Source organism: Lepidochelys kempii, chromosome 1 (genome assembly GCF_965140285.1).
Source record: "Lepidochelys kempii isolate rLepKem1 chromosome 1, rLepKem1.hap1, whole genome shotgun sequence".
NCBI lineage: Eukaryota > Metazoa > Chordata > Testudines > Cheloniidae > Lepidochelys > Lepidochelys kempii.
In genome coordinates this window covers 298,339,517-298,483,695 of record NC_136380.1, presented here as the reverse complement: position 1 = coordinate 298,483,695, position 144,179 = coordinate 298,339,517, and the positions used below count along the sequence as shown (strand labels likewise).

The 144,179-nt window shown below is 42.7% G+C and overlaps 1 protein-coding gene and 1 pseudogene across 3 annotated transcripts; one reads left to right on the top strand and one right to left on the bottom strand.

Annotated features, from left to right (window-relative positions):
• Positions 1-63,525: 63,525 nt before the first annotated feature.
• Positions 63,526-136,184, bottom strand: GXYLT1 (glucoside xylosyltransferase 1). 3 transcript variants are annotated; one of them, XM_073328035.2, is made up of 8 exons: positions 135,896-136,184; positions 114,285-114,377; positions 101,026-101,200; positions 93,083-93,208; positions 92,359-92,610; positions 70,977-71,100; positions 70,447-70,619; positions 63,527-64,367 (listed from the first exon to the last, which is right to left on the bottom strand). In XM_073328035.2, the coding sequence occupies exons 1-8, from the start codon at positions 136,114-136,116 to the stop codon at positions 64,230-64,232; spliced, it is 1,302 nt and encodes a 433-aa protein (XP_073184136.2). In that variant the 5' UTR covers positions 136,117-136,184; the 3' UTR covers positions 63,527-64,229. The 3 variants fall into 3 exon arrangements, with proteins under 3 accessions (XP_073184138.2, XP_073184136.2, XP_073184137.2); XM_073328037.2 differs by lacking the exon at positions 93,083-93,208 and having other exon boundaries at positions 63,526-64,367; XM_073328036.2 differs by lacking the exon at positions 114,285-114,377 and having other exon boundaries at positions 63,528-64,367.
• On the top strand, positions 119,097-120,783 carry LOC140905204 (uncharacterized; annotated as a pseudogene).
• Positions 136,185-144,179: the final 7,995 nt, after the last annotated feature.

The following is a 144,179-nucleotide window of genomic DNA, read 5'->3' as shown; positions in this document are numbered from 1 at the left end:
GAGCAAGGTGTCCACTTAGTTTTTTCATCTTTTATGGCATTCAATAATGCCTCAAGTCCCCAACCAAAGATCAAGGTCCCATTGTGCTAAGCAATGTCACCTAGGCATAAAGGAAACGGTCCCTGCCCTGTAGATCTTATAATGTAAATAGATGAGGTAGGGAACAGAGGCACAGAGAGATGAAGTGATTTGCCCAGGGTCACTCAGCAGACCAGTGCCAGAGCCACTTCTCTCAGATGCAGCAGGCTAATCTGCCAGGCAGCCAGCTGCAAATCTCTGATCTCTTATATCTTTCACACTGGGTTAAACCAATGGTTCATTTAGCCCAGTATCCTGTCTCTGGCAGTGTCCGGTGCCGGATACTTTGGAGGGAATGAACAGAACAGTACAATTATCAAGTGAGCCATCCCTTGTTATCCAGTCCCAGCTTCTGGCAGTTAGAGGTGTAGGGACACCAGGAGCATGGTGTTGCATCCCCCACCACCTTGGGTAATACCAATTGATGGACCTATCTTCTATGAACTTACGTAATTATTTTTTGAGCCCAGTTATACTTTTGGCCTTCACAACATCCCATGGTAACAAATTCCACAGATTGACTATGAGTTGTGTGAAGTACTTCCTTATATTTGTTTTAAATCTGCTGCCTATTAATATCAGCAAGTGATCCCTAGTTCTTATTCCTTATTCACTTGTCTTATTCCTTATTCACTTTCTCCATCATTCATGATTTTAAAGACCTCTATCATATTCCCCCTTGTCTCTTTTCTAAGATGAACAGTCCAAGTCTTTTTAAACTTTCCTTATATATCAGAGGGGTAGCCGTGTTAGTCTGTAGTCACGAAAACAATGAGGAGTCTGGTGATACCTTAAAGGCTAACAAATTTATTTAGGCATAAGCTTTCATTGGTAAAAAAAACTCCACTTCTTCAGATGCATGGAGTGAAAATTACAGATACAGGCATAAATATACCAGCACATGAAGAGAAGGGAGTTACCTTACAAGTGGAGAACCAGTGTTGACAAGGCCAATTCAGTCAGGGTGGATGTGGTCCATTCCCAATAATTGATGAGGCGGTGTCAATATCAAGAGAGGGAAAATTACTTTTGTAGTGAGCCAGCCACTCCCAGTCCCTATTCAAGCCCAAATTAATGGTGTTAAGTTTGCAAATTAATTGTAGCTCTGCAGTTTCTCTTTGAAATCTGGGGGTTTTGTTGTTGTTGAAGAATGGCTACTTTTAAATCTGTTATTGAATGTCCAGGGAGATTGAAGTGTTCTCCTACTGGCTTTTGTATATTACCATTCCTGATGTCTGATTTATGTCCATTTATTCTTTTATGCAGAAACTGTCCAGGTTGGCCAATGTACATGCAGAGGGGCATTGCTGGCACATGATGGCATATATCACATTAGTAGATGTGCAGGAGAATGAGCCCCTGATAGTGTGGCTGATGTCGTTGGGTCCTATGATGGTGTCGCTAGAGTAGATATGGGGACAGAGAAGGCAACGGGGTTTGTTACAGGGATTGGTTCCTGGGTTAGTGTTTCTGTTGTGTGATGCGTAGTTGCTGGTGAGTATTTGCTTCAGGTTGGGGGGCTGTCTGTAAGCGAGGACTGGCCTGTCTCCCAAGGTCTTGTGAGAGTGAGGGATCGTTTTCCAGTACAGGTTGTAGATTGTTGATGATGTGCTGGAGAGGTTTTAGCTGGGGGCTGTACGTGATGGACAGTGGTGGTCTGTTATTTTCCTTGTTGGGCCTGTCCTATTGTAGGTGACTTGTGGGAACCCATCTCGCTCTGTCAATCTGTTTCCTCACTTCCCCAGGTGAGTATTGTTGTTTTAAGAAAGCTTGATAAAGTTCTTGTACATGTTTGTCTCTGTCTGAGGGATTGGAGCAAATGCTGTTGTATCTTAGGGCTTGGCTATAGGGTCGTGTGATGTGTCCTGGATGGAAGCTGGAAGCATGTAGGTAAGTATAAGTGCTGTTTATATAACCATAACTTATTTGCACTGTAGTGTCCAGGAAGTGGATCTCTTGTGTGGACTGATCCAGGCTGAGGTTGATGGCAGGGTGGAAATTGTTAAAATCCAGGTGGAATTCTTCAAGGGCCTCCTTCCCGTGGTTCCATATGATGAAGATGACATCAATATAGTGCAAGTAGAGGAGGGGCACTAGGGGGACGAGAGCTGAGGAAGCGTTGTTCTAAGTCAGCCATAAAAATGTTGGCATACTGTGGGGCCATGCAGGTACCCATAGCAGTGCCGCTGATTTGAAGGTATACATTGTCCCCAAATATGAAATAGTTATGGGTGAGAACAAAGTCACAAAGCTCACCCATAAGTGTTCCATGGCCTCATCAGGGATACTGTTCCTGGCAGCTGGTAGTCCATCCTCATGTGGAATATTGGTGTAAAGAGCTTCTACATCCATAGTGGCCAGGATGATGCTTTCAGGAAGATCACCAATGCATTGTGGTTTCCTCAGGAAGTCCATGGTGACTCAAAGATAGCTAGGAGTGCTGGTAGCATAGGGTCTGAGGAGAGAGTCCAAAGAGCCAGATAATCCTGCTGTAAGAGTGCCGACGCCTGAAATGATGGGGCACCCAGGATTTCCAGGTTTATGGATCTTGGGGAGCAGACAGAATACCCCTGGTCGGAGTTCTAGGGGTGTGTCTGTGTAGATTTGTTCCTGTGCTATAGCAGGGAGTTTCTTGAACAGATGGTGTAGTTTCTTTGTCATACTCCTCAGTGGGATCAGAGGATAATGGCCTGTAGAATGTGGTGTTGGAGAGTTGCCTGGCAGCCTCCTGTTCATAATCCGACCTGTTCATGACTCCTACAGCACTTCCTTTGTCAGCCCCTTTGATTATAATGTTTCTGAGGCTGTGGATGGCATTGTGTTCTGTACGGCTGAGGTTATCGGGCAAGTGATGCTGTTTGTTCAAAATGTCAGCCTGTGCACATCTGTGGAAGCCCTCTATGTTGAAGTCCTGATGGTCGAAATGACAGACTGGAGGAGTCCATGCAGAATTTGTCTTCTTGTAGTGTTGGTAGGAGGATTCCTGTGGGTCAATGCACTGTTCAGTGGTGTGTTGAAAATATTCCTTGAGTCAGAGATGGTGAAAGTAGGCTTCCAGATCACCACAGAACTGTATCATGTGCGTGGGGGTGGTGGGACAGAAAGGGAGTCCCTGAGATAGGACAGACTCTTCTGCCGGGCTAAGTGTGTGGTTGGATAGATTAACAATATTGTTGCATGAGTTAAGGGTACCACTGTTGTAGCCCCCTCTGGCATGTAGGAGTTTAGATAGTTTACTGTCCTTTTTCCTCTGTAGAGAAGTAAAGTATGCATTGTAAATGGCTTGTCTTGTTTTTGTAAAGTCCAGCCATGTGGAAGTTTGTGTGGAAGATTGGTTTTGTATGACAGTCTCCAGTTTTGAGAGGTCATTCTTGATCTTCTCCTGTTTGCTATACGGGATGCTGATCAGGGGGTTCCTCAGTTTCTTTGAGAGTGTGTGGCACAATCTCTCACTATGATCAGTGTAGTATGTTGATTGCAATGGATTTTTTTACCTTCAGTCCATTTGGTATGATGTCCATCTGTTTGCACTTGGAGAGGAAGATGTCTGTCTGTCTATATCTGTGCAAGTTCTTTTCATGAATATAGTGAGGCGATGACTCACCGGCGTGGCACCTCCTGCTGGTTGTCTCGGGAATTAGCTCTTCCAGCTCAGAGTGCCCTCTTCAGGCCAGCGTCTTGCCTGCCTCTGGACCCCGTGTCCCTCCCGGACCTCGGTGCCCCTCTACGTCAGGGTTCTGCCCCCCAGCAGAAACCCACAATCTGGGTCTCCCCACCCAGGAGAACCCCCAACCCTCTCTCCCCACCTTGCCTCAGTGGCTACTGCCAGTCACTATCTAGCCCCGCTCACTGGGAAGACTGCAGTCTGTAGTCATCATCGGCAAGGGGGTTGGAACAGCAGCTTCTGCCTATTCCCAGGCTACACCTCTGTAGCTCCAGTACCTTTCCTGGCCTTTAGCAAGGCCTGCAACCTACGGGTTTTCCAGGCTGGAGCTCCCCAGCTTCTCTGGACTTTCCCCTGCCCTGCTCCACTCCAGGCAGCCAGGTCCTTCTCTCTCAAGAACTAGAGAGAGAGTCTGCCCGAGCTCCTGGCTCAGCTGTGGCCTGATTAGGGCATGGCCCCAGCTGTAGCTGCCTTCCCAATCAGCCTAGCCTTTTCTCTCAGCCCCAGCCCTCTCCCAGGGCTGGCTTTAACCCTTCCTGAGTTGGAACGGGGTGACCGCTCCGCTATAATGAAGTTGATGGATTTCCACTTCATATGGCTAAATTCAGTGTCTTGCATGGTGCCAAGTATCAGAGGGGTAGCTGTGTCAGTCTGTATCCACAAAAACGAGGAGTCTGGTGGCACCTTAAAGACTAACAGATTGATTTGGGCATAAGCTTTCATGGGTAAAACACCCCACTTCTTCAATACTGGTTCTCCACTTGTAAGGTAACTCCCTTCTTTTCACGTGCCAGCATATTTATGCCTGTATCTGTAATTTTCACTCCATGCATCTGAAGAAGTGCAGTTTTTTACCCACGAAAGCTTATGCCCAAATAAATCTGTAAGTATTTAAGGTGCCACCAGACTCCTTGTGGTCTCCTTACATAGAAGCTGTTCCATACCCCTAATAATTTTCGCTGTCCTTTTCTGCAACTTCTCCAATTCTAACATTTTTTGAGATGGGGCAACCAGAGCTGCACACAGTATTCAAGGTGCAGGCATACCATGATTTATATATAGGCACTTTGATATTTTTTTCTTATTATCTATCTCTTTCCTAATGGTTCCTAACATTGTTAGCTTTTTTGACTGCTGCTGCATATTGAGCAGATATTTTCAGAGAACTATCCACAATTACTCTACGATCTATTACTTGGTAACAGTTAATTTAAACCACATAATTTTGTATGTGTATTTAGGATAACTTCTTCTAATGTGCATTACTTGGCACTTAACATTGAATTTAATCTGCTATTTTGTCACTAAGTAACCTAGTTCATGATCCCTCTGTAACTTTTCATAGTCAGCTTTGGACTTAACTATCTTGAGTAAGTTTTCATAGTTTTCATAGAATATCAGGGTTGGAAGGGACCTCAGAAGGTCATTTAGTCCAGCCCCCTGCTCAAAGCAGGACCAATCCCCAATTTTTGCCCCAGATCCCTAAATGGCCCCCTCAAGGATTGAACTCACAACCCTAGGTTTAGCAGGCCAATGCTCAAACCACTGAGCTATCCTTCCCCCACTAACCTGGGAGGAACCAGAGCCAGGGAGAGTAATTTTTTATCATCTGCCAATTTTGCCACCTCACTGTTCACCACCTTTTCCAGATCATTTATGAATATGTTGCACAGCACTGGTCCCCATTGAGATTTCTGGAGGACTCTGCTATTTACCTCTCTCCATTGTGAAAACTGACCACTTATTCCTCCCCTTTGTTTACTATCTTTTAACCAGTTACCAATCCATGATAGAACCTTCCTTCTTATCCCATGACTTTGTTTAAGAGCCTTTGGTGAGTGACCTTGTCAATGGTTTTTTGAAAGTCCAAGTACATCATATCAACTGGATCACCCTTGTCCACATGCTTATTGATTCCCTCAATGAATTCTAATAGACTGATGAGGCATGATTTTCCTTTCAAAAAATATGCTGACTCTTCTCCAACATATAGTGTTTATCTATGTGTCTGATAATGTTATTTATGATAGTTTCAACCATTTTGCCTGGTACTGAAGTTAGGCTTATCAGCCTGTAATTGTCAGGATCTGAAGCCTTTTTTAAAAAAACAGGTGTTACTTTAGCTAGCCTCCAGTCAGCTGGTACAGGGGCTAATTTAAGCAAAAGTTTACATACCTGTGATGGGGTGTCCACCCCACACAAGACAAAGCAGGTTAAATTAGGATAATTAACCTGATAAACTGCACCGGGGAAGAGTCAGGGATTGAAAGACTGATTGAAGATGTAGCCCAGCTGGGGAAGAAGGGGAGGGGCTATTATAAAGCCAGGAAATTGGGAGCAAAAAGGGGCTCAAGAGGAAGTAGTGTTTGAAGCTATGGAGTTTATTAATCTGCAGTTACTCCCTGAGAAGAGGGAGTTTGAGCTGGTACACCTGGAGAGGGGGGGAGTCAGAAGCTGAAGGAAGGAGTCCCGGGAAAGTGCAACAGAGTCTAAGGGAAAGCAGACCATAGTTGTCAGATATAGATCCCTGGACTGGAACCCAAAGTAGTGGCCAGGCCTGGGTTCCCCTACCAGCTGCTGGGAAAGCAGCACTGGACCTAGCTTCTTGGACTAGAAGGCTGACTGGAATGACAAGTGGGTTGTTGATCCATGTTAGGGGGCTTATTCCTTCACCCACTTACTTCCCTGGTCCTTCTCGCATGAACAGAGAGCAACAATACCCGAAGTCCAAAGGTGCAAACAATTCGATGTTTATTGGGGTGAACTTCCAGCAAGCATGATTCCAGTTTCCTTCCTTAGTGTCCTCCTTCCCAGCTCTGACACCACAAAGCCTTACACCTGTGTCCCTGTTCCCATTCCTGCCCTTAGCCAAACATGATTCCAACTTCCTTACTCCCATTCCCTGTTCCCATTTCCCCCTTTAGCAAAACATGATTCCAATTTTCTTACCCCCATTCCCTGTTCCCATCTCCCTTACCCACATGCCCATGCCCACCCACACCCACCCCCACCCCCTTCCTCATTGACTACAGATTATATAGTAAAACTTGAGTTCTGCTTAGCTATACCTTAACCAATCATTTTCCTGAAATTTAACTAACCAATCCTAACATATTGTAACATGATTATGTAACCAATTATATCCCACTACCTTAATTAGTTTACACCCAGCAAAATTAATTATACAGCAGACAGGAACAATCACAGAACCAGACAGAGATTATACAGACAAACAATAGCAAAGTGGGAACTACAATGACAAGACAACACAGAAGTGAGGATTTCACATCCCAGCTATTGATAAGTGAGTTCTTGCCAGACAGGATGCTATCAAACTAAGTTTCCTTTTACATTTTCTAGGCACTTCCCTTTCTCTGGAGGTGATAGGAGTACAATCCTGTCCTGATAGTGCCTAACAGCCCAATAGCACCTTATTTCAATGTGACTAGTTTGGAATGTGAGCATGTGACCGTTCGCTTCCCAGCTTATGGCTGCCTCTGCTGCTTAGCCAAAGGCCTTAGCCTAAGAACAGGGCCTCAGACTGTCACAGTAAGAGAAGGCCCTTACACCAGCAGATAGTGATTTTGATTCTTTTATACCTCTATAATTAGTCAAGTGATAAGAATACACCTAAATTCTTAGAGTATAGGCCTTTACAGACAGGCATGAATATCTATATCCTAACAATCCAGTAGGCCTTTGATACCCCAGAAGAGGGGAAAACACAGTGACCTGGATGGAGGACCAAGCCACAAAGACAAAACACACTGAGTTGCATACAGTCAGAGAGAGACAATAGTAGTAGGGTGAGCAGAATAAGAGTGAAGCTAATGCCCACCTGTGGCTACAAGAAGGCACCCCAGTATGAGTAGACTGTGTGACAATACCATTGTTAGAAGTGCTGCAGTTTCATACGAGTTCCTTCAGAACTCTTAGATGAATACAGTCTAGCCTGGTGACTTACTGTTTAATCAATTTGTTCCAAAATTTCCTCTATTGACACCCCAATTTGGAGCTCTTCCTCAGATTTGTCACCTCAAAATAATGGTTTGGATGTGGGAATCTTCCTCACATCCTCTGTGATGAAGACTGATGCAAAAAATTTATTTAGCTTCTCCACAACTGCTTTGTCTTCCTTGAATGCTGCTTTTGCACCTCAATTATCCAGTGGCTCCATTGACTAATGGGTTTCCTTCTTTTGAAGAATTTTTAAAAATTGCTGTTCATGTCCTCAGCTAGTGGCTCTTCAAATTCACTCCCGGCCTGCCTTACTATACTTTACACTTGACTTGCCAGAGGTTATGGTACTTTCTATCTTCCTCACTAAGATTTGACTTCCAATATTTAAAGGATGTCTTTTTCATAGAATCATAGAATATCAGGGTTGGAAGGGACCTCAGGAGGTCATCTAGTCCAACCCCCTGCTCAAAGCAGGACCAATCCCCAACTAAATCATCCCAGCCAGGACTTTGTCAAGCCTGACCTTAAAAACTTCTAGGGAAGGAGATTCCACCACCTCCCTAGGTAACGCATTCCAGTGCTTCACCACCCTCCTAGTGAACATTTTTTTTCCTAATATCCAACTTAAACCTCCCCCACTGCAACTTGAGACCATTACTCCTTGTTCTGTCATCTGCTACCACTGAGAACAGTCTAGAGCCATCCTCTTTGGAACCCCCTTTCAGGTAGTTGAAAGCAGCTATCAAATCCCCCCTCATTCTTCTCTTCTGAAGACTAAACATCCCCAGTTCCCTCAGCCTCTCCTCATAAATCATGTGTTCCAGTCCCCTAATCATTTTTGTTGCCCCCCGCTGGACTCTTTCCAATTTTTCCACATCCTTCTTGTAGTGTGGGGCCCAAAACTCGACACAATACTCCAGCTGAGGCCTCACCAATGTCAAATAGAGGGGAATGATCACGTCCCTCCATCTGCTGGCAATGCCCCTACTTATACATCCCAAAATGCCATTGGCCTTCTTGGCAACAAGGGCACACTGCTGACTCATATTCAACTTCTCATCCACTGTAACCTGTAGGTCCTTTTCTGCAGAACTGCTGCCAAGCCATTCGGTCCCTAGTCTATACTGGTGCATTGGATTCTTCCGTCCTAAGTGCAGAACTCTGCACTTGTCCTTGTTGAACCTCATCAGATTTCTTTTGGCCCAATACTCCAATTTGTCTAGGGCCCTCTGTATCCTATCCCTACCCTCCAGCGTATCTACCTCTCCTCCCAGTTTAGTGTCATCTGCAAACTTGCTGAGGGTGCAATCCACACCATCCTCCAGATCATTTATGAAGATATTGAACAAAACCGGCCCCAGGACCAACCCCTGGGGCACTCCACTTGATACCGGCTGCCAACTAGACATGGAGCCGTTGATCACTACCCGTTGAGCCCGACAATCTAGCCAGCTTTCTATCCACCTTATAGTCCATTCATCCAGCCCATACTTCTTTAACTTGCTGGCAAGAATACTGTGGGAGACCGTGTCAAAAGCTTTGCTAAAGTCAAGGAACAACACATCCATTGCTTTCCCTTCATCCACAGAGCCAGTTCCTTCACCAGTTCCTCATCATAGAAGGCAATTAGATTAGTCAGGCATGACTTGCCCTTGGTGAATCCATGCTGACTGTTCCTGATCACTTTCCTCTCCTCTAAGTGCTTCAGAATTGATTCCTTGAGGACCTCCTCCATGATTTTTCCAGGGACTGAGGTGAGGCTGACTGGCCTGTAGTTCCCAGGATCCTCCTTCTTCCCTTTTTTAAAGATGGGCACTACATTAGCCTTTTTCCAGTCATCTGGGACCTCCCCCGATCACCATGAGTTTTCAAAGATAATGGCCAATGGCTCTGCAATTGCATCCGCCAACTCCTTTAGCACTCTCAGGTACAACGCATCTGGCCCCATGGACTTGTGCTCGTCCAGCTTTTCTAAATAGTCCCAAACCACTTCTTTCTCCACAGAGGGCTGGTCACCTCCTCCCCACGCTGTGCTGCCCAGTGCAGTAGTCTGGGAGCTGACCTTGTTCGTGAAGACCGAGGCAAAAAAAACATTGAGTACATTAGCTTTTTCCACATCCTTTGTCACGAGGTTGCCTCCCACATTCAGTAAGAGGCCCACACTTTCCTTGACTTTCTTCTTGTTGTGAACATACCTGAAGAAACCCTTCTTGTTACTTTTAACATCTCTTGCTAGCTGCAACTCCAGGTGTGATTTGGCCTTCCTGATTTCACTCCTGGAAGCCCGAGCAATATTTTTATACTCATCCCTGGTCATTTGTCCAATCTTCCACTTCTTGTAAGCTTCTTTGTCGTATTTAAGAGCAGCAAGGATTTCACTGTTAAGCCAAGCTGGTCGCCTGCCATATTTACTATTCTTTCTACACATCGGGATGGTTTGTCCCTGTAACCTCAATAAGGATTCTTTAAAATACAGCCAGCTCTCCTGGACTCCTTTCCCCCTCATGTTATTCTCCCAGGGGATCTTGCCCATCAGTTCCCTGAGGGAGTCAAAGTCTGCTTTTCTTAAGTCCATGGTCTGTATTCTGCTGCTCTCCTTTCTTCCTTGTGTTAGGATCCTGAACTCGACCATTTCATGGTCACTGCCTCCCAGGTTCCCATCCACTTTTGCTTCCCCTACTAATTCTTCCCGGTTTGTGAGCAGCAGGTCAAGAAGAGCTCTGCCTGCCCCTAGTTGGTTCCTCCAGCACTTGCACCAGGAAATTGTCCCCTACATTTTCCAAAAAGTTCCTGGATTGCCTGTGCACCTCTGTATTGCTCTCCCAGCAGATATCAGGGTGATTGAAGTCTCCCATGAGAACCAGGGCCTGCGATCTAGTAACTTCTGCGAGTTGCCGGAAGAAAGCCTTGTCCACCTCATCCCCCTGGTCCGGTGGTCTATAGCAGACTCCCACCGACATCACTCTTGTTGCTCACACTTCTAAACTTAATCCAGAGACTCTCAGGTTTTTCTGCAGTTTCATACTTGAGCTCTGAGCAGTCATACTGCTCCCTTACATACAGTGCAACTCCCCCTCCTTCCTGAACAGCTTATATCCATCCATGACCGTACTCCAGTCATGTGAGTTATCCCACCATTTTTGCCTCTAAATGCCCATTTTACTCTGCTGTTTAGCCATGGTGGCATTTTTTGTCCCTCTTACTATTGGGTTGGGGGGAAGATATACATTTAGTTTGAACCACTGTTATGATGTTTTTAAAATAGTGTCCATGCAGTTTGCAGGCATTTCACCCTGGTGACTGTTCCTTTTAATTTTCTTTTAAATAGCATCCTAATTTTTACGTAGTTCCCCTTTCTGAAGTTAAGTGCTACTGTGGTGGGTTTCTTTGGAATTTTTCCCTCTACAAGGATGTTAAATGTAATTACATTACAGTAATTATTATTGAGCATTCTCGAGTAAAGACTAAGAGGAGACCTATCAGTCTTCAAATATGTTAAGGCTGTTACAAAGAGGACAGTGATCCGTTCTCCAAGTCCATTGAAGGTAGATCAAAAATTAATGGGCTTAATCTGCAGCAAGTGAGATTTAGGTTAGACATTAGCAAATCTATTCTGACAAGGATAGTTCAGCACTGGAATGGGTTTCCAAGGGAGATTGTGGAATCCCCATCATTACATGTTTTTAAGAATAGGTTAGACAAAACATGTCAGAGATCGTCTAGGAATACTTGATCCTGCCTCAGTGTAGGGGGGTGGGTCTAAATGACTTCTCAAGGTCTCTTCCAGCCCAACATTTGTGATTATAAGTCTACGGCCTGATAGGTTTTAAGCCTACTTAAATGGGTTTGTCTGTTAAAGCTGGTGAAAATGGCTACAGATGTTCAGCTACAATATTTCAAGCTTACTGCAGTGTTTACCATAGCCTTGTGAATAGATGCCACTTTGCTACACATTCTTAGTTGTTTAAGACTTACCATTTTTGAGACAAACACACTTAAAGCCTGGACTAGGTGCCATAGCATAGCATTTAGCCTTGCTGTTTTAGGTCTTTTGCAATGAAATCCTCAAGATTAGAAGCACAAGGAAATAAGTGATATTTTTCATTTCACTGAATTCCCCTGGACTCAAGCAGTTTCTTGCTACACTGTATATGGTTTAAACTGTGATGTTATTTCCTGTGTTTAGCGGTTCCATTAGATTACATTTCTCAAGGCTTCCTAATATATTAACTACTCCAGGCTTATTTAAATACACCACTCTGCATTGTCCTCTGTAATTTACATATTAGATATCGTTGTGGTAAAAGTTATCAATCCAAAACAAGCCTGGTCTCCACATGTATTAAAAGCCTCCCTTAAAAGATTTAAGAGTCAATATTATCCTCTGAGTGTATGAAGAATTTAGATTAGTATTGTAAGTTACCACACATAGTCTTTAAGTCTTTATGTACCATTAAGCAAAACAGGTGCACAGTTAAGAAAAATGTCTCTCCAAATATGTAATATCAATTGATCAGTCAATTCAGAAGAAATTTTTAATAATTTGAAGTCTAGCTTTGAAAAGCTTTGCTAATGAGATATCACATTCAGTGCAGAAAGACAGGGAAGCACAGCACCATCTACTGTGCATATATATCTATGTTTAAGAGTACACACAGAATGAACAGTACACTTAGTTTTATGCTGACAAAATATTCCGCAGTGACTCGCATAATGGCTTCATTACACAGCATTGAGATGGAAGCAGCCAGATGTTATAGACCAAGACTAACAATGGGGATTCAGAGCCAGCAGGCAGGTAGCACATAGAGCAAGGAAGTTATTAAAAGCTGCACGTAGAAAATAGTTAGTAGCAATGTTTCAGCCACAAGGGTTACCACAGGAATGATCTCCAAAGATACAGAACTCAGCTGATCCTTGATGGCACCATTCCAGATCGGGGATGCTGCAAAAGATTACTGCCCTGCAGCAGGAGATCTGGGAGGCACTGAGGAACAAAAGAAAGTTTGTAAACCTTTTTCTGTATTGATGCATCTACTCCAAACCTCCAATGTTGGGAACAGTCATGCAAACAGAGTATTTTTTGTGACCATGTCATCTAACCCTGCTCTCAAGATTATACAACAGACTGGCAAAGTATGCCAGTGTCCTGTCTACACTACAGATCAAGCTATTGGTAGCACAGGAATAGCTGCACTGATGCAGAAAAATACCTAGAAATTCTTGTAGTAAAAATGCACCCTCTGAGAGAGTGACATGTGCAGTGCACACTTTGTGGGGGCCATAGCCCAACATCCTTCTGCCCATCCTAACTGTTGTGCCCTGCTTTTGCCCTGGGGGGAAACTGATGAAAGCTCCTTTGTGGCCTCTACTCCATGCACACCTGCATAGGACAGAACCCAATCTGGCCTACCGTGGAGAATTAAGAAAATTGCCAGTGATTCCACAACAAGTTCTCCAGAGTTTTGAAGCTGAAGATTGTCAGACTTTTTGTGTTCCCAACAAAAAAACTACTGATGAAACCTAGAGCTGTGCAAAGTGAGCGATTTTTGCATCACAAGCAGTAATGTGCCATAAGTAATATTCACTAATGTGCCAATAAATGGGCATCAGACTGAAAATGTAACTATTTCAGCCACTGCATTCTGCACTCTTGGGGTGGGGGGAATGAGTAGAAATTCAGTTGGAAGAGCAGAGTTTTAGATTTCAATTAATTTTTCCTAGGCAGAGTTTTATGGAAAATAGTCCCCAGTTTTTCTGGCATGAAATGAGAGGCCTTTGCCCATGGAAACTATTTTCCGTTTTTCACATCCCAAAAAATAATGCAGTCAAAAAGGCTTTGCTATTTCATGAACTGAGACAATTATTTTTTATGGCTGGTGAGAATTTCCTGTCATTGCTCTGAGTCCCCACAACAGCGTATGCTTTTCCCTCCATACACATCATAATTCCTACAGAAAACAGGAGCCAAAACAATACCTTAAAATGTACACAGCACAAAACTTTAAAATATTGCATGCACTTGTTTCTAGTGCAAGGCCTTAACTCAGTTCAAAAAATTGCATGTGCTCAGCCAAGTGTCAGCTTTAAAAAGACCCGCATGGCTCTTGCTATAGTCAGTTATCAAGAATGCACAGAGTGTTGTAATGGTAGATGTTTATGCATACAATCCATTGGAAGTAGTTAACCAGTTTTTCTACTGGTGTATTTCCAGCCCCAGTATCTAAAACTTGTTTCTCCAGTGACTTACACACCAGCATAAATCAGGAACTACACCACTGGAAATTACTATAGTGGGAAGAGAATCAGCCCCAAAATGTTCAACCTGTTTCTTAACTGCTTCATCATTTTGCCTTTTTATCTAAATGAGCCTGCAGGATCCCAGTCTACAGTGAAACCCTGACCCCACTGAAGTCAATGGGAAATTTTGCTATTGACTTCTAAGGATAAAATCCTGGCTCTTCTGACGTTTGCCACTTGAAATCATTGTTTAAATCCCATTTTTATAGGTAAAGCACAACTGGCAGTGAACTTGGGCACCTCATCCATGCTGCAATTTAGGCTGCTTGAGAAACCTCATGTAACTAGGTACAACTGCTGAAGACGCAGTCAGGACAGTATTGGTGATTTACGTCAGGCCTGACATTGGCAGAGCTGTGTGGAGGCTTGCAAAGTACCTGTGTAAACTCATTTGCCTATGCTAGAGTTAATGGACCTGTTTTAATGTGAGTTAATTGATTGAGTCTTGAGCTAAAGCACAATCGTGTGGCCTAGAACATTTGTGGAATGTGCAGAATTGCATTTACAGTTGTTCGTTAACTTGAATTAAAACAGGATCACAAACTCTAACTTAGACATAGCCACTGATATCTCTTTCAAGACTACGAAGTGCACCTACAAACACTTGAAGAAAAATGCTGCTGGAATGCTGCTTGTTCTTCGTGCAAGAGCTCTGCTCTACACCCGACCATCACTTCATCACAGGTGAAACCACTGCATTGATATACTTCCCAAAGCTGAAAACATTGTGCAGTCCAATGGCTGGAACAGTCTTGCAGTCTACACCAAGTGGTTTGTACCTTAGCATCTAACTCCCCCACAAATCTTGCAACTCATAACACCAGTTAACATGGAATAGTTCACAGGCTGCCCCATCATGCTTCATTTCTCTGAACCTTTCAATTTAGCTGACTTTAGTAACTTGGTTGAAAACACACAAGGCCAAATTCTGCTTACCTTATCATGCAAGTAGATCCATTGGCTTCAATGATCCTATCAGAGGGACTGATCAATCCCCTCCTAAGATCAATCCCCTTCCCTAATGGGAAGACTTACTGATTTCAGTGGGTACTAGGTCAAGCCGCAAGTGATTATGGATAGCCCAGAATGTTGATCAGCTTGAAGACAAGCTATTGCAGGCTCATTCTCAGATGGATTGATTTACAGATAGCAACAAAACACAGCCTGTCAGGAAATAACTAGTGGTTCTGTTATTTTTCTAACATTTGAGATTCTGAGTCTTACATTATAAGTCATGCTGGCTGAATACCACAATGAGTTTAAAACTGATAAAAGGAAATACTACTTATACAACAAATAATTAACCTGAAATAGTTTAGTATCCAAGTCAACGTGCCTAACCGGGATGCCTTTAACTGCTTGTAATTAAAGCCATTCTGTTCAGTTAAAAATGGGTCATTTCCTTACAGCAGTGTCTTCGTTCACTGAAACTAGCACTGCTCTATTTGATTCCCTTCATTTCAACAGCCTGCAGATAGATTTCTTTTCCACTATTTGAGATTCTAAATAAGCCTCACACCTTTCACTAGTTCAGAGGTTTAAAGGGAAACTGAGCTCCCTGAGAAAGCTGTCTTCTCTTCTGGCATTGCAGGAATTCCTCACAAAAAGGAAGACGGTCAGACACTGCAACAGATCCTGCATTTAAAAAAAAAAAGCCATTTCTCTAAAGGCACCTTATCAACAGCCTGTAGGTGGACACAGAGGTCACAGCATAACTTCCTTAGTGCTGGCCACCTCCAAATCAGACAGTTCTAACTGCTGTCCAAGGAGAGCTGCAGCTTGCAATTTAGGTCTAACTTACCAAACCTTAAAGGTGAGAACAAGCTTATATTCGATGCAGAGGATAAAGGGGAGCCAATGGAAAGATTCAAAAGGCACATGTGTGATATAATTAAAGCAATATGCACAGTAGATGATTTTTGGCAGCAAAGTTTTGAATGGACTTGGTTGCAGTAATTAAGACCAGAGGAGGGATTAAAGGAAGAATGATCATTGGTATAGGCTATCATTGGGTGCTCTATTCACCACATTATGATGTCCCCTCCTGGCCTTTCCGGGATTAGCTCTGCACAGACAGATGCCCTTTCCTGCAGTTGCACTCCACCTCTTTCTCCCTCTACAGCCCCTCTCTTGCTCCAGAAACCACAGCCTCTGGGGCAGGTCTCTGTGTGGTTCCCCTTTGGGGATGTGTATCAAAGTCCCTGCTCACCAGCAGTCTCAGGCAGTCCTCCCATTCACTGTCCATCATATGTTTCCATCATATCCACCACTCCCAAGAGGAGAAGGCGGGTGGTGGTGGTCGGGGACTCTCTCCTCCGGGGGACTGAGTCATCTATCTGCCGCCCTGACCGGGAAAACCGAGAAGTCTGCTGCTTGCCAGGGGCTAAGATTCTCCATGTGACGGAGAGACTGCCGAGACTCATCAAGCCCTCGGATCGCTACCCCTTCCTGCTTCTCCACGTGGGCACCAATGATACTGCCAAGAATGACCTTGAGCGGATCACTGCGGACTACGTGGCTCTAGGAAGAAGGATAAAGGAGTTGGAGGCGCAAGTGGTGTTCTCGTCCATCCTCCCCGTGGAAGGAAAAGGCCTAGGTAGGGAGCATTGAATCGTGGAAGTCAACGAATGGCTACGCAGGTGGTGTCGGAGAGAAGGCTTTGGTTTCTTTGACCATGGGATGGTGTTCCATGAAGGAGGAGTGCTGGGCAGAGACGGGCTCCATCTTACGAAGAGAGGGAAGAGCATCTTTGCCAGCAGGCTGGCTAACCTAGTGAGGAGGACTTTAAACTAGGTTCACCGGGGGAAGGAGACCAAAGCCCTGAGGTAAGTGGGAAAGCAGGATACCGGGAGGAAGCAAAGGCAGGAATGTCTGTGAGGGGAGGGCTCCTGCCTCATACTGAGAATGAGGGGCGATCAGCAGGTTCTCAAGTGCTTATATAGAAATGCACAAAGCCTTGGAAACAAGCAGGGAGAACTGGAGGTCTTGGTGATGTCAAGGAACTATGACGTGATCGGAATAACAGAGACTTGGTGGGATAACTCACATGACTGGAGTACTGTCATGGATGGTTATAAACTGTTCAGGAAGGACAGGCAGGGCAGAAAAGGTGGGGGAGTAGCACTGTATGTAAGGGAGCAGTATGACTGCTCAGAGCTCCGGTACGAAACTGCAGAAAAACCTGAGTGTCTCTGGATTAAGTTTAGAAGTGTGTGCAACAAGAGTGATGTAGTGGTGGGAGTCTGCTATAGACCACCGGACCTGGGGGATGAGGTAAATGAGGCTTTCTTCCGGCAGCTCACGGAAGCTACTAGATCGCATGCCCTGATTCTCATGGGTGACTTTAATTTTCCTGATATCTGCTGGGAGAGCAATACAGCAGTGCATAGACAATCCAGGAAGTTTTTGGAAAGCGTAGGGGACAATTTCCTGGCGCAAGTGCTAGAGGAGCCAACTAGGGGGGACGCTTTTCTTGACCTGCTGCTCACAAACCGGGTAGAATTAGTGGGGGAAGCAAAAGTGGATGGGAATCTGGGAGGCAGTGACCATGAGTTGGTTGAGTTCAGGATCCTGACGCAGGGAAGAAAGGTAAGCAGCAGGATACGGACCCTGGACTTCAGGAAAGCAGACTTCGACTCCCTCAGGGAACGGATGGCCAGGATCCCCTGGGGGACTAACTTGAAGGGGAAAGGAGTCCAGGAGAGCTGGCTGTATTTCAAGAAATCCCTGTTGAGGTTACAGGGACAAACCATCCCAATGAGTCGAAAGAATAGTAAATATGGCAGGCGACCAGCTTGGCTTAATGGTGAAATCCTAGCGGATCTGAAACATAAAAAAGAAGCTTACAAGAAGTGGAAGGTTGGACATATGACCAGGGAAGAGTATAAAAATATTGCTCGGGCATGTAGGAATGATATCAGAAGGGCCAAATCGCACCTGGAGCTGCAGCTAGCCAGAGATGTTAAGAGTAACAAGAAGGGTTTCTTCAGGTATGTTGGCAACAAGAAGAAAGCCAAGGAAAGTGTGGGCCCCTTACTGAATGAGGGAGGCAACCTAGTGACAGAGGATGTGGAAAAAGCTAATGTACTCAATGCTTTTTTTGCCTCTGTCTTCACGAACAAGGTCAGCTCCCAGACTACTGCACTGGGCAGCACAGTATGGGGAAGAGATGGCCAGCCCTCTGTGGAGATAGAGGTGGTTAGGGACTATTTAGAAAAGCTGGACGTGCACAAGTCCATGGGGCCGGACGAGTTGCATCCGAGAGTGCTGAAGGAATTGGTGGCTGTGATTGCAGAGCCATTGGCCATTATCTTTGAAAACTCGTGGCAAACCGGGGAAGTCCCGGATGACTGGAAAAAGGCTAATGTAGTGCCAATCTTTAAAAAAGGGAAGAAGGAGGATCCTGGGAACTACAGGCCAGTCAGCCTCACTTCAGTCCCTGGAAAAATCATGGAGCAGGTCCTCAAAGAATCAATCCTGAAGCACTTGCATGAGAGGAAAGTGATCAGGAACAGCCAGCATGGATTCACCAAGGGAAGGTCATGCCTGACTAATCTAATCGCCTTTTATGATGAGATTACTGGTTCTGTGGATGAAGGGAAAGCAGTGGATGTATTGTTTCTTCACTTTAGCAAAGCTTTTGACACGGTCTCCCACAGTATTCTTGTCAGCAAGTTAAGGAAGTATGGGCTGGATGAATGCACTACAAGGTGGGTAGAAAGCTGGCTAGATTGTCGGGCTCAACGGGTAGTGATCAATGGCTCCATGTCTAGTTGGCAGCCGGTATCAAGTGGAGTACCCCAAGGGTCGGTCCTGGGGCCGGTTTTGTTCAATATCTTCATAAATGATCTGGAGGATGGTGTGGATTGCACTCTCAGCAAATTTGCAGATGATACTAAACTGGGAGGAGTGGTAGATACGCTGGAGGGGAGGGATAGGATACAGAAGGACCTAGACAAATTGGAGGATTGGGCCAAAAGAAATCTGATGAGGTTCAATAAGGATAAGTGCAGGGTCGTGCACTTAGGACGGAAGAACCCAATGCACAGCTACAGACTAGGGACCGAATGGCTAGGCAGCAGTTCTGCGGAAAAGGACCTAGGGGTGACAGTGGATGAGAAGCTGGATATGAGTCAGCAGTGTGCCCTTGTTGCCAAGAAGGCCAATGGCATTTTGGGATGTATAAGAAGGGGCATAGCGAGCAGATCGAGGGATGTGATCGTTCCCCTCTATTCGACATTGGTGAGGCCTCATCTGGAGTACTGTGTCCAGTTTTGGGCCCCACACTTCAAGAAGGATGTGGATAAATTGGAGAGAGTCCAGCGAAGTGCAACAAAAATGATTAGGGGACTGGAACACATGAGTTATGAGGAGAGGCTGAGGGAGCTGGGCTTGTTTAGCCTGCAGAAGAGAAGAATGAGGGGGGATTTGATAGCTGCTTTCAACTACCTGAAAGGGGGTTCCAAAGAGGATGGCTCTAGACTGTTCTCAATGGTAGCAGATGACAGAACGAGGAGTAATGGTCTCAAGTTGCAGTGGGGGAGGTTTAGATTGGATATTAGGAAAAACTTTTCCACTAAGAGGGTGGTGAAACACTGGAATGCGTTACCTAGGGAGGTGGTAGAATCTCCTTCCTTAGAGGTTTTTAAGGTCAGGCTTGATAAAGCCCTGGCTGGGATGATTTAACTGGGAATTGGTCCTGCTTTGAGCAGGGGGTTGGACTAGATGACCTTCTGGGGTCCCTTCCAACCCTGATATTCTATGATTCTATGATATACAGGGTTTACAGTTTGGTTCAATGGCTCTCAGCACCCCCACTATAAAAATTGTTCCAGCACCCCTAGCCACAGGTGCCTCTCCTTCAGTGGCCAGTAGGGGAATCCAGGCCCACCCTCCACCCAGGGTTCCAGCTCCAGGATTCTCTAAACAGCAGCCAAGGTGTTTCCTCTTGCACCCTGCTGTCTTTCCCTTACTTTCTGCCTCTCCCTACTCCCCTAGGTTTACCAGCCTCTCAACTCCTTTCTCCCAGGGAGTAACTGTGGGCTGCTTGTCTCTATTTCCCCCAAAACACATCTCCCTCCTCCCAGGGAGTGATTGCAGACTACCCCTTTGCTGCTTCCTCTATTTCTAATTTGCTGTCTTTATATAAGCCCTGCCAGTTCCCACACAGGTGAGTTTCCCCTAATTAGGGCTTTCCTCCCAGGCTTAATACCCCCAGATTTCAGCCTAATTGGCCGATTGGGCCCACCTAGCCCAACTCAGCTCTTCTAGGGCCAGTGTAGGGAGTACACCCCATCACAGCAGCCAAGAGGAGGTTGTGGGTGGAGTTATTTTTGAGTCCGAGGGTGCAGTGGCAATAACAAGAGGTTTTCGTAAACAGAAAAACAAAAAGAGCTTGGGCTACAGACCAGCCCTGTAACAACCAGTGGAGAGGGTGATTACATGCTGTCAAAGACCTTCCCCCGGGCCAGCTACAAAGCAGGGCTTTTACAGAGTATTGTGAATTCAGTCTAGAGCTGAGTGAAAACTGGAATTCCCATCCCACAGGAAATGTCATTTTGATTTTTTTCATCCCATAAACAAAAACAAATGATAAAATAAAACATAAGATAAAAACAAATGAAAAATTCCAAAATATTGTGTTGGGAAATGCTGAAACATTTAATTTCAGTGTATGGAACCAACTCAGAACATACTTTCCTGATTCAGTTCAACAGAACTGCATGTAATCTATTCTATAGGTACAGAAAAGGTACAGAAACGGGCAACAAAAATTATTAGGGGTATGGAACAGCTTCCATGTGAGGAGAGATTAGTAAGACTGGGACTTTACAGCTTGGAAGGAGATGACTAAGGCAGGATACAATAGAGATCTATAAAATCATGACTGGTGTGAAGAAAGTGAATAAGGAAGTGTTATTTACTCCTTCTAATAACACAAGAACTAGGGGTCACCACATGAAATTAATAGGCAGCAGGTTTAACATAAACAAAAGGAAGTACACCGGACCCTCGCTAGAAAGCATGTCTCTATAGTGGGAATTCATATATAACACGGTGGCGGCCATGGATCCCAAATTTAATTACTTTAATTGCAATTCATTTTAACGTGGTTCCCGTGTTACTGTGGTACTGCGCATGGATCCCAAACCCAACGTTCTAGTGAGGGTCCAATGTAGTTCTTCGTGCAATGCACAGTCAACCTGTGGAACTCTTTGCCAGAGGATGTTGTGAAGGCCAAGTCTATAACAGGGTTCAAAACGAGAAATAGCTAAGTTCATGGAAGATAGCCATTGATGGACCTATTAGCTAGGATGGACAAGGAGGCAAAACCATCCAACGAAATGTCCTTAGCCTCTGTTTGCCAGATGCTGGGAATGGACGAAAGGGATGGATCACTTGATAATTGCCCTGTTCCATTCATTCCCTCTGAAGTACCTGGCATTGGCCACTGCTGGACGACAAGATACTGGGCTAGATGGACCTTTGGTCTGACCCAGTATGGCTGTTCTTAAGTTCTTATAAGGTTGATGGAAGTGACAGATGCACCCAGGCTCTCTTTCTCCACCTTGAATTTGTTGTTCTGGCATTAGGTCCAACTGTGTTGTGTGATGATGGAGTTTGTCCATGTACCCTGCTTTGCATACTTCATTAACTTAATTTTGCAGAATTTCCATTTAAAAAACCCAGAACAAAGACCATTTTAGCTTCTGCTCCAAGTGTTACAGGCAAAAATCATTGTGCCAAAGGTAACTTTTTGCATTTGTGCCTGTTATGGAAAAAAATAGAGTTTTAAAGCACTAAATTGTCTGAAATTAAATGGCAAAGGATTTGTCCATGTTAACAGCACACTGATTGCTAGGAGCCAGCAAGCTTACTTACATGGTAAAGGGGTATCATTGTGACCAAGCTAAACATTTTAATTATTGTTTTGGCAAAAGGTGTTGCTTGCTGAAGTCCTGGTAGCTCAGAGGACTTCTGAGGCTTGGTTTTCAGGTCACTAAGGCAGAGTTTGCAAATTCCATCTGGCAAACTGTCCTTCGGGCTTCAAAAAAAAATGTATGATCAACCGTCAGTTTTCCCTCAAACCACAGAAATGTGTTTATTTCATGAAATATGCAGCATAGCTAACCCCCTGTAAAACTGCTGACAAGCACTTTCTGGAAATCTTTCAAACCAGACAGCCTTCTCTTAAAGACCATTGATGGAGTCCAGACAGCACCGCTTTTAAAGATATTTATAACTAATATTGGGGATTTAAAAACAACAACAAGATAAATACATCTGTTTCTACTAAGCTGACAGAAACAATTAACTCATGCTGTCTATTCCCCCTGGGATCCTGCTGAATCTGGGACTCCTTTAAAACACTGCATAATAATAAACTCTTTAAATGAAGTCCAAATGTGAAAGAACTGCAAAGCAGTTGGTAAACTCTTCCGGTATTCAAAGCCAATTACATTAGCAAAAGCTGCCTTGATGTTTCATATTTTAATTGATGTTCCAGCATTGCCCTGCATTACTAGAAAGTAAAGGGGATGCTTTCTTTTCAGACAGAACCATAAAGACGTTTTAAAGCAATACTGTCTGATAGCAGTGATATAGTTACTCAAGGCTATCTCTCAGGAGAGTGCCACATAATTTCCTTTGTGCATTTCCCAAAAGAGTATAATGCCTAATTCTCGGCCTATCCAATGTTCTGTAAAATTCACAGATGTACCCCCATTGATTTTCAGTCCACAGTGTGTTGATTTCCAGTCCACAGAAGAGAAACAATAACTGTATATAGAAAATATTGATTTGGGACCATTGATTCAAGGCCCCAAGGTATCAAAAGATTAGTTACTTTTAAGGGAAGTACTAAAGGTGACTTTCAACTACTTCTTTATTGACAAACACAGACTAGATAAATCCTTCTATTCAAAGCTGCAAGACATTGAACCAGAACCCATTACAAAAGAAATTCTGTTCATACATAATAGAGCCAGAGAAAAGGACCCAACTAAGCATTTCTGGTAATGTTTTCCAGTAAAGTAATCAGAGTGTAAGTGCTGTGCCATTTTACTGTACATCTGTACATGGAAAAGGAAAGGGCAGAAGAAGGCTGTGCTATTGTGTGACCTGTAACAGGGAATCAAAAGGGCATCTTTAAACATAGAGTAAACAAGGTGAATAAACAGTCCAGTGCCATGAGTTGCTAGGCACCCTTGGCACCTACTGAAATTAATGAGAGTGGAAGGCACCCACTACCTGACCGGATCAGGTCCATGGCTAGCAGCTATGTTTTGGCAAGGAAGCTGTACAGGAATGATCTTGAACTGCAGAAGGTATAGCCAGTGAAGAGAGTCTATTCACATAGTGTCATATAGAGTGGGAACAAAAAATAGGGGCTGGATATCAGAGAAAGGGCACTGCATGCAAGTATGGAGCCAAAAGGATGAGGGCAGAGGGGGAATCTGTGCAGGTTTGAATCCAGTTGACAAAAAAAGGACCATATTGTGAGCAGCCATTATGTGGGTGTACAGCAGGATAGAAAGCACAAGGAGCCTCCATCTTATACCAGCGCTCAAGGGCTAGCGATGAATTAGGGTTGCCAGGTGTCTGGTTTTTGACCCAAGCACCTGGGAAAAAGGATCTTGGTGACTCGGGTCAGCACTGCTGACCGGGCCATTAAAAGTCTGGTTGGCGCAGGACTGGCAGGCTCCCTACCCAGCTCCCTGGAAGCAGCAACACGTTCCTTTGGCTCCTAGGCAGAGGGATGGCCAGGGGGGCTCTACACGCTGCCCCAGCCCCAAACACCAGCTCCCCATCTCCCATTGGCCAGGAACTGCAGCCAGTGGGAGCTCTGAGGATGTCACCTGCAAATGGGGACAGCATGCAAAGCTGCCTGGCTGCCCCTGCACCTAGGAGCCAAAGGAGATGTTCCTGTTTTCAGGGAGCCACCCAAGGTAAACACCGCCCGGGGCAAATGAGCGAGTGAGTGAGGGTGAAGGAGAGTCAGCAACAGAGGGAGGGGGATGGAGTGAGTGGAAGCGGGGCTTCAGAGAATGGGTGGGGCGGGGCCTCAAGGCAGGGGCGGGGCAAGGATGTTCAATCTTGTGCAATTAGAAAGTTGGCAACCCCAGCAATGATTGCAGTCCTTGTCCTCCCCAAGCACAAGAACTAGCAAGCTAGTGCCACTTAAGGTGCCAGCCACTCCAAGGCTTGACTATGCATCCCATGCCCCTGTAGGCAGCAGGGCTGACCAGAAGGGAAACAGACACCATACCCCTGTATTAGATGGCAGAGCAGCTGTGCTATTCCAGCGCATCTGAGAGCTCCAGAAAGGACTGTACCCCTGGGATGCTGCAGCATTACTCCACCCTATCTCAGAGCTGTGACTTAATGACACCATATAACTTCAGAGTTTGAGAATGGAAAAAAGGTGAAGCAGGGGCTACAATAGGCTAAGTCCCTGTGTTATCCTTTCCTATAGGATCCATTTGTCAATTTATAGTTAATTTACCTTTTATTTGCACTCATAATTTAGGCATACTATTAGTGTCATGGAAACACTAAGATTTCAACTGCCATTCAAGAGAATATCAGTCTGGAGCAAGATAACACGGAAAAACAGCATCCTTTATGGTAACAGATTGGGTTTTTTTATAAAGCTTTTTTCATACAAATATAGCAATGTTGCAAACATTTCTCAGTCTGTTTCAATGTTCAGAACTTACAAGAATACCTTACTCAGGAAATCCACCTTTGAGCAGAGGGCTTCAGTGGGACTGAAGTGGTGAATATGCCTACTGCTGGCCCACTGCATTGAGGAGAATTTCACTCATTTTCCTAAATAAAGCAAGACACAGTGGATTTTTAGGTGGAATTTGGAAAAGTCAAGAGTATTAGAGAGAGACTCAGGTTGGTTGAAAAGGCTGTTTCATAAAATAGAAGACAAAATGGCAAAAGACTTTGCCCTAAAGGTGAACAGGGAAAACAAAAAGTGCTGTAGTCCAAAGATAAGAGAACAGTACAGGCAAACATGGTGGGGTGTACAAGGTTTTATATATATATATATATATATATATATATATATATATATATATATATATATATATATATATATATAAAGTTTGCAAGGTTGGACAAGCTATATTACACACACACACACACCCCCATTGCTCAGAGATCACAACACTGTTCTTTGAGGGATAGTCAGTGGAGGTAAGTAACAGGGACACAACAGGAGTGGAGGTATTCCAGACCTGCCAGGGTTTAGTTAGGAAAGATTGCAAGATGAGTGCAAGGAACTGCCATGGAAGAGAGAGTATAAACACTGATAATGATGTGGGCCAAGGGAGACTCATGAAAAGGGCAAATTGTATCACAGAGGTGGGATTAGCAGTCAGGTAGGTGATGTTGAAAAAAAGAACCCCAAAAATGGATACGTCTAGAAAATAAAGGTCTAAAATTCATGTATTTTGGGCATGAGAGTCCTCCAGAGTCAGAGAAGGGACCAGGTTGCTCCATGTGTAGATTTACCATTAGCACCGTTGAGTCTCAAACTAAAGCCTGGAGATCTAGGGGATACCAGGTGAACTTAAGGGGAGCTTCCCTCTAGATAAACCAAGAGAGCAAGTGTCAAGATTCATTCAGCTAAAGAGTCACCTTACATCCCTTGTCATGTAGCACCCTAAACATCTTTGCAGAAGGGCACTGCAGTGATAAGCACCAATATAGATTCACAGATTATGATACCAGAAAGCACCACTGATCATCTAGTCTGACCTCCTGTATAACAGGCCACAGGATCTCCCTGAATTAATTCCTGTTTGAACTAAAGTGGATATTTTCCTAAAAGATCTGGTCTTGATTTTAAAATTGCCAATGATGGAGAATGCACCACAACCCTTGGTAAGCTGTACCAGTGGTTAATTTCTCTCACCATTAAAAATTTGCCACTTATTGCTAGTCTGAATTTGACTAGCTTTGACTTCCAGCCATTGGATCTTGTTATATCTTTGTCTGATAGATCGAAGAGCCCATAATCAAACTTTTGTTCCCCATGAAGGTACTTATAAACTGTGATCAAGTCATTCCTTAACCTTTGTTAAAAAATAGATTGTGCTTCTTAAATTTTTCACTGTAAGTCATGTTTTTCAGTCCTTTAGCCATTTTAGGGGCTCTTCTCTTATTGGTATCCTTCTTGAACTGCACACAATATTTCAGGACCAGTCACACCAGTGCCAAACACAGAGGTAACAAAACCTCCTTATTCCTACTTGAGATTCCCCTGTTTAAACTTGCCAGGATCATATCAGCCCATTATAAAATAAGTTCAGTAAGCAGATCAAATTACTATTACACAAGCCATCCTAACATAACCATATTGAAAGAGCTAAATTATTGAAATAATGTAATTCCTAGACATCTTAATGGGAACTATCCTTTCAGTCCATTCTAAGAAATTCTAAAGTACCTATTAACTTTCCTTCTGAATTGGCTAAAGTACCCCATGATGTGGGTGGCAGCCCAGACATATCAGAATCAGAGAGAAATGTAATGACCTTTTCATTTTCCTAGATAGTGCTGGTGCAAGAGATGCTGCATGAGCGAAAGACAGCAGGGTGACTTCACCATATTTGTGGGAGAGAAGGGCTCAAAACTGGAAAACCTCACACCTGGATTTTTAGCATTCCTGAATTTGGGTTTACTCAGATCATATTTATGGATTTGTCAGGTATAAATAGAAGAACCATTTGCAAAATTCAGTTCCCAATCTGGGTTCAGAATTCAGACAGCCCCAATGTTCATGGGTAATTTGTGCCTATGCTCAGATCCAGATATTTGATTCTGATCCATCTATAATTCTTGGCCAGATTTGAGTGGGGGGGGGGGCGTCACCTTTTTTAGAAGGGATGGACTGAATTTATCCTGTCCTTTTCTTTTCATATAATCTAGGTGGAATCTATCACACACAATTTTTTCAATATTTCAGTCAGATTAATTATTTGAATAGGGCTACGCTCTTGGTAACACAGTCCCTGGAGAACTGAGGTTTTAAAACTTCAGTGCCCCGTACATTTAATTCGTAACCTTCTAAATAACAAAAGAATCAAACTGAACAAGAAGCATTTATTCTTTTATACCTAAATTATTCTAAGACAATAATTAAATTGCTTTGCCAAAAAAAATTTGTTCTGAAAGCCATTTTTGTCATAATCTTGAATTTTCACATATGCCTTCCATTAATGAATTATAAGTGCCCATGACTCGTATCTACTCTTTGTTTAGTTTGTGTTTGTTTGGTATTCTGAAAATATTGATTTACTAGCCAGAATTTCTCTCTACAAGTATTAGAATTCAACATCTCAAGAGGAAAACGTTGTCTGTGTATTCTTCAGATATCTCTATCTGATCAGGTTGCTGTGCATCCGAATTTCACATCCACAGAATTTGCCTCCAGCCATGGAATACATGGAGCCCTGTGGGAAACTGTTCCACTGATCTTGGTGGCATGAGCCTTTCTTCCCACATGCCCATGCAGAGCAAGGAAAGTGCACGGAGTGAAATGTGCCTATTCTTGTTCTCAAAGGGATACACCATCTCTATACTTTGTTCTGAAAGAACTATAGTAACATCCCATTGCAAGATCATATGCCAACAATTTCTGACTAGAGCCATTCTATTCAAAATATCCCATCTCCAGAGAACCCGCTTTCCACCCTGCTATCTAGAGTATGTCTTATTTAATTTCTATACCCCAGGATGTGTAACCTATGTGGGATTTCAACTCGATTTTGATAATCCTTTTGATGTCTCTGTTCCTGTCAGCAGAGGCCATTCTTTAACTTTGAATTATTCTTGTTAAACAGAACTGTGTGATGAATGAGTGAGCTGGGGCCATTTTTATTGATTTTGTATCAGCAGGGATTTTTCAGGACAGGGATGTCTTGAAGTTGCTAACTGTGGGTTGTTGTTTTTTTAATTTGTGCCTATGACTCGCTCAATAAACCTATTATGTCGCCTTGATGTTGGCTGTCTCTTACCACAAGTTGAAAAAGAGAAAAAGACAAAAAAGACAAAAATGTATCTCCCTCGACCCTTTTGATATGGGTTTCTATTCTGGGTTTAAATGTCAAAGTGACAGGTACTTTAGATCAACAGACAGGCAGGTGGTGAATACAACTAGTTTCCAGCATTCTGAAAACTTGTCTCCTTTCTATATGAAGAACCTGGCAGAAAGTCTCTTAATGAGCACACAGAGAAGAGTCTAAAAGCAACTCGTCTAATAACTATTCAATGGAATAGCCTTAATCAATGTGTCATATTGAAACCCATTCCTTACTGAAGTTACAGACAAAGGGCCCTATTTCGATTCTTAAGAGTAACATGTATGGAACTCCAATTCTGGTCACATATTACCTACACAGGGTCTTTCAGTTTCGGTCATCATCTTATCAGAAATATATTGACAAGCTGAAGGAGGTAAACCAAAAATAATCAATGTGTTTGAGAGACTGACCAGTGAGGAATGGTTGATTATGCTACCTTTATTCTGTCAGTCTCACAACTCTTAGCTTGCCAGTGTCCCAGTGTAGCAGTAGTAGTATCTTATGTACTACTAACATTATCTCCAATTATTCAGTTGAATTTTTAAGTGAACTTGCTTTGACGGTGTTCAGACCCCTTTAGAGTTCCCTTGTGCATAGACTCTAGGAAACAAGATTATCAGCAGGAAAGTTTTTCAAAACATAGTAAATTTTAAACAATTAGTAGGAAAAAATTGTATTTTGCTGCAAATACAATTTCAAAACCCCATTCCAAGATTTAGGGCTTGTCCACACAGATACATCCAGGAAAATTATTCCAAATTAGCTAAAGGTGTGAATTTGAACTGGATCAGTTAAACCTCATTAAATCTCCGCAGACAGTGTTATGCTGAATTAAAATGTCCTTTATTTCATTTAGCAAAATTCACTTTGGAAATGAATTCAACTAAACTGAATTAAGAACACTTTAATTCTGATTAAGGTATTCACACAGGGATTTAAGGCAGTTTAACTAATCTACTTCAAATTCACACTTTTAGTTCATTCAGATTAATTTTCCTGGATGTCCCCATGTAGAAAAGCCCTTACTCTTGTCCAATCAAGGAACATTAACATACTATGTCCAGTCAAAACAGTTTGAATTCTGAGTACTCCCAATGAATTGCTCAAACTAGCAACAGACCAAGATTTATAGGCTGAATTATCCAGAAGATTATTTCTAACAAATATGTTTGAGAAACCAGTGATTTATTTTTGGATAAATACATGGAATAGCCACGTCTGGCAAATCACATGCCACTGCTATCTTATATCTAGAACAGAGTATGTTCTCATCGTTTGGGCATCTTTATAATAGGGAAACTGATTTTATGGACAATTCAACTACAATCTCTTCAGGACAGGTAGTATCCTTAGTGTAGTGTAGTAGTGTTTGGAGAATACCTAGCATAAAGCACAAATATATAATAAATAATAATAATAATAATGGGCATCTTGCCTTCCATTCATATTTGTGTGGATCACCTCCCTGCCCATTCACCCTAACAACACAACCATGTGGCAACTAAATCTTATGTGGAAAGGTAACATTAGGAATATCATATATCTATAGTAACTGTGTTTCTACAACAGGAATAGTAAAGTATTAACATATTTTCTAGCAAATTAGCAGCTAGAAGGAAGGAGAAGCAAATATCATGTGACCAGCCAGCTCTCTGCAGATCACTAGTAAATGTTCCACATACAAACGTTTGACAATTGCTGATTTAGAAATAATTGTGCCTGTATTTTTTTAGATTGGTTTTTCTCCACTTTTTAAAAAGTTACTGCACTAGGAATATTTTCATGAAAACACAATCTTTGTTTTTTCAGAGTTCATATTCTGTTTATTCCCCATGAAGTCATGTTTTTATATCAGTTATTCCATAATAACCAGTTGTGATATCACAACTAGACTGTTAACTTTAAGTGGAAAATAAGTTGCCAGAGGCAAATTCTCCTCCAACCAGGTATCATAGAATATCAGGGTTGGGAGGGACCTCAGGACGTCATCTAGTCCAACCCCCTGCTCAAAGCAGGACCAATCCCCAACTAAATCATCCCAGCCAGGGCTTTGTCAAGCTTGACCTTAAAAACATCTAAGGAGGGAGATTCCACCACCTCCCTAGGTAACGCATTTCAGTGCTTCACCACCCTCCTAGTGAAAATTTTTTTCCTAATATCCAACTTAAACCTCCCCCACTGCAACTTGAGACCATTACTCCTTGTTCTGTCATCTGCTACCACTGAGAACAGTCTAGATCCATCCTCTTTGGAACCCCCTTTCAGGTAGTTGAAAGCAGCTATCAAATCTCTCCTCATTCTTCTCTTCTGCAGACTAAACAATCCCAGTTTCCTCAGCCTCTCCTCATAAGTCACGTGTTCCAGTCCCCTAATCATTTTTGTCGCCCTCCGCTGGACTCTTTCCAATTTTCCACATCTTTCTTGTAGTGTGGAGCCCAAAACTGGACCCAGCACTCCAGATGAGGCCTCACCAATGTCAAATAGAGGGGAATGATCACGTCCCTCCATCTGCTGGCAATGCCCCTACTTATACTTCCCAAAATGCCATTGGCCTTCTTGGCAACAAGGGCACACTGTTGACTCATATCCAGCTTCTCGTCCACTGTAACCCCTAGGTCCTTTTCTGCAGAACTGCTGCCGAGCCATTCGGTCCCTAGTCTGTAGCGGTGCATGGGATTCTTCTGTCCTAAGTGTAGGATTCTGCACTTGTCCTTGTTGAACCTCATCAGATTTCTTTTGGCCCAATCCTCCAATTTGTCTAGGTCCCTCTGTATCCTATCCCTACCCTCCAGCGTACCTACCTCTCCTCCCAGTTTAGTGTCATCTGCAAATTTGCTGAGAGTGCAATCCACACCATCCTCCAGATCATTTATGAAGATATTGAACAAAACCAGCCCCAGGACCGACCCTTGGGGCACTCCGCTTGATACTGGCTGCCAACTAGACATGGAGCCATTGGTCACTACCCGTTGAGCCCAACAATCTAGCCAACTTTCTACCCACCTTATAGTCCATTCATCCAGCCCATACTTCTTTAACTTGCTGGCAAGAATACTGTGGGAGACAGTGTCAAAAGCTTTGCTGAAGTCAAGGAACAACATGTCCACTGCTTTCCCCTCATCCACAGAGCCCGTAATCTCGTCATAGAAGGCGATTAGATTAGTCAGGCATGACTTGCCCTTGGTGAATCCACGCTGAGTGTTCAGGTAGTGAGGAGGAGGAGTGGAAGTGCTCCCTTGTGGCAATACTAGTACAGCTACTTAAATTAAAGCCAGTGGTTTTCAACCTTTTTTCAGTTATGGACCCCTAAAAATTTCAAATGGAAGTGCAGACCCCTTTATAAATCTTCGGCATAGTCTGTAGACTCTGAAGGGTGTGCCGACCACAGGTAGAAAACCACTGAACTAAGCAGATACCTGAAAGGAGCAGAAGGGTAATGTAGTTTCCACTACAGTTTGAAGTGCTTGTACTTATTTGTACTCTGAAGAATTTGTACTTACTGTAGATTTTCTCAAAGCTGCTTTATGTTGTATTCTCTCTCTTGCATTTGGTTTCTGCTGTCTGTGTCTTGCCTAAAGAGGCAAAAATGTTCAAGATATTTGCTTCTCTACTGGTTATTCCCCCTCCCCCCCACACACCCATATTTGTGTTACATACATTGTTTCTAGGCAGGGTGAAAATACAAAACACCACAAAATCTAACCACAGTTAAGACCAACCCAGATTTACCAGCTGGAGATCTCAAAGCTGCAACATAGTCCAGCAGCCACCCCTCTTCCATCTCATGTAGCTATTTACATCTGTGTGAAGTGGATACGGTACTGCCATATGGGCTCAATCTGCAGCAAGGGAGATTTAAGTTAGATATTAGAAAAACTTTCTGACTATAAGGATAGTTGAGCACTGGACTAGGGTTCCAAGGGAGGCTGTGGAATTTGTCACTGGAGCTTTATAAGAACGGGTTGAACAAATACCAGTCAGAGATAGTCTAGGTATACTTGGTCCATTTCACCTTGGGCGGGGGGGGGGAGGGCTTGGCGCTCAAGGTCCCTTCCAGCTCCCCATTTCTATGATTGTGTATCAGTATGGATCCCACTGAAGGTGAACATGTTACATATGCAAGTGAGAGCAGAAGGTTTTCTTTTAAAATAGCAATGTCCATAGGGGGCATGAAATTGCCCTGTACGTTATGCTCCCATATGAGGGCATAAGAGGTGAGATAGCTGCAACTATCTCTCAGTTTCCTCTTACCACCCATGGCGCAGATAGAGAACCTGGTGAGTGTCAGACTTGCTAGTTCTCAGCTCAGCCTTAATTTCTACAAATCTTCAAGAACACATTCAGAACTACTTCTGATCTTCTACATGGATGCAACAGTTCACAGTTGTCAATCTGAACTGAATTCTACCGGTCAGACACCCCCTGTACACCTCCCCTTTGTACAGGGCTCCTTAACATAGCAGAGTTGAAACCTGCAAGCTTTAATCCCTGTCCATCCTGCAATGGACTAATCCCCCTGAAAGATGGACATGTAGGGTCTCTCTTCTGATTGGAGAAATCTTAGATACGAAGCAGAAGCTCAGTCTGCTTGTTGTTCTCTGAGTCACAAGAGACAAGACTAGAGCTCAGTCTTCTGGAACAATCCATGAAGGTCTCATCAGAGCTTGAGGAGACGAGTTCCAGAGTGCTGCTGGCAGGCAAACCAGCTTCATCCAGCACCCCGTCTAGCAGACACATCACACTAAAGAGCAGTCCAGAGAAGACAGCGCTGAGTAAAGATCTAGCAGAGATTCCAGATGTAGCTCAGTGTTCTCCCATAGGGACAGACTCCATAAAGCCTCTGAAGATAAATCCACCAAATCCCATCCAACATCAAGGGCTGCAAAGAAGGCAGAGCCTACGATGTAACAGACTACTTAAGCATTGACCGCCGATGCAGCAAACTCCTCCAGCATCTATCAGCGTCAACCCCCACCTCAGAGGATGAGCCCAGAAGAGATCCAAGACAGTCATCGGGACTGAGACAACTACCAATATAAATGTAGGCCATTGTACCAAGAGTGCCATGTGCTCCAGTGCCATTCCTGGACAAAGTCTACCCCCTTCCTCATCATGTACATTTTCCCCGTTTTCCAGTAGAGAACTCTCTCCTCTGAAGTCAGCAGGCAATGATGCAGACAGACCTACAAGATTACCCTACAGGGCTCAGCCACCACTGGCTTGTCAAGAATGGCACCGGACTGGCCAGTACCCAAAACCCCAGTCATTTCCTACAACACTCCACTGTAGCCCACCACCTCAGGATCCGCATCCCTGGCCAGATCTATACCAGAATACCAGAAAGAGCTAGATTCAGGGACAGAGGAGCACCCTGATCCCCAGCAAAGGACCTTCTTGTCTTCATCACCTGAAAAATGGTACAACATGGAAATGGTAACAGCACTGGATGACTTTAAATTATTCCAGGTGCTCCTTGTGAGAATTGCTAAGACCTTTTGTGAGAAAGTCAGACTCCTCTACTTCCCTACAGGCCTTACGAACCAAGTATGAGTTTCGACCCTGGTACAGACTGACAGTGGTGGCCAGGACTTCCCCACAGGCAACAATGGATGCCTCAAACGATGGCCACTTCTGTGGAAGGGAATCCGTATCTTCCTGTATCTGTATGACTGGCTGTTCAGAGAAAGGTACCAATAGTCTCATGCTGTTGAAATCTCCTATGTCCTTTCCCTGTTCTCTCAATTAAGACTCCTTGTTAACTACAGAAAATCTTTACTCACACCACCAGTGTCTATATAGTTCATAGCAGCTACTCTTAATTCAAAAAAGCCTGCCTCCCAGAGGGCAGGTTCCCATCTCTTCAGTCATTGCCAAAGGATCAAAGATCCCAAGGCAACAGTGCAAACATGTCTGAGATGGTCACGCCACATGTAGGTATGTACATACATGATGCCACTGGCCAGATTTCACCTGCAGCTGTTATGATTGAGACTGAGATCAGTGTAGTCAAGGCATCACATGAGCAAGTGAGTCATAGTCCTGCCTCAGATCCTATAACAGCTTGTTTGATGGCTAGATCCAAACAACATAAGGAAAGGGGTTCCCTTCTGCATCCTCTCTTAGATGATGAGACTCTTATCACCAGCTGTCAAGGTTCCTCTCCCACTCTGAACTCTAGGGTACAGATGTCGGGACCTGCATGAAAACCTCCTCAGCTTACTTTTACCAGCTTAGGTTAAAACTTCCCCAAGGTACAAATTAATTTTATCCTTTGTCCTTGGAATATCCACTGCCACCACCAAACTCTAACTGGGTTTACTGGGAAACATAGTTTGGACACGTCTTTCCTCCCAAAATCCTCCCAACCCTTGCACCCCACTTCCTGGGAAAGGTTTGGGAAAAAATCTTCACCAATTTGCATAGGTGACCACAGACCCAAACCCTTGGATCTGAGAACAATGAAAAAGCATTCAGTTTTCTTACAAGAAGACTTTTAATAGAAGTAAAGGAATCACCTCTGTAAAATCAGGATAGTAGATACCTTACAGGGTAATTAGATTCAAAACACAGAGAACCCCTCTAGGCAAAACCTTAAGTTACAAAAAAGACACACAGACAGAAATAGTCATTCTATTCAGCACAATTCTTTTCTCAGCCATTTAAAGAAATCATAATCTAACACATACCTAGCTAGATTACTTACTAAAAGTTTTAAGACTCCATTCCTGGTCTATCCCCAGCAAAAGCAGCGTACCGACAGACACAGACCCTTTGTTTCTCTCCCTCCTCCCGGCTTTTGAAAGTATCTTGTCTCCTCATTGGTCATTTTGGTCAGGTGCCCGCGAGGTTACCTTTAGCTTCTTAACCCTTTACAGGTGAGAGGATTTTTCCCCTGGCCAGGAAGGATTTTAAAGGGGTTTACCCTTCCCTTTATATTTATGACACCAGCATTTCAGGGACAGGCTGGGGTGCCCACCTGAACCATCTGCAGATACAAGGAACATGGTCTCAGAACAACCTGAAGCTATGTACAAATATCCTGGATCTGAGGGACATCATCCCCTCCTGCTCTGTGGAAATCCACAGTGCAAGTCCTGCCAGACAATATATCCACAATGCTCTGTATGAACAAGCAGGGAGGGACTCGATCATTCCTGCTTTGCCAGCAAGTCATCGGGCTGCGAATGCGGTACCATCAACACTGAATAGCCCCACTAGCTCTACACCTCCCATCAGTCTGCAGTGACCTGGCAGACTCCTTGAGTAGACACAGGATAACCAGCCATGGGTGGTCACTGCAGAAGGTCATCATACTGTACAGCTGATATTTCATCAATGGGGGATTCCCAAGAAAGACTCTCTCACCACAGAGGACCATGCCAAATGCCTGGATTCTGCTCCAGAGGGATCCTGAGCCCTGGCTCATTGCCAGGAACCTTTCTCCTGTGATAGTCTTGAGGACGCATGTATGATTTTTCCAACGATTGCTCTGGTTCCCAGAATAATATCCAAGATCAGATGGGACAAGGCTACAATCATCCTAGCCTCTTACTGGAGGATGCAATTTTGGCAGTCGGACCTATTGCAGATGTTCAGGCAGCGCTCCTCCACCACCCCATTCACCTCCTGATTTTCCCAGACATAAAATCTCTGAGTCAAAGTCAGATATTGTAGCCAGACCCATGGTCGTAGCACCTGATGGCTTGGATGTAGGCTGGCTGACATTGTGACAGACTGACCTGGACAAACCTTATGGAATTAATATAAACGTTATTGAATTACATTTAATACTTCTGGCTACACAAAGTTCAAGGGAGTGGGGAATCAGCCTGAGAATCTTTGGCCAACATCTTTGGGTCCTACTGAGTTGTATTTTACACAGGACACCTAGAGAAGAGACCAAAAGAGGAGGGATCAGAAAGCTATCTTTGTATTTCCCAAGCCTTGTGGCCTGAAACGGGCTGGCTTCACCCCGGCATAAGATGTCCTAGCCTCAGGGCTTCTGTGAACTTCTACTGGCTTGTAATATTCCCCTTGGAGATGTTTCATTGTCTGGGGATCTTCAAAGCACAGAACACTAAAGTCACACCTCTCCCACCCTATGGGGCCCCCTAAACTGGCTCTACACCAGCCACCCTGTTAGGTTAGTTTTGTTTCCTTTATGACACAAAAGGAACATATATCATGAGCTAAGCATAGGTTTATTGATACAATTTACTTTGTTTCAGAGAAGTGGAGGCACAAACCTCAACACACAAGGACACATTTTAAGATTAAAAATAAAATTGTCAGATTCAATGCAGAATAACCCAGAATGGTAATTACCAATTGCAATGAATATTCAATTAATTCATACATCAAACAAAGACATCTAGGAGGATTTTTTTTTCCACTCAGAAAATATCGCTAGAAATGTGTGACTGTGAGAGACTACCATCTCCATTGGCACCTTTTTACCACTAGATGGTGCCCAGCAAAAATCGTGCAAAGCTCAGAACACATCAAATGCAATATTCAATCCTACATTTAAAATTAAGCTAAGCGATTTTTTGAAAAGAAACCTCATATTAGCCACAACTATATGTTGTTTACATTGTCATTAGTAATCTAAGATTTCCAGTCAGGCTTTCTAAATAAAATTGAATGTATATCAAACCAAAAATAAATACACAGTTATGGGTATTTAGAAAAAAGCAAGTAATGAAAACAGATCAGTGTGGGAGTGGTGATGGCAATTTTATGCGCATGTGATGATGGCAATGAGTTTGAATAAGTGCAAGATTGCACTTGAGTGGACCTGATTCCAGGATGTAGGCCTAACTTTATTCCAGGGGAGGTTTTCAGGATTGAGAACTCATGCCTTCTGTATCCTGCTCCCTAGTCCAAGATAATCTGTGTTCTTGGACCTTCAATATACACTTGAAGACCCATCTGTTTCCTCATAGTGTTCTGGGATAGTAGCCAGGTTTGGGGTGTTATTTGTTAAAGCCCTTAGAGACAAGAAATTCTATTAATAAATCCCTCTAAATCCATAAGTAAAATTAAAATAATTGTAACCAATTTAGCTACAATTCCTTCAGTAACTGAAAATAGCTTATCTAGTTCTTTCTACAATATTTACTCAATACAGATTTAGAAATAAAAACACAACTAGAGGTCATTTCCACACTATTTTAAGAGAATAAGTGAAATCCTGGCCCCACTGAAGTCAATGGGAGTTTTGCCAGGACTTCACATCCAATGGAAACTAGGAACTCCTTAAAGTTCCTGAGAAGATTTCTGGCCTGCTGGTGTTCATTTTTAATAAATCTTGGAATATCAGGGACATGCCATAAAATTGGAAGAGTGCTAATGTTCAAAAAGGGCAACCAGGATAACCCAGGTAACTATAGGATGGTCAGCATGACAGCAATTGTAGGCAAAATAATGGTAAAGCTGTAACAGGACTTATTCAATAAAGAATTAAAGGATAGGAGTATAATTAATGCCAGTCAACATGGCTTTATGGAAAATATGTCTTGTCAAACAAAGACCTGATTTCATTCTTTAAGATTACAAACTTGATTGATAAAGGTAACCATTAATAAACAGATTTTTATAGGCATTTGACGTAGTACTGCATGATATTCTGACTAAAAATTAGCACTATACAATATTGATAGAGCATACAGTAAGTGGATTAAAAACTAGCTAAGTGACAGATCTCATAAGTCTGTCAATGGGGAATTGTCATTGTAAGGGGATGTTTTTAGTGGGGTTCCACAGAGATTGGTTTTAGGCCCAATGCTATTCAACATTTTCATCAATGATCAGGAAGTAAATAAAATCACTGCTAATAATATTTGTGGATGATGCAAAGATTGATGGAGTGGTAAATGATGCTGAAGACAGGGAAACCACACAGAGCCATCTGGATTATTTAATAAAATAGGCTCATTTAAACAAAATGTGTTTTAATACAGTCAAATGCAAAATTACACTTCTAGGAACAAGGAACACAGGCCATACCTACCGAATGGGAAACTGTACTCTGGAAGGTTTCATTAAATAAATAACCAAATTGGTTAGTCTCTAAGGTGCCACAAGTACTCCTTTTCTTATCCCGCTGGCAATGGCTCATCCAAGGTGACCACTCTCCCCACAGTGCACATGGTGGTCGGGGTGGGCCACCCCCAGCAAATCCAGGGATTTGTGCTGGGGGTGGCCCACCTTGATTGTCGTGCGCGTTGTGGGGAGGGTGGTCACTTTGGATGAGCTATTGCCAGCGGGGTAGTGAGTTTGTGTGTGTGGTTTTTGGGAGGGGGGTGAGGGGGTGAGAGAACCTGGATTTGTGCAGGAAATGGCCCAACTTGATTGTCATGCACATTGTGTGGAGAGTTGTCACTTTGGATGGGCTATCACCAGCAGGAGAGTGAATTTGTGTGGGGGGTGGAGGGCGAGAAAACCTGGATTTGTGCTGGAAATGGCCCAACTTGATGATCACTTTAGATAAGCTCTTACCAGCAGGACAGTGGGGTGGGAGGAGGTATTGTTTTATATTCTCTGTGTGTATATAAAGTCTGCTGCAGTTTCCACAGTATGCATCCGATGAAGTGAGCTGTAGCTCACGAAAGCTCATGCTCAAATAAATTGGTTAGTCTCTAAGGTGCCACAAGTACTCCTTTTCTTTTTGTACTCTGGAAAGCACTGACTCTAAAAAGGATTTAGGGGTCATAGTGGACAAGCAACTCAACAAGAGCTCCTAGTGCGATGCTGGGGTAAAAATGGCTAATGCGACCCTATATAATGGATATATAGAAGAGGGGAGTAGCAAATAAGAGCATAAGGGTGATTTTTACCTCTGTATACAGCAATGATGAGACTGATGTAGGAATACTGCCTACAAACAGTTCTAGTGTCCACATTTTAAAAGGATGAGGAAAAATGGGAGAGGGTGCAGAAAAGGACCACAAAAGTGATATGAGGGCTGGAAAAAATGCTTTACAGAGCAAGACTTGGAGCTCAATCTGTTTAGTTTATCAAATAGAATATTGAGAAATGGCTTGATTACAGTGTCTAGGTACCTTCCTGTGGAGAAAACAGGGTACTAAAGGGTTCTTTAATCTAGTGAAGAAAGGCATAACAAGGACTAATGGCTGGAGGCTGAAGCCAGACAAATTCAAATTAGAAATAAGCCACAAAGTTTTTAACAACTACCAAGGGAAGCTCCATCTTTTGCTGTCTTCTAATCAAGACTGGATGCCTTTCTGGAAGATATGCTTTAGCCAAACTCAAGTTATTGTGCTCAATACAGGGGGAAGAGAGTGAAATGTAATGACCTGTGATATATCAGAGGTCAGATGAAATGATATAATGGTCCCATCTGGCTTTAACCTCTATGAAACTATCAATTCTTTATATTGCCACCCATCACAGTTCAGCACTTTCCATATAAAATCAATAGCAATAGTGAAGTACCTAGTGGACATAAAGTGGTCTCCAGCACTTCTCCCTTTGGGGGGCAAAAGCTCTGCTTGTGATAGGATTTTGGTTTAGATTTGTCTATTCCACCTGTTGCGAATTGCATCGTCTCTGAACTTTTCTTCATGCTTGGGTAGTGTTTGAAAGCAGTCTCCTAGTAATCTTGGATTGTGCATGCTTGAGTACTGGAAGAATAGTTCTGTTTAATATAGCTGGAGACAATAATGGTTCCTTGCATTTCTTATACCATTGCAAACGTATTCATGAATAAATTGAAACAATTATTTTCTGTGTTGTGGTTTTCAGTATTGCTTAGTATATCAGTCTAATGGTTTGTTGACATAACAAGCCAATCCTGTATTCCTTGCCTATTGAAGATTTGGGTATAAAAAGAACATTGAATTGGGTCCAATGTGAAAATGTACCATCATCTAAAGTAAGACCATAATTTAAAGAAAAATAATTTCAGATATCTGCAATCCGGTCAGAAATTGAAACCTGATTGCAACCCCAATTTATATACACTCTAGAGTATTTTCCAGGATATTTTGGTTTTATACTGTTTATTGGTAGTTTTGACTATGTGGTGATATGCTTTAGAATTTGCTACTATCAGTATAAGGAATTAAATATGGTCTGCAAACTACTGCAGTTCAGCAGTTTCTCATTTTAACAATGTTAGATTATAAAAGCATTTCAATGCAGGCTCTTCTCAATGCATCCCAGGATACACTAATACTAACAATGGAACATCCAACATATTTAGACAGCCATCAAGGGTTAAAATAGCAAAAATGGTATGCATTAGACATTTGCTCTATTTTTAAAATCAGTAAAGCTGGAAAAAACTTTGTGATCCACAGTGAAACTTCAAGAAATTTCCCACAAGTACACCCTGTTCAACTGGCCACAGAAAAAGCAAGGTACAGCAATACATTACCATAAAAGCAAGATATTGATCCACATTTTAGTAATATTCTGCCATTATCTATCTTGCTCAACTTTGCTGTTTTCATTGAATTGAGAAGAAAGTAGTTCTCAACAGCACACCTTCTCCTGAGAGCTGTATGCCGCACAGCAGCTCTCTTGTGATGCTTTCAGGAAGAGTTATTTTTATACACCCAGAACTTCCTTTGTGTTCTACAATCCATTTAAAAATATAGTGTTTATAGATAGGCCTAAAATTTTGACTTCTCTTATATAGGTGCAGAGAGGTAAGGGGAAGAGGAAGAGGGTGCAGGTTGCTTCCTCCCATAAGCCCCCGCACTCCTGTGAAGCCAGTTAGAATGGCAACCAAGCACTCCATTGCACACTAGAGAGCTTGGTTAATGGAGTTACCCTTGGTCCATGATGCTTTTCGGATCAGTTGTAAGGATCTCTGCTGAGCCAATGAGCTCCAAGCCCATGTCTGCCTTAAGCAAGCAGAATGGCTCAGGAGATCACTGTTAAACTGTTACTGTTCCAGCAACCTCTCTGAAGCATGCCTCTAGCAACTAAAACCAGATTTACCCACCCAGATTTATCTGTTCTCCATTTGGAGACTAGGGGAAGCAAAAAGAATCAAATATTGTGATTGTTTTTATTTCAAACTTGCATTAGCGGATTTAAAAAGAAAATAAAGCTCAGGCTCCTGCCTGGGGAGAAAACAATGGGTCTCATTGCCAGAGCTTCAACCAAGGAGCACCCAGTACAGCTTTGGGACAACTCTGGGCCAGCTGAAACTTCCAGATAGGGATCACCTGGGTCTAGGAAAGGCCATGCTCCTAGCACTAACAGCAGATAGGAAGTGGCATAGAAGTCTCTATGGCAGCTCAGTGCTACCTGAGGATACATCTATGCAGGGTGGAGCCTCTTGTGACTGATTGCCTCAGCTTTAGGGTTGCTATGGACCAAAGTGGCACAAAGTTGCCCTAATGCCACCACAGATCTGGTCCTGAAAGTGGCAGCAGAAGGAGCCAAGGGGATTTATCTAGTGTGTCTACCAACTAGCACGATCAGATGGAGAAGACAGCACATGGGAGTAGTCGCATAACTAATGGGGGAGAATACACAGGGTTACACAATGCTTGATGGAAGGGATGGTGACAGGGATAGCAGAATATTATAGCTGAGGGGTAGTGGAAAAAGGAAGTAGTCATGAACAGGCCAGGAAGAGCATGCATGAGGGAAGTGGGTGGAAGGAAGGAAACAGGTACAGAAGGGGGCCAATGGTAGTTATTGTAAGGGAGAAAATAGACTCTCAATAATACACTACCGCAGAGGCCAAAATTATCACACCATCGGGATGTGTTGCAAATTATCACAACTTTATGGCCTTGTTAATTTTTTTAGTCTAGTAAAAAGAATCACTTCTTTGACATTAAAATGTCTAGAAATATATATAACACATCTCAAACTCTGTAAGCAATAAGAATACAGCTATTTCTACTTCTTCATTTTCAGATCTGTAATCATAGCTCTCCCATTATAATGTTAACCTTGGAATGAAAAGTCAAAAAAATGCAGACGGAGCATATTTTAAAAACGCAAAAGAAATATGCAGGCAGAGGACCAGTATCTACTCTACACAGTAATTCTGAAGTATCTCAATATCAACCACAGGCAATCAGAGTCTCTCTAGGTATCAGCTGTTCAATGAGACACAGTAGGTTAGTATTACAAGGCTAAAACATCCACCTTAATTAAAAATTAATTTCCTACACTCCTAAATTAGGAGTAAAAACTGATAAAATATCTTCCAATTTCTCGAAAGCTTAAAATATGCCCTAAATACTTGTGAATTCAACCACATTGCTTTTTAATTTAGGAAAAATGTCTACATCCACATTTTATATTTTAAAACAATTCATATGAATATTATAAACTGATTTAATGTTAATTGCTCTGGTAAAATGTGTATACGAATGACTGGCAGAACATTAAGATTCATAAGAAAAGAACATAAAAGAAAAAAATGAATCTACTGTACCCAGTCTATAATTATGTGAATGAGGATATCATGTTAAATGATCCAAAGGAAGAGCGTGAGACAAATTGACCTAATAGAATATGAGGGTAGTGAAAAATGTATTAGGCCATCCTAATAAATTGTTCATCTCAGCTGGTTTAGTGATTTTATTAATACAAAACTAACTGAAAGGGGTCCTTTAAGAATAAGCAGAAGTGTTTTTTGGGGGAGTTCATTAACTTTCTTCTAACATAATACATGGGGAGAGGGGAACAGTTTAGCAGCAATTCTCCACCAGTTCTCTGAGGTGGGAAACATCTATGCTGCTTGTAGGGAAGTGCAGCTGCTCCTCATTTATTACGGATTTGGAATTCTTCCCTGTCTTCAGGAGCAAGCCTATCCATAAATAGAGAGAGCTTGTCCCTGGGTAATATATTTTGCAAGAAGTCCTTGGTAATTAGCTACTTGCATCTGGACAAGTGGATTTTATGTACAAATAGGTCCAGCTTTTTGATTCTTTCCACTACATGCTGATTTGGGAGGTCATTGCTGTTTTGATTTCCCCTGGACAGCTGCTGCGACAAGATATTCCAGGATTGAGTACATGTATTCTCACCCAAATCCCTTGCAAAGGACTTGGTACCTTCTATCTCTATGCCTGGCTATGTGGCTAGAATCGATGCTGGAGTCTGCCACAGGTCTTTTGCAGGCTCCAACATCCATTTGTTTCTAAGGTTATGTCTACACTACGGATCTTACAGCAGCACCCCTGTAAAATCTCCTGCTTAGCCGCGCTATGCCGGTGGGAGAGAGCTCTCCCGCTGGCATAATTAAACCACCTCCAATGAGCAGCGGTAGCTATGTTGGCAGGAGAACATCTCCCGCTAACATAGCACTGTCCACCTCAGCGCTTTTGTCTGTGAAACTTATGATGGTCAGGGGTGTTTTTTTCACACCCCTGACCAACAAAAGTTTTGCTGACAAAAGTTCTAGTGTAGCCTAAGTAGGACTAGCCTTCCTGGCATGGAAGGGTGCAGAGTGACCAGCAATTTGTGATTTCTCTACCCCCGCCCACTTCAAATGGTATGTTGGGAACATGTGCTGCATGTTTAACAAAATTTTGGAATACCTTAAAACCACTGACTGGAGAAGATGTTGAGTGGTTCATTCTGCCTCATATGTGGAGGATGAGAAAATTGCAGCTGAGAATTGTTCTCCCTCATCTGCTTGATTTTTGCTCTCTCTCTCTCCTCCTCCTGTCTTGCTAGTGCCCAAGTCTGATTGATAGGCATATGAGTACTGGACTGGTGGACACAAAGGAGGATACCTGGGGACCTGTTCTCTATGAAATCCACACCTTTTTTCCTACATAGAGAATAGTCCCTGGAGTCCCCATGAGATGAGGGAGAGCTGGGGAGGTGGGGGAGGGCAGGAGCTGAGTCCCGACTGTGCACCAAATGGGGATGGGAGGTTTGAAACAGAGTAAAGCTCCTCCAAAGGGTGGAGCTACCCTTTCAGGTGTCTTAGAATGATCTAACATCCCCTCTACTTGAACAGGGGAAGGAATCAGTGCTGTTGATACCTCTGGTCTGCAGTATCAAGGTATCAGTGCCCAGCGGTCAAGTCAGCACCACTTTCAACCTATCCAGCAAAGGTGACTCCAGTAGTGGGCCCACTTAGTACCATATATGTTCTAGGCGCCAATAGGGGCTTCTGATGCACCATGTACCAATGATCAAGTTACCAAGGTGACAGCTACCGAGGACATCAGTGCCAGAGGAAGGGTGGGCCACAGGTTTTGTTGGTACTGCAGGCACAAATTTAGCCATCAGTACCAACGTGACAAAAGGTTCTATGCCAGGTTGTTGGATATCCTTCAGCTGCAGAGTTTGAGACAAGCCAGACACTTACTGACTCTTGTCTGTCAGCATGGGCTCAGGCCTAGCCCTAACAAACACAGTCTCTAGACATGTGCTCTAAGAGTGGAATCCATGTGGACAATCACTCTCAGCAGCTGCCTAGGTTCCTGTAAATGTAGCCCCCTTGCCAATGTGGGTCTTCAGAGAGGCAACTGAACAGAGACAAGAATTGAAACAGAGACTGCCTGCCACACCTGTGCTTGAGAGATGCAAAGAACTGGTAGGAGCTAGACCAGAAGACCAACTGACAAGCCAGTCAATCTATTGGGATTGTCTTGACATGTGAAAAGAGCTCAGACAAACCACATATTGGGATGAAGAGTTACAGGTGACCAATTTAGTCACCAGCGAGTCTCCACATGCTTGGGACCAAGTTCTGCGGCAGAGATCTGGCTGCAGAAGTTTAGTTACAGTAGCAAGAGAAGAATAGACCCTAGAGTTGATCCTTGTGGCCAAAGGGAAGGCATCACTTTGTTTCTCTTAGGTAGCAGCCTTGAGACTGACCTGAAACTCCTAGCTCCCACAATGAAGACTGAACCTCTACTGCACCTATGAGGACTGGTTGCCAGATGTGCACATGCAACTACCCTCCACCAGGACCCAGGGGACCACCAGGGCTTGGGGCCACCAAGGACCCACTCCAGCCAAAAGTGTGGGCTGTTGGCTTCCTGGTGAAGACACTAGCCGCTCCCATCAATGTCTAGTCCCAGATAAGGCCAGTGGGGAAACTTTGGGGTTAATTGTACTTAGTTTGTGGGCATTTAGTGTTTACTGCTGTGTGATTGCTTGATTACTCACTTATTTGGTATCTGATTCCCTTCCCTGTTTCTTTTCCTGGCATTTAAACTGATCCAAAACCTTTCAAGGAATAAAAACATAGTTTATCCTTACAGGCTGGTCCTTGATTTCCTGTACGTATAAACTGTAAAGTTGGAATGGTCATAGGGGTTGTCTATTAGTTTATGCACTCAGCAAATAGAGAAAGCCCTCTGCACAGGAATTTTGTCCTTTCTGCATAGAATGGGGGCGCAGGCACCAATTCAGCATCTATCCACCCCTGTCCCTGTGGTCCTCATGGAGGTTTATGCACATGATCTAGGATCTGTGATAGATAAGGGGCTTGAGGAAATGACCTATCATTCCAGCTCTACTCATGAGAGAACTAATTTTGCATATTCTATGTAGCCCATGTATCTAGATGTAGACCCTGGTATTTCAGCTGACTGAAGGCAATTTTCCAGGGAAATGGGGGACATTGCTGGGGGCACACCCCTAGAGAGCCTCCAGGTAGGGGGCTTCCTGTCCATCCCAGGGTATCTGCCAGAGGTGGTGACATGTTCTTCTGCCTTTTCCACAGAAGGGAAAACCTTGACCATACCCTGAAAGGACAATGTTTGGGGGTGGGGGAAGGTGTCTTTGTAAGCAAATCCTCACAGATATCTTCTTTCACAGACTCTCCTTTAGAGATGATCTGGACCAATAAATATACAATCTACTTAAAAAACAGGGGGAAAGACATGTACAAGTTCTCCAAGTTTTATTCTGGAGGATGCATGTCCAAATAGTTTTTGATAGTAATTCTCAATGAAGCTAATGCAGTGGTATATAAACTGTCAGTAAAACTGAAGATACGTGAGACTTTGCAAATTGCTCAAAACCCCCCCAAAAACACTCTTCTGATATTAAATATGTCTTCGAGAACCTTGAAAATGTTATAGGCCCACATAGGCTTAAGACATCATAGGCATCAGAGTACTGTGAATCTTAAATGTTATTATAGTCTTAGAGGACAAGTTGTTTTTATGTAGCTCCATTAAGCAGTTTCAAGAAAGATTTTCAAACTTTTTTTAAAATGAGATTTCTCTTTACTTTGTGAGGTAAACAACTCAACCATTATTAATTCTGCAAATTTATTCAGACTTTAAAGATGAGCAACTATTGTATATCGATCTACCAACATTACAAAACAATTGTGAGGCAGTCAATATTTTACAGAAGGTTGCCAATGCAGTATATAGGGTCCAGCAGTGGACTTAAATATGGAAAAATTATAAAAATTTCTTGAATAGCACTAAACCTGGGAGCCAGACTAGTATTTTTTTCAGAGAGTTGTGTGTGTACCTCAGTTGCTCCACTTATGAAGCTCTGACTTATTGGACTCATACTTTGCCCGTTCAGCTGGCACTGGAGTAAAGATGTGTGGCAATGAATTTCTCCTACCGTCAAGGACTTATTAAATATCTTCTAGCAGAGGGAGTTAACCGCAGAGTGGGGAAGCTGCAGATAATGCTAAATTGAAAAAATACTGCAAATGCCAACAGGGAGAGGGAATAGTACAAGGTACATTAGGGAGATTAGAAACGTGGCAGAAAATACCATAAGGTTCATTTGTAAAAAGTGCACTTTAAAACAGTACATCTGTGGGTTCCAGTGTCTAAGAGATGACACGAGCAGATTAAAATCATCAGAACTAAGCGCAGCAGTCAAAGCATGAGCCAGATTCAAGATCTATATCAGCATCAAGGTTGGGAGGACTGAGATCCCATTTATTTTCAGACCCAAGATGAGGAAGCTACATCTCCAGTGTCTATGACTCGAAGTCAAAGACTTCTACTGAAGTAAGTATAAGAGAAGCGACAAGGATATGATCTTTTTTGGCAGGGAAGGAGTCATTTCCTCAGCCTTTTTGCCCTGCAGCAGGAGCCCATGCTCCCTCTCCCACACCAGAAACAAGGCCAGTAGAGCACGGGTGAAAGTAACATAAAGGACTTCCCGCTACACAGGGCCAGGGTCCTGAGAAGGGGATGGGGTCGCAACCAGAAGAGGCGGGCCCTTTAAATCCCCGGGCCCTTTAAATAGTGATTTAAAGGGCCCGCGGCTCCAGCAGCAGTGGCTGGGAGCCCCAGGCCCTTTAAATCACGGCCGGAGTGCCATGGTAGCAGTAGCTGTGGCAGCGGCCGGGAGCCACGGGGCTCTGGCGGTGATTTGCTGCCCCAAATTACATCAGTGTACACTTTCACCATACCATAAGCCATAGGATAGAGGGTCTAGCAGTCGTGAAATACTTCTGAAGCTGAACATATTCCAAACAGCAATCTTAGGAAGAAGTATCTGCCAACTGGTGTATTGAAAGTAAAATTTAGGGAGCTCTGTGTCCAAGAGGATCTGCTAAAATACTGCTGCTATCTAATTTGCTGAAGAATTTGGGTCCTGATATCTGAAATAGTTCACTTCTCGTGGACAAGTGTTCTCTTATGTTTGTTTGTTCTACTCTTCAGGGTCCATGCTCAGCTGTAGTCCCCCCTCCTTTTTTCTCTGCAATTACTAGGAAGTGAACCCAACCTCTCAGTTCTTCCATTCGCCAAATGACACTGTTTGCAGTTATGTTTTGCAGCTCATCTTCTATCCTCTTTCCTTAGACTTATGGAGCTTTTCATGTAACAGGTACCATAGGTCTTGCATTTTCTGTATTACTGGGAGGCACCCATCCCCTGTGAATATATCTTCATATGATGCTATTAATACTTTCATATTTGGTTCTATGTTGTCTTTCTGTCTCTCTGTGGCATACATCCTTGTAATGAAACCAAGCACTTCTCACATGTGTAAGCCCAAAACTGGTTGCTTAACTGCATGTACGACCACAAACTCTTGTTTTATCATTTTCTCTTTGTATTTAAATGTCAGTGTGCACTCTCCCAATACTAGAATTGTTCCTTCATTATAGCCTTTCACAGACATTTTTGACTCATCCACTTTTACGTACTCCTTACATTTCTCTGCTTCACTTTGTTATTACATTTACTGGTGCCTCAGTGTCTGTGTCATTTGTGTATATTTTAATTAGCCAATCTTTTGAGTTTTCAGCCTCCTCCATTATTCTGCTTAAGAACAGGATTTTCTTTGCCATTGAGGAATTGATTTTTGCACTCAATACATGCATTGTCCTGCTCTTTGCACATTTTAGCATAATAGTTGGTCCTATTAAAGTTTCTTCGTGTTTTTATGAAAGCTGGTCATCTTCTATACTCATGCTAGTTGCCACATCACTGGCATTGTTTCCTGCTTTCCATTTTCTATCCCTGGCTAATTTAATTTTGATGAACTTTTCTCTTGCTGATTTAAGCTATGGTACCGACAAGTCATATGCTCTGTGCCTCTCTCTTGGCTGTGCGCGCATGCGCTCTGCTGCTTAGTGTATACGTATTGCCCTCTAGTGTCAGATCCATCTCCTTTAGTAACCATTCACATATTTTCTTATTGTTACATCCCAGAATAATCTGGTCCTTAATGAGTCTTTTAATATTCCATAACGACAGGACTGACTTTTTAGTTTTAAGTATGTGACAAACACCTCTATTGTTTCCCCTTCATTCTGTGTTCTCATCCTGAACATCTCTCATAACCTTTTTTTTTTCTGGATACATAATTATCCTCAAACCTTTTCATTATTTTTACATTACTTTATTCACTTTCCCCACCACCATCTGTACGAAATGCATACTGTCTATCTAGGGCTTCTGTGCCTACCACTGGTAAGAGCAGAGCAATCTTTTGCTCATCCTCGAGTTTATTTGCCCTTCTGACTTTCATATACAGCTCAAATTGCTGTATGAACCATTTCTAGGCATGTTCAGTATTTCCCCTGATTCTCGGGGCTGGTGGAGGAGCCACGTGCAGTTAAACAGGCTCTGTAGCAGCCATTACAACGTGACCTCTCACTGTTTTTTCCAGCATGCTGTGCCTTCTACTGCTGATACCAGGTAGTATCTTATTGATAAGCAGAGTAGTGTCAAGATAACCCTTTGCTATGAACAGAACTATGTATGGAAATGCGGTAAAAAAAAACTTCCTACTGCTGTGCAGCTGCATCTGCCCAGTCCTGGACTTCTTTCTTTCTTCCCAAGCAGGAAGTGTCACATAGAAAACCAAAGACTGAAGAGTGTGTTCAGGAACCGTGGCACCTGTACACTTCCTGGAGACCTTACTCTACGGCACACACAGGGAGCTGAGATGGGCTACTGGCAGACAGAGCCTCCCTGAAGGAAGGTAGGCCTGCAAGAAGTGAGGCCACCCAGATTCTCTGTGCTTGTGGAAGGGTCTGCAGGGAGAGGAAAGACTCCTGCTGAGTCAGGGCCTGACCTTCTAGGGGAATATAGAATTCTCCTTCAGCAGAATCATCTAGGTGGTAGAAAGTGTTCAGAACCCTGTGGTAAGCCGGTGGAAGAGGCTTAGAAAGGGAAGAGCTGATATACTGTGAACCCAGGAAGAGACTGCAGAAAAGGCCCAAGACAGGGCAAGGTAGAAGTGGTCCAGGGAGTCAGTAATGGTTCTGTGTAGCCAGACCTCAACTGGTTATTAAAGAGTTTCTGGACCAGAACCCAATGGCCTGGGTTCCCCTACAAGCCCAATGATGAAAGTGTAGGAGTATGTATGACCCAGCCAGAGGGCAGAATTGCAAGCAGCAGCAGACCACTGCAGGACTGCAGCAGCTGTCAGCAGGGGATGCAAAAGGAGAAGAGCCTGCTGTGCAGGGCCAGCCAGCTGGTGAATCAAAACAAATGCAGACATTTATCGGGTGATGTTCTATCCCTTTCAGTGTTTGAGCATGCCCTATTCCCCAGTGAAAAGCCTCATTATTGTGATGGCTTCAGTTTTGCTGCCACAAAAACAATAAAGTCTGTACAGCAGACAGCTGTGTTGTTAGCTACCTATGTATCTATACTTCACTGCTGGGTTCATGTGTAAGATATCAGCAATGAAGATCTTATATCCAATGAGTGTCCAGTGCTCCCACTGCCTGAACAAGAAAAAGAAAACAGATACTATTTAAAAAAAAAAAAAACCACCACAGGAAAAAAGTTCACCTAGAAACGGGGTGGCAGACTGATGCTACATTTTGCTTCAGGTACAGCTGAAACAAGCCAGCTAGAGAAGGGGAGGTTGGCAAATACGGTCAGAACACAGGAGGAGTTTTCTGCTATTACTGCCTAGCTGTTGCAGAGACAAAGCAGATGTTTTGAGCAATTTGTAGCTTACAACACCATTCCAGATGGACAAAGAGCTTCAGTCTTACTGACAGTCATGAGTCCGGAGGCATACGGACTGCTATGTGACCTATTTTCTCAAACTTATATCCAGCATTACAATGTACGCTGCAATTACTGCAGCAATGTGTAAGCAAATTCAGAATGATCCTGGCCCAGCTCATCTACATGCTTGGTCATTGCCTCAGACTCCTTGGACAAATATTTATGTGGAATTTGCTGGAACATTAGAAGGTTGTGTGGTTTTGGTCGTAGATGACGTATATTCAAAATGACCAGAAGTTTTCAGAATGACATCTACTACAGCTATCAAGACCATTGCACATCTTCATATCTTATTTAGCCAGTTAGCCATTACAGTTGGTGAGTGACAGTGGACCTCAATTCTGTTCAGAAGAATTTCAGAGGTTCCTAGCTTCAAATGGAATTCAGCACATATTTTCTTCTCCATACCATCCTGCTACAAAAGGATTAGTGGAACACTTTGTACAGTTAGGCATGCTTTCAGGGCTAACAAGTGTATTTTGAGCCATCAGCAGAAATTGGACAATTTCTTGCTTGTCTACAGGAAAACATCACATGCTACTACCCAAGAGTCACCTACAACTCTTTTCTTGACACAATCTTTGCGTATTTGTTGGGACCTGCTATGTCCTGATATTGCCTGACTTATAGCCAAATCCAAACCTATGCAAGTTGATTAACAACGTGAGACTTGTCATCATTCTGTTCAAATAGGAGAGCTAGTGTGGACTGAAATGGATACCTGGTGAAACTGTAAAATGCACAGGACCTGTTTCGTTCATGGTACAACTATCCAACGGTATTTTGTGGAAGCTCCATATGGACTAGTTGCAGCCTGAACAAGTGCTGGAGTTGGGATATTCCAGTAGGACTTTCTGTTCCTCCAATCGAACCTCCTTCCATTACAACTCTTAATTTTAAGGAGTTGGTAGAAAAATCATTGATACCAGATCCAGGTGATTCCTTTCCCTTGATTGTTCCTTTTGTCCAAGACACTGCTGCACCACCATTACCACATTATCTCGAGTGTGAAAACCAGTGGTGCACCTGAAATTATAAACTGCTTAGTTAAGTGAGTTGCTATTCTAGGGCAGAATAATCCTTTGCAATGTGGGAGTCTGTAATAGTCCAGCTGCAACTTTTAGTTAGGAAACAAACACTATATTACCTACGTAAACAATAATGTATGTATATGAAATTTTTTTTAAAGTAGGGTGGAGGAATGTGATGTGCTGTCCCTTTAAATGTTTGAGCAACTCCCCTCCAGTGAAAAGACCCACTTTCATGTTGGTTTCAGTTTCGCTGCTACAAGAAGAATAGAGTCTCCACAGCAGATAGCTGTCTCTATCTCCTTCTCTCCTGGGTCCAAATATAACATATTGGTTTTCTTAATTTTGTGACTATTATGTGTGAAGGAATGAAACAAGGAGACACTGTTTCACCAAAACTCCTCACAGCCTTCCTCAAAATGGTAATGAGACGGATGAAGTGGAAGGGTGGAATCAGTGTCAACAGAAAGCAGTTAAACCACCTCAGATTTGCAGACGATATTGTGTTGATTGCCGAAAACACTATCAAACTACAGAAAATGCTGGAAAACTCTTGAGAGGACAGAAAGCTGGTTGGCCCGCATTCAGTTCTATCAAGGATGTCCTCCAAGGAAAAATCAACAAGGCAACATGCACCAACTTCTTCAATTCAACGGTATGGCCGGCAATGTCGTATAGCATCAAAACATGGGCACTGACGAAGACAGAGGAGCAAACAACTGTCTGTCATAGAGAGGCCAGGCTAAAAGAAGAATGGAAGATGTGTTGTGATTGGCGCAATCTATATGAGGGCTGAAGGATCGATCAAGGTGACTATTATAATAGCACAGGAGTCATGACAGGAAGGGACGATGACTGGAGTTGGCAGTGATCGTCAAAAACAGTAAGAGAGGAGTGCTCCATGCAGAAAGGGCTGATAGAGGAAAGGTGATGAAAATTCAAAATAAATAAAATCAGAAAAAATAAAATCTTTTGTTGCATTTTATCCTATTTATACTGCCATATCCACCCGCTGTCAGTTGTCTACTTAGAAAGTGAGGTTTTAGAACAGAGATCTATCTTCCTACATATCTGCAAAGTGCCTACCACTTGTTTGCTACATAAACAACATAGCAGACAATTCCCTGTAATCCCTAACTGCTGTTCAACATTTCTGCTCTTTGAAACTCACTAATTCAACAATTCACTGGATTTGAAGGGGCCCTTGCATCAGACATACTGATTAGATTTCTTTGACGAGAAAGGTGAATCCTTCACAGCCCTCAGCACAGAATAAACTGACAAACTTGGGATGAGAAAGTCCTTCCCACTGAAGGAAAGCTAGAGAGTTAAAACCCACACAAAACACCTTCTCCAGGAACTCTCCCTCATCAAACACTTGTGAATAAGCCAACTGGATTGTTCCAGACATTACCAAAACCAGAGCCATACTTAATACAAGACTGCATTTAATTAATTGCAACTAGAACAAACGCTATGAAAACAGCTCTAGGAAGGACAAAACTGCAATCACTGGGTGAGTTTGCTCTACCTTGACTTACTGGAATGGCACAACTGCATCAGAGATGCAGAATGGATATAACTGCCACTAAAATATAGAAAAAAAAAACATTTTACCACCATGATTAAAAAATAACAAGCAAAGGAAAGTTTCTAAAAGAGAGGAGAAAATACAGGCAATTCTCCAACTCCTCATAAAGAATGGCAGGAAATGGGATAGCTGGGCTGCAATTTCTGATGTACGCTCAATCTTGGCATGTGTGCATGCACCAGTAGGCATTGATTTTAGGTGGTGTTTCAAGTAAATGGGCCTAATTTCAAACCATTTTAAAAGGTAAAAATGACCCATTCCTTTCTATATTGTCATGGTAAGGAACCTATTTACCTACCTCCGTGATGGAGGTTACAAAAAGGAACAAACTTAGAAGTACTAGTACTCTTCATAAAAAAGTTAAAGCTATGCACAGTCTGCTCTAAATATACATCATTCAAATGGAAACAGCAGCTCATTCACAGCCCATGTTATCAATATGGAATTAACTTTGACACAAAGAAGTAGTTACCTTGTGCAGTAATGATGGTTTTTCAAGATGTGTCCCCCTATGGGTGCTCTATTGTAGGTGCACTTGGGTCCCTGTGCGGCTGACCGAAGAACTTCAGTAGCAGTGTCCATTAGGCCTACACATGTGTTGTCTCTCCTCATGCTGTGCCACGAGGCTAGCTAGAGCATGTGGGCTAACCTCCCTTAGTTCCTTCTCTACCACAGAGTCATAGACAAGAAGTCAGAAGTAGAGGGCAGGAGGGTGGGTTGTGGAGCATCCAGAGGGGGACACATCTTGAAGAGCCATCATTACTACACAAGGTGAGTAAATTCTTCTTCAAGTAGTTTCCCTATGGGTGCGCTATCATAGGTGACTCCCGAGCAGTAACCCTTCTGGAGGGCAGGGACTTCAGAGTTGGGTCAGTTACAGATGACAGTAACATGGAGCTGAAGATGGCATCGGAGGCGGAATCCCCGGTGATCACACAGCATTCTGTGAAAGTGTGGACTGTCCCCGCTCTACAGATCTCTGAGATAGGAACATTCTTGACAAAGGCGACAGAAGAAGGGACCTTGTGGCATGTGTACGAATAGAGTCTGGAGGGGTGTAAAATATAAAGGGAAGGGTAAACACCTTTAAAATCACACCTGGCCAGAGGAAAAAACCCTTTCACCTGTAAAGGGTTAAGAAGCTAGGATAACCTCGCTGGCACCTGACCACAATGACCAATGAGGAGACAAGATACTTTCAAAGCTTGGGGGGGGGGGGGACAAAGGGTCTGTCTGTCTGGGTGATGCTTTTGATGGGGACAGAACAGGAATGGAGTCTTAGAACTTAGTAAGTAATCTAGCTAGATATGCGTTAGATTATGATTTCTTTAAATGGCTGAAAAAATAAGCTGTGCTGAAAGGAATGGATATTCCTGTCTTTGTGTCTTTTTGTAACTTAAGGTTCTGCCTAGAGGAATTCTCTATGTTTTGAATCTAATTACCCTGTAAGGTACTTACCATCCTGATTTTACAGAGGCGATTCTTTTTACTTCTATTAAAATTCTATTAAAATTCTTCTATTAAAATTCAGGATCTGAATGCTTTTTCATTGTTCTTATGTGGCATGTGTACAAATTGAGTCTGGAGGGGTCATGCTGAGGACTTGGTAACATTGTCTGATCCAATTCGGGACCCACTTGGAAAGGCTTTGGGGTGATATTGCGGAGCCCTTGGATCTTTCCATGATGGAGAGGAAAAGCCTAGGGGATTTCCTGAAGGCTTTTGTCCTGTCCAGGTACGTGGCCAGGGCTCTCCTGACATCCTGGGTATGTAATATAGCCTCCTTGTTGTCTTGGTGATGCTTGGAGTAGAAGATTGGAAGGGATGAATTTTGGATACAGCCTGAGCATAACCTAGTCTGGAAAAAATACACTGTAGGGGGGATACGGCGCTCTCTCTCCTGTTCTCCTGGCTGAGGTAATCGCTATCAGGAAGGCTGTTTTCACTGATAGGTGCACCAGCGAACAGGTGGCCATGGGTTCGAAGGTGGGCCTAGTCAGTCCTTTCAGTACCAGGTCTAGGTTCCATGTGGGGGTAGGAAGTCAAGATTGAGAAAAAGGTTTACTATACCCTTGAGGAATCTTTCAGTAGTTGGGTGTGACAGCACTGAGTACCCTTCTGCAGGTTGGTGGAAAGCAGTTATAGCTGTTAGCTAGGTGAACCCTCAGAGAGCTTACAGATAGTCCAACTGTTTTAGGGTCAAAGAATCGTCTAGGATATGCAGAAGAGTAGCAGATGCTGGGGAGATTCACTGGGACATGCACCAAATCTGAAACCTGGACCATTTCTGCAGGTAAGCACATCGTGTTCAGGACTTCCTACTGTGTAGCAGTACGTCTTGTACCACCCCTGAACAGGAGCTTTCTAGGTGTTAGAACCAAGCAGGAGCCATGCCTTGAGGAGAATCCCCAAGTTGCAATGTAGGACACATGCTCTGTTCTGGAAGAGGTGGTGTGGGATGGCCAGGAGAGGGATCGGAGGACATATCACAAGCTGTGCAAGGTAAGGGTACCAGTTCTGTCTCGGCCAAGTAGGAGCAATTAGAATGTCGTGAGCGCTATCCCTTTTCATTTTCAGCAGGATCTTCGACAGTAGAGGAAACAGAGGAAAGGCATAGAGAAGGTCCTCATCCCAAGGAGCATCACCCAGGGAGTGTTGTTCCATCCCTGCTCTGGAGCAGCAGCATAGAAATTTCTTGTTTAGGTGAGTGGTGAAGAGATCTGGGACATTGTCCCCCATTGTCTGAATAGGTTGTGAAGCACTGTGGAGTGTATCTCAGACTCATGGTCATGTGGGAATTTGTGACTGAGACTGTTCGCTATCGAGTTTTGTGTGCCTGGGAGGTAAGCCGTGGACAGTGTAATGTTGTGGGAGATACACCAGTTCCATAGTCTCATCATTTCTGCACATAGGGAGGGCGATCTGGCCCTCCCTGCTGATTGATGTAGTACATACACGCTATGTTGTCTGTTAGGATCTTTGTGTGTGATCCTGTGATCAGTGGGAGGAAATGGACGCAGACATTCCTGACCGCTCTTAATTTGAGGAGATTGATGTGAAAGGGTATCTCCACGGGTGACCATTTGCCTTGTGTTATGAGGCTGTTTAGATGTGCACCCCACTCTATGAGTGATATGTTGGTGGTGAGGAGAAACGACAGATGTTTGTGAGAAGGGAACCCCTTTGCAAATGTTGGCTGGGTCCTTCCACAAGTCTAAGGAATTTCTGATCCTGGTGGGTGGTGACAGTGATTTGTCCAGCCCATCCTTGTTTGGTCTGTAAACTGAGCTGAACCACATTTTGTTGCACGTTTGAAGTCTGGCACGTGGCATTACCATTGTGCCCGCTGCCATATGCTCCAAGTGTTGGAAGCAGAGCCTGGCTGGTATTTGTGGTCTGTTTTGAACAGTGTCTATGAGTGTGACTAAGGATAGTGTACCGAAGCGAAGACTCACCGGCACAGCGCCTCCTGCTGGTTGTCTGGGAATTAGCTCTTTTCCAGCGTACAGAGCACCCTCTGCAGGTCGGGGTCTCGCCTGCCACTGGCCTCATGTCCCTCTTGGACCGCGGGGCTCTTTACCTCAGGGTTCTGCCTCAACAGTACCCCCTTACTCTGGGTCTCCCCTCCCAAGAAAAACCCCACCCTCTAAACCCACCTTGCTTTAGTGGCTACTGCCAGTCATCAGCTAGCCCCCGCTCACTGGGGCAGACTGCAGTAAAGGCCACTCATCATTGGCAAGGGGTTAGGACTAGCTGCCTCTGCCTATTCCCAGGCTGTATCTCTGTAACCCCAGTACCTCTATAGGCCTTCAACAAGGCCTGCAGCCCAGGGATTTACCAGGCTGGAGCTCCCCAGCTTTCTTGCCCTATTCCCCAGCTCTGCTCCAGTTCAGGTACCTTCCTCTCAGGCAGCTAATCCTTCTTCCTCCAGGGCTGGAAAGAGACTTCCCCAGCTCCTGGCTCCACAGCCCTTTTATCAGGGCCAGCTGGGCCCTGATTGGTATGGCCCCAGCTGTGGCTGCTTCCCCAATCTGCCTAGCTTGGCTGCTTTTAACCCCTGTTCTCCAGAAGTGGGGCAGCTGCCTCACTACAATAGGAACATGTGATGAGGTAAGATGGCTTTGGCCTGTTACAAAATCAAGGTTGGCCCCTATGAATTCCAGGCGTTGCACTGGAGTGAGGGTTGACTTCTGGGTGTTAATCTGTAGACCCAGTTCTGTAAACATGTGAATTGTAGCTTCGGTGACTTTGTGAGCTTTTCAGAGATCAATCTCTGAGGAGGCAATCGTCCAGGTAAATGTAGATCATTATCCATTGAGAATGTAAATGAGCGGCCACACGGAAAGAACCTTGGAAAATATGCCTGAAGGGGGAGCACTCTGTATTGGTAGTGGTTGTGTCACAGAGTGAATCTGAGAAATAGTCTGTGAACAGGTCGGATTGAGATATGAAAATAGGCATCCTGGAGGTCGAGGGCCAAAAACCAATCTCCCTGTTCCAACGCTGGTCACCTTATCAATGATCATTCCATTGTGAATTTTTGAGCCTTGACAAAGTGGAGAGGGCTGAGGTCTAGTATGTGTCTCCAACCTCCCTTCTTTTTGGATATTGGGAAATAACAGTAGAACTCTTTACCTCTTAGATGTTGAGATACTAGATCACCTACTCCAGTTAGGAGTCATCAAACTATCTCCTGTTGTAGTAAACTCTTGTGAGAAAGGTCCCTGAAGAGGGATGGGGAAGGGTGTCATGGAGGGGATAGGGAGGTAAAATAGATTGAGTACCCAGTTCAAATGATCTCTAGGACCCATCAGTTCAATGTTATGCGTTCCCAGGCACTGCAGATGGCTGCCAATCGGTGGCCAAATGAATGTGGAATGATGGGGATTTACCAGGCTGGTGAATCAGCTTAGCTATGTGAATTGGGGGGAATGGTTTAAGGGACATCTTAATCTGGATAAAAATGATCATGTAAAGGGGGTCAGCCCCAAGAACCCCTAATTCACCCACCCTCCTTGCAGATGTTGTGAGAAGGGAGGAAGTTCTCACAGTTAAGTTGCGTAATTAACACGTAACCAACTGTTCGAAAAGGATGACCCACGAGGCCTGACAAAACTATGTTTTAAGCATAGGTAGGGGTCAGTTCCCTACTGGGTAGAAATACCAACAATATTCCCTTTAGATATCTGGTAGTGTTAGGATGGGGTGGAGGAAAGGAGAGAAACCATGAATGCTTTTATAGCTGCATGGTGATCACAAATACAACAAAATGTACCACAAGAGAACTGACTGAGACATTCAAGTTCTTGGGAGAGTATATACTTCAGAATCAAAAGGAATTTTAGAGTCCAAAGGCATCAGGTGATGTTGTTTGCACCAGGCCATAAATCTTCTCATTTTGTAAGTCTTTTAGTGGAGACTCTTGTGTTATTGATTAATACATTCTGTACTTCAGATGAACATTCCCTTTCTACTTCTGATATTCATCCAAAGGCCACGTAGTTAGATAGAGAGTGTAGCGGTTGAGAGGGATAACAGGTCTGGATCTGGCGGAAGCAGTACTGATGGGCAATTCAGGACATAAAAGCAGAGAAAACCAAAAGGAGAGGATACTCACCCTGTGCAGAAACTAGATCTTTGAGACATGTGACCCTATGGGTCCTCCACTTAACACTTAAGTGTACAAAACATCTACCTCAAAAGATGTTGGCATGCATAGGAGGAAACCTTTGTGAATGGGACTGTGCCAGGGAATGGGATGGTACCATTGGCTCTAGGGATACATGCACCGAAGTCAAAAGCAGACCTCCTGAGAGTAAGGGAAACTCAGGCTCCTTGAAAACCTGCAGGTCTCTTGGTATCATATAAGTAACCAGCACCAACATTAATAGAACCAAAAACCCAGGAGATATAGTCATAGGTAGAACAGAAGTACTCAGTACCCAAGTGCCTGGTATCTAGCTACTCAGGACAGAAATACTAGGTACCAAAGAAACATTCAGCACTGCAGACGTTGCCAGTACTGAGGAAGCAGCAGCTACCAGTACCAATACTTTAAATACCAGAGGCAACCAGACATTCATAGACTTGGCACCCAGAATGGATTTGGGCCCTCTCACGGTCAGTACTGAACAAACTGTACCGCACTCCCTAGAAACTCCATCACTCCAGAGTGGGCCACAGAATCTCTCTCAGTATGGGGTTGACTCAGGGAGTTAAGACTGCACTTTTGTGAGATTTCTGAGGTGATCTACCTTTAAGTTCTACACCTGATTGTGCAGACTTATCTCCAACAGCCTTCCCTGACATATCTACAAGCACTCTTGCTGGGAGGCACCTTGAAACTGACTGAGGCGGAACTGGAGGATGTCTTTTTAAGTCACTGCTAACCATGGTCATGGGGAGAGGGGTCAGAGGGACTGGAATCAGAAGCTGGCCTCATGGAAATGTCCAAGAGGTACATTTTAAACATGCCTCCCTGGATTTTTTTGTCCTATATAGAAAGACTTACATATTCCAAACTTTGCTGAAATATGAGATTCCTTTAGGCACAATAGACAGAGTATCCATCATTCTGGGGAAAAGCTCCATCTCAAAAGGTGCTGATTTGAAATTAGGGGATTTTGAATGGGACAATCAAAAATAAATAAATAAATAAATGGAACCGCGGAAGAGTCCCTTCAAGAAAAAAAAAATGAAGGAACAAAGATGGAGGAATAGAGAAGAAATTCTTTCAAATGCCTATAAAAATCTACAAATACTAATAAAACGATTTTCTAAACAGCAAAACACTAATACTAAATGAGTACTGTATCTAACAACTATTTTCACTTATTAAAAAAAGATGTAAGAAGGGCATGGACACTGTAGTCCTCTGTCTCAAGCTTAAGACAGTAGAGAGGAACTGGAATGGCGACTGATCTGACTCCACCCTTTATATTTTTGATACAGAGCACAAGGGGGTTTAGGGCACACGCACAGATGGAATGGACACTGCTAGCTCCAATCAACAGCACATGCACATCTTGAGGGAAATACACATAGGGATAATCACTTGAAGAAAAACTTTCCATTAGTGTAGGTTTGTTTCTTTTAATTTAAAAATAGGAAAAAGGGGAAGCCTTTAGTTTTATAATTACACGCAAACAGCCAAATGGCACCTGTCAATGTCAGTAATAAATAGCACACTTCTAAAATTAGAAAACACAAGTCAGCTAAGTTTCAGGCTAAATACATATTTCTATACCTCTATGCAAATAACCTTACCAACACACAGTTTGAGAAATTCTTAAGGAAGTGCAAGATCCTCCCCTCACATGACCACCCTTTCTTCTCCTTATTGTCCCCAGAATGTGTGTTTTAAAAGTTAGGTTTGTTTTTCCAAGTAGAAAATTTTATGATTCGTAGACCCTAGAGAACTTGAAACTGAAAAAATCCCAAACAATTTAGGAGACAATTATGCTGAAAAGCTAATCAGATAGTGGGAAGGTTCACCAGCAGCACATGCTCCTTTTTAACCACTTTTGAAAAGTTTACACTTTTCAAGAAGCCCAGAGGTTCACTGAGGTTGTCTTAAGTTTATACACTGTTAAAGTCTATTGCACAGAATGCAGTTTTCAAAAATGTTAAAGCAAAATCTGTTTAATTAAAGCATAACTCACTGTAGATTGTCTATTCTATGACAAGCTTTAACTTTCAAATTCAGACATTTTTGTTTCAGTTCTGTTCAAAAAGAGTACAAGTGGATTTTTTTTAAATGAAAAAGTTACTGCTTTTTGCACTCCATCATTTTGTTGAAAAATGGCTCAAAGGATTCACCAAAATTTTCAAAAAACAACCACCCAACATCTGTATAAAGATCAAGCATGAAACAACAGTCCCAAGAGTGAATATTTCAACAAGTTATAGATGTGCAAAAGCAGGGTGTTACAAAGGAAAGTGTTTGTAAACATAATCACACAGTACTATTAATAGAAGTAAAAAATTGAAGACAAAAACAGATGCAAAACAAAGTTTATGTAAAAAAATAATGCACTGCATGCTGCAAGTCACTCAACTTTACAATTGCATTCACTGTCAGATTTTAAATCTAGAAAGTTTTTAAGGAAATAAACATCTTTCACTTCATAAGTATGGAAACAGTAAGTATGAACTAGTTTCAAAAGTAAAGTAAATTTTCTATGGTGTCTTGGTGTGCAAAATAAGTAAATACCCAAACATTAAGAGAATTATTTGATTTCCACATTATTCTAAAAATAAGACTATACGGTGTGGTGACTATCTGGTGACTTCCAATAGATGGCTGAGTAGAATTAACAGGATTTATCTGGCTCACTAATACTTTTTATTTGATATGTACAAAAAATCACTGAGTGAAGTCGGGGCAGACTACCTTCTGGCATCTGAATTTATGTATGATGACTATAATCAAAACCCATAAACAGTTTCCTGTATTATCCCTATTAAAAACAGCTCCAGATATGTCTAATAAGACTAGTGGTTGTGCATTGCTCTACATGCAAGAGATTCTGGCTTCTACTTCCCATCCAGTCTCTTACTCCCTGAGCCAGCAGGGGCTGGGAGTGCAACAGAAGCACTGCTCCCAATAGAGGGTGTGCTTTTGTACTGTTAAGCAACTCCTTAGATCCAGCTGGGTCTGACAGACATAAGACCCAGACATCCTCAGACAGAAAGATGGCCATTATATGGGGCCTCATGGAAGGTGGGGATGACTAGAAAGTGACAGGATCTTTTAGGCTCAGATTACAAAGGAACTCCCAGAAAAAAACACCATATAATTACTTCATTCCAGTTAGAACTATTATCTAAATCGGTGACTCTCAAACTTTTGTACTGGTGACCCCTTTCACATAGAAAGCCTCTGAGTGCGACCCCCCTTATAAATATATTAAAAAGTGTTTTTAATTTAACACCATTATAAATGCTGGAGGCAAAGCAGAGTTGGGGTGGAGAATGACAGCTCGCGACCCCGCCCCCACAAAATAACCTCACGACCCCCTGAGGGGTCCCGACCCCCAGTGTGAGAACTCCTGATCTAAATTCAGCTCAAGTATTACCTAAAACAGCATTTCATGCCATTGAGATATAATATTTTATTACTATTAGAACCAATAGATTTTTTCTTATTTTGTTTCGTTTTTCAAAAGGAAATAATTTATATCCTGGAAACAATAGAATAGAAACTATGAACAAAAACAGAGGGACCTAATACTCTTGTAAATCAGCACAGCTCTATTGGAGTCAATGGAACCATTCATCTGAGGATCTGTCCAAGATTTTTAAGCTTTGTTATTAAGCACATATGCAAATCTATTGGGGAGAGGGGTTAGGAGGGGAAGTGGTAATGTTGTAATATTTCCTCATGATTAATAGTTCTCATAGGAAACATGTCCTATATGCATTTTGGTGAACGATTAAGAGCCCCACTCACAGCTCTCTACTGTATCATGTAATCATTCTTAGTAATTAAATATAATAGAGGCAACGTTCCATTATATATTTTTGCTTCCAGAAAGCTCAGTGAAGTTGCAAAAAAGTATCATTAAAAGTGATAACTATTTTTTAAAAAATTTCATATTGTATTTTTGTAAAAAATTCTGCTGGAGTATTTTGGCAAGATGGCTGAACATCTGTTATGAGGTTGTATCACAACAAGGTATCAGTAACTACATATGGGAAACTAGTTCCTCTGACACTAGTGATTAATTGCTTTGAAAATCTTGTTTATAATGACAGGTTTCAGAGTAACAGCCGTGTTAGTCTGTATTCGCAAAAAGAAAAGGAGTACTTGTGGCACCTTAGAGACTAACCAATTTATTTGAGCATAAGCTTTTGTGAGCTACAGCTCACTTCATCGGATGCATACTGTGGAAAGTGTAGAAGATCTTATTATATACATACAAAAAGCATGAAAAAATACCTCCTCCCACCCCACTCTCCTGCTGGTAATAGCTTATCTAAAGTGATCACTCTCCTTACAATGTGTATGATAATCAAGGTGGGCCATTTCCAGCACAAATCCAGGTTTTGGTGGGGGGGGTGAGAAAACCTTCTTCTGCAGTTTCCACAGTATGCATCCGATGAAGTGAGCTGTAGCTCACGAAAGCTTATGCTCAAATAAATTGGTTAGTCTCTAAGGTGCCACAAGTACTCCTTTTCTTTTAGATAAGCTATTACCAGCAGGAGAGTGAGTTTGTGTGGGGGGGGGGGGGGTGAGAAACCCTGAATTTGTGCTGGAAATGGCCCACCTTGATTATCATACACATTGTAAGGAGAGTGGTCACTTTAGATAAGCTATTACCAGCAGGAGAGTGGGGTGGGAGGAGGTATTTTTTCATGCTTTTTGTGTGTATATAAGATCTTCTACACTTTCCACAGTATGCATCCGATGAAGTGAGCTGTAGCTCACGAAAGCTTATGCTCAAATAAATTGGTTAGTCTCTAAGGTGCCACAAGTACTCCTTTTCTTGTTTATAATGTGCAGTTTACATCTAAAATATGAAACACGATTGTCAAAACAATATTTTAACATATAGGAGATGAACACATCTAAAGGCACATACAGATTGTCAATGGTTACATCACATTTCTTTGAAAACAGAATAACTTCTGCCCTTGTAAACAACTTTGTTCTCACACTTTTAAAGTGAGGTTAGTGCTGACTCAATTATTGCTACATTCACAGTTTAGCAGAATCATAGATAATGTATGAGGTACATTCTACCAATAGATCTATCTTCATTTCTGTTTTACCCATTTGAGTATGACAGACAACTGAATTATGCAGAATAAAAAACCGACTAGAACAGCCAGTAACTCCCATATTCACTAGAACTGGAATGAAAATTAACAGTGATTAAAAGATTAAAAATATCTTCTTCGCAGGAAAGTGTTTGTATTCTTCATAATATGAAGTTTCTTCATTTTATCTACACTGGTAAACATTTACCTGGGCACACACAATATTATATTTCTTGCATGAACATCCTTCATACATTTTATATATTCTGTCTTTGTTTAAATTAAATAGTTTTGTGAGTTTGTAGTAAGAATCAACTTCGCTTTGATCTTCTATCATAAATATCTCATACTTTTTGTTAGCTGCTTTATGAACACTTTGTATATTCTTCCACAGTATGTATGCATTGTCTTCTGCAGTTCCAGTTCTAGGGGCTGTAACAGGAAATTAACCAGGTCATCGCCAAAGGAATACTAAAGAGGGGAAATAAATGAGAGGTGACATTAAGGTCATGTGCAAGAACAATATTCCTTTTTTTTCAAAGAAGCTAGAGTGTTATGAAAATGCCTTCCATCATTATTGTGAAACACAAAAGTTACTGCATAAATATAGTTACTTGATGCTCTAAGGCTAGTAAAAACTTTGCACAGCTTGTTCTGAATACAACATGAAAAAGTCATCTCTCAAATATTGCTTAGACAAAATACAAAATCAACATACTAACCCACCCAAGCAAATTAAAAATAAGCTTTAACGATCTAACAATTCATGGGTTGGTCACATGAGGATCACATGCCTACTGCATCTCACCTTTGGCTTGAAAAATTTATAATTATCCCAGTCTAAATGCACTTCTTTAAAAATTACAATTCTTATGGAGTGACAGTGAATCAACAGCACGACGGATAATCTATAGTACCAATAGACACAACAATTTCATTAAATTGAATGAATGTCAAGCATATATTGTGTTTAACATGAACATAAAGTAAAAATACAATAATTAATTCAGTTATATTTTTTCATAAGAGATATGATACAAATTATTTGCAAAACCAGAATAATTTTGCTAATCTTAACCATCAGATCAGCATTGTTTTATATACTTTTTGTGGAATATTCATAAACCAAATGGTATCATAAATAAAAAGATTTTTTTTTTCTTTTTGACAATGCTCAAAGGAAACAAAGAATCTTATTTTTATGGAAACAAATTTTCTGTGTAGTGTATTTTCAGTCCCCTGAAATTACTTTTCTTCATTTTTATATCCATATGACAACCTGCAATAAAGTGCCATTAAAATATACTACTGATTTTCGAAGGTCATATACAAGATAGTGTGCTACATTAAAATGTGTATCAACGCTACTTTTTACAGCTCTTCAGTGAATATACTGATGTAGTGATAAATACTTTATTGGAAGCCTTATTTGCAGAATAAAAAAGAATTCATTGTGCTTAGAAGAGAAACTTGCATGCATTTAAAGTGATAACTACATATTAATATGCCTAGCATACAAAACAGATCACAGTATGATACAAAAATACAGGTATTTGTTTTCCAGTGGGCAAAGTATGCCTACAATAAAATTTTAACAATTGTATGGTACTATGAACATTCCCTTTGGGACAGGGAATTTCTCCTACTCTGTTTGTATAATGCTTAGCACAATGGAACCGCAATCTCTGTTGGTTTGAGGGAATTATACTAATACAAATAAATATTATATGGTTCTTTAAATATTTGTATTCAACTGTTATAAGTCTCAGCAGAAGGTCTTTTAATAAATCTACTGCAGTTACAGAATACGTCTTAGCCCTGGTCTACACTATGAGTTTAGGTCGAATTTAACAGTGTTAGATCGATTCAACCCTGCACCCATCCACACAACGAAGCCATTTTTGTCGACTTAAAGGGTTCTTAAAATCTATTCCTCCCCAATGAGGGGATTAGTGCTGAAATCGACATCGCCAGGTCGAATTTGGAGTCCTGTGGATGCAATTCGATAGTATTGGCCTCCGGGAGCTAACCCAGAGTGCTCCATTGGGACCGCTCTGGGCAGCACTTTCAACTCAGATGCACTAGCCAGGTACACAGGAAAAGCACCAGGAACTTTTGAATTTCATTTCCTGTTTGGCCAGAGTGGTGAGCTCATCAGCAGAGGTGACTATGCAGTCCCAGAATCACAAAAGAGCTCCAGCATGGACCGAACAGGACGTACTGGATCTGATCGCTATATGGGGAGATGAATCCATGCTATCAGAACTCCGTTCCAAAAGACAACATGCCAAAATATTTGAAAAAATCTCCAAGGGCATGATGGACAGAGGCTATAACAGGGAACCGCAGCAGTGCTGCATGAAAATTAAGGAGCTCAGGCAAGCCTACCAAAAAACCAAAGAGACAAACAGCCTCTCCGAGTCAGAGCCCCAGACATGCCGCTTCCATGATTAGCTGCATGCAATTCTAGGGGGTGCCCCTACCACTACCCCACCCCAGTCTGTGGACACTTGCAAGGGGGGAGTCTCACACAACAGGGATGAAGATTTTGGGAAAGAGGAACATGAGGAGGAGGAGGAGGATAGCACACAATAGGCAAGCGGAGAAACCGTTCTCCCCGACAGCCAGAAACTGTTTATCACCTTGGAGCAAATACCCTCCCAACCCTCCCAAGGCGGGCTCCCGGACCATGAAGCCGGAGAAGTCACCTCTGGTGAGTGTACCTTTGTAAATATAATACATGGTTTAAAAGCAAGCGTGTTTACTGATTAATTTGTCCTGAAGACTTGGGATACATTCACGGCCAGTGCAGCTACTGGAAAAGTCTGCTAATGTGTCTGGGGATGTAGCTGAAATCCTCCAGAGACATTATTAAGGGGACATTCAGAGGTGGCCGTTCTTGCTGGGCTGTTTGCCTGTGGCTTAAAAGAAATCATCCCCACTTTTAGCCACGCGGTAGTGGGTTGGGGTGGGGCATTTACACTGAGGTGTTCGCGTTTGGCTGGCAGGGATCTCCCTGATACTAGTCACGCAATGGGAGGAGGGGTGAAGCGATCATCCCAGAGAACTGGGAGGGGAGGAGGGTTAGTTGCGTTTGTGCTGCACATCAACCCGAAAACCTCAGCCCCTCCTTTTATGGTATAGGAAAGGAGGGTGCTGCTGTTTGAAACCATTCCCACATGTGATGAAGGTTGAAGAAGCCGAAAGACTGTAGCTTACCATGGCTGCCTATAAGCCGAATTCTGTTGCCCGGCCCTTCATGTGTGATCTCTCACACCAAACCGACAGGCCCTCAATATAAGAGGCAAAGTGTGAACTTGTACAGAAAGTACATGTGCTATGTAATGTTAACAGCTTGGTTCACCATGAAAAAGTCTACCCATTGTTCTCTAAAATGTGTCTTTTTAAATACTACTCTCCCTTTTTTTCCTCCTGCAGCTGCAAATGTTTCAATGTTCCCCCTATCATCTCCGTCCCAGAGGCTAGTGCAGATAAGGCGGTGAAAAAAACCACACTCGCAATGAAATATTCTCTGAGTTCATGCAGTCCTCCTCCACTGAAAGAGCTCAGCAGAATGTGTGGAGGCAAACAATGGCAGAGTCCAGGAAAGCAAAAAATGAACGCGAGGACGGGAGGGACGAGTGAGATGAAAGGTTGCGGATGAAAGGGAAGACGAGAGATGGCAGCAGCATGAGGAAAGGAGGCAGGATGCAATGCTGAGGCTACTGGGGGATCAAACTGATATGCTCCAGCATCTGGTGGCGCTGCAGGAAAGGCAGCAGGAGCACAGACTGCCGCTGCAGCCCCTGTGTAACCGCGCACCCTCCTCCCCAAGTTCCATAGCCTCCCCACCCAGCTGCCCAAGAATGTGGGGGGTGAGACTCGGCACCCAACAACTCCACCACAGAGGACTGCCCAAGTAACAGAAGGCTGGTATTTCATACGTTTTGAAGTGCAGTGTGGCCTTGTCCTTCCCTCCTCCCCTCATCCACCACCCCACCCCGTGCTTCCCTCCTCCCCCACCCCTCCCGGGCTACCTTGGCAGTTATCCCCCTATTTGTGTAATGAATTAATAAAGAATGCATGATTTTGAAACAACAATGACTTTATTGCCTCTGCAAGCGGTGATCAAAGGGGGGAGGGCGGCTGGCTTACAGGGAAGTAGAGTGAACCAAGGGGGTGGGTTTTCATCAAGGAGAAACAAACAGACCTGTCACACCGTAGCCTGGCCAGTCATGAAACTGGTTTTCAAAGCTTCTCTGATGCACAGAGCATCCTGCTGTGCTCTTCTAATCGCCCTGGTGTCTGGCTGCGCGTAATCAGCGGCCAGGCGATTAGCCTCAACCTCCCACCCTGCCATAAATGTCTCCCCCTTACTTTCAGAGATATTGTGGAGCACACAGCAAGCAGCAATAACAGTGGAAATATTGGTTTCGCTGAGGTCTAAGCGAGTAATGTAAACTGCGCCAGCGCGCCTTTAAACGTCCAAATGCACATTCTGCCACCATTCTGCACTTGCTCAGCCTGTAGTTGAACAGCTCCTTACTACTGTCCAGGGTGCTTGTGTATGGCTTCATGAGCCATGGCATTAAGAGGGAGGCTGAGTCCCCAAGGATAACTATAGGCATTTCAACATCCCCATCAGTTATTTTCTGGTATGGAAGGTAAGTCCCTTCCTGCAGCTGTTCAAACAGACCAGAGTTCCTGAAGATGCAAGTGTCATGTACCTTTCCCGGCCATCCCACGTTGATGTTGGTGAAACGTCCCTTCTGATCCACCAGAGCTTGCAGCACCATTGAAAAGTACCCCTTGCGGTTTACGTACTGGCTGCCAAGGTGGTCCAGTCCCAAGATAGGGATATGAGTTCCGTCTATCACCCCACCACAGTTAGGGAATCCCATTGCAGCAAACCATCCACTATGACCTGCACATTTCCCAGAGTCACTACCCTTGATAGCAGCAGCTCAGTGATTGCGTTGGCTACTTGGATCACAGCAGCCTCCACAGTAGATTTGCCCACTCCAAATTGATTCCCGACTGACCGATAGCTGTCTGGCATTGCAAGCTTCAAGAGGGTTATCGTCACTTGCTTGTGAACTGTGAGGGCTGCTCTCATCTTGGTATTCTTGCACTTCAGGGCAGGGGAAAGCAAGTCACAAAGTTCCATGAAAGTGCCCTTACGCATGCGAGAGTTTCGCAGCCACTGGGAATCATCCCAGACCTGCAACACTATGCGGTCCCACCAGTCTGTGCTTATTTCCCAGGCCCAGAATCAGCTTTCCACGGCATGAGCCTGCCCCACTGCCACCAGGATGTCCAAATTGCCGGGGCCCGTACTTTAAGAGAAGTCTGTGTTCATGTCCTCATCTCTCTCGTCACCGTGCTTCGGTTGCCTCCTCTTGCAGGTTCTGGTTCTGCACATATTGCAGGATAACACGCGAGATGTTTACAATGCTCATAACTGCCGCAGTGATCTGATCGGGCTCCATGCTTGCCATGGTATGGCATCTGCAGGAGAGCAGAGTTGCAGCAGAAGCGGTGGCTGATGACAGATGCCACGAGAATAGATATTTATAGAGAACTACAAGAGGACCTGCGAGGTGGATTCATGAAAGCAGCAAAGCAGAGTTGCAGCAGAAGCGGTGGAGGATGACTGTTAGCACCACGCACATTTCCCAAGAACACATGTACCTGGGAGCCCATAACAGACAACATGGAGAAATTCACTATTGAGACAATAGCAGCAGAGCAGAGTTGCAGCAGAAGCGATGGATGACAGTTAGCAGTCCTACTGCACTGTCTGCTGAAAGCAGTATGGAGTCCACATGGAATAAAGGCACAAAACGATTGTCTGCCGTTGCTTTCACGGAGGGAGGCAGACTGACAACATGTACCCAAAACCACCCGCGACAATGTTTTTGCCCCATCAGGCATTGGGAGCTTAACCCAGAATTCCAGTGGGCGGCGGAGACTGTGGGAACTGTGGGATAGTTGCCCCACAGTGAACCCTCCGTAAGTCGATGCTAGCCACGGTAGTGAGGACGCACTCCGCCGACTTAATGCGCTTAGTGTGGATATACGCAATCGACTGTATAAAATCGATTTCTAAAAATCGACTTCTATAATATCGACCTAATTTCGTAGTGTAGACGTACTCTTAGATTCCAAACTGATCATAATTCTTGAATAACCTAAAATGTTAGTTCCAAAGTACAATGAACAATTCTATTTTGTCATAAAACCAAGCCTGAAGTCCAGCTGAACTGGAAATCATTAAAAAGTTTCAGAGTAGCAGCCGTGTTAGTCTGTATTCGCAAAAAGAAAAGGAGTACTTGTGGCACCTTCGAGACTAAAATTTATTTGAGCATAAGCTTTCGTTACTGTTACTGTGTTTCATTAGTGTTACTATGCTAATTATCTAGAATTGATAAAGGTGAGGTATTAATACAAGAAAAAGTGCCAATGTCCTAACATGTTAAACTTTAGCAGATAAGTTTTCTAAATAATTCTACACAAGATATGGATGATTGTAGTTTACACAGTTACTTACTTTCTTTATTGCTTCATATATAGCCCTAAAAGTTGGTTGTTTATCATCATGGTAAACACCCCTGTTACCATGAAGAATAAATATTCCTTTTTCTTCAGCTTCCTTACAATTGCTTCCATAAATGCAGTGGTCAGGACGGTAATTCCATTGGCAGGGAAAGACAAAAAGGCTCTCTGTTCAGAAAAATATACAGTACACAGTTCACAACAAAACTCTTTGGGAGAGAGCAAAAATTTAATCAATTTTTCTTGGTAAGGTAACATCTTGCAAAGATTGTGTTAAAATTTTTGTATACAATTATATTTGAAATAATTAGCATCAATACAACAAATCTATTTTGGACTAAATGATCTCTCAAAAGCAACATAAAGAACATTTTTTAAAAGGCATAAACAAAAGCTATCTGAAACATATCCATTGAAAATTCTGAAAAGGGCAGCGTTTTCTGCATTTAGAAACTAAATACAAGATTAATATCTTAGAGTGGTAGTGTGAAACATTATCAAAGTTAAACAGAGAAAGAGACATACCTGGATTATGAAAAAACATAATATTCAACAGATCTTGATCACCCCACGTTATGTTTAGTTTATATTTTTTGAGCAATGGCATAAGAATTTCTCCCCACTGTAGCCGAGCAGTTGTCATATCATTCTATTTTAAAAAAAACCAAAACATTAGAACTAAGTCAAAAAAGAAATCAAAGAATCCCAGTAATCTGCTTTTCAAAACTGGAATCCCTGAAATTGCATAGGATTTTTCTTCTAAACATGTTTTTCATACTTCATGAAAATCAAATTACATCCAAGTCCAATAAGTCTCAGATTATGCCTTGTTTCTCTTGAAAATATTAGTTGGCAACTTTTGCAACTTTGTTCATCTCCTCCTCTCAATTACCATATAAAATAAAGTAGTAATTTCTCATTTGTGACCATGCATTATTTCCCCTAGAAAGTGCCTTACACACAAACAATACCAAGAAACAAAAAGTACCCTTTGCTATGGATTAATGGAATCAAACACAATCTATTCTAATAGAAAATTCTGCATAAGGCTGTGCAAGATATTTTAAATTGTACTTCAGATTTCTCAGTCTCTCCTCAAAACCCATACCTCAAGCAGTTTTTCTAACATTAATGAGAGAGAGTATTGTACTGGGGCTGAAGCCTTGTTAGATATGAATGAAGCAGACATCATTCAGAGACCAGGTTTTGAGCTACAGGATGAAAAGAAATTTTTTAAAAATTGATTTCAAAACAAAAGTCTTGATTAACTTTGAATTGGCTAGATTTCCCACATAAAAACTGCTGTGAAAGATTTATAAAATGATTGCACAAGTGTATAAAATTAAGGTTTTTCACTGAATCAATCTTATTAAATATTAACTTATAACTAATTCTTAATTATGGCACTGTAACTTGATCTAGAAAAGTAACTACACAAACTCTTCACCTGTAGATTCAAATGAATACTTCGAAGAATTAAAGCTGGAGAGTGCGAGAAGATTATAAAGACAGGGATCACAGAAGAAGCAGTGGTTCTACAGTTAAAGTTGAGTTGAATTTTGGATTTAAACCAGGGAGGGTTTTGACAACTTGTTACATCTGAAGAACATATATTCTTCCCAAAATTACTAAATGCCAAGTACAGAACAAATAATGGAAAGCTAATTACAACATAAAGCAATATCGAACCATGGGTGATGGCCCCACATGCCAGATTTTACAACACTAGTGTAAATCCCAATTGTCAGATCTCAAACTGGGTCACAATTTTGTACCTAATTTTGATACCTACAAATGACAAAATTTAGACATCTGATTTGGTGTTCCATAGTGTCATTTGCTGTAATTCACCTTCTCTGAGGGTGAAATTTAATCAAAAATCACACTCTTGAACCTCACATTTCCAGTGTAAGGCGGAGGAGAATTCTCCTAGCTCAGAGGTGTTTCATTGAGTAATGTTGCTCAGACTGAGACTCTAGATGAGGTGGGGCAGGGTTAAGGCAGAGACTGCTCACTCAATACTTTCCACTTCAAGCAAGTGAACGGAGAGGGGCTGCAAAGAGATGGGGATATAAATCAGGAGCAGAAAATCCTCAACAAGGGTGATGAGCACCCTTACGTTATATGGTCGGGTTACAATAGCCTTTCTACTGGTACGTTGATTTCAAGGTTAAAGTAATCTTTGATTACACACCTAGAACTGAATCTAGATGGAGAAAGAGATATAGTTTAATTCCTGCCAGCTAAACAAACTTCAGCACAAGAATATAAATACCAAATCTGATACTATGCATACGAATATATGAACAAATAATGGGTAGTGTCAAACATACTCAATAATAAGCTACTGCAGTAGTTTCCAAATTTTTCCATTTCAGCCACCCATTGGGGATGGATTAGTGAATGAATGTGTTGCTTTCTGTTCCCCTCACACTATGCCCTCATACAGTTGCCACAGTCTTTCCTTTTTTCCCCGTTCATTTACTCTGATTCTCCTTTTTGGGTCTGTTCATTTTTCCTGTGTATTTTTTTTCTTCCTATTTTTCCTGGTGTGCTTTCATTTGTTTTGCTGATTTTTCCTTCCCCACTGACTCCCAGCAGCTCTATTACTCCATCCTGTAGTCCTGCTCATCAGATTATATATATGACACTGAGGGTAAGGGCATTCATTGATGCCACCCCCAGATGAGTTGAAGGACATAGGAACAGAGAAGAGAAACCTGGATTACAGGCTGCTTGCCAACTGAATCTGCAGACCTGTACTTCTAAGATGCTCCCACAGTCCTGAACTAGAGCAAGAACTGAGGTGGTGACTTTTAAGGAATAAACTGCATCTTTATAAGCAGCACACTTACAATGAGTGTGAGTCCTATACCTTTCCTCAGGCACACTTTGGCTCAACCTCCAACTTGGAAGGTATTGACCTACAGCCTTTTTGCCTATACTAGTGGGTTCCTGTTCTCTAAATAGGATATTGATCATTCCTTCAAAACTTCAAGATCTGGAATCTTTCATCATACTGCTAAATAGGGATTCCAGTTCAGCAAATGAGGTTCAGGGGACTATGTTTAAGAAACTGTGAAGCAAACTAAAGAACAGAACCTCAAAGACTACTGCATTCTTAAGTCCAAAAACAGTTGCAGAGAGGGTACCTAAAGGTATGGTGGAAAAGGCTGGTGAATGAGAAGATGGTGCTTGTATAGCAGCAAGTCCTTTTCTCAAATAGTTGTGACAAAAACAGGTGAAATGGGCTACTTCTAAAAAGACAGCAGATTGAACTGTGGGCAAATTACAAGAACAGGTCTCAAAAAAGAAGCACACACACAAAGAAGTGGTAGGAAAAAAATAAGATGGTAAGAATGGAAAGACTTGTTGAGTCACCAATTCACCTTCCTGCCAATGCAAAATTCTTCTCAATGGTATATTTTAGTGTATTGTTCAGTTGTTTTAGGCTAAGTGTGAAAAAGTTAGATAAGGAATAAGTAAATAGTAAGAGGTCAAGAGAAACTGTGCGGATTAATAAAGGAAAAGAAATTTAACAAAATAAAGGGGACAACTAGCTGTAAGAAGATGATCAAGCTACTTTGGATCTGAGCACTATAAAAAATAGGTGGAATCCTAAACAAAGGACAATAATATACCAATTTGGACAGAGAAAATGAATGGGATCTTTGGGGACCTAACATTCTCATTATTTGTCCATAAAGGCAGGCAAATAGCATGTTTACACAAATTATACTAATTGAGAGGTCTTGCCAACATCCACAAGGACAGAGATATCTAAAAGTTACCTAGACACATATGGGCAGGAAAAAATAAGATTTTTCAACACAGAAAAGTAATTTGAAACATGCTCAACAGAAGGGAGAAACACAGAAGGGACTACACTGAAAAAATATCTATGGATGATAGTTGAGACTGTGAGTTTGTCATGGAGGTGACAGATTCTGTGACTTTCCATGACCTCTGTGACTTTTGCAGCAGCCAGTGCACCAGGCTCACCAGCTGCTGCTGGGGCAGTCTCGGGCCACCACACCCTCCCTCCCACCAGCAGAAGAGACTTGGTGTGGGAGAGGGTAGGGGCATGGGATGGGGTGAGGCAGGCTCTGGGAGGTGTTTATCTGGGGAGCCCCACAGAAGCAACAACACCCCCTCGCTCAGCTGCTAGGCAGAAACATGGCCAGGCAGCTCTGCACACTGCCTCTGCCCAGGGCACCTCCCCCACAGCTCCTATTGGCTGGGAGATGGCCAATGGGAGCTGCGGGGGTGGTGCCTGCAGGCAGAGGCAGCGCACAGAGCTGCCTTGCCACGCCTCCGCCTAGCAACTGAGCAAGGGGGATGTTGCTGCTTCCGGGGAGCCCCCCAGGTAAGTGCCACCCAAAGCCTACCTCACCCCAATCCCCTGTCCCCTCCCATACACTGCTACTGGTGGGGAGGCACAAAGCCAGGTAGGAAGCCTGCTGGTCCTGCCAACCCCCCCCACCCCCCCCCCCGCAAGTTTTAGTCACTGGTATTTTTAGTAAAAGTCATGGACAGGTCACAGGCCATTGGTTTTTTTTGTTTTGTTTTTACACACAATCCATGACCGTCCATGACTTTTACTAAAAAATACCCTTGACTAAAATGTAGCCTTAATGATAGTGGACAATAAATTTAGAAGTCCGATTACAATTGCATACGATAGCCAAAAAAAATTAGATTTTGGGCTGTGTATTCAGACACACTATGTCAAGAATCAGAGAGACTTAGCTGCTCTTAGAATACTGTGCTCATTTTAGGATTGACATTTTAAAGATGTTGACAAACTGAAAGGAATTAAGAGATCACTCAAACACAGAAATTAGAGTCAGTGGCTGAAATGACTGATTTATGAGAAAAGATTAAAAACTAAATTTGTACATTTTTACCAAATAATGACTTTGAAAAGAAATGTTCTTGGATTTGACGCACAAATTAAGCCAGGGAAACCTTATGGCCTGTATTATGTAGGAGTTCTGGGTTTATGATCACAACACTCCCTTTTGGTCTTTTAAAAAAAAGACTATGAATCTATGACTGTTTACAAGTATTTGAAGAGGGTAGACGACAGGGCTGGGGAGGAATAGTTTATCATAGTCCGGGGGGTGGGGGGTATCATTAAGATTGGTGGGATGCAATTAAGGAAAAGAAAATGTATACTAATTATTAAGTAAAACCTCTTAATAGTCAGATCTATTCGACTGAGTAACAGCCCCAAAGGAAATGGAGAAAACTCATTCACTTTAATCACACTACCTACAATGCACTAACAACTGTGGAGATATGCTGAGGTTTAAATTTAGGCTTGATACTTAGAGAGAGTTGAGAATGTTTTTAAAACTAGCTCAAACAGTCCCAATGATAACTGTCATGAGAGAGACAAAGGAGAATGAAACAGGTCCTAAGAGTAGCCCATAAATGTATATCGGGAGAGAAGGAGGGGACCCCAACCTCCTCCAACTTCCATTTGATTGGAGTGGCACTGGTAGTATTGAAGTCTATAACTTTTTCCTGAAAAACAGACAAATAAGGCAGATTATAGTGCACAGTTTCATTCACAAATCTCTGGTAGCACAAGTTCTGTTAGACAGTGGTACTACTTCTACCGTTAGTTATTAGTAGGACTGTCGATTAATTGCAGTTAACTCACACGATTAACTAAAAAAAAATTAATAGTGATTAATTGCACTGTTAAACAATAGAATACCAACTGAAATTTATTAAATATTTTGGATGTTTTTCTACATTTTCAAATATATCAATTTCAACTACAACACAGAATGCAAAGTGTACAGTGCTTACTTTATATGATTTTTATTACAAATATTTGCATTGTAAAAATGATAAACAGAACAGTATTTTTCATTCACTTCATACAAGTACTGTAGTGCAATCTCTTCATCATGAAAGTGCAACTCACAAATGTAGGGTTTTTTGGTTACATAACTTTACTCAAAAAGAAAACAATGTAAAACTTTAGAGCCTACAAGTCCTCAGTCCTACTTCTTGTTCAGCCAATCACTAAGAGAAACCAGTTTGTTTACATTTACAGGGGATAATGCTGCCACTTCTTAATTACAATGTCACCTGAAAGTGAGAACTGGCATTCGCATGGCACTGTTATAGCTGGCATTGCAAGATATTTACATGCCAGATGCTCTAAAGATTCATGACATTCTTCAGGCTTCAGCCATCGTTCCAGAGGACATGCTTCTATGCTGACGACGCTCATTAAAAAGTAATGTGTTATTTAAATTTGTGATTGAACTCCTTGGGGGAGAATTGTATGTATCCTGCTGTTTTACGTACATGCTGCCATATATTTCATGTTATAGCAGTCTCGGATGATGACCCAGCACATGTTCATTTTAAGAACACTTTCACTGTAAATTTGACAAAATGCAAAGAAGATCCCAGGGTGAGATTTCTGAAGATAGCTATCGTACTCGACTCGAGATTTAAGAAACTGAAATGCCTTCCAAAACCTGAGAGGGATGAAGTGTGGAGCATGCTTTCAGAAATCTTAAAAGAGCAACACTCAGATGCGGAAACCACAGTACCCAAACCACCAGAAAAGAAAATCAACCTTCTGCTGGTGGCAACCTACTCAGATGATGAAAATGAACATGTCACCTGGTTGCACTGCTTTGGATCATTATCGAGCAGAACCCATCATCAGCGTGTATGCATGTCCTCTGGAATGGTGGTGGAAGCATGAAGGCACATATGAATCTTTAGCGCATCTGGCATGTAAATATCTTGCGATGCCGGCTACAACAGTGCCATGCAAACACCTGTTCTCACCTTTAGGTACCATTGTAAACAAGAAGCAGGCAGCATTATCTTCTGCAAATGTAAACAAACTTGTTTGCCTGAGTGATTGGCTGAACAAGTAGTAGGACAGATTGGACTTGTAGGCTCTAAAGTTTTACATTGTTTTCTTTTTGAATGCAGGGGGTTTTTGTACATAACTCTACATTTGTAAGTTCAACTTTCATGATAAAGAGATTGCAGTACAGTATTTGTATTAGGTGAATTGAAAAATACTATTTCTTCTGTTTTTTTACAATGTAAATATTTGTAATAAAAATAAAGAATACTGTACACTTTGTATTCTGTATTGTAATTGAAATCAATACATTTGAAAACGTAGAAAACATCCACAAATATCTAAATAAATGGTGTTCTATTATTAACAGAATGATTAATCGTGATTAATTTTTTTAATCGATTGACAGCCCTAGTTATTAGAATTACTGATGGTGTCTAAATGCTAGAAATCCTTGAGGAAAAGAATTATTAGGGACAAAGTGGAGAAACCTGCCATCCATTCTCTCCTTCCTTTGACAAGAAAAAACCTTGGATGGAAAAAATTATGGGGGAATAGGTTAACAGCATATAAAATAAAAAGAACAGGAGTACTTGTGGCACCTTAGAAACTAACATTTATTAGAGCATAAGCTCTCGTGGGCTACAGTCGACTACATCGGATGCACGGAATGGAACATATAGTAAGAAGATTATTATACACATACACACACATACACGCAGAAGGTGGAAGTTGCCATACAAACTGTAAGAGACTAATTAAGATGAGCTATTATCAGCAGGAGAAAAAAAACTTTTGTAGTGATAATAATGATAACAGATTGACAGAGCCAGAAGAGTACCCAGAAGTCTCCTACTACAAGACAGGCCCAACAAAGAAAATAACAGAACACCACTAGCCATCACCTTCAGCCCCCAACTAAAACCTCTCCAGCACATCAAAGATTTACAACCTATCCTGAAAAATGATACCTCACTCTCACAGATCTTGGGAGACAGACCAGTCTTCACTTACAGACCGCCCCACAACCTGAAGCAAATACTCACCAGCAACCACACACCACACAACAAAAACACTAACCCAGGAACCTATCCTTGCAACAAAGCCCGATGCCAACTCTGTCCACATATTTATTCAAGTGACACCATCATAGGACCTAATCACATTAACCATGCCATTAGGGGCTCATTCACCTGCACATCTACCAATGTGATATATGCCATCATGTGCCAGCAGTGCCCCTCTGCCATGTACATTGGCCAAACCAGACAGTCTCTATGCAAAAGAATAAATGGACACAAATCTGACATCAGGAATCATAACATTCAAAAACCGTTAGGAGACCACTTCAACCTCTCTGGCCACTAAGTAAAAGATTTAAGAGTGGCAATTTTGCAAAAGAAAAGCTTCGAAAACAGACTCCAACGAGAAACTGCTGAGCTTGAATTAATATGCAGACTAGATACCATTAACTTGGGTTTGAATAGAGACTGGGAGTGGCTGGGTCACTACACATTCAATCTATTTCACCATGTTAAGTATCCTCACACCTTCTTGTCAACTGTCTAAATGGGCCATCTTGATTATCACTACAAAAGTTTTTTTCTCCTGCTGATAATAGCTCATCTTAATTAATTAGCCTCTTACAGTTGGTATGGCTACTTCCACCTTCTTTGTATGTGTGTGTATATGTGTATACACTTCATCAGATGCATAGAAAGGAACATATAGTAAGAAGATTTTATTTATATAAAAAAGAACAGGAGTACTTGTGGCACCTTAGAGACTAACATTTATTAGAGCTTAAGCTTTTGTGGGCTACAGCCGACTACATCGGATGCATGGAATGGAACATTTTTATTTATATAAAATCTTCTTACTATATGTTCCTTTCTATGCATCCGACAAAGTGGGCTGTAGCCCAAGAAAGCTTATGCTCTAATAAATTTGTTCATCTGTAAGGTGCCACAAGTACTCCTGTTTTTTTTTGCAGATACAGACTATCACGGCTACTACTCTGAAGCATATTAAATGATCCAATTCTCTAATCATTGTTAGTTTTCTCTAAATCCTTCCAATTTAATTTTTCTAGTACTGAGCTTTATAGAAATGAATAGAATCTTCCAAGTATGGCCTCAGACTTATCTCCCTTCTTTTTTGCCAGGATAACTCTGCATATCCAAAAACAGTGAAACTATTTGCAATACTGGATTGCAAATTCATCTGATGTTCCATTTACTGTCACAGTCAGGTTTTTTCCTCAATTATATCTGCTTGCATTTTTCCAAACCAATTAACTATTTTCTGTCCATGTTTCTAATCTCTTTAGGTAATTTTGTTTTATTTTCCATCTTCAGTGCTGTTTGCTGCACCCCCCATTTAGTATCTTCCCACAAGTTTCTTTAATATTCTAGGTTTACCCCAAATTTTCTGATCATGATCTAAAAACAGAATTAATGGCAGTCACTAGACACCTTTCCACCAACTCAGTATCTTGTTTAAGATCACTTCTAATTTGAAAAGTTAGATACTATTTAATGTAGTTGAATTCTGTTAATATTGGAAGTGAGAGTGTGTGATACAAAGTCAAAATAAATTAAGCAACATACATGTTTCAGAGATTACATCACACATATTTGCGCAGTCAAACAATGCAGTACAAAAAGCTTTAAAAACCCGTTTAACATAATATATTTACATTGTTATTTGTTTGTATTGTAACAGTGCCTAGGGACCTATTGTGTTAGGTATAATACAAACCCATATCAACTTACTAAACTTTATAGGAAAAATATTAACTTGTATTACAATAGCTCCTGCGTTTACAGAGAAGATGCACAAAAACCAGGACAGTCAAAGTTATGATTCCCATTGCAAAAGAGCTAAATTACATGTGCTCATTAATTCTCTGTGTAGAAGAGATGATAATCTGGGCAGAAAGGCATTCTAGTCTTAAGAGTGGAGGCAGGCACACCAATCAGAATGCAGGATTATTGCCCCAATGGAAACTCCACAAACTGCTGCTCCAGTCAAGAGCTTCTTCAAGAACTATACAATACACAACTGGGAGACCACAACTACACGTCAAATAAGAACAGTAATATTCAGCATCTATAGTACATTCCTGTTTTCTCAAGTTGCCTAATATCCAAAACTTCTGGGTAACTGGCCATTCAGATAAATGGAAGTGTTATTTTGAGCAGCAGTTTCACGGTCAGAAATATGGGGGAAAAAGGGATTAATGCTGATAAGAACATAAGAATGGCTATACTGGATCAGACCTAAGGTCCATCGAGCACAGTATCCTGTCTACCGACAGTGGCCAATGCCAGGTGCCCCAGAGGGAGTGAACCGAACAGGTAATGATCAAGTGATCTCTCTCCTGCCATCCATCTCCACCCTCTGACAAACAGAGGCTAGGGACACCATTCCTTACCCAGCCTGGCTAATAGCCATTAATGGACTTAACCTCCATGAATTTATCTAGTTCTCTTTTAAACACTGTTATACTCCTAGCCTTCACAACCTCCTCAGACAAGGAGTTCCACAGGTTGACTGTGCGCTGTGTGAAGAAGAACTTCCTTTTATTTGTTTTAAACCTGCTACCCATTAATTTCATTTGGTGGCCCCTAGTTTTTATATTATGGGAACAAGTAAATAACTTTTCCTTATTCACTTTCTCCACACCACTCATGATTTTATATACCTCTATCATATCCCCCCTTAGTCTCCTCTTTTCCAAACTGGAAAGTCCTCTTTAATCTCTCCTCATATGGGACCCGTTCCAAACGCCTAATCATTTTAGTTGCCCTTCTCTGAACCTTTTCTAATGCCAGTATATCTTTGAGATAAGCGGACCACATCTGTACGCAGTATTCAAGATGGGGGTGTACCATGGATTTATATAAGGGCAATAAGATATTCTCAGTCTTATTCTCTATCCTTTTCTTAACGATTCCTAACATCCTGTTTGCTTTTTTGACTGCTGCTGTGCACTGCGTGGACGTCTTCACAGAACTATCCATGATGACTCCAAGATCTTTCTCCTGATTAGTTGTAGCTAAATTAGCCCCCATCGTATTGTATGTATAATTGGGTTATTTTTTCTAATGTGCATTACTTTACATTTATCCACATTAAATTTCATTTGCCATTTTGTTGCCCAATCACTTTTTGAAGTTCTTCACAATCTGCTTTGGTCTTAACTATCTTCAGCAGTTTAGTATCATCTGCAAACATTGCCACCTCACTGTTCACCCCTTTCTCCAGATCATTTATGAATAGGTTGAATAGGATTGGTCCTAGGACTGACCCTTGGGGAACACCACGAGTTACCCCTCTCCATTCTGAAAATTAACATTTATTCCTACCCTTTGTTCCCTGTCCTTTAACCAGTTCTCAATCCATGAAAGGATCTTCCCTCTTACCCCATGACAACTTAATTTACGTAAGAGCCTTTGGTGAGGGGCCTTGTCAAAGGCTTTCTGGAAATTTAAGTACGCTATGTCCACTGGATCCCCCTTGTCCACATGTTTGCTGACCCCCTCAAAGAACTCTAATAGATTAGTAAGACATTATCTCCCTTTACAGAAACCATGTTGCCTTTTGCCCAACAATTTATGTTCTTCTATGTGTCTGACAATTTTACTCTTTACTATTGTTTCAACTAATTTGCCCGGTACTGACGTTAGACTTACCTGTCTGTAATTGCCAGGATCACCTCTAGAGCCCTTCTTAAATATTGGCATTACATTAGCTATCTTCCAGTCATTGGGTACAGTAGCTGATTTAAAGGACAGGCTACAAACCATAGTTAATAGTTCCGCAATTTCACATTTGAGTTCTTTCAGAACTCTTGGGTGAATGCCATCTGGTCCCGGTGGCTTGTTACTGTTAAGTTTCTCAATTAATTCCAAAACCTCCTCTAGTGTCACTTCAGTCTGTGACAATTCCTCAGATTTGTCACCTACAAAAGACGGCTCAGGTTTGGGAATCTCCCTAACATCCTCAGCCGTGAAGACTGAAGCAAAGAATTCATTTAGTTTCTCCGCAATGACTATAGTCTTTAAGTGCTCCTTTTGTATCTCAATTGTCCAGGGGCCCCACTGGTTGTTTAGCAGGCTTCCTGCTTCCGATGTACTTAAAAAACATATTACCTTTTGAGTTTTTGGCTAGCTGTTCTTCAAACTCCTTTTTCGCTTATTTACATTTTTACATTTAATTTGACAGTGTTTATGCTCCTATTTACCTCACTAGGATTTGACTTCCACTTTTTAAAAGATGCCTTTTTATCTCTCACTGCTTCTTTTACATAGTTAAGCTATGGTGGCTCTTTTTTAGTTCTTTAATGTGTTTTTTAATTTGAGGTATACATTTAAGTTGAGCCTCTATTATGGTGTCTTTGAAAAGTGTCCATGCAGCTTGTAGGGATTTCACTCTAGTCACTGTACCTTTTAATTTCTGTTTAACTAACCTCCTCATTTTTGCATAGTTCCCCTTTCTGAAATTAAATGCCACAGTGCTGGGCTGTTGGGGTGTTCTTCCCACCACAGGAATGTTAAATGTTGTTATATCATGGTCACTATTTCCAAGTGGTCTTGTTATAGTTACCTCTTGGACCAGATCCTGTGCTCCACTCAGGATTAGATTGAGACTTGCCTCTTCCCTTGCGGCTTCCTGAACCAGCTGCTCCAAAAAGCAGTCATTTAAAGTACAGAGAAATTTTGTCTCTGCATTACGTCCTGAGGCGACATGTACCCAGTCAATATGGGGTTAACTGAAATCCGCCACTATTACTGAATTTTTTATTTTGATAGCCTCTCTAATCTCCCTTAGCATTTCATTGTCACTATCACTGTCCTGGTCAGGTGGTCGATAATAGATCCCTACTGTTATATTCTTATTAAAGCATGGAATTACTATCCATAGAGATTCTGCACATAGTGCACCCTGCAGTTAGGGCATGTGGATTCATTTAAGATTTTTATTTCATTTGATTCTACATTTTCTTTCACATATAGTGCCACTCCCCCGCAACCCCCAACAACCTGTTCTGTCCTTCAGATATATTTTGTACCCCGAAACGATTGTGTCCCATTGATTGTCCTCACTCCACCAGGTTTCTGGGATGCCTATTATATCAATATCCTGCTTTAAACATGAGGCACTCTAGTTCACCCATCTAATTATTTAGACTTCTAGCATTTGTGTACAAACAATTTAAAAACTTGTCACTGTTTATTTGTCTGCTCTTTTATGATATGTCAGATTCTTTATGTGAATGTTTCTCGTCTGATCTGGCCCATACTTTGTCCTCTTTCATCCCCTCCTCCTGACTAAAACCTAGAGAATCTTTATCAATAGACTCTCCTCTAAGAGAAGTGTCTGTCTGATCCACGTGCGCCTCTGCAGCAATCGACCTTCCCCCATCTATTAGTTTAAAAACTGCTCTGCAACCTTCTTAATGTTTAGTACCAGCAATCTGGATCCACTTTGGTTTAGGTGGAGCCCATCCTTCCTGTATAGGCTCCCCCTATTCCAAAAGTTTCCCCAGTTCCTAATAAATCTAAACCCCTCCTCTCTATACCATCATCTCATCCACGCATTGAGACTCTGAAGCTCTGCCTGCCTACCTGGCCCTGCACGTGGAACTTGTAGCATTTCTGAGAATGCCACCGTAGAGGTCCTGGATTTCAGTTTCTTTCCTAGCAGCCTAAATTTGGCCTCCATCATGTCCCTCCTACGTCACTGTACTGTTGGGGACACTGGGGCATGGCCACTAGGTAACTCGAGGGGATGGAAGACCACGAGTGTCGATGAAGCCCCCTCGCACTAGGCCCAGGTGTCCTTGCCCCCCCCCCTCCTGCCTGGAGGCACTCGCAGCAGCTCTGCGTATTAGGCCCAAGTGTCCTTGGCCCCCCCGCCTGGAGGCACACACAGCAGTTATGCTGAGAATCTGCAACAATATGTTGCAGAGTCAGACTGCCTGAAACTAAGCAAGGCCAAACAGGGGACATATGGAAGAACAATGCTGAATAAAGCAGCTTTATGTATAGTTTAACAAATGATACAGAAAACCAGGGAACTAGCTGGGAACTGGATTGGCTGGCTATATGGATACTTGGGGCAGCTTGCTATTGGATAAGTATGCTGGGAAAAAAGATGTATAAAAGCCTGTGTAACTTCCTGCTCTGTTGTGCAGGATTTGAGATTTATATTTTATTTTATACCTTTTTGCAGCTGCAAATAAACTTTTCTGCTTCTCCACCCCGTTGTGATTATTGGGTGTAGCACACCGGGTAACGAACCAACTCAAGCTGTTGTTCAGCCTCTCGGCACTGGGTGCCGGCAACAGTACCTACATGTACCATGACCACCGGCTCCTCCCCAGCACTACACATAAGTCTATCTAGATGCCTCGAGAGATCCGCAACCTTCGCACCAGGCAGGCAAGTCACCATACAGTTCTCCCGGTCATCACAAACCCAGCTATGTTTCTAATGATCGACTCTCCTATTAACAACACTTGCCTTTTCCTAATGACTGGAGTTCCCTCCCCCGGAGAGGTAACCTCAGTGCGAGAGGATACCCCAACATCACCTGGAAGGAGGGTCCCAACTATGGGAAGGTTTCCCTCTGTTCCCGTTTACTGCTCTCCTTCACAATGCAGAGGCTGTCTGACCGGATGTGGGACAAATCTACAGTGTCCCGGAAAGCCTCATCAACATACCTCTCTGCCTCCCTTAGCTCCTCCAGTTCTGCTACCCTGGCCTCCAAAGCCTGTACACAGCCTCTGAAGGCCAGGAGCTCCTTGCACCGAATGCACACATATGCCACCCGCCCACAGGGCGGGTAATCATACATGCTACACTGAGTGCAACAAACAGGATAGCCCCCACTCTGCTGCTGGGCTTCTGCCTGCATTTTCTCCTACCGTTACCTAGGTTAATGATAGGGTTTTTGTTTAAATCAGGAAGTTTTTATTATAATTTAGTGTAAAGATTTTAAAGAATGGCAAGTGTACCTTGCCCCCTTCCCACTCCCCTTCCCAACTCCCTCTTGAAACTCCCTGTTAGTGGCCACTGTTCACAAAGCTCCCTGGTTGCTTGCTCACTGTTTTATAAAGCCCTAGCCTCCTTGATAGCCCCACCCCCTGACCAAGGCTCAGCCAGTGAACTGAGGCTTCTAGATTTCAAACCTTGTTTAGAAGCTCACAGCTTCCAACTGCTGGCCACAGCACATGGTCCTTCAAACAAACAAACAAAGACAGACAAACACAAGATGTTTACTTAATATTTTGTACTTTACTAAATTTATTAAAACACCAACATCGTATTACAATTAGGTCCACAGTGGTTTTAATACAATTTTGGTGTTTCAGTAAACTCATTAATTTTTTTTACTCTGTATTAAATTACAAAATATTAAGCATTAAAAGTACAAAGCTATTGATTAGCACTAAGAGGCTAGTTGAGGAGTTATTAGCAGATGATTAACTAACGCAGGGCTACATGGGGAAAACTGTGGATTTCAATAATTATGATTTTCTTGTAAAGGGAATTCGGATTACTGGAATTAATACCATATACAGACTATTAAGGAATCTAGGGTCTATATGAAAGGATAGACTAACAAGTCTGGGAGTGTTCTAGTTCACTGCAAAAAGAACAGAAAGCCTTCCCCCCTCCAACAGTCTCTCTAATCTTAACAGATGGGATTTAAGTAGTACTGCCCAACCAACATAGAATCACAGAATATCAGGATTGGAAGGGACCTCAGGAGGTCATCTAGTCCAACCCCCTGCTCAAAGCAGGACCAATCCCCAACACATGAACAAGGGTGGTGAGGACGAAGAGAAAAGGAAAGAAAGGTTATTTATTGGTAACTGTAGTTCTTGGAGGCCACATCTACACTACAAAATTACATCAACCAAATTTACATCAGCATACAGCCACCAGAGTTATTAAATTGCTTATTTGTGCACACTTGGCTCCTTTAGTCGGTGGTGCGCATCCTCACCAGGAGCGCTTGTGTCGATTGTCTTGTCAGCATGGGGCATTGTGGGAGTTCCTGAAAGCCATTAACAGTCAACATAAGCAACGCGGTGTATACACAGACACTACATTGACCTAATTACATCGACTGACTGAGGAAGGTGGTGCTACTAAATAGGCGTAAAGAGGCACTTATGTTGGCAGGAGCCAAATTTAACTGAAGACAATTCCAAATTCTAGGTCAACACAAGGCAGCTTACATCGATCTAACCCTGAGTATAGACCAGGCCAGAGAGTTGTCAGTGTACAATCACACTCATGGGATGGATCCCTTAGTAGCTTAAGCTTCCAGAAATCCAAGTCAATAGGGGATGCATAAGTGTCATCTAACAGGATGATGGGCCTTGCGGCATATATACAGATGCCAGAGTGCAACTTATGGCCCTGGGGCCCTTTAAAACTGGAAGTTGTTAGTTGCAGGGCACATACTTGTTCCTAGTCATGGGACCTACAGGAAAATACTCAAAGCTTCCTGCCTCTTAGGCAAGGCAACAAACAGGAGAAACCAAGAAAAAGTAAAGGGTTCTCTGTACCTGTCTGTGAAAGTCTGAGAGGAGCAGGTGCCAACTTGGGGGGGTAGTGGGAGAGCCTCAGCTTGGAAGGACTGTGAAGCTGTGGAAAAAGGGCTGAACAGCGGTCAGGAAAAGCTATTAAAGGTGATGGGTGGTAGGTTCTCCCCCTTCCCAGCTGGTAAAATCAGGGAAAGCCTCCTATTGGTACTCTGAGTTTATTTGATTTTGGTTTGCATTTTTTGTTATTTAAATAAACCAAACCCTACAGAAAGGTTCTTGAACTAGATGGTCGGTTGTTGGGATCTTCATTCCACCTTCCAGCTAGTGAATTGCCCCAGTGGCTTACGTGCCCCCTCATAACGCTGAATATTTGATACCCAAATTATTTTATAAGTGCAGCCCTCATTCATCTCCATTCCTTGGCCTGAACTGTAAGTTTCAGGTGTACAGCAAACTTTGAAACAGAAGGAAGGTGGGCTCTTCTTCCTTATCCTCCTGCACCCACAGGTGTACTGGGCATCCATCAGTTTCCACTATTTATGTTAGTCTTGTGCTGGTTTGTTCTGAGTTTCAAACTGATGATCTGGCTTCTCTCTCTATTGTTCTATGTCTCTCTCTAGGCAACCCTCTTTTTCTTTCCAGTTGATGTCCATGTTATCACTTGCCATGGAAGTCAAGTTAGTGGCATACTTGAAGTGTGTCCTAAATATGTCCATCTTTGTCTTTTTACTATATTTGATACTTTAAAATTGGTTTGCTCTTCTTAAAATTTCTGATGTTGCAAAAGAACTCTTTCTGGTGGTCTCTGAACATCTGCCATAAGCATTTACTTTGGAATTAATTGTTCTTATCAATTTCTGTTGTACGTTTCTATGACTCTGCTTCATAAAAGAAGACAGACATGATACCAGTGTTAAAAAAAAAAGTACTTCAATATCAGTGTCAATCATGCTCCTTGTCCAAATCTTTACAAAAGTTGCTGCTGCTTTTTATATTAATTGCTTGACATCTAACATGGTTTCACCATCATTTCACATCTCATTCCCTACATAGGTAAAATGACTTATATTTCTAGTTTTTCTTTGTCCACTCTAATAGTTACTTCGGGGACACTTACAGCCATATATTTTGTCTTCTCCTTATCAATAAATAAACCAAGTTGTTTTGTCAAGGTAGAAGATTTCGTTCTGGAAGGTAAGCAATGATTGTAAATTTTAGATCGATTTAACTAGGTTGCTGCACTATTAAGGTGTTCCAGAACGAACAGGGTCTTACTAAAAATTGGTTCACCTCCACCCAAGAAAACAAAAAGGGGTAGACTACTTCCTTAGCAGACTCTGGTTTCTCATGCTTCCTTGGTGGTTTCAGTACACAGACATGTCAGATTTTGAGAATGTGTTTTCTCATCTTAATCTTCCAAACACTAATATGACTAAATTTGATCAGCCAAGGCTTTAAGGGTATTTTTGTGCAACTCTTTCCCATGAAGTTAATATTCCAAGCAGTGAGTGGGCATCCATGTGACCTCACCTCAAAAGATCATTTTGAAGACAACATGTTGGATAAAATTAGGACACTTTTTGGTTCACTATGATAATTAATTGAAGTAAACAAAGCTACTGTTTCACATGCTATTTTGGTGGCTCGGTCTCCAGAGTATAAAATTCAGTTGTTCAAAAAGAAAATACAAATCCCTCTACTGATGGAAGGATGCCGTTTCAAATGACATGACATTCATAAACACACTCTAGGGGTGGAGATCTTCAAAAGGAAGAAAGCAGAATTGGAAATGCCAACTGTCCAGTGTGAATCTCAAAAACTTTTTCAGGAAGAGAATATGGGTTGCACATGCAAGAATCTTCAAGTCCACCTATACCTGGAAAACGCCCTGATCCACTGCTAGAAGCGTGGATCTGCAATATTTCATTTTTCATCTGACATTTTAGGAGCCAATTCACTCAATTAACATCCAAATATATATACTTTTTCTAAAAATGGTCTACTGCCTCCTTCTTTGAGGCCACAAAAATATAGAATAACCCTCCCTTCAACATCGCTGTTCATCAAGATAGGGCCCTCAACCCCCAGAACTGGGAAGCTATGCACAGAAAAAAGCCAGTTCTAATCTGGGAAAAGGAGAAGATGAAGGGAACAGAAATTCTTGTGACACTGAGGAGGTGGCTTTCCACAAGCAGAAAAGAAAATGAGAGATCATCGTCCTACCCAAATGCACAGAAGAAGAAAACTGATAGTCCGTAAACAGTCACAGCAGCTTCAGGCTGAAAAAGAAGGCTTAGACTTATTTCCAGGGAGACAGAAGTCACAACAGCTCCTAAAAACAGGAAAAAGGTTTACACTTAGGAGGGAATCTACTGACTGTGAAATAACATTTTTATGGGGAAGAGAGATTAGAAGCTTCTGTGCTGGTAAATTGGTTCAGAAATATTACCTGACAAATGAGATAGTCCTGTCAAAAGTGACAGGCTGTAATACGAAGCTTAGAAGATACAGCACAACCACCGCACTAGGTCATGGCCAAATCCATAACGCTCAGCTGCAAAGATCACCTTCCTTCACACTATGCTGAAAAAGGCAGGAATACAAGTGGAGAAAGCTGAGGGAATTGCTCATAGTAGGCAATACCTGAATGGTGAATGGTAATTACCCTGCCTTTCAAAGTAAGCAAGGAACCCAGAATTTGCATTGTTGCTGACCAAGCCATATAAGCCTTTTTTGATTAAGCATACATACTTGCAATTATATAAGAATTACCTCTGAACTAAGTTCTAGTACTTCAACAAGAGTTGGCAGAAACTTGACATTTAGCAGGAATGTACTTCCTATGCAAGCACCTAGTTTAAAATTTCCAAAAGCATCTAAACGGTCTAAGTCAGTTTTGATAATGGAACTTACGTGTCTAGTGACTTTAGAGTTAAAATTTTCAAAAGAACTAACTTCCAGGGAAGAGATGGCTTTTTAGTAGTTTGGTGAAAGATAGTTGGGATTTGGCCGAATTCTGACTATTAAAAATTAACTTCATGGGTGTGCATTGCTTTCTGTTTTTATGGGAAACAAATGTGCCAGTGTACTATCAACGCAGTATGTACATACATAAATAAAACTGCAGAGAAACTTTATAATGAACAGATACTCTCAATTTATTAAGAGCATAAGAATGGCCATACTGGATCAAATCAAAGGTCCATCTATCCCAGTATCCTGTCTTCAAACAGTGGCCAATGACAGGTGTTTCAGAGGGAATGAACAAAACAGGTAATCATCAAGTGATCCATCCCCTTTCGCTCATTCCCAGCTTTTGGCAAACAGATGCTAGGGACACCACTGATGCTTAAGAAAGTTGAGTGGAATTTCATTTTTAGTAGGTATGGATGTGATATGATCTGTGACTCCACACACTGAAAGAGGCAGGGTTGCAAAGGAATACTACCTTATTCCAGACAGTGTGGTGACTGATGGTGATTCATTACTTACATTTTCCTAGCAGTTAAAGCTCCAACCAGGATTAGGCCCCATTGTACTAGGCATTGTATGAACAAAAGATGATCCTGCCCCAAAGAGTTTATAATATAAAAAAACCTGACAAGACACACATGCTTATAGCAAAAAATACATCAGCAGTTTGTCAAAAGTATAGAATAGTGTGACAAAGTTCCTCCTCTACCTTGGTGGGTCTTCCACATATTGGCGGATTTGCTCGCCTCAGAGCTTCACAGCAGCCCTCAGTTTGGCCATTTTCATGAACCCACAGTCCAGGTCAACTCCTCCTGTGTCTGACCAGGAGTGGGGAGGTTTGGGTGGAACCCGGGCCCACCCTCTACTCTGGGTTCCAGTCCAAGGCCCTGTGGAATGCAGTTGTCTAGAGTGCCTCCTGGAACAGCTGTGCAACAGCTACAACTCCCTGGGCTACTTCCCCATGGCCGCCTCCCAATGGTCCTATTCTCACCATAGGACCTTCTTCCTGGTGTCTGATAATGCTTGTACTCCACAGTCCTCACACAGTCCGCGTTCTCACTCTCAGCTCCTAGTGCCTCTTGCTCCCAGCTCCTCACAAACGCACCACAAACTGAAATGAGCTCAATTTATTGTACTGGACTATATGGAGAGAGCAAAACTTAGCTCAACCTCAAAATGCTATTGTGTCCTCCAAGGTCTATTCATTACTATTTTTCCCCCTAGTTAGCATAACTTATTTTCCCGTGTGATGGGGTATACAAGCCCCACACTGGGGAACAAGAGATTAAGGGATTTTGGGCCCAGCCAGACCTACCCTACCACACCTGCGGTAAATGCTCCACCACTCTCTAGATGTGATTATTGTCACACAGAGTGGGTAGTTTAGGTACAGAAAGGCTAAGCGACTTGCCCAGGGTAACGCTGCACTTTAATGGCAGAATTAAAAACATAACTCGATCTCCTGACACCCAGCCCCACATTCTAGTCCGCAGGCAAGAAAATAACTTGAAAAACATTTAAAAAAATTTTAAATCACCAGTATTTTTAACTCTCTGATAACTTAGGGCTAGCAGAATGGACTCCCCATTGCCCCACCCTCCCTCTTAAAATAAAGTGAAACAAAATTCTAGGACAAAGAATGTTCACCAGAAATTAACAATTGGGCTGAAGTTATAATTTATTGTAAAAAATTGTTTTCAGGACAAGTGCCCTCTCCAACTGTAACTACATATGGCACCACTTCTGTAATACGGTTTTTCAAGCATATTACATCACTGATTTGAAAGATTTCCTATGTATATTTTCAGCTGTTGTACACTTTGCTTTAATAAACATTTCAATTTCTGTAGTGATACAACTGGTTACAATACAAAATAAAAGTTGGAGAGAAATAAGTCATTTTAATGATTTAGGTGTTGAAGAAACAACTCAATCACCATTACTTAATTTAACTGAATGATCTTCTAAAAGTAAAGATTAAACTTAAGAAATAATGTAGCATATGGCACTAAAGGAGTCACAATGCCCTAATAAGTAATCTAGTAGCACCACCTCCTGGTCATATTACCATGCACATATACTCGAAGGCTCAAAACATTCTACTTGCTGTTAATTTTGCCACATACAACAAAAAATGCACAAATCATTTTCTCAAAGAGATATAAGTATATTGAGAAATAAAGGTAAATTAAAATATCTGCTGACAAATACAACTTGATGCAAAAGACAGAAAATTATTAACAAGCAAACATTTTTCCAGATTTCAAGAAACTGAGCAAACAAGTTTTTAGTAAAAGTCACAAATTCAGTTTTTTTAAAAACATCCCTGCAACTAAATGCGAACTCGTGCACTTCTGAAATAAAAAATGTTTATGCAATATTCTGATTCCAGAACAAGAGAAAAATATACTGGAGCATTATTTTTCAAAATTGATGTTCATTATTTGAAACTATTTTTTCCCCCTCACAATTTGAATGAAAAAAGGTGAATGCTGACAAATCAACCAAAGCAGCATACATACCTTGAAATACTTTCTTCTTATACGTGTCATATTCATTAGCATTACTCCAGAATTTATTCCAGTTATTCCATAATATGGGTGTCTAGCAAAGCGATTATACCATCCAATACGAGGTTCCTCGTGTTCTGGTGCCATTGCAGCAATTTGTGTGGAATTAAATTTTTTCAGAAAAGACCAAATATCATCAACAGGTCTCAAAAACAGGATGTCAGTATCAACATACAGTAACGAATCCACATCTTTGAGGATTAACTGTGAAGAAAAGAAGTTAAAATCAAACTAGGGTGATCCATGAAGTATTTGTTTTATCTTTATAGCTTACACAGACAAAAGGATTATTTGGAAACCATTCCCTCCTCGCCCTTACAGAGTAGTTTAGTTTATGTATTTTCATGAGCCAATGACTTCACTTCAGACAGATAGTTTACAAATGTATGAATTCTTTTATTATACATCATAAGAACAGAAAGAAACTGAAACCTGATGTAGAACAGTTTAAGACATTGGTGTACCATGCAATCGAAAATGCAAGTTTTTTATTTTAGTACATTGCTGCTAAACGGAAAAAACGGGATTGTTTTTGTAAAATGTGACAAAAATGATTTTTAGTGAAAACAGTTTCCTGCACAATTGCAGCCAAAAGTTTGGTAAATTCGAAAACAAATCTTAATGAATTCATAAAAAACCTGTAAACACTGTACTATTATGAAATAAGCTAACTTACTGGCAAGAATAGCCTTTGTGAAGCACAGGGTTTAAACAGTTTCTTCCATTCTGCTGCACTCTCAGTCGGAAATGTTATTGGGTATACGGTATAATTAAATTTTCCTTGATATGGCAAACCATTGAGCTAGGTAAAGAAAGGACACAAAACTGTTTAAGCTTAATTTTACCAGAGGATAACGTATCATAAGAAGAACTGACCATTTAGATTGATTTAATTGAAGACATGCAGAAGTATGTATTGATCTAAGTAATTGATTTTATTAATCTTCTCCTCCCTCCCCCCAACCAGAAAGATTTTTTTAACTACAAAAATTTATAAAAATTAATGCTAGAATATTGTTCAAGTATGCTTAATGTCAAGCAAAAAGTGACTCACCGAAGGACTTTAAAATTAGAGCAAATCAAAGATAGGATACAAAAGTAAAGGACACAGAAAACATGTTAAGCAAACTGCTGATTTTGTAGGGGAATCATTAAAATTAAAAACAAAACTGGTATATAGCAGAGTCACATTAGTCTGTCACGGAACAAGATAGGTCTCAAGTAACCTTGGTAATTTAAAGTATCCACTTTTTAAATGCAAAAATAACCAAACCTACCGTAACTGTGCATCAATGAACCCAATTCCTGCCTCAGATTGTCAATCTGGTCATAATTTTCTATTCAGCAGCTGGAGTTTGCCAAGAAGAGACATAAACCAATTGATTATTTTTACCACTACTGTCATTCCAATCTGCAAAGACACTGCCATGCAGACAGCTGGTGGGAGTGCCTGGTCAGAAGGAACAGGTCAGATTTTCTCCTGAAAATAAACTATTCCTTGGCTGTTTTGAAAGAAGCTCTCAGCTGGATGATGTTCTGAGCAGGAAGCTGGTTTGGATTTAAAATGAACTCATGTTGGCAGAACCGGGTCACTGCAGCTTATGCAGTGAATAAGAGGTTACTCACTTTATGCAGTAACTGGAGTTGAGATGTGTTCCTCTATGGGTGCTCCACTTCATGTGCACATGTAACTATAATTGAAGAGTTATGGGTCACAATAACCATTCGGCCTGTTCATATGATCCAGACACTCTCATGCCCGGTACCGAGGACATAAAGAGCTGCATGGGTGTCTCGCCCTCAGTTCCTTCTCTACCCAAAGTCCCATGAGACGAAATTCAAAGCAGAGTAGAAGGAAGTTAGGTAGCAGAGCAACCATAGGGGAACACATCTTGAAGAACTCTGGTTACTGCACAAGGTGCACAACCTCTTCTTCAAGTAGCATTGCTATGGGTACTCCACTTCAGGTGACTCACAAGCAGTATCCCCAGAGGGAGAAGGGAGATTTGGAATCAGATCCAACACGGAAGACAGGACAGAATTTTCAACTGCAACATCTGATCTGGAAGCATGAACCAACGCACAGTGTTCGAAGAAAATATGTATTGAAGTCCAGGCTTGCAGTTTTGCAAATTTCAACAACTGGAAACATTTTTCAATAATGCCATAGAAACAGATTTGGGGTAGTACTCTAGAAGGAGTTTCAATGTTGGCAGCCTCTAAACAAGAGAATACACCCAGAGATCTACTTTGAGAGTCTTTGAGTGGAGATGGTGTATCCTTTTGATCTGTCTTCAAATAAAAAAAGTCTGGGAGACTTCCTAAATGGTTTGGTTCTGTCCTGAGAGGAGGACAGCGGCTTTCTGATATCTAAGGTATGTAGTGCAGCCTCCTCCCTGTTCTGGTGTGGCTTTGGGGAGAAAAAAACAAAACAAAACAGAAAATGAATAATCAGGTTAATATTGAATTCAAAAGATACTTTAGGTAGAAATTTAGGGTGTCGTTGAAACAAACTTTTCCCTAAAAAATATTTTAAAGGGAGGATCAGCCATTAAAGTCCCCATTTATCTGACACTTCAGGCAGAGATGGTGGCCACCAAGAAAGCCTTCTTCAGAGACAAGTGAAGTAGAGAACTAGTCGTCAGTGGTTCAAAAGAAGGCTTCATACGCTAATTACAGATGAGATTTAAATCTAATAGAGGGCATATAAACTGAGATTAGCAGAGAGGGAGAGCGAAAAGGTGAAATCTCTTCAATTTGTGAAGGTAAACATTTTGCGTATATAGTTTTCTGTTCAACACCACATGTACTTCTAGAAACAGGAAGTTTCTATCCCTGAGAGCTATTGAGGAGCCAAACTCCTAGTCAAAGAACTAGGTTGGAAGTCTTCACACAGGACAGGAAGCGAGGCGGATCAAGTAAAGGCTTATTTCTGCCAGTTCAGTACAACTAAAATGACTCTGGCCTTTTCTTATTTGCTCTTGTTCAACATGCTCAAGATCAATGGTGTCAGAGGGTATGCACAGAGAAGGACCTTCATCTAAGGAGTGGGGAAGGCATGCCCTAGGAAATGAGGACCCAGTCTTCCTCTCAAACAGAATTTCATGCACTTCCTTTTGGCAATGGTGGCAGAGAGCACCACTTGTGGAAAGCTCCAGATTAGAGAAAAAAAGTTCTGAGAATCCACAAGTCTAGCTCACATTCATAATCTTGGAAGAAGTGCCTGGTGACATCATCAACCATGGTGTTTTGTATACCAGGAAGGTAAGAGGCTGAGATGACTATGTGACCGGTTGTCCAGGTTCCTTCCCCACTCTGAACTCTAGGGTACAGATGTGGGGACCTACATGAAAACCCCCTAAGCTTATTTTTACCAGCTTAGGTTAAAACTTCCCCAAGGTATAAACTATTTCACCTTTTGTCCCTGGACTTTATTGCTGCCACCACCAAGCGTCTAACAAAATATAACCGGGAAAGAGCCCACTTGGAAATGTCTTTCCCCCCAAAATCCCCCCAAGCCCTACACACCCTTTCCTGGGGAAGGCTTGATAAAAATCCTCACCAGTTTGCATAGGTGAACACAGACCCAAATCCTTGGATCTTAAGAACAAGGAAAAAAGCAATCAGGTTCTTAAAAGAAGAGTTTTAACTGAAGAAAAAGTAAAAATCACTTCTGTAAAATCAGGATGGTGAATACCTTATAGAGTAATCAGATTCAAAACAGAGAATCCCTCTAGGCAAAACCTTAAGTTACAAAAAGACACAAACAGGGATATACATTCCATTTAGCACAACTTATTTTATCACCATTTAAACAAAACAGAATCTAACGCATATCTAACTAGATTGCTTATTAACCCTTTACAGAAGTTCTGACCTGCATTCCTGCTCTGGTCCCAGCAAAAGACACACGCAGACAGAGAGAACCCTTTGTTCCCCCACCACAACCACCTCCAGCTTTGAAAGTATCTTGTCTCCTCATTGGTCATTTTGGTCAGGTGCCAGCGAGGTTATCTTTAGCTTCTTAACCCTTTACAGGTGAAAGGGTTTTTCCCCTGGTCAGGAGGGATTTAAAAGTGGTTAGCCTTCCCTTTATATTTATGACACTGGCTATGCACCAGTTTCATAGCTTCATTGCTTCAGCACAAAGAGAAGAAGATCTCACCCTACCCTGATGATTGATGTAGAGCGTGCAGGTTATGTTGTCTATCATGACTTTGCTGGATTTTCCTGACTAATGGAAGGAAGCAGGTGCAGGTGTTTCTGACTGCTCTCCGTTCCAGAGGTTGATGTGCAGACCATTTGCCCTTAATGGTCTGTCCCCTTTCCCACAAGAAATGAATTAAACATTATAGTGATGGTAGAAGTAGGCTGAACGAAAGGGACTCCTGCACAGACTTTGGAGGGATCCTTCCACCAACTAACTGAATCCAGTACTTAGCAAAGTAGGTTGTCTAGACTGTGCTTGTTTGGATATAAACTGTTCTGAGCCACTTCTGGAGCATGGCATGTTGTGTGTTACAAAAATACAACTGTCCTATGCCATAGAACCTATGCCATACGTCCTAGCAGTTGAAGTCAACTTCTTGCTGACATTGGAAATTAGGTTGGTTAGGGGATGCAAACCTGTCCACAGGAAGATAAGCTCTGACTGTTACGGCATCCAAAGAACGCCCTATGAAGTCTACCAAAGTGTACTTTTTGATATTGAGTTGAAGTCCTAACCTGTGGAACGGGGACGTTGCTGCCACTACTGCAGAGAGAACTTTGTCACATAGCCAGGGGTGGAGGCAGGGGAAGATGATTATTCAAAGTCAACATAGGTGAGAGGCTACCACTGCCATGGTCTTTGAGAATACACTTGGGACAGAGGAGAGGCTGAAGGGAAACACTCTACGCTGGAAGTGATCCTGATCAACTGTAAAACACAGCAATTCCTTGTGAGGTGGATGAACTGCAATGTGAAAATACGTGCCCTGAAGGTTGACGGCAGCGAACCAATCTTTGGAACATAATGATGGAATTATAGCTGTAAGCATCACCATCCTGAATTTCTGTGATTTCACAAAGGTGCTTAGGAATCTGAGCTCTTATATCGGTCCCCATCTCATGCTCTTTTGGGGACAAAAAAATAGTTGGAATAGAATCTCTTCCCCCAGTGCCGGACTGGAATTGTTTCCATGGCCCCCATGGATACAAGAGAGATAACTTCCTGTCTCCGTAAGCTTTCATGAGAGGGGTCCCTGTAAAGGTATGGGAAAGGAGTGGTGGGGTAGGGGGTTAAAGGGATGGAGGTAAAATGAATGGAACAGCCAAATGTTATAGCCTACAAAACCCATTTGTCAGTTGTAATTTGTTCCCATGCATGTCAAAAGTGGGAGAGATGGTCCCCAAAGGGAGGGAGGTGGGTGGGATGGTGCAGCTGAAGATTCCTGAGGTGTCGCTGCCTCAGACCCTCAGCCAAATCATCAAAATTGATATCTGATATAGAGATCAGCCGGGCGACAGCAGCAGTCATGGTAGGCAGTTTCTTCTCAAATCTCTGTCACTTTTTAGGTGGTTCAGAAAGCCTGTGATAACTGGGGAACTGAACCAAGTGAGATCTCTATGCTGTTTGCAACCTGCTAAATTTTCCTGTTTTCAGGCATATATATATATATATCAAGGGACCTGAGTGCGGCTGTGGAATCTTTCAAACTACAAGAGAGAGTCATCCATGAACATGATGAATAGCTTAAGTCCATCAAAAGGGAGGCCTTCAACAGTATTTTGGATCTCCCTAGGAAAACCAGACAGCTGTAGTCATGCTCTATGCATGACAACAGCAGTAAAGATGGAATAGGCCACACTGTTCAATGCATCTAGGGAGGCTTGCAGCAAGGTTCTTCCTAAGAACTGACCCTCAGCTATGACAGCCTTGAACTACTCATGATATTCCACAGGAAGGTGTTCAATAAAATTGTTGAATTTATCATAGTTTGGTGTAGTTGTACTTTGCCATTAGGGTGTGGTAATTTGCAATCCAAAATTGCAGGGTTGTGGAAGAGTAGTTTGGTCTTTAACATAAGATGTAGACTTCACATGATGTCTTCCACACTCATTGATAGCCTCACAACTAAAGAATTTGGTGGAGGGTAGCAGAAGAAAAATTCTGAATTTTTCAACAGGATATAGGACTTCTAATCAGCCATTTTGCACGTAGGTGCTGTGGTGGGAGAATCCAGTAAGGCTTTATTCACTGGTAGAGCCACTCAGAGGCTGTAGTTTGTAGAAGGTCCACAAGTTTCTTATGTTGTGTCTTCTGGACCTCCTCTGATGGAATGCATAATGAGTCAGCAATCCGTTTAATCAGTTCCAGAAACTGCCTGAAATTATCTGCAATTGAAGGTGGGGGGAGACATTACAGCCTCACACGCTGGCAATGAAATATTAGTCTGTGGTGTCACCCCCTTAGCCTCTTCCTCCTCGACAGACTCCTCCTGAGTTTGGGGCTGTTGAGGAGGGAGTGATGGAGCAGGAGAATGTTCCATCCATGATTTCCCTAGGAAGAGCTAGCAGGTCAGAAGAACTGCTAGAGACAGGCAGCCCATGAGACCCAGGACAGAAACTGATGTGGGCTAAAAGGCGGGGCGGGGGGCACATCCAACATTGGTTACGCAAGTAAAAAGGGACACAAAAATTCTTGGAATTTCTCTCTCAAGGAAGATAGTTTGGGAAATATCCCTGTACTAAGATGAGAGAACTGAGGAATTACCTTCAAACTAGTCCAGGGGCAAGGTGGACAGCGAAGGTGAAGACAGCTGTCTGTCCGGTCCGATTGGTTCCAGAACCTCACGAAATACAAGGGAAAGATAAGGCTTTGGTGACACAATAGATTTTGGTGTTGATAGTCATTTGGTACCCATTAACAAAGGAGACACTGCATTGTCTGAAATTAAAAAGTTCTGGAGTAGCTAAATTCCTGTGGTATCAGGTGTACATGAACTGAAGAAAATCGAGGCTCTGCTGTGGTCGGCATCGGTAACGAGAGAGCTGACTGCTTCAGTTGTCCCATTTTAGAAGACAGTATCCCTGGTACCAACACTGACTGTTTCAGTGGTACACATCTCTTGGATGACACTGGTACCGCGGACACTGACTTCTGGGATACCAGTTTGGGTACCAACATTGAGGAATCAGTAGGTAGCACTGATCTTCCTGAAGCACAGTGTTTGGGGTCTCTACTAGAGCAATCTTGCTTAGGCAGTACCTTGGTCGGTTTCAGTACCAAGGTACGTCTGGCACTGGTTTTTTGAAGAACTAGAAGTCTTGAACTCCTGGTACTAGAGAAGGTTGGAGCCTCAGAGGTACTCCCCCTGGGAACTGAGTTCTCCAGAACAGTCTGTCTGAAGTGACCAATTTCTCTTTGAAGGAGGCTCTGTTAGGAGACCTACACCACCTCCTCTTTGGAGCCTTCCACACTCTTCTCCCATGATGATCTTTGTGACCAGGATGCAGGGGTTGACAGGGCACGAAAGATAGGTTTACACTGAAGAAAAAAAAGACTTGGCAGATGAAGACATGGAGGGGTTAAGGGAAATAAATTTGGAAGAAATTGGGGAATAGGGAAAAGTATCTTAGAAAGACCAGTAATTCTGTACCACAGACTTCTTAAATGTGGTTGTGTGTTGCTACCAAAACAAAATAAGTTGGTTCTTCTAAACGCCTGGCAGGAGACCTGCAGAGGGGCATCCATGCAGGGGGAAAAGTGTGGGTCCCAGAGGGGAACTGGACTTAGAGTCCAAAACAGTTGAAAATGTATCACTGAAGGACAGAACCAGAGATTGAACCAGAGACTAACAGGTCAGATCAATGAAACTTGAGCTTGGAGCCACAATGATGATTAGGGTTAGAGAGGAGCCATAAGCAACCCCAATGAAACAGAGGGTAACCCTTGGCCTGAGGTTGAGGAGAAAGCACTGTTGCAAAGAAATAATCTGCCACAGTACCTGTTATGGATCCCCTCCCATTCCGAGGACACTTTTTACATAAACTTTTACATAAACTCTGATAGCCATCCTTCAGTAGCCCTACAGTGGAAACAGGGAACAGAACCAGTAATAAAAATTTGAACAGCACTACTGTTTCTGTGCAAAGCTTGTTGAGAAACACTAAAAAGGAAGCCTGTCAGATTGCAATAATCCAGTATGCTGCAGGACAGTTTTTACACAAGTTTTTTTCCCCAGTGCTAAATGCACAACTGGATTAGTGCTTGGCAAGGAAGGATCCCTAAATCCCACATCCAAGACTGGGCTCTGGAACACTACCCGTGCTGCCTTTCCCACCCCACCCCTCTGGGGGTGAAGTGGGCAGGAGACACACAGCTGGAAAAAATGCTGGGGGGGCGGGGGAAGGAAAAAAGTGACCAAGTGTGCTCACTGATGGAAGCAGTGAAGTGGGCCTGAAGTGTAGTGCAATGGTCTGACCAACAGAGAATATAAGGACTTCATAATGTTACACACACCTGAATCATTGCAACTACATCTAACAGAATAATACCCAGTAGCAGATGTCTAAGAGAAAGCCACACATACTTCCACTAAGCTACAAACTGATTCAGTGCATGACTTGGATACTTACTATGCCTTTGAAGCTGTTGTGCAGTTGGCCCTCTGCAAAAATATGAAACTGTAGAGGTTGGATGCTGAAAATAATGGCTGATTTCAACATAGTAACAGTCTCCTCCAGCCTTTCACCACAGGCAACCACTGCTAGGTGCATCTTCTCAGCAGGCTGAGTTTTCATAAAATCATATCTAATGAAAAATAGTAAAAATTAAATTGGCATTTTCCAAGAACAGATATAAAAAGTTATGGTCTTCTTAAGTGCATAATCTGATTAACAAAACATTCTTGCTCTAAACTGAAGTTAGGAAGTAAAAATGGGATATCTTTAACAAAAGATAACTTGGAACAGGACAGAAAAAATGGAACTGAGTTACATTTTGTCTAGATCAAAGTTTAGTTGGATCTAGCTTCATATCCACAAAATTACACAGCAATACAGATACAAAATGTTAGCAACACTCACAAAAGGAAATATCCACATTATTGGAAAAACTTTGCATTACTATCCTTCATTATAAATTCACCTACTGAGTAATTCCATCAAAATAATTACATTAACAGAATACGGTTACAGAGTTACGTCATGAAGTCAAAAATGCCACAATTAAGGTTGAGAGAGCAACCTTAAATCTTATGCATCTATTTTACAATGAAGTTCTTAGTTATATGCTCATTATATTCCTTTCTCACGGGATCCTACCTAATTTAATGCAGAGTCTAGATAATGTGCAGTAAATGAGGCAAGGTTCCAAAGACTGAACGAGGGTAAATATTTATAAGTCATTTAAAAACAATTTTCCACAGATGAAAATTTCTGGATGACTTAAGCAGTTATACTGGGTACAGCTTTTTTCTGTTCTCGTAAGTTACTTTGAAATAAATGCTGCACACCCCATTCACTGTGAGCTGGATTAAACAAGAAAAGCAAGCATATAATAAACATAATGCATATATACAAGCAGATAGAATTAACATTGGCATTTCCTAATCTGGTAAGCTTGATTTAGGAGTGCCTAAAAATAGTATTTTTATAATAAAAGAAAGGACATCTACATCTCTAGAGAAGATTCCATAATATGAAACTAGACAGAGCATATAGGGGTGAAATGCAAGGGAAGCAGAATTATAGGGAGAAGGGGCTTGAACTGAAGTAATATTGCAGGAGAGAAGTGGTGGAAGCAGAGAGAAACCCTGACTGGCCACAAGTGGTTCAAAGCACAGATCCTCTCCAACCAGACCTCTTCCAGCTCTAGCTCTCCCAACTTCCACTCAGCACTCCACACCTTACTGAACAGCTACTATTGGCCGGCCCATGCACCTACTTCCAACACCCCCTCAGGTTCCCCCATCCCCAAATTGCTTTCATGTTGAACCATGACCCTACAGCCCTGCTCCTCAATGTGTTTCTGTCCATCCAAATCCTTACTCTTCACCATGCTCCCCTACACCATTCAACTGTTAAGTATCAATATATATAAGAGTTTAAAAGCTGAATATGGCAGGGAAGTACGTGACATGGGGGAAAGAATGCATCTCCCCAGAGACCAGGAGGAGAAACAGGGTTGTAGGGATTTGGATTCAGAGGAGCAGAGCAGAGGATGGCAATTAAGGAGATAGATAACAGATATATTCTTATTTATATAAACTGGAAAACTAATATAGAAAAAATATGGTCAACTTCAAGTTAAGTCATTCAACAGTCCACCTATTCCCCACTCAGCACATCCTTTTCTCAATTTCAGCTACCTCCCTTCCATCATCCATAGCCTGTGCATCTCCATCCACATCCTGCATAACCAATGTGCAGCTCTGACTATATTTATTGGTCATTAGAGGTTATGTGTTTTAATAATTAACTGTTTAGATGGAGTTAAAGTTGGGAGTATGTAAAAGTAAGGTTAAAAAAAATTACATGGATGTTGTAATTATCCGCAATGAAGGAAATTCAGAATTAAGGTTAAACTTAGTTTAATATGTTTGGATTACCTTAGGGAAATGCAGTTAAGGCACCCAAACAACCTTATCACCACTATGTAGTTAAGCAATGCAATAATCATATGATTAACACAAAATTGTGTTTATGGTGCCAAAATCAATCAATTTAATTTAATGACAAATTAGATTTTACCACCCCCTCCCCCCACTTGATACCACTACAGGGCAGTATAATAGAATTCTGAAGAACATTATTCAACCTGTGTGTGATGGTTCTTGGGATATCCAGGACTGAGAGTCACCTTGTTACCCCCTGCCTCTAGTGAGAGGAAGTCTCTCTTATTGTAGCTGGGTGTCAGCTCTCTGACCTGTCAACCCTTCAGTCACTCAAGAGCTCTCCTCTAGACTTATGTCAGCCTTTCCTTCACCTTGCAAGCTAACAATAAGGTGCACCCCAATCTACAAATCCCTTTGAATTGTTCCCATGTGACATCCAGCCCCCGACACTGACTATTCTCAGAGAGGTATACTGTACCCTGTTTACCAATTTTACCTTAAACCACTGCTCCTGTAAGCCACACAGAAATTTAACTGGGAAGAAGATAGTGGTGGAAACAAATGGTTGCAATACAAAACAAAATCATAAAAATGCAAAGTTGGCTCTACACAAAGAGTTACCCTTCCTATCTTAGTAGACTTCCATCTTCCCCACCCCAAAGTTCCAAGATCACTGGTTTCTCAAGAACCAGAATACAAACATGCAAGAACGCTTCCCTTTGTACCTGGGATTTTCCTCAGTGAATGGATCTAGAATGCCTCTCCCTAGTCTCTGTTATACTGAAAACAGTCTTTTGTTTCTAATCAAAAAGGTGAACCCCTGCCCTGTGGTAGCATTTCTTTTCTACCTTTAAGTGGTTTTGATTGTTTGTTGTTGTCTCGGTCTCTGATAGTTTTCCATGGATTGTGGCAAGGGTAGACAATAGAACCATGCATTCATTACCTCACCAACGGATCAGGAAGGGGTGACAACTCCCTTTTGTTTGAATGGGTCATCATAGAGACACATTACTGCCTGGTGACTAATTTCTACTCCAAGTGCATAAAACATACTTTCAATATAAATACATTATCCCTTAAATATTATGTGTACATACATCTCACAATGATTATTAGTTTTGACAAGTTGTGAGCTTTCTATTGATATCTTACATGTTAAAGGATATTTATCCATAAAAAGTAAGACATGTTTGGAGGAGTGAGTTTGTCAGGTCTGAAGTGAGAGCTGTTTGCAAAGAACCGAGGATCCTTTGTGAAGAGTATCTGTGTCACACCATTCTAGGAAAGAAACCTTCAGTTATGAATCAACAGCAAAGAATTATTATTAATCCTACGCACAAATTTCTTCAAAATTTAACCTGTGCATAAGATTTCCATGAGTTTTAACTACACAGGAAATTTGAAGAGTGAACTATTCCATTGTTGAGATCATTCAGAACAACAAAAATTGACACAATGCCCCCCCCCCTTTTTTTCCCCCACAATTAATTCAAATTAATTCACATACAAAATCTCAGAAAATTCTTTCTCCTGTCAAAAAGTGGTGCAATTTGTGGGAAAAGACGGTCTATTTTTCATATATAAACCAAGTAGTTGAATCCCTGCACTAAGTGCAAAAAAACCCTCAACTCAACCTTAACTATGGAGCCACAAGTGCCCTCATAACAGAGGACTGGTGGAAGACTTTCATAAATAACATTCAGAATAGTTCTTCATCTGGTTTTGTATTGATCTAAGTAAATTAGATATGTTACATTGCAAATGGTGGCTGTGAGATGTTTTTCTGCAACGCTTTACAAAGTTCTGTGAATGGATCGTCTGTTTTAAGACATTTTTCTGAATTTTGTAGTAACTTTTTTTCATATAAATTACATAATTCAAATCCATATAAGCAAGCGCACTCATGTATTACATTTCTGGCCAGAGTTAAGGCTGCATGCTGTTTAAGAAGAGAGCAGAGGCATATGAATTATGGGTGGTGGAAGGGAGGTAATTGATATTATGAAAAAAACTGCTGAGTAGAATGTAGATGGGGTGTTGAAAGACTTAGCTGCTTAACTGAATGCTCTTTATGGTTTGCATTAGTGGGATATGTAGTCCAGAAACCTTAACTCAAATTTAACTTCTTATTCCCCCACCCAAGTTTCCCTTCCTCCCCCTAGAGTAACGAAAGAAAAAGCCAAAACACTGCTCAGGGATAAATTTTAATCATTCACAAATAATTATTTGACCAAGAAACTATTTTTTTAAAAATTTAAACTTTTGACTACCAAACCTATTCTTACTAGCTAACCAACAGAGGACAGTATGCAACATTAAATGTGAACTGAGGTGAAAAGTATCTAGAGGCCCTGTGAAGACAACTAAACTACTGATTCCACAACAGCAAATCAAAATTCACTGTATATATCACACCATAGTGTTTGAGACCATACATAACATCTGATTAAAGGATCTCTCAGAGGTCTCAAACTTTATCTAAAAGCCATATTTCATTAGACATGTGTAAAGCATCTCCCATTCACGACTGAGCACCCCCTGCAACCCTCATTCCACCATACAGACCTGATCCCTTCCCATTTGTGATCTCATAAAGATGGACAGCAGAACTGGAGGGATAGGACAAATACCTACTGGGGGAGCTGATGTATGTTTTTTCCAACACATTATCTTGCAGAGGCCAGAGCAGGACCTGGAGAACGGGCTTAAACAGCCATCACAGTGCACGGGATCAGGCCAGCCCCCTGGGGAGAAGGTATGAACGGTTCTCCTCTCCCTGCCTTCCAGCAATTGTGGGTTCTGGAAGAGTCACCCAGCCCACCAGAGGGTCAGGAACACGTGCACCAGCCTGTGGAGAGCACAAGGCACCAAGCACCAGCTGATGAGGAACAGAAATAGCAACTGTCAGGATGCTCCTTCCCAGCTTGGATCCTGTTCCCACCCCACCTCCACAAGTGTCAGTTGCTCCCCTAGCTCCTCCTCCTATCCATCCTCCTGCCCCAGCACATAACTACTTGTAGCTGTTACTGAAATTACATACATGTTAAAATAGCATTAGAAATATATTTTAGATGCATAAATCCAATTGTTTTAATGAAGTTTGTCAGCAATAAATACAGAGGAAAACACAAAGAATCTGTCTACCGTATTATCCATTCTCACCAATCCTCCAAAAATGAGAGCTACATTTCAAAATGAAAAATAATATGATCTTTAGTACATAATCTTTAATCCAATGTATGCCATTAAGACATGTATTTAATTAAAGACAGTTATGCACAAAGCTGTCTTCAAGTTATCAAAAGCTGTTTTGCAAATATGTTAACTTTTTACAATCAGGCAAAAACACATTAATATGTACAGTTCCAAGTCCTATAAAATGAAATAAAATTTTACTCATAATAAAAAAAGAATTAAAAGAAACTGGTGAACTTCTATCCTTTAAAACAACTGATCACTACCCTGTCCTACTCCACTTTAATCATGCTTTTTGCTTAATTAAAGTGGTGATAAAATCTTCTAAATCCTAAAATGTTCACCAATAAAACTTTAAAGTTAATTAAACTTAATAACTGGGTGTGGACCATGCTTTTCTCTCAACAAGAGGGAGTTCTTATGATAAGATTCAAGGGGTGATAACATCCAGCAACTCTGGAATGAAGCTGGATGAAATATTTCAGAGGAAACTTTTCCCTGAAATCTGCAGATTTGGAGAGAGAAACGTTTCCATGAATGTCTGTCAATTTTCAAATTGCTTTAGCTGAAAAAAGAAAGCATTTCCAAAATATCTAACTGAACCATTTTGACATTATCAAAACAAACATTGCTTTCAAGCTACATTCAAAAGGGGATTTAGGCACTATTCACAGAACCAGTGGTGCCATTCCCTTTACCCACTCTTTTATACCCAATATCCAGGGCACTTACCTGGAATGTGAGAGACCCAGATGTGAATCCCTGATCTAGTTCAGGGACTTGAACTCAGGTCTCCCCTCTCCCAGGTGAGTGACTGACCTAACCACCAGGTATATTCTGGTGTGGGTCTCTTTTATCCTCTCCTGTTGAAACTGTATCACTTTGTATCAAATACTTGAATGTCACTGGTCCAGAAAGTAAGAACAACACTAGTCCCTTGATGGATAAAGGTTCATATGGATGGTTTGGGCTGTCATTTAGCAAGTTCTGTACCACAGACACTCTACTTGTCTGCTAGAGAACCACAATGACCTGCATGGACAGAGCAAAGAAAGTAGTACATTATATATAGGGGTGTTCGGATGTTATGTTAATTGAATACATATGTTCTTTCCATAAGTCTGTTCATCCATGTCAAGTACCCCACAACACTTTGCAAAGATGAAGTCAGCTTTGGCATTTGAATATAGGAAATATGTCTACGCCAAGATGCATGAATAAGAATGTACCAAATACAATGTTGACCAATATATGCTGAGCTATTGTATACGTCAATATGTATTATTCACACCACAGATATATTAATATGCATTAGACATGTAGTATTGATGTAATATATTGTGTATATATATATATATATATATTTCTAGAAGTTACATGGCCTGAATTGGCCTATGTCTTTCTAGAATTCTGGTCACCTATGCTAAGTGAGCTTTGGCATTAGAAAATAAGAAACTTATCGAACCAAAAATATATTAATGTTTTGCCCGGATACAAGTTGGAGGAGTACTTTCATGGACCAGTACCTGCAACAATTAGGGAATACTTTCATGGTTCAACAACACTTGGAATGTAGTTTTAAAACAAGATAGAGAAAATACAGGGAGATATGAAGGAGAACGCGGGCACAAACTAGTGGGTTAAATTTAAAACTTTAACATATGAGGCTTTTAGCCTGTAAACAACCACAATATGAACAACCCACAATATGAGCGAGGATGTATCTTTGAAGCACACCTTCTGAGTACGGTGAATACACAGAGAGAAGAATTGCTTCCCAGAAGGAGGATATGTACGTCTCCTCTTTGTATTGTACTGTTTTGTCTTTAGGCAATACGTTTGGTTAAACATAGTTAACTGGCCTCAAACATTCTTAATAATTAACACAAGGGTTGTCAAGCAATTGGCTACACTTTTAATCAACAGATGTGAAACAATATTTTTAGAACACAAATCCAAAATTGTAATGTTCCTCAACTTCCTACCCTCTCCCACAAGAGAACATAGTCTCGTATAATGCCTTTGCACTATACAGATCTAAGTGGCAACAAATCAGGAATCTGACTAGTATAGAAGTTTTACATGTTTGCAGAATATTTATGGTTCAGAGATGGAGAGTGTCTCTGTGGTTATAAGTTTTGATGTTCAATTAATCAAGTACAGCAAAGTTTCACTATTATAAATGTTTTCTAATAAAGAAAACTGGATTAGCCCAGTGCCCATGTAAATGAACTTGACACAGCTACAAAACTTGGATCCAGCCACACTGGGTCACATGTTTTGGGACTATCCCAAAACATAATCCATTTGACTAAAAGTAGATTGGAGGATTAATAGGATTAAAAATTACTTCCCAGACCTGCATTTTGGGATATATCCCATCATCCTGGAAACTCTCCAACTCCCAGAAAGCTTGGTTCTCTATAATTGCTTACAACCAAACAACTTGCTTAGATGAAAGAGCACATTGCCCCCAGGTATGGAAGCTTGTCACAGCAACTCACCTAATCTAGCAGCTAAAGAACAGGTAATGTTTCAGAGATGACACCACAGACAAATTTGAAAAGATTTAATCTAACTTTTTAGAAACCTTTCATTAATTCCTACCAAACAGAAGAGATGTTCTCTCCTTTTCCCTTCCTACCCCCACTTTGTCTCCTTTCCCTCCTCCCTCTCATTCCCTTATCTTTCGATCTCAGGTCTAATTTTCTCCCCTGATTTGGGGCAGAAATTTTCGGTCAAATATAAATAAAAACCTGTGTCCAGTCTTAAGACACTTCAAGACAGCAGGCTTTGGGGAGAAATGTGTTGTGTTGCTCTAGAATGAGCTCTATGATATAGACATTACGTTAACAAGATTTGAATAAAGTCCTATCCAGCCCTCTGTGGCCAAGAATGATTGCTGTGACATTGGGTCTTAACAAAGGAGGTCCTCTGTTGAAGGGAAGAGGCAGATAGTAAGAGACACTCTAAGCTTGCTGACTGACAACTGCTGGGAGGGTTTTCAAAGCTTACAAGTGTTGGAATTAAAACCAGAAAAAAAACTACTCACCCTGTGAGGTAACAGATTCTTCAAGATGGTGTCCCTGAGGGTGCTTCACTGTGCCTTTGATCAGAGAATTTCAGCAGCAGTGCTTGTCCGGGTCACTGCATGCACTCTCCCGGTCTCAGACCCCCCCTTCAGTTCCTTCACCACCACCAAGTCCATAGATTAAACTCCGAAATAGAGGGGGGAAAGGGTGGGTAATAGAGCACCCACAGGACACCATCTTGAAGACCTTCAGTTACTGCACAGGGTGAGTAACCTTCTCTTCTTCAAGGAGTGTCTCTGTGGGTGCTCCATTTCAGGTGACTGTCGAGCAGTGCCCCTCGGTGGATGGAAGGGGCTTCAGAGTTGCATTGGTAACTGATAGTATAAACACAACAAGGAGTCTGGTGGCACCTTAAAACTAACAGATTTATTTGGGCATAAGCTTTCGTGGGTAAAACTCCACTTCTTCAGATGAACCCTGATACTTGATGATAGTATAGTAAGTTCTACCAGTGCATCCGATCTTGAGCTCTGATCTATCTTACAGTGTTTTGTAAACATGTATGTGGATGCCCAGGTGACCACTTCACATAGGTTCATGATAGGATATAGTTGAGAAAAACTACTGAGGTTGATAATGACCTGGTAGAGTGGGTTCTGATGCATCCAGAAATCCATTTGGACAGTCTCTGCTTGGAAATGGTGGAACCTTTAGATCATTCTGAAGTTGAAATAAAAAGTCTCTGACTTTCCGAAGGTCTTGGTTATCTCAAGGTAAAACGCTAGTGTGTGTCTGATGTCCAGGGGGTGTAATACTGAGTCCTGTTTGCTCCCATGAGGTTTAGAGAAGATGGATTGGTTGGTTCAAGTGAAAAGAGGAGGGTACTTTAGGTAAAAATTCAGGGTGAAATCTTAAGGTTAAGGTGACCTTATCTTTGAAAAAGATGGTATGTGGTGGGTGCGCCATGAGGGCTCCTAACTCTCCCACTCATCAGGTGGACGTGATAGCCGCTAAGAATGCGACTGACAAATGTGTTAGACAGCATGTTGCTAATAGTTTGAGTGGGGCCCAGGTAAGGCAGTCGTAGTACCAAGTTCAAGTCCCAAGGTGGGGTAGGTACTTGTATTTCAGGGTAAAGGTTTCTGATACCCCTAAGAAAGTGTTTGGTGGTAGGATTGACAAATATCGATATCCTGTCCACCTTGTGGTGAAAAGCAGTAATAGTGGTAAGGTGTACTCTAAGCAAGCTAAGGAATAGGCTGGAGTTCTTTAGTTCTAGAACGTATTCTCAAATCATTGGTAAAGGGGAGGTAACAGGTCGGGCTCATTTGTTTTGGCATTAGATGACAAATCTCTTCCATTTATGCAGGTAAGTATTCCGTGTGGTTGTCCTCCTATTGTTTACTAATATGTCTTTTACCTATGCAGAGCAGGTCAGTTTGTCAGGCTGGAACCATGTAGAAGCCACGTTCTCAGGTGAATTCTCTCCAGGTTTGGATGGTAAACCTGTCCAGCATTTTGCAAGAGAAGATTCAGCAAGAGTGTACAGTGCACATACCACCATCCTCAATAGGTACGATTTCCAAGTTTGTCTGGGCGACGTGAGCGCTATAAGGATGACTCTGATCTTGTCTCTTATTTTGTATACTACCCTCAATGGCAAGGGGATTGGTGGAAACACATACAGCAGAAGCGTATCCCATTTGAAAAGAAAGGCATCACCCAAGGAATGGGAACCCAACTCTGCTCTTGAGCAGAATTGCAGGCATTTGCAGTTCTGGGAGCCTGCGAAGAAGTCTATGGATGGGTGACATCAATGTTTGAATATGCTCTGCACAACTGTGTTGTTTAGCTCTCTCTTCTGGTCCTGCCAGAATTCCCTGCTCAATGTATCCGCTGTGGTGTTTTGACATACTGGGAGATATGAAGCTGACATTTTGACACTGTGTCAGATACACCAGTTCCATAGTTTCATGACTTCGGTGCATAGGGTGTGTGACCTTTCCCCTCGCTTTCAGTTTATATAAATCATGCAGGCAATGTTGTCCGTCATTACCCACATAGTCTTGTTCCCGATCAATGGCAGGAAGTGCAAGCACGCACTGCAAAATGCACACAGTTCCAGGAGATTTATGTGTAACAGCGTCTTGGTAGGAGACCACCAGCTCTGAATTGTTTAGTGTTGTATATGGGCTCCCCAGCCTATCAAGGGGCATTGGTTGTGAGAATCACTGAAGGTGGAGTCTGTGTGAAAGGGACTCCCACGCACACATTGTTGGGCTGCGTTCACCAGTATGGCGAGTCTTTGTCTTTGTGCAGCATTACGAGGCACTTGTTTAGGCTGTGTTTGTGTGGTATGTAGACTGTTCTTAGCCAGTCCTGAAGGAAGCATACATGAAGATGCTCGTGTCATACCCTAGAGTTCCCTGTAAGGTGCGCGGCCACGCAGCAGCCTATTTAGTGTTGCGCAGGTGCTCAGGGAACCCGCCGGAGGACGCCCCAGCCCCAACCTAGCCAACCCAGCCCCAACCTGCCACAGCCAGGGCAGCCTGGCCCCGGCCGGGGTGGCCCGGCCCCTTTGCAGGGAGGCCCTCCCTGAACCCAACCCTGTCTGGACCTGCGGGGGCCAGGGTAGGGGCGCCTATCCCGTAGCTCCAGCCCCGGAGCTGCCACAGCGGGGAGAGGTGCCTCTCCCCACAAGCCCAGGTGCTGCTGGGGGGAGTCCTCACGCCCACCGTAGCCCCCATCTCCACCCCAAACCCGTCATCGGCAGCTCCACCCGAGCCCACACCCCCAGCTGGCGCCGTCCCCAACTCCAACCCTCTGCTCCAGCCCTGAGCCCCCCACCCCCAGCCAGAGCTCTCACACCCCTGCAGCCCAACCCTCTGCCCCAGCCCTGAGCCCCCTCCCACACTCCAAACCCCTCGGCCCCACCCCCACCACATTAATTTTGTTATGTGCACCGATATGAAGGTGATGTGTCACACATCACCTCCATATTGGTGCACATAAAAAAGTTCATTCCACACACGGGTGGGAAAAATTAGGAGGGAACACTGGTCGTACCATGAATGTGGTTGCTGTCATCTGGCCTAATAGTTGGACACAGATCCATGCAGATACCTGTGGGCTGTTCAGTATGGTGGAAATCCAATTGACTATAGTGAGGAATCCTGTCAGTGGTAATGATGCTTCGGCCTCTAGAGCATCGATATCCACCCCAATGAAGTCCAGTTTCCGCATGGGTATCAATGTTGATTTTTGTACGCTGAGTTGTAGTCCCAGCTGCAAAAAAAGGATGATTGTCATGTTGATAGTGTCTATGGCATCTACCCGGGTGGGTGCTTCTAACAGGCAATTGTCTACATAGGGAAAAATTGTCACTCCCTATTTGCGGAGGTGTGCCACCACTGCACGAACACTTTGGAAAACACCTGAGGGGCTGTCGAAAGGCCAAAGAGCAGAACCATGTATTAATAATGTTCTGTCCCCAGAATAAACATGAGGAACCTCCTGTGAACAGAATGTATGGTTCCATGAAAAAAGGCATCTTGGAGGTCAAGGGCCAAAAACCAGTCCCACTGTTCCAGCACTGGTATTATTGTTGCTAATGTGACCATCCTGAACTGTTGGACCCTTGTGAAGTTGTTGAGTTTTCTGAGGTATAAAATAGGACTTCATCCTCTGTTCTTCTTCTTCTGAGTTAAGAAGGAGTGGGAGTAAAAACCCTTCCCTTTGTGCTGTGATAGTACCTGTTCCACAGTGCCCAGATGTAGGAGGTGGTTTACTTCTTTCCGTAGGTGTTTGTGAGAGGGGTCCCTGAAGAGGGATGGATAAATGAATGGTATCATATAGCCTGAATGCATTATTTCCAGTACCCAGTTGTCTGTGGTGATGGATTGCCATGCTGGTTAGAAAGGGGTCCTCAGAGATAGTCAGATATACTGCACAAAGATATCTTTAAAGAGGACCTGATCAGATTTTAACAGAAGACAAGTAACTTGCCGTATTAGATGTACACTGAAAAGCACTGTGTTGCTTGGGGACCGCGTCTTTGTCAAGTAGTTCTGAAGCATGCCAGACGTGTAATGTTACTTCTCAGAATGAACTATTTGCATCATTTGAAAACAAATTTCCATTACAGCTGTAATGTGTGTAAACTACTCATTAAAGATTAAACTTTGAGGTCATGCCAACACTTCAACGTACTGTACAACTATTGTTTCAGGTTACTTATGGCATGCTGTAAAGTAGTAAGCTCAGAATTGTTTGGCTAGTGCTCTCAGCTAGTCATGAGATCCTAGGGAAAAAAAGTTAATTAGAACTCCTGGTTTCAAATAATAAATCTGATCACTGGAAATGAGTAATTGAAAAAATGTGTACTTGTTCTATCTCTACTGAATTAATCTGCAGGTTTACAGCTCACTGCAACAAATCTTATCAGTTTGTTAAAAATGGTGACCCACAAATAGTTTTTCATTATGTTAGGCTAGAAGAATGGCTAGAAGAAAAAGATAATGTTGAATATCAGCATTTGATAGACATGCCTGGTCTGTTAAATATGAGTAAATAGAGATTTTACTCAATTTAATAAAATCACTAGAAATGATGTCAGTGTTGTAATGATGCTCATTTTGTAATATCATAACACCCTGTTAAATAGAGAGCTAATGACTATATTCCTACATGTCTTTTGAAACAAAAGCTCACTGTTTTAACAATTATTCTTTTGTTTTTGATATTTACATGGCAAGGATTTGTAAGCCTGTTAATAATTCCTAAATAAGTAGTAATAAAAAGAAAACAAATACAATAAAGAAAATTAGTTAAATATTCTTTGGATTTCTTCTTGATATTTAATTTCTCAGGATAACTGATAACGCACAAAGTGTCATTAAGGGGCATACAAGTCCAGTTTATGAAGACAGTTGCACTATGAGCACAAGAAAATACATCTGAAGTAATTTTTAAAGTGTGCTTAATTTGCCAGTTTGTTATATAACCAACGATACTAGCTGCCAGTAATAAGTTTCTATTTAATATTAGAGCCTACCTAAAAGCAGCTTCCCAAAAGCAGTTCATTCCACAAACATCAGAGGGCAGCATCCAATAGGAATTCCAGTAAGATATAGACAAATTCTTACACCTAACAGGATAAGACAGAAATAACAATCCTATAAGAAAGTTACTGGTTTTACATCAAAATGAAATTGATTATTTTCAGCTCAAACATCAGAACTGTTATTCCATGGCATAGCAATTCCACAGAGAACACTAGTTTATATTGTGTCAAGGCTTAGATAATAAACCAGATACCTACTAGCCCAAACACTAAACATACTAGCTAGAGCAGTGGTCCCCAAGCTTTTTACCTTGTGCCCCTCTTATCTCTGTCCGCGCCCCTCCACTGCTCCCCAGTACAGGGGATGCAGACAGGGGTAAGGGGGCTAATGCTGGGGCTACAGTTGGGGGCAGCCAGGACCCTGAGTGCGGGGCCAGGAGCGGAGCCCTGGGCGTGGGTTTGCAGCCGGGATGCCAGGCACAGGCCAACAGCCAAACACCGGCTGCAGCTGGGACCCCTGGTGGGGGGACTGGCAACTGGGGCTGTGGCCAGGAGTGGAACAGGGTGGGACTCCCTCCCTGCCCCCCATGACGGCTGTCCCAGGCCCAGCTGTGCCCCCCCCCCCGAATATTCCTCGGTGATCCCCAGGGGGCACACCCCATGCATGCGGGCCCCATAGAGGTACAGCTATAAGAGTATTGGGCACCATCAGCAATGTCCAAGAGCAGTTCTATTATGAGAAGCCCAGTCCCCCACTCTTGCTCTCCCTTTCCCCCACCCCACCATTACCTCCAGATGCCAGGAAGGGAGAGGAGGCTAGGCTTTTTACCAGGCTTCTGCCCTAGACTCTTCTTGGGCTCCCTTTGGATATCAGCCTGGCGTTAATAGGCATCATACTTTTGAAATGCTTCACCTCTAAAGGCTGGCAAGGAGGAGCTTTCTATCCTCTCCACATGCACATACTTCTTACTCTTGTGAGGAGGGAGGATTTCTGTGACTGTATATGTCCTCTCCACATGCACATACTATTTATTGGATTTTTCTCCCTGGTGACTATTTCCAGTGCTTGATTCTACTGTTCCTCGGTTCTTTTTAAAGCTATAGAAGCATGAAATTGACATTTTCATTGCTGCCCACAGAGTTTTCAGTAACAGCAGTGAAAATGACCAGTCTAATTTCATTCTGCTTACCAAAGCTGTGAGCAGCAGAATTGTTTGCTATGGGTAAGTCAGGAATACAATACATAGATTTAGACGTAGTTTTTGCAACCCCAAGAACCAGATTTTTTTTTTTAAATGAAAACTTAAAAGTTGCAGAAATTGATGGCGTAGGTCCCCTCAATGGTCCAGAGCAAGCTTTTAATTTGCCATGGGCAAGTGGCAAACCACTATCTACATTACAGGGATATTTTTATTAGAATCAGAGGGTACCTTGTAAATACTGGATCTCTTGTGACACAAGGAGCAAGGTGAACTTCCATTTAAGTATTCTTAGGAATTTTCTTTTTCTAAGGCCTTGTCTAGTCTAGAAAAATAAATGCTTTCTATACAAAAAAACCTGTTCGCTAAACTAACAGGCTTCAAAGCCCTAGTGTAGATGGGGGCCACTAGTATTTCACCATAGCATATGCTAGCCCTTCAACCTGTTAAAAAAATAAGTGTTTTTTCCTCTAGACAGCCTAAATCAGTCCTAAATTAGAATAGCTTTTTAAATGTAATCTTTTTTAAATGACACTGTCTATTTAAATGTCATTCCCATCCACCCAAAACCTTCATTTAATATTGGAATCTAACAAGTCTACACAAAGTTATTTTCATGGACGATGGTAAGATATGACATGGCAGAACCTTATTTCTTTGTAGTCACGTTTACAGTGCTGTGCAGTGTCATCAGAACCATCCTTGGCAAGTTTTTCCTCCTTCATATTAATGACATGCGCAATAATTTCCTTACCTCTACTAGATTAAGAACTGAAATAGCAGTTGCTATTGCTACTATTGCTGCCCTACCCACTTTTACACAGTAGTAGTCAAGTAATGATTAGGGAAAGCTTTTTAAATGCATGTTCAAAGGCCTACGTGAGCAAACCAACCTCAAAACACTTAAACACTTCACTTAAACACACATTTAAAAATGATAAATTTGAGGATTCTAAAGTGCATATATCCTCTGAAGTGACCTCCTTTCCCCATTTTCCAGAGCCACAACTAGGATGGGGCAAGATGGGCAGCTGCCTAGGACACAGAGCTGGCAGGGGCACAAAAATGGGGCAGTGCAGGCTTGGGCCCAACAGCATCAGGTCTCCCTCCTCATTCCTCACAGGATTGGACTCAACACCATTGGCTGGAGTCCAAGGGCATAGTCTGGGGTGAGGTGTGGTTTTGTACCTCCCCCCAAATAGAGACCCGGGCCGGGAGCGGATGGCATGACGCTCCTTCTCCCGGAAACAGTACCTCTGCAGCTGCATGCCATCTCCTGAATCCTAGTGCCTTCTACATGTGCTGGGCCCTCTATTTGGCCACCATCCTGTTTTCTGTACAACGATGCGTGCCCATAGTGGGAGGAGGCAGGGAAGGGGGGCAGTGTTTAAGCCTAGAGGTTGCAACATTCTCATAGCCTTGCTTTTTGGAGCTGGCAGGAAAGAGTCCACCCTTCCAGCAGCCGCCGGTTCCCAGTTCCTGGGCTGGGCACTGGGCTCAGATGGCTGAGTTCAGAGATCAGGCTGTGTCATTGTGAGCCCAGCAGCCCTGAGGCTGGGGCAGGGGCCGGGCAGCAAAGGAGAACAAGGTGCGGTTCCGCTCTACGCACAGGGAGTAGGGGAGAGTGACCCGGCTGCAATGGCAGGTTGCTGGATGGCAACCAGGGTGTGACCAGGCTGCTGAGAGGCAGGTGCCCAAGGGGCATGAGTACTGCAGGAAAAACCTCACGGAGCATCTAATAGCATCCACACTCCATGGGCAGGGGCTGGCTCCAGGAGGTGTCACAAGTCCACACCAAGCTCCTTCATGGCAGAGGCAAGAGCGTGTCAGGGACACAGCTTGGAGCTGTGCTGCCCACCCTGCCTGGGGTGTGCCTAGCCATGCAGAAGAGCACAGAGAACTACGGGCCCAAGCGACTCCCACCAGCTACTCATCTGCTGGCTCCTGGCAGGAAGCAACGGTTTTCTAACTTGGGGGGTGCATCCCCCTAGGGAGGCACACCCTACAGTTTAAAAACTTCTGTGCTAAGTGGGAGGTAGAAATCTGGGGACATGACACCATGGCCCCCCCACACATGTTGCCTCTAAAGGGTACGAGTATGATTGCTTACCCCAGGCGCTAAAATGCATATCCACCTCCCCTTCTCATATATGCCAAAAGAAATTGCAACAAAACTGTAAATCTCACAAGAGATATAGGAAGGCCCATTCATCCAATGTTCCTGACAGAATTATTTCAAAGTTTATTCAATTGACATACCATATCAAATGTGTGTAACCATGACAACCAAAAATGAGGCTAATGTAAGCATGAGCTCTCAAGTCTGAAGGACAGCAAAATCTTTTTTTAAACACACATGTACCTACTATAATGAGTGTACCAAATTGGCAGACATGCATTAACTAGAAAAAGGAAATTGATAAGAAATAATCTTGTGTCATATCAAAAGGATGTCAAATCACCACCACAGGGAAGTTGCTGAAAGTAAAATAATTGGAGGCAGACAGTGTTTGGACAAAATTAAATAGTCCTATATTTTTGCTTTTTTATGTAAACCATTGCCTAAAGCTTGCAGATATGCCAAGAGGAGACCAGACCAGTATATTCAACCCGTACTTACACTAAGACTTTTGAATAGGCATTTTAAAAGCTTTTTCTGTACTGCAATGAAGAAGTACTTATTTTACACATTTCTTCCACTGATGCTCTGTGCCGTGACCATCAAAACCTTCATGGAATTGGCGTTAGTTCCCTGAAGTGATGAATCATTTGTCTTGAAAGACAAGAACATTTCTTACACCTCTGACTCCAGCAATCTTTTTGTCTTTGAACCTTGGGTGAAACACAAAGAGGACAGAATATTTCCAGTATGGTTCAGTGCTCATGTAAATCCAATATTCAGTTTCTTCCAGGATACTGCTTCACTGTCTAAAATGCTTGTGCAGATAGATACAGTTTGTTATAAAAAGGCACTTTGTAAGACGGTATGCTTCAAAAGCTAAGATTCCCCCCTTGAGGCACCAGCAATACTGTATTTTCTGCAGTACTGTATCTTTGATTTTGAGTCCTTTCTGAAGATTAAAGCAACACCACAGAATCTATATAATTTAATTCAACCAGTTTGTCAGATGGCTCGAGGTAGAACTGGGTCTCAGTATAATAGGTTCTTCCTTAATCAGGAAAGACAGTGGTGCCATCAAAATCTCTATACTATTGGAATAGCTGTGCTTCTTCACTCAACGTAGAGTATTATACATATATTATTATCTTCATCTTCTCAACAAGCGACATTTGTGGATAGGCTGCTGAAAACAACATGATAGTGCATCCATATGCTCTCCTCATTTGCCAAAAGAAAAGTGAGTCTACTAGGTGATGTCTCCATTTACTTATCAGATGGTTAAATATTAGGGCTGTCAATTAATCTCCGTTAACACAAGCAATTAACACAAAACAAATTAACATTTCTTTTTTTTAAACAAGCATTAATTGCACACCTCTCTTTTGACCCACTTTATTTACTAGTATTTCATCGCTTGGTGGACATTGATACAGTTCTACTGTGTTCTCATGATCTGGGGTGATTAAATATCAGAAAAAGTTAATGGAGCAATGTAGTAAAAGTTCAGGTCTTTTAAAGGGGAAGTTTAATTTTTAAAAAAAACTTTTGGATGGTTCTCTGGATAAAAAAGACTTATCTGTAGTTATTTTTTGCAATGCTGAGTTCCAACACCATTGAAGTACTTCAAGTCTGCAGTACCACCTACACACTAAACATGCTTTAATTGCCAGTTTTTATGCTACAGAAAACCCACCGACAGCAAATGAACAACAGAGTATGCTTAAAGAGTTTCAGAATCACTACAAGCCCATGGATCAAATAAAGTACAACAGCTTAACCAATGCTATTGCAAAGTGGATAGCTATGGACTGCAGCCCACTCAACATTGTAAACGACAGGGGGCTAAGAGATGTTATTCAAATTGCATCTTCCAATCAATCAGTCATATACTTTGCCCTCCAGAGGAATACATGACCTATATCACAACAAGACTACTATAAAGTTGGAGTTTCTGAAAAATGCACTAGCTGTTGCTTTGACTGGTGATCACTGGACATCCTTGCCCAATTACAGCTATCTCGGCGTTGACTGATTACTGCATGGACACTGCAGTCATTTGCTTTAAACAGTAATACATACTGAAGAGACATTATGCTGAAGCATGTGCAAAGTGTTTCTTGGATATTACAAAAGAGTGAAATATTCAAATAAAGGTAACACTTAGCCCTGACAGTGCACATAATATGATAGCAGCAGACAGCCTTTTGAACACAAAGCATGCATCGCTCACAGTCTGCAGCAATCCATTACAGTGGTGCTCAGTGATGGTGGTTTTGAAAATGTGCTTGCAAAATACAGAAAAGTTGAGGGCCATTTCAAACAGTGCAGCTAACAGTACAGAGCTAGGAATACCACAAGCTGCAAATGGACAGAAACAAGGTATTTCAACCAGATGGAACTCCACATTGGGTATGGTTCAGCTCCTGCTTTGCAACAAAGTCGCTATCACAGCCACCTTAGCTCTTCAAAAGCACAATCTATCAGTGCCAACAAGGATTTTGAAAAACTGACAAAAGATAGAAACACTACGGGAGCCCTGAAGATTTGTAACTGAACTCCTTGGGGGAGAATAATGTCTCCCACTCCATGGTTTTACTTGCATTCTGCCATATATGTCACGTTGTGGCAGTCTCGGATGACGACCCAGCATGTGTTATTCGATTTAAGAATACTTTCATTGCAGATCTGACAACACACAAAGAAGGTACCAATATGAGGTACCAATTTGTAAAGACAGCTACAGCACTCAACCCAAGGTTTAAGAATCTGAAGTGCCTTCCAAAATCTTAAAAGAGCATCACCCCGATGTGGAAACTACAGTACACGACCCACCAAAAAACAACCAAAACAAAAGCCATATCTTCTGTTGGTGACATCTGACTCAGAGGCTGAAAATGAATGTGCATTGGTCCACGCTGCTTTGCATCATTATCGAGCAGAACTCATCATCAACAGGGAAGCATGTCCTCTGGAATGGTGGCCGAAGCATGAAGGGGCATATGAATGTTTAGCATATCTGGTATGTAAATACCTTGCAACACCGGCTACAACAGTGCCACACGAATGCCTGTTCTCACTTTCAGGTGACATTGTAAGTAAAAAGCAGGCAGCACTATCTCCCATAAATGTAAACAAACTTGTTTGTCTTAGTGATTGGCTGAACAAGTAGGACCAAGGGGACTTGTAGGCTCTGAAGTTTTACGTTGTTTTATTTTGAGTGCAGTTATGCAAAAAAAATTCTACATTTTTAAGTTGCACTTTCACAATAAAGAGATTGCACTACAGTACTTGTATGAGGTGAACAGAAAAATATTTTTTATCTTTCTTACAATGCAAATATTTAATCAAAAATATAATATAAAGTGAGCACTGTACACTTTCTATTCCATCTTATAATTTAATCAATATCTGAAAATGTAGAAAACACCCAACAATATTTAAATGGTATTCTATTGTTTAACAGTACACTTAAAATGGTGATTAATTGCGACTTTTTAAAACTTTGTGATTAATCACGACTGTTTTAATCATTTGACAGCCCTGTTAAATATATCTCGGCTCAGATTTCACTCCTCTGATGGACAGTCCTGCTGCAAAATCAGGTCACTGCTACACAGAGGCCTTATCTACACTACACAGTTTTGTAGACCCAACTTACACCAACAATCAAAAACCAGTATAATTACATCGCTTGTGCATATTCACACAACGCTCCTTCTGTCAGAAGAGCACGTACACAGTTGGTGCTCTAGCACTGACAGTGAGAACAGTGCACTGTGGGTAGCTATCCCACTGTGCTACTCACTACTTTCTAAAGCTATAAGTTGTGGGAAGGCAGAGTGGATCGCAGTGCATCATGGGTGCAGGCTCAACTTCCCATGATGCAGTTTTTTCCATCCCATCATTCCATGGGCTTCCAGCTGCATTTCATGACATTTTTCAATGACTCTTGTTTACTGTGAGCCTGTCATCTCTGTCTGAAAGGATGCATCCCACACTGCTCTCTAATGTTGTGGTCACTGTTATGACCATATTGCAGATGGTCATGCAGTATATCATGAACTCCCAATCTGAACAACAATCAGAGTTGCCTGAACTGCTGTATCCCATGGAAAAAAACACCACCAGATTACCTTCAGCATTCACGCAACAGCTGCACACAGTGGAGCATCGCTTTGGGGCTTGGGAAATAAGCACTGAATGGACTGATCACATTGTTATATGCAAGTCTGGGATGACGACCAGTGGCTGCAGAAAGCCACCTTTCTGGAACTGTGCACAGAGCTTCACCCAGCACTGCGGCACAAGTACACCAAAATGAGAGTTACCCTCTCGGGGGAGAAGTGTATGGCAATTGCTGTGCGAAAGCTGTCGACTCCAGACTGCTACTAGTCAGTCACAAATCAGTTTGGAGTCGAGAAAACTTTGGAGCTGCATTAAAGCAAGCGTGCAGAGACATAAATCACATCCGGCTATGAAGTACTGTGACTCTTGACAATGTGCATGAAATAGTGGATGGCTTTACAGCAATGGGATTTCCTAATTGCGGTGGGGAGATAGATGGCACACATCCAAATTTTGTCCCCTGACCATCCTGTGACATCAACAGAAAGGGCTATTTCTCTGTGGTATTGCAGGCACTTGTGGATCACTGTGGGCATTTCATTGACATCAACGTGGGTGGTCCGGGAAGGCGCATGATGCATGCATCTTCAGGAACACTGGCCTGTACAGAAAGCTCCAAGCATGAACTTTCTTTCCAGACCAGAAGATTCCAGTTGAGGATGTTAAAATGTTCATAGTGCCCCTGGGAGACCCAGAGCGCCCCTTACTCCCATGACACATGAAGCCTTACACAGGAAACCTGGACAGCAGCAAGGAGCGCTTCAACAATAGATTGAGCAGGCGCAGAATGACCACAGAATATGCCTTTGGCAGATTAAAAGCACACTGGCGCTTCCTTTATTGCAATTTAGACCTAAATGAGGAAAATATTCGCATGGTCATAGCAGCCTCCTGCATACTCCGTAATATTTATGAGGCTACGGGTAAAAAGTTTCCTCCGTGGTGGAGCGCGGAGGCCAATTGCCTGGTGGCTGATTTTGAGCAGCCAGATGGCAGGGCTACTAGAAGGGCACAACAGGGGCTATTAGACTCAAGGAGACTTTGAGGCAACATTTTGACAATGAGCACCAGTAATGTGTCTTTCTATACAGCATACTGCCATGTTTTAACTTGCCGCCTTGTATGAAAATTGTGATTTGCAGTCAGAAAATGATCATATTGCCACTGAGTATTAATGCCAGCAGCAACCACCACGTGAAGAAGACAAAGATTGCTTATCTTTTCAGAGCGTTTGTTTTTATTAAATACCAATTAAAACCACACACAAAAGGCTTGGTGGGAAGGGAGATAACAGTGCAGGGCAATGTAGGCTCTCATAGCTGTGTGTAAGTCTAGCTTTCATTTTGAAAGCTGTCCGAAGGGGTGGAGTGAACAGGGTACTGGGATGTTCCAAGAAGTTGCAAGGAATGTGCGGGAGGAGTTTGGGGAGGGCATAGAAAGTAGTTCTGTACTGGCTGCAGAGAGGGGTGGGGGAAGCAAGCATGTGTTCTGCCTAGAGCGTTATTTAGGGACTTCAACATCTCTGTTTGCTCCTCCAAAACTTTTATCATCTGCTCCTGGCCCATTACAATTCACTCCTTGCTCTCCTTTCTGAACTGCCTGTTCACATTAATTTTTTCCTTCAAAATCTCTCTCTACTCCTTGTGTTCTTGTTTTTTGGCCTCTGAGAATTGGAGCACGTCTCAGAACATTTCCTCCTTGGGCTCTTCCTTATCTGGCAGAGGCACTCCACCAGTGTGTAAGGGGTTCCCCAGAAGGCAACATCTGCAAAACCATAAGTCACAACAAACAGAAGCATGACTTAGTTCATGCACAGCATCGAATCATTATTGTAAAATACCCCTCTTTTTACACATGAATCAGTTTCTCACTGACCCTTGGTAAGCACACAACTTGGCGAACACCGATGAAGTGAGCTCTAGCTCACAAAAGCTTATGCTCAAATAAATTTGTTAGTCTCTAAGGTATCACAAGTACTCCTTTTCTTTTTGGGGATACAGACTAACACTGCTGCTACTCTGAACCCTAAACATTGTGAGTTTGGCCTGGGGTGGGGGCACAAGATGGGGAAAGGTTCTAGGTGGCTTTTTAAGGGGATCACTGCGGGTGACTAGGGACAACATTGTAAATTCTGCCACCATTTTCCACAGGCAGGGGTGTATGTGTGTGTGTCACTGAAGCCAATGCCTCATTCCTGAGGGCAAGGGTGCATCTTCTGCATGCATGCAGCTTCAGACCTGGTCCCCATGCTGCTTGCCTATGTGCCACTTTGGTCCCTGCACAAGTGATTATCGATTGGCACGGGAAAGTTTCCTACAATGGGGGAAGGAACAAAGCAGCTCTACCAAGGAACGTTCGGCAGAGGATTGGCAAGTACCTCCAGGAAAGTTTCCTCAAGATCTCTCTGGAGGATTCCCCTGAAATCTTGGTGTGCATTAACACACTGTTATGCCACACTGCTTAGCTCCACAACTGAATGTGGAACACGCACGAACACAGATAGTCTTGTACATATCTATCCCTTCACCCACTTCTAGAATACACAGGGCAAAGGACAGCTCTACCTCATAACACTGAGCAGTATCAACTCAAAAAGATCACTTACCAGAGCTCTCCTCTCCTGCATGCGTGCCAGAAACAGACTGCTGGGACTAGCTAGATCCCTCCAAAGTGAAAAAGAGGTCCTGACTCACCACGCTACTGGACAACTCTGCCATGTGCTACACCTCATCCGCCAACTCGAGCTCCTCGTCCACTGTCCGCTATCTCCAGTCACGCCAAAGTATCCACCAGGTTCTTGGCGGTGGAGGTAGGATCGCCAACGAGGATGCTGTCCAGCTCCTTAGAGAAGTGGCAGGTCTTTGGACCAGCATCAGAGCTACAGTTTGCCTCCCTTACCTTCTGGTATACCTGCCTCATCTCCTTTATCTTTGCACAGCACTGATGCATGTCCCATTCGTAGCTCTTATCCAATATGCCACGAGGTACCAAAATTCCTATGCCTAGAGTGGAGCCCCCTATTCCCACAATGCCAACAGATCTAACAACTCAAGGGGAAAAGCGTTTGCTGTATGGAGCCCCTATCAGCCAGGAAGATGCAAAGTGAGCTCTTCACACCGAGCAAACAGGAAGTGGAATTTCAAAAATTCCCGGACCCTGAAAGGGGGAGGGTCAGATGCCTGTGTATCTGAATGCAAAACAGCGACATTCAAACTGCCAGCCAGAGTGGTCAGGATGGGCCTCCTGGAGGCCGTTTACAGCGACATAACCAAGCATAGTGTCTACACTAACACTTTGTCGATATAACTTTGCCACATTTTGTCATCAAAGCAGAAGAGTTTTGTGGCAGAAGGAGCATTGCAGTGTGTACACCTCCACTGTTTTGTCAACAAAACCTGACTTTTGTCCAAAAAAAAAAAAAAAAAAGAAGAAACTGTAGCGTAGACAAGGCCTGAGTCTCTTTCATGAGCTCTAATTGAAGCTAAATAGTCTGTCCAACTGGACAGTTGCATAATTTAGAGAAGATCATTGCTTCTGGTACCACCTTACTTTATACCTACCCACGTGTTGGCAGACCACCACAAGCTGGCACCCTGAAACTTTATAAAAACACAATAGTGGCTCAAACTATATGTATACCTCCAAATTAAAAACAGTAAGATGCCCAAAAAATGCCACCATAGCTAAAGCAACCGAGTAAAAGAGGTGGTTAGAGACAAAGACATTTTTTAAAAATTGAAAGTCACAGTGTACTAAGGAAAAGAGAAAAGGACAAACTGGCAAGTCAAATGTAAAAGTACAATTTAGGCAAGCCAAAAAAGAATATGAAGAGCAACTAGCAAAGGACACAAAAATGAACAGCATACAAATTTTTTAGTAAAAAGAAAAGGAGTACTTGTGGCACCTTAGAGACTAACCAATTTATTTGAGCATAAGCTTTCGTGAGCTACAGCTCACTTCATCAGATGCATACTGTGGAAACTGCAGAAGACATTATATACACAGAGACCATGAAACAATACCTCCTCCCACCCCATTCTCCTGCTGGTAATAGCTTATCTAAAGTGATCACTCTCCTTACAATGTGTATGACAATCAAGTTGGGCCATTTCCAGCACAAATCCAGGTTCTCTCACGCTACGCTCCCCCACCCAAATTCACTCTCCTGCTGGTAATAGCCCATCCAAAGCTATAGGAGAGTGAATTTGTGGGGGGGGCGGAGGGTGAGAAAACCTGGATTTGTGCTGGTCTGGTCACCCTATCTCAAAAAAGATATTAGAACTGGAAAAAGTACAGAGAAAGGCCAAAAAAATTATTACGGGTATAGCACACCTTCCATGTGAGCAGAGATTAAAGAGACTGGGACTGCATCTTAGAAAAGAAATGAGTAAGTATGGGATATATATATGATATAAAATCATGACTGGTGTGGAGAAGCTGAATAAACAAGTGTTATTTACCCCCTCACATAAACACAAAAACCAGGGGTCACGCAATGAAATTAACAGATAGCAGGTTTAAAACAAACATAAGGAAATATTTCTTCATGCAACACAGTAAATCTTTGGAACTCATCACCATGGGATACTGTGATGGCCAAAATTATAACTGGGTTCAAAAAAGAATGAGCAGTTCATGGAGGATAGGTCCATCAGTTGCAATTAGCCAAGATGGTTATGGACAGAACCCCATGCTCTGGGTGTCCTTAAACTTTCAACTTCCAGAAGTTGGGACTGGATAACAGGCCATGGATCACTCAAAACTGCCTTGTCCTGTTCATTTCCCCTGAAACATCTGGCAATGGCCACTGTCAGAAGACAGGATACTGGGCTAGATGGACCATTGGTCTGACCTCATATGGCCATTCTTATGTTCTGAAATTGCAAGGTGACAAACTGCAGCATAAACCTACTGGAAATAAAAATTAGACAACCATCATTCTCCTGAACCAATTTGTGGAATAAATAGATTTGGGTAGAGGGTTGTCATGAAAATCTTCCTGTCATTCATTATCTTTCAATGTGTCCCTTTCATTTTACAACCAGTTCCAGGGATTGTAGCATTAACTTGTCCACATCTTGATTGATAGTACACTCGCACTTTTGGGGGTCGGGGAGAGGGGGGGCGGAAATGTAGAGTATAACCTCAAGAATCTTCTTCTAAGAGATTTCTAAGGAACTGCAAGGCACACTAGAAACCTGTTTCTTTGACCATCTGAAGAACACAATCCTTTATAGACTTACAATGATTTCAAAATCTGTCAAATAGATGGATACTGGCTTCTGTTAAGGTGAATTAGTTGACTCCATGTGTGAAACAGAGCTTGACTAGAGGTGCTCTGTCAAGGTTCCTTCCCCACTCTGAACACTAGGGTACAGATGTGGGGACCTGCATGAAAAACCTCCTAAGCTTCTCTTTACCAGCTTAGGTCAAAACTTCCCCAAGGTACAAAATATTCCACCCTTTGTCCTTGGATTGGCCGCTACCACCACCAAACAAATACTGGTTACTGGGGAAGAGCTGTTTGGACGCGTCTTTCCCCCCAAAATACTTCCCAAAACCTTGCACCCCACTTCCTGGACAAGGTTTGGTAAAAAGCCTCACCAATTTGCCTAGGTGACTACAGACCCAGACCCTTGGATCTTAAGAACAGTGAACAATCCTCCCAACACTTGCACCCTCCCTTTCCAGGGAAATGTTGGATAAAAAGCCTCACCAATTTGCATAGGTGACCACAGACCCAAACCCTTGGATCTGAGAACAATGAAAAAGCATTCAGTTTTCTTACAAGAAGACTTTTAATAGAAATAGAAGTAAATAGAAATCACCTCTGTAAAATCAGGATGGTAGATACCTTACAGGGTAATTAGATTCAAAACATAGGTTTCAGAGTAACAGCCGTGTTAGTCTGTATTCGCAAAAAGAAAAGGAGTACTTGTGGCACCTTAGAGACTAACCAATTTATTAGAGCATAAGCTTTCGTGAGCTACAGCTCACTTCCTCAACCCCTCTAGGCAAAACCTTAAGTTACAAAAAAGATACACAGACAGAAATAGTTATTCTATTCAGCACAATTATTTTCTCAGCCATTTTAAAGAAATCATAATCTAACACATACCTAGCTAGATTACTTAATAAAAGTTCTAAGACTCCATTCCTGGTCTATCCCTGGCAGAAACCAGCATATAGACAGACACACAGACCCTTTGTTTCTCTCCCTCCTCCCAGCTTTTGAAAGTATCTTGTCTCCTCATTGGTCATTGGCCAGTGAGTTACCTTTAGCTTCTTAACCCTTTACAGGTGAGAGGATTTTTTTTCCTCTCGCCAGGAGGGATTTTAAAGGGGTTTACCCTTCCCTTTATATTTATGACATGCTCTCTTGCAAGACAGCAATTGTTTATTAGCCCTGGACATAAAGGGCTTCCTCCTTCCAAAGTCTCTAGTCTAGATCAATATATTCCTCAGCTGCAGCTAGCCACTTTTTGTCTAGCTAAAGCGGCAGGATAACAAAAAGGAAGGTGAGTTTAGTCATTATTCTAATCAGCCTTTTCCATATCAGAACCTCCCTACCTGCCATTTAGCAATACAAGAAGGAAAGGGCTGTCATGATGCTTTGACTTCTGTCCGCAATCTTCAAGTGCCATTACTTGTTTGGGATGAGAGACTGTGCATGTATATATATGCATGTATATCATTGGTATGTAATTCACTTACAGCATTTGTTTCCACTTTTTTTTGTCTGCAACCCACCAAATGACTAGAGAAAAAAAGTTCTCACCACATCCTATTATATCCCACAACCCTTTGCAGATGCAAGAAATTGTGAAATTCAGATTGCAAGTTCACATCTCCTGTATGCCTTCTAAAGACTTAACCATCAGAAAGTAGTTAACAAAAGCCAATAATCAAATAAAACTATCTGAAAATTAGTGGAAAACGTTTGGCAGAAGATACTTATAAGGTTTAGAATAATAAGGTGTCATGATCAAAAAAGTTCAAAGAATTCATTAAGTGCTGTGCCTGCTTTAATAAGCAAAGATGTACCTGAGGCTCAGTGTTTGCCAGGCAAGAGCAGAGATCATCTTCATCAGAGAGGTGAGAGCAGGATGTGTTTTAACAGCAAGGAGTTCTCAAAAAAAAAAAAATAAATAAAATAAAAGCAAAAATGCCTGATTCACAGAGCTAAGTCAGGAAAAAATGCACAAGTATTCTCAAAGCTTTACTTAAAGTTTGGGTATTTCTCCTTCATAGACATCCAGGAGTTTGAGAAGAGTTTGGTGGATAATTTAGCTTCAGCAAGTAGTCAATAAAGATTTCAACCTTATCAATCAATGAGGATTTTCATGTTCTGCCCCTGAAACAAAGCACTGACAGCAAGCCAACAATGGGGAGTGAAGTATTCAGAAATGGCAGAGCTATAATCAGTAAGGGAAGAAAAAAAAAAAATCTTGCATCCTCTGAGCTCAAACAAAGAAATTTGAGATTTTGCCATGGGAAAGCCAATTAACTTCTGAGAGGAGCTGCTGAAGCTAAGTGCACTTTTTTCTTACATAAAACAAAGACAGATGCACTAGTAGATCTATCTTTAAAAAGCTCATAACTTGCAGTTTTATCCAATACATTCTTCAATTCCACTGGCATCCTCTTTGCTGCATGGTTTAGGGTGCAAATGACTGAAATCTGAGTCTCAAGGTTGCTGTGTTTTTCCATCAGAGCTGGGATACTATCAGGGCAAATACCAATTCAGTGATGCCAATCCAATGCAATTGCAAGAACTGGCTGCTGGTTAGCTTCAAAGATATTTCTTCTGCAGCAAAACAAGTTCTTATAGATTCTTTGAAGGGGGAGGGGAGGAAGGGAGAGGGAATTGGTTGTATCTTCAAGACCCTCCAAGGTAATAACCTAAAGCTAAGAACCCCTGTTCTAGATTTCTCCACTTCTGTCAGAGACAAAATGCTCCCTACATGTTCTGCAACTGCTTTCTCTAGTTTCTCACTGAACTCATTGCCTGCAAACTTAACTGACTCTAGAACTTGTATCTGGTCTCCACACATTCCACCTAAATGCTGCAGCAGATGTAATGCTTTCTGCAGAAAATATTACAGCATCCTAAATTATAACTGCAAGGAAAAAAAAACCCAGCAGCTTTTGCTTTCTAGGCCAAATTCATTGCTGGTCCTCTCCATCATTTCATTTTTTCCCCCTCCTTATCTCTCACTTCTCTCTACGTCACCCATATGCTTTCTAGTTCCCAGTCATCCTGTTCTCCTGGTTTCTGTAGCCTTAGAAACAAACAGCTCCTTAGCACAGTAATTTACGAGATTTCACCCAATTATCCAGCAACCAGCTTTGCACTACTAGCCAATCAGAGTTGTTAAAAAAAAAAAAGTAATTGGGGGTTGCATGATAAAAGCATAACATTTGCTACAGACTTAGAGCATGACCTAATAAAGCTTTTCAGAAATGGGGCCATTGCCAGTTCATAGCATATTGGCTGTGGCAGCCATTTTAACAACATTGTCATAACTGGCAAACAACATTGTTTCACAGTTGGACATACAAGGAGTGTATTCTTGGCTTTGCTTCAACGAGACCTTATAATTGATGCAAAGACACATTTTGTACTACTTTTGATTGTCAACGTGGTCTTGGTAGAATTTAATATCATTTCTCTTTCCTTTTAGATGCTACTTTGGTCGTGTGAAAGCTGCTTGGTGATTCAGTAATATTAACTGCACACCTTATCAAAAGTTATTAGATTATTACTGGCTATTACTATTGCTTCAAACATGTCAAAAAGATACAAGCTTGTTCAAGAGCCAAGTCCATCAACAAAGAAACCCCATTCCTCTACTGACTGTAGCAAGCATGTGCTTTGTCTAAGGAGACACGGGTCCAGAGTTGATTAATCCAGCAGAATCAAAAAGAGTATGTTGGATTTGGCTATCAAACTCCAGTAGAAAATCTCAGACATTTTCATAAGCTGAACGCACTTTCTATATTCACGGACATATGCCAATTAGATTAGTCTTTTCAATACCATAACCATAAAGAAGAACAATGGATGTTAGCACAAATCCTGCTACATCAAGTTTAACAGGACCAAACTTAAAAAGACTGAGGGAAAAAAACAACTCTGAAAGCTGACAAACTGCAGAGCAAATACACACGTTTAAGTGCCCAACACAAATGCTATCCAGAAAAAGAAGCCTGTTTTATTTGTGAAATGAACATACCATCAGAAGTATCAGAGGGGTAGCCGTGTTAGTTGGTATCCACAAACACAACGAGGAGTCCGGTGGCACCTTAAAGACTAATTTGGGCATATGGTTTTTTACCCACAAAAGCTTATGCCCAAATAAATCTGTTACTCTTTAAGGTGCCACCAGACTCGTAGTTTTTGTGGATACCATCAGAAGACCTCAATGAAGTTTCTACCCTTGGCATTAAGAGTTAAGTCTGCCAGTGTGCATTTCAGCTAAAAGACCAGTACTTGCTTGCAAAACTAAGTGCAGGGGACACAGTAGCCCAAAAGGCAAAGTATCATGCAAAATGCTTGGTATCTCTCTACAAAGTCACGAAGAAGAACACCGACAGAAAAAACAAGATGATGTTGCATGGGATTCCCCTTGATGAACTAACTGACCACATACACTGAAGAGACAAGACGGAATAAAGGCATGGTTTCAGCATTTAAAAACTAGCAGATCTCATAAGGCTCTACATAATGAGGGGATGACCCTGGATGGGCACATTCACAGCACTGAACTAAAATCCCATGTTCCTTGCCTCCAGAAAGGATATTGGACATGTCCTCCAAAAAGCATATGAGAAAGACTGACAAAGAAGTACCTCACCTGTCCTAAATAGCTAAAATCATTCAAAGAGACATGATTCAAATGAAAACAGTTTACTGGATCATCTAACACAGGATGTGAAGCAAAAGCTATGCGCAAGTCACTGCTGGCGCCAATGTCCAAGGTATCAGATGGTCCAAAAACATCAGAACTCAGTCATTACAAGTTTCCATTCATCCAGCTACCCTCACTTTGGCACAACAGTTACAGTACAATAGCAACATCCATCGCTGTGAAAGAACAAAAAGTTTGTACCACAACAAAGCTCAAGAAATGCCTTTACAACAGTGGTCCCTGAAATGTGGGGCACACCCCCCTAAGGGAGCAGGGAGGAACGTCTGGGAGCCATGGTGGGGCCTGAGCCAGCTCCCCAGGGGCAGGGAGGGAGTACCAACCAGCTCCTCCCCCCTGCACCTCTGCTCCAGTCCTGCCCCCAGCTACGTCCCTGGCTCCCAGCCCCACGCCTGGCCCCATCACCAGCCTCAACACAGCTCCGCTCCTGATCCCATGCCAGCCCTCAGCCACTGCTCCATTCCCAGCCTGGGGCCAAGGCTGGGAGTGGAGCCACACCTAGCCACAGGCCCCACTCCCGGCCCAGGCTGGGGCCACAGCCAGGGGCCTTACCCTTGTCTGCATCACCCCCTTCCCCCCAATGCCATGGCCCCGCTCCCAGCCCCAGGGGAATGGGGAGACAACCCTCAAAAATGTGAGGACCACCACTTTACAATCTTCATTTGTTTGACACTTCATGCAGAGACATTAAAAAGGGAGCTTGCAGATACCATTTTAAAACTTTGATTGTCCATCTCCTATGACAAAACGTTAGCCATTTCTACCAGCATGGCAAACAGTGCATGCCAACACTGAGGACGAGAAATAGTCTGTCCTCTAAAACTTCATGGTGGTCTGTTCGCTGCTGTTGCGTACACAACATAGTTCATAATTCCAGAAAACCAATGTTCCCATTCTTACTGCAAATGCTGAAATCAAGACTGACTGCCAACTGATTACCAAGCTCTGCAAGAAGAATGCTTTTTGCCTTACTTATTCAAGCCACCCGCAAGCCTGGATACCTTCAGTGGAGATCAAGCCATTTCCTGGACAGCTTACCATGCCAGCGAATAGCCAGTGCCAGACATCACCCAGGTCATCACTGCACTTCTTCCCCCACTTTCCAGCTGACTTTAAGTCTGTGGCAATGATTCATCACACCATGGATATACACCACCTAAACCATTTCAATCATAAATTCATTTAAAATATCAACGGCATTCAACAAACCTTCACCTCTGTATTCAGCAATTTACTTATGGCATTCAATGCACCTACATCGTGCTTTGCCAAGAATTCTTCTACAGAGGTACCTAAAGTACATCCTCATTTCCCTTATGTTACTAAATTGCTCTACGAGAGAACTCTACAGTGGCCCCAGAAGATAGGTCACTACTCTCTGTTGGGGGAGAAATGGGGCAGCATTTAGAGCAACTGAAATTAATGTCAGTGGTATCCTTTTGTGGGCACCAAGATGTTGAAATTATAATTAATTTTATGAATACGGGTACCATCAGACAGTAATTCCTTTATTAAATAAAAAGGACAAATAGAACAACTGTATAAATACTAAATGTCTAAATAATAAGCAATTACTACATTCATACAGTAACAAACATTCAGAAGCATTTGATCAGAATACTCATGAAAGGATCAGTCCCAGGGATAACACTCATCCTGGCTTGCTCCAGCATGTTCGGATAGGATCTGATAAAAACCCCTAACAAGCCTTGCTCCTTTATATAGGGCTAAAACAATATTTCCATATTGACCATTACTAGCTTAGCTACAAAACAAGTTTTGGCCTGTTTGGGTACGACCCCTTTCTTCGCCTTGGCTAAAACAACATATATAGCTGGAAAAAGAAAGGGAGTACTAGTGGCTCCTTAGAGACTAACCAATTTATTTGAGCGTAAGCTTTCATGAGCTACAGCTCACTTCATCGGATGCACGCAGTGGAAAATACAGTGGGGAGATTTATATACACAGAAAACATGAAACAATGGGTGTTACCATACACACTGTAACAAGAGTCAGAGGAACAGCCGTGTTAGTCTGTATTCGCAAAAAGAAAAGGAGTACTTGTGGCACCTTAGAGACTAACCAATTTATTTGAGCATGAGCTTTCGTGAGCTACAGCTCACTTCATCAGATGTTTACCGTGGAAACTGCAGCAGACTTTATATACACACAGAAATCATGAAACAATACCTCCTCCCACCCCACTGTCCTGCTGGTAATAGCTTAATAGCTCCAGTGGAAATGGCCCACCTGTTGATCACTTTAGATAAGCTATTACCAGCAGGACAGTGGGGTGGGAGGAGGTATTGTTTCATGATTTCTGTGTGTATATAAAGTCTGCTGCAGTTTCCACGGTAAACATCTGATGAAGTGAGCTGTAGCTCACGAAAGCTCATGCTCAAATAAATTGGTTAGTCTCTAAGGTGCCACAAGTACTCCTTTTCTTTTTGTAACAAGAGTGATCAGGTAAGGTGAGCTATTACCAGCAGGAGGGCAGGGGAGGGAACCTTTTGTAATGCCAACTATATCCACATATCTATTCATGGGACACCATCATAGGGCCTAATCACATCAGCCACACTATCAGAGGCTCGTTCACCTGCACATCTACCCCTCCACCCCCACTCTCCTGCAGGTAATAGCTCACCTTACCTGATCACTCTTGTTACAGCGTGTATGGTAACACCCATTGCTTCATGTTCTCTGTGTATATAAATCTCCCCACTGTATTTTCCACCACCTGCATCCGATGAAGCGAGCTGTAGCTCACGAAAGCTTATGCTCAAATACATTTGTTAGTCTCTAAGGTGCCACAAGTACTCCTTTTCTTTCTGCGAATACAGACTAACACGGCTGCTACTCTGATATCTGAAACATATGGTAGCTGGGATTCTCTCTTTCAAATTATCTTAAATATGTGGATCTTAAAAATAGCTGCACCTAGCATTTTATCTTCCCACAAAGGCCCATATTTTAAGATAACATATGTATGTGAGGATATTATACATTTATCAGATTAAAAAAAATACTTGTCTGTAAGAATCATTTTCTAAACAGTCTTCTATAATTTACAGACCGTTTACCCAGAAGCCTCCTTTTTGTCTTATTAGCCATATAACAAGCTTGGCATCCTCCAAAAACTTGTCTTACTAGATGCCACCCTCCTCCTACCCCATGAACCTGCTATTTTTCAAGGCCTTATTAATTTGCTTAACCACCTACATAAGCTACAAAGCACACGTAATTTTCCTATCCAAGCTAAACTAACCTTATCCCTTTCATCCTACACCCTGTAAGATTACTATAACTCAGCTGTTCTCAAACTTAATTGCACCACAACCCCCTTCTGACAATAAAAATTACTATACAACCTCAGGAGGAGGGACCAAAGCCTGAGCCCACCTGAGCCCTGCCGCGCCAGGTTGAGGGGAACACAAGTCAAAGGGTGAGCCCCACCACTCTGGGTGGAGAAGCTGAAGCCCAAGGGCTTCAGCCCCATGGGGGAAGCTGTAACCTGAGCCCTGCCATCCAGGGCTTCGGCTGGCGTGGTGGAGATTGGGCTTCAGCCCCAGGCCCAAACACGTCTAACACCAGGCCTGGGGTCCCCACCCACAGTTTGAGAACGGCTGCTATAACTGTGATGGGAGAGAAGATACTGCCCCCCTCTTTCAGGAGTCCTTTGGGGATTTGTACTGAGACCCCGTCGCCGTTTCTCCTGGGTGGCCGGCTGGGTACCAGTCCCGCAAGCTGCTCCACGCAGGAGCAGCTCCTTGAGGGGCAGAGACCTTGGCGAATCTCTCCCCCGCCTCTGCGGGGGATTTTCCACCCTGCCACGAGAGGACAAGCCACGCCGCAGCCCGGGGCGGGACTGTTCCATCTCCAGGCTGGCGGGGGCCAGGGCCTGAAAAGCGTCTTCAAAACTTTCCTGTTGAAAAGCGGCTCGATCCCCAGCGGGCGGCGTCCCCCGAACACCCCGCCCGGGCTCCCAGCGGCCCCCGCCAGGCAGGAGAGCGCCGCTCATGCCGGGGCTGGAGCCGCCCGCCTTTGGAGAGACGCTGGAGTCCCAGCCCGGGTCCTTGAACACCGCTACGGTGTAGGGAGGACGGGACGGCCCGAGCCCGCCCGCACGGATCCCCGCACACCCGGGGGCTCTTCCACACGAGCCCCGGCAGCACCAGCCCCTGAGCCGGGCCCCCCCGCGGCGGAGGGGAAGGGGCCAATCCGTACCTGTCTGGCAGCTCCGGCTCCCCGCGGCCTGCGCTTTCCCCCGCCGCCGCCGCCGCCCTCCCGCCGCCGGCGCGCTGTCTCCGGACGGGAGCGGCGGGGTCCGGGGCCTGCGGCTTCCCCCCGCCAGGCTCGTGCTCCAGGGCCAGCTGGCTGGAGCCGTAGAGCAGCGAGCACAAGCCGCAGCCCAGGCACAGCAGCGCCACCCGCACGTAGCGCCGCATCCTGCCCCGGCGGCCGGGGCCCAACTGGCAGCGCGGGCAGCGCGAGCCCCGCGCTGGGGTCACCGTGGCGCTGAGGCAGCAGCGTCCTGCGTGTGGGAGGGGGCGGGGCTGGGAGGAGCCAGGGGGCGGGGGCAAGTGGGGAAAGGCGAGGGGGCGCCCGAGTGGCGCCACCCAGGGCGCGGTGACGGCGGGTCGGCGGGGGTGGCCGGAGGAGCTGAGGTAGAAGGGGGAACGGGAAGAAAGGGAGCCGTGGCAGGGGCAGTCAGACACGGGGGGCGCTTGCACCGCGCTCAGGGTGTGCGTCTCACCACCCAAGGCCGTGCGTTCAAAAGCCGTGTTAATTGCTGCAGCCTTAAATAGCGGCTGGTTTCCAGTCGAGCAGAGTCGGGAAACGGTGGCCGCGCTTGCAACATACAAAGAAAAACACAAAATTTCCCTTCTCCCTGACTTTTAGGTGATGCTAGCAGAGATGATCTGCCCTTTGGGAGGGGGGAAACAACTTTCCTTAGGTGAAAAGAACAGGAGGACTTGTGGCACCTTAGAGACGAACAAATTTATTGGAGCATAAGCTTTCGTGAGGTGCCACAAGTCCTCCTTTTCTTTTTGCGGATACAGACTAACACGGCTGCGACTCTGCTCTGAATCCTTTCCTTGGGTGATTGCTTTCCCTGCTGCTGTGGTGGTGGTGGTGAAAGGCTGATCCGGTTCCCTTTAAGGCAAAAAAATCACAGCTTTTGTCTTGCAAAGTAGCTGCTAGGAAATTACGGCCGCGGCGCACAAATCTGACCCGCTATTCAACCTTCATTAGGGAAAAAAACGTGTGGCCTTAAGTCAACACACGGTAAAATCCTAGTGAAGACAAAGTAGAGTTTTAGTGTCCATATGAGTTAGCAGGTCAACTAGGTAAACTATGTCTACACTGCAAAATTAGGTCAAATTTATAGAAGTCAGTTTTTTAGGAAGCGATTTTATACAGTCGATTCTGTGTGTCCCCACTAAGCACATTAAGTCGGCAGAGTGCATCCACAGTACCGTGGCTAGCGTCAACTTTCAGAGCATTGCACTGTTGGTAGCTATCCCACAGTTCCCATAGTCTCTGCCGCCCATTGGAATTCTGGGTTAAGCTCCCAATGCCTGATGAGGCAAAAACATTGTCACGGGTGTTTTTAGGGTACATGTCGTCAGTCACCCCTCCCTCTGTGAATGGCAGACAATCTTTTCACACCTGTTTTCCATGCAGATGCCACACTGCTTTCAGCAGACTGTGCAGTAGGACTGCTAAGGGTCATTGAACCACCGCTTCCGCTGCAACTCTGCTCTCCTGCTTTCATGAATGTACCTCACAGGTCCTCTCGTCATTCTCTATAAATATCTATTCTCGTGGCATCTGTCGTCAGCCTCCGCTTCCATTGCAACTCTGCTCTCCTGCAGATGCCATACCACGGCAAGCATGGAGCCCGATCAGATCACCACGGCAGTTATGAGCATTGTAAACACCGTGCACGTTATCCTGCAGTATGTGCAGAACCAAAACCTGCAAAAGCAGGTGAGGAGGCAACAGTAGCGCAGTGACAAGAGTGATGAGGACATGGACACAGACTTCTCTCAAAATATGGGCCCCAGCAATTTGGACATCCTGGTGGAAATGGGGCAGGTTCATGCCATGGAACGCCAATTCTGGGCCCGGAGAAACAAGCACAGATTGGTGGAACCGCATAGTGTTACAGGTCTGGGATGATTCCCAGTGGCTGCGAAACTTTCGCATGCATAAGGGCACTTTCATGGAACTTTGTGACTTGCACAGGAATACCAAGATGAGAGCAGCCCTCACAGTTCACAAGCAAGTGACAATAGCCCTCTGGAAGCTTGCAATGCCAGACAGCTACCAGTCAGTCGGAAATCAGTTTGGAGTGGGCAAATCTACTGTGGGTGTTGCTGTTATCCAAGTAGCCAACGCAATCACTGAGCTGCTGCTATCAAGGGTAGTGTGGGAAATGTGCAGGTCATAGTGGATGGCTTTGCTGCAATGGCATTCCCTAACTGTGGTGGGGTGATAGACGGAACACATATCCCTATCTTGGGACCGGACCATCTTGGCAGCCAGTACGTAAATTGCAAGGGGTACTTTTCAGTGGTGCTGCAAGCACCGGTGGATCATAAGGGACGTTTCTCCGACATCAACGTGGGATGGCCGGGAAAGGTACATGATGCTCACATCTTCAGGAACTCTGGTCTGTTTGAACAGCTGCAGGAAGGGACTTACTTTCCATACCAGAAAATAACTGTTGGGGATGTTGAAATGCCTATAGTTATCCTTGGGGACCCAGCCTACCCCTTAATGCCATGGCTCATGAAGCCATACATGGCACCCTGGACAGTAGTCAGGAGCTGTTCAACTATGGGCTGAGCAAGTGCAGCATGGTGGAAGAATGTGCATTTGGACGTTTAAAAGCGTGCTGGCACAGTTTACTGATTCAGTTAGACCTCAGTGAAACCAATATTCCCGTTGTTATTGCTGCTTGCTGTGTGCTCCACAATATCTGTGAGAGTAAAGGGGAGATGTTTATAGCAGGGTGGGAGGTTAAGGCAAATCGCCTGGCCGCTGGTTACATGCAGACAGACACCAGAGCAATTAGAAGAGCACAGCAGGGTGCGCTGCGCATCAGAGAAGCTTTGAAAACCAGTTTCATGACTGGCTAGGCTATGGTGTGACAGGTCTGTTTGTTTCTCCTTGATGAAAACCCACCCCCTTGGTTCACTCTACTTCCCTGTAAGCCAGCCGCCCTCCCCCCTTTGATCACCGCTTGCAGAGGCAATAAAGTCATTGTTGTTTCAAAATCATGCATTCTTTATTCATTCATCACACAAATAGGGGAATAACTGCCAAGGTAGCCCGGGAGTGGTGGGGGAGGAGGGAAGCACTGGGTGGGGTGGTGGAGGAGGGGATGAGGGAAGGACAAGGCCACACTTCACTTCAAAACTTATTGAATACCAGCCTTCTGTTGCTTGGGCAGTCCCCTGGGATGGAGTGGTTGGGTGCCTGGAGCGCCCCCCCTGCCCCGTCGCATTCTTGGGCCTCTGTGTGAGGAGACTATAGAACTTGTGGAGGAGGGCAGTTGGTTACACAGGGGCTACAGCGGCAGTCTGTGCTCCTGCTGCCTTTCCTGCAGCTCAACCATACGCCAGAGCATATCAGTTTGATCCTCCAGTAGCCTCAGCATTGCCTCCTGCCTCCCCTCATCATGCTGCCGCCACCTATCATCTTGATCGCGCCACCTCTCCTCTCGCGCATCCCTCCCGTGCTCGCGTTCATTTTGTGCTTTCCTGGAATCTGACACTGCTTTCCTCCACGCATTCTACTCAGCTCTTCCAGTGCAGGAGGACTGCATGAACTCAGAGAACATTTCATCACGAGTGCGTTTTTTTCGCCTTCTTATCTGCGCTAGCCTCTGGGATGGAGATGATAGGGGGAGCGTTAAAATATTTGCAGCTGTGGGAGGAAAAAAAGGGAGAGTAGTATTTAAAAAGACATTTTAGAGAACAATGGGTAGACTATTTCATGATGAACCAAGCCGTTAACATTACATAGTACATGTGCTTTTGGTGCAAGGTCGCTCCCTCCCTCCCCATCCCCAGTTCTGTGGGATGATCGCTTCACCCCTCCACACACCACATGGCTAACAGCGGGGATGATTTCTTTTCAGCCACAGGCAAACAGCCCAGCAGGAACGGCCACCTCTGAATGTCCCCTTAATAAAATTCCCCTATTTCAAGCAGGTGACCATGAATGATATCACTCTCCTGAGGATAACACAGAGAGATAAAGAACGGATGTTGCTTGAATGCCAGCAAACACCGGGACCATACGCTGCCATGCTTTGTTATCCAGTGATTCCAGACTATGTGCTACTGGCCTGGCGTGGTAAAGTGTCCTACTATGGAGGAAGGAATAAAGCTGCCGTCTCCAGAAACCTTTTGGAAAGTCTTTGGGAGTACCTCCAGGAGAGCTTCATTGAGATGTCCCTGGAGGATTTCCACTCTATCCCCAGACACGTTAACAGACTTTTCCAGTAGCTGCACTGGCTGCAAATGTATCCCAAGTCTTCAGGGCAAATTAATCAGGAAACGTGCTTGCTTTTAAACCATGTATTATATTTACAAAGGTACCTCACCAGAGGTGCCTTCTCTGCCTTCAAGGTCTGGGAACACACCTTGGGAGGGTTGGGAGGGTATTGACTCCAGGGTAATAAACAGTTCCTGGCTGTTGGGGAGAATGGTTTCATCCTCCTCATCATCATGATCTTCCTCGTCCCCAAAATCCTCATCCCTCTTGCGTGAGACTCCCCCCTTGCAGGAGTCCACGTACAGGGGTGGGGTAGTGGTAGGGGCACCACCTAGAATTGTATGCAGCTCATCATAGAAGTGGCATGTCTGGCCGTCTGACCCGGAGCGGCCGTTTGCCTCTTTGGTAGGTTTGCCTGAGCTCCTTAATTTTCATGCAGAACTGCTGCAGGTCGCTGTTATAGCCTCTGTCCATCATGCCCTTGGAGATTTTTTTCAAATATTTTGGCATTTTGTCTTTTGGAATGGAGTTCTGATAGCACGGATTCATCTCCTCATACAGCAGTCAGATCCAGTACCTCCTGTTCAGTCCATGCTGGAGCTCTTTTGTGATTCTGGAACTGCATGGTCACTTGTGCTGATGAGCTCTGCATGGTCACCTCTGCTGATGACCTCACCACGCTGGCCAAACAGGAAATGAAATTCAAAAGTTCCCGGTGCTTTTCCTGTGTACCTGGCTAGTGCATCTGAGTTGAAAGTGCTGTCCAGAGCGCTCAATGGAGCACTTTGGGATATCTCCTGGAGGCCAATACCATCGAATTGCGTCCACACTACCCCAAATTCAACCCAGCGATGTCAATTTCAGTGCTAATCCCCTCAGCGGGGAGGAGTACACAAATTGATTTTAAGAGCCCTTTAAGTCAACAAAATTGGCTTCATCGTGTGGACGGTTGCAGAGTTAAATCGATCTAATGCTGCTAAATTCAACCTAAACTCATAGTGTAGACCACGGCTAGGTGCCCCAGGCCTCTATTCTTTAACTCAACCTGCTACCCCATGTTAAAACTACAAACTGCCTTGGCTTCACTAGATTTTACCAATGTTCGCTAACTTGGGTTAAGAAAACATCGTTTTTCCTAGTGATTATTCTTCCTGAAACCTGACAACCTTTTATTGATGTTGGGCTAAGGGATTACTTTCAGCTTGCTTTTCACAGTGTGTCAGGTAAGTTACAAAAGGTAGCTTGCTCAGACAGACCTGTATTTGACAGAAAGCAAAAAAGAGGGAGAGAGGAAAGAAGAAAAGGTAAGAAATGAGAAGTGAAGTGGGTAATACCAGGCAGGTGCACGTTGGAAGTGTGTTCAGCACAATCCAATAAAGGTAATATCCACTGGTTTCTTCCCTCTAGTTCAGTCTGCTCAGGGTATCTTTCATGCTCAGAACAGCAAAGGCTGTGATGCAGCCATTTGATGCAATATTGCCAATCTCAAGCATTCAAAAATCAAAACAGGCCCCCAAAAATAATTATATTGGCTTAAAATTTTTGAAAATAATATTTTTAGTTCTTTTTCTCTGCCTTTTGGTTTGAGATCCTTTAGGGTGCACTCAGGTCACAAGCTTTCCTCTGCAACAACAACAATTACAAACTCAGTTTTTTTAAACTAAAGCTTGGATTCCCATATAATCACATGACTCCAGGAACTGGGATTTAAAAAAAAAAATACCAAATATAAAATTTGCAATAAATTTATAACAGTTGGCAATACTGGAAATGGTAGACTGTGGGGTTCAGGGAAGCAGTGTGTGAGCCATGATGGTTGTAGCTCACTGACCTATGGTAATCAATTCAGAAACTTTGCTGTTCAATCCACCTGCCTCCACTCCATCCATTTAAGCAAGTTGCCCAGTGATCCTCCAAAAAAGTAATGTCCTTAAAGAGGCAGCAACCTTATCCCATGAACATTGCCTAATCAAAACATGTTTCTAGAGATTCCAGTTATGAATATATCCTTCCAATTCTAGAGTCCCCAGCTTAAGGCTATGTCCACCTGTGACTTCCTCTGCTGTTTTGTATTGGGCCCAACATGTGAGTCAGGCTGAAGAGATTCTATATTTCCCCAGGTTTGTGGATTGCAAGGAGAGATTTAGGCACCTACATCCAGGAGAGAGAGAGGCAGGGCTTAGGCCACACCCTTATTGTCAGCATTGTTACCTCAGTTTCGCTAGAAACCAACCCAGGGTTACACTTATATTGGTTTTATTAAATTCCGCTGTTGGATCAAACAGAAAAGAAATGGGATTTATTCATGCACGCACACATTCATCGCATTCATACCCTCACGCACCCACACGCTCACACAGGCGGAGAGTTACCAGAGACAGCAGAGGAAGCTCAGAAGCCGATGCATGGTAGATCTGGTGTGTCCGCCTGCAGTCATGGATCCGGGCTGGCGAGCAGGTCAAGAAAACAGGGGGCTTGTGTGCATGACTTCTTCCTTTTATTGGAACTGGGCAGCTCCTATCATGTACACTGAGTTTCTCTTCTGTGTCCGTCATGGAGAAGCATTCCCAGGCCTCATTCCTTTCATGCATACCAGGTTCTTCTTTTCTTTACAGCACCCCATGATTGCCTTCTCAGGGCAAATTACATCAGACACACCTGGCTCCTAGCTCTGGGCTCTTTTCTCCTTGAAGATCCTCTCTGCCCTGTCCTACAAACATTCCCTTGTTCACACTCCCTTATTTCCCACACACACTCCCTTGTTCACACTTTCTCCGATTGCGTGATGGGGTATTGCAAAGCTTGGAGGTTTATACAAGTAACTGAAAAGGTTACAAAACTTAAAAGGCTATGCTAACAATAACTAAAGTTACACAGTTTGCAGAAAGGTTACAGAACTTAATGATCATACTAGCAATGACTGAAAAGTTACAAATCTTACAATCTCATTCTGCTGGATTGAGCGGAGGTTTTACATAACATTTCCCGCCCCTTGATCACCCAAATTGTGGTGACCATCCAAAGGGGGACAGCATGCCTTCGCTTATCCATGCCAGTACTTCGATTGCCGGAACAATTCTGGATTTTCATTACACGTAGCATGTCCACAATGACAGCAATACATATCAAAATGTTGACCAGAGGATGTAACAATGACTGTCAAACAGCCATTCTCATGTACTACATGTAGATGAAAATCAGAGCATTTGGTGGAGAGGTAAACAATCGGTAAAGAGGTCATTACAAACTTGATGTATCACAGGCGTTTGGACGGAGGTGGCCACCACGGGGATAGATATGTGATTGACAATTTGGCAGGAGGCAGAGGGGTAGGGAGAGGGAGGGGTCCAGTTAGAGTTAAAAAGGGCTGAGAGTATGGTTTGTTTCTGTTCCCTGCCTAATGCAGTATCTTTCCTTTTCCCATACACCATAATGCTAGCAATGAGACAAGCGCTACAAGACAAATACAAAACATGAAACACAAAACACAGAATATAAGACAACGTAGAAGTTTGTCATGATGATGCACCATGGTATGTTTCAATTGTCCTTCAGCTGGTAGCAGCTCTTTCTGGTGCTCTGAAAAACAGAAGCTGTGAAAAAGACTTAAACATTGCAAACTGTTGGCTATCGTAGAGAGGAGCATGGAGTCAGGGTCGTTCCCCCTACATGCTTGAGCTGTCCCCGATGGATCCACTTCCTTTTATCAGGATATCATCCACATATGAGACCACCCACCCCTTATCCCCTGGAGGGAGATGCTCTAATATTTGGGTCATGTCTGCGACTATTAGTGCCCACTGGGGGGTGGGGGGGTCATCGCATTGACTCTCTGATAGTCGACAGTCAGTCTCCATGAGACACCATCAGCTTCCCTCACAGGCCATATGGGGGAGTTAAAGGGGGAAGTCATTCTTTTCACTACTCCCTGCCCTTCCAGCTCTCTCACTGTCTCCGCTACAGCCCAGCTTGCTGCAGTGGGGATAGGATATTGTTTCTG

What these genes read in the sequence shown, in the direction of transcription:
- GXYLT1 (XM_073328035.2), bottom strand. Translation starts at nt 136,116, where the DNA reads ATGCGGCGCTACGTGCGGGTGGCGCTGCTGTGCCTGGGCTGCGGCTTG. An exon ending in CACAAAGGCTATTCTTGCCA is followed by an intron (nt 92,611 to 93,082) that starts GTAAGTTAGCTT and finishes TTTTCTTCACAG; the next exon opens with TTAATCCTCAAAGATGTGGA. An exon ending in TATGTTTTTTCATAATCCAG is followed by an intron (nt 70,620 to 70,976) that starts GTATGTCTCTTT and finishes TTTTCTGAACAG; the next exon opens with AGAGCCTTTTTGTCTTTCCC.